This window comes from Chlamydotis macqueenii, chromosome 1 (genome assembly GCF_036417535.1).
Source record: "Chlamydotis macqueenii isolate bChlMac1 chromosome 1, bChlMac1.mat, whole genome shotgun sequence".
NCBI lineage: Eukaryota > Metazoa > Chordata > Aves > Otidiformes > Otididae > Chlamydotis > Chlamydotis macqueenii.
This window is the reverse complement of record NC_141556.1, coordinates 123914568-124056103: the sequence shown is the minus strand read 5'-3', so window position 1 is coordinate 124056103 and position 141536 is coordinate 123914568. Positions and strand designations below refer to the sequence as shown.

The following is a 141536-nucleotide window of genomic DNA, read 5'->3' as shown; positions in this document are numbered from 1 at the left end:
ATATGCACCATGAAGGAATAATTCTGGACAGGTAATGTTTATTCCATCAAAGGCACACTCTCAAAGGACGTGCAAAGTCCCCTAAACTTTCCAGGATTAGCAATGAGTGACCTAGTATCCTACCACTGGTGCCTAGCACTTTACAGAAATTTATGCACAGAATGTGACAACTTGTCATGAAATGCTCAACTTCATGTATCCCATTTTCCTGTAGAGTTCCCTGCATAATATATAAACAGAGGGGGGGGTGGGGGAAATCTCTCTGAAAGCTCCTGCCAGCTCACATCTATTTCACTCTTTTCTTCTGAAAATAAACTTATTCCAGATGGTTTATCATTAGAACTTTTTAAATCTCTGACATTATGAAACAAATATGTAAGGTCAACTTTAGCACAGCCTGGATGGCCTCCTGAGAACTTTTCCTACTGAACCTGGGCTGCCTGTAAATGCGTGTTCACTGCAGGAACCAGTGGATTGCCCCAGGTCAATCCAGCCAGCCATCAGATATTGCTGACAAGGCAAGATTTGGGCCAGTCTGTGACTGGACAATCTGTTTTCCTGTCCTCAAAGATCTTACTCTTCCCAGGGCTTGGGCACCCACTGTACCACATGAACAAACATGCTTAGACCGATGCCAGCAAGGTCATCCTTGCTGTGACCTGGACAAGCGGTCCACATTTATATCAAGGCTCCCGTGACACTCTACAAACAATATAGTGAACAGGAGCTGCAGTATCTCCCCCTGAACTGCATGCCCTCCTGGGTGTCAAGACTGCAGCCAGGCAGACAGCCAGCACGCTGAGGGATGTTTTAAGCAAGGCCTCTGAGACAAACCTCTGCTTTCAATAAAGTGCCACAGGATTTTTAATGCCCATGCAGAGCAGGCAGCTGTTCCCCAAAGGACATTCTCCACCCTAAAATTACATGGAAATTATTTGCCTCTGAAGCTATGTTTAGCCTACAGAGATTCAAACATATAATTCTAGGATATCTAGTTATTTGATTAAAATGCTAATATAGTCACCTAACTGCGAATGCTGCCAACCAACTGGACTCCCTAGGGCAGTGCTGTATGTTTGCTTTTCGTGCCTCACTCTAAGCCAGGATATCACCCTAAACCAGGGGATCATGATCACTGCTTTAAGCCCAGAGGTTCAACCTCTCCACCACAGTGATTCAGAACAGCAGCCAGCTCAAAAACTAGAGAAGATGCACAGAGCTTTGCCCGTTGCTTCATTGCAGGCAATTTCCCTCTCCCACTATGAGCTCCCAAGCAGCAGCAGTTGTGACAGGTTCCTGAGGAAGGTTTGCCTGTTGAGGAGGCATCCCTTCTACTGAGAAACGGTGATTTTTTTTAAAAAAAAGGAGCAGCTGAGTATGTGAATGGGTGCCACAAGCTTTACCCTAGAACTTTTCTTAATCGCCTTTTGCTCAGTGTCACTGCAAAGACTGGGAATTGTGCCTTCAACATTTTCCCTGTGAAGAACAGCTCTCATTTTGTCCCAAATTACCTCTGTCCAACTTGATTTAAAATTCATAGTTTGTCATAGTTAATTATTTCCACTGAAAATAGAGGTACCAAGATGCTCAAACCCAATATTAAGTATGAAAGAACTCACTGCACATCATTTTAAGCTCCTGCTATGAACAAACATCCCTTCATCCTACATCTTTTTCCCGCCTCAGGGTCTCAGCAAAGAACTATGCCCCAGCAATACTATGTGATTTTATGATAAAGAGATCTAAGTTCTTCTTCTAACAATTCTTGGGGTTTGTCACAGCTGCTATGCATTTTCAAATAGCCCCTTTTGCTGATAGGGCATAGACCATCCTGATGGTGCCTGTCCTAGTGCTCCAGCTTGACAGCACGAGGCCAGCGATGCTCTGCACTTCACAGCGCCCATGTCCATATAAGCTGCCTCATTGCTGGCTCCACAGGAATCAGGAGAGAGTCTGAGAGGGTACTTTTTTTCAGAAGAACAAGGAGGGAAAGGATGAGTGTACATGCCTGATTAGTTACAGGCAATTACACACGTCTAGCTTCCCCTTGCCTCTCATCTCTAACCTCCAGCCAGTGGAACAGCTCGCCTCGCAGAAATCCGGCACAGCTATCTCCCGATGCATGAACCCTACATCCCCTTGCCTTTATAACATGGTGTCTGAACTCTTTCAGCCCCTGGGCATCAAGGCATTTGCTCCCACTTTGCACAGGGGAGTGAAGTGCCTCAGGACTGTAAGGAAGGAGAGGACCTCTTCCCAGCAGACCGATCCTGCCTCTGATTGTAAGGCAACACCCTCTAACCCACGCCCTGAAGCTCTGTTGCTCATCTCAAACCAGAAAAGAGGTGGCTTTCAGAGATACAGGGTTGCAAGAAACTTCTGTCACTCTCTGGTTTGCAGGCCCTTGGCTTCCCTGGCTCCACACTGGTTTGACCCAGGGCACTTTACTTACAGAAACATTCTGTCTCGATCTAATTTAAAAACTACTTGTCCTCTCTGACACTTCTCTTGACTAAGAGCAGTGCAGTCTCAAGGGTTCTCCCATAAGCTTGCTGCTGTCCTAGATTGGGAAGGATCAGGCTGCTTGTCCCCTTCCTCCTGTCCTCCCACAAGGATTGCCATGTAGCCTCCTAGGACCCTATCATCCCCTCCTTCCCAGGGTTTCTAGTGCTGTGGCCAAGCTCTCCAACAAAAGTCTCACCAGGACTGGATATCATCTTCACCCACACTCCCTATCCTGCTTCTTCTGCCACTTCCACCTCCAGGGAACAAGCTCTAGACTGCTCCTGCCAGCAAGGAACCTAGCCTTTTGCTGTTTAAGGAAAGATGTGGGTGGGGAGAGAGTCCCTCAAGCTAAGTGGAGAGGCAAAATCTGCAGTCAGAACTGCAAAAGCTGTTTCTCCCCAGTGTATTCGTCCCTTCCAGGCCACAGCCTTGGCCTTCTCCCCAGAATGCATTTGACTCTGCTGTCATTTCACCGTTTCACCACCTGAGACTCCCATTAACACTTATAGAAGAAAAGGAAAGGTGTCCAGTATTTCACTGGCACTACTCACCACCTGCTAAGCACCGGGGCATGTCTTCACATCCCCATGGATCTGCAGAACAAGGTCACAGATCAGCCTCCCCCTGCCACTCCTTGGGCTACTTTTTGCTTCAGGAGCCCTCTCTAGCCTGACAGAAGATCCCAAGAACCACAGATTATCTTTTTCTCCTTCCAGCCAGTAGTTCCTACTACTGCTGAAGCTGTAGTGAGAGCTGGTGAGGCCAGTGCTTATTTCATTACAGCCTGTGCCTCTTCCGAACAGGGTACAGGTACATGGATGGAAAAGACAGAAGAAAAATGTCCATGGAATTAGTCTTACTACAGCGTGTAACTGTGTTTGAACATGGTCACCACCAAAAAAAAATCACTACAACTTAACACATTTTAGCTTTAAGTGCAGACAAGAGCAAATAAGGATCAATTTTAACCCCTGTGTTGCCAAGTCTCATCTTTTTACTAAAGACCTTGTGATACCAAATACTCTTTAAAGCCCGTGTTCTGGTTACACAAGAATCTCACCTCAATCTCTCTTCCACGTATACTTCTTCACATCTTCTTTTTGTCTCCCTCGTACAGCTTCCTGACTGTGTGAACCTCAAAGTTTCAAAAGACAGACAGACAACCTCTTCCTCATTGAGATTTTTTTATTTAATGACCAAGGGAGCAGCTGCATTTCTGATTTTACACTCGTTGGACTCGGCAGTACTGTAAGCACAGCAACTCAAATACAGACAACAGGTACACTTCCAAAATGCCTTTTCCTTGCTCACTCTGATCCAAAAGCCATGTCTAATGTTGTGTTGTATAACACAGCAAACACAGTTGTGTTCAGATGTGAGAAAATATTGAACTGAAGGCACACCTTAGCACACAGAAGAGGGTTAAAAAGAAGAGTTAAGAAGCTGAAAACATCCTTACCTTTTTCTAAGGTCTCTCTTCATGCTCAGTATTTCACATCATGGTGCAGACCTACCTCATGTAGCCCAGAACTTCTGTCCTGCTCTCCCTGCATGTCTTTTTAGCCATCTGCTGTAAGTTACTTTTACTCAGAATAAAACCAAGGTTTACTCCAAGTTACGTGCTGTCAATCTAAAGCATCGGCTCACTCTGTTTAACTACAGGCATGGGAAACACTGGAAATGATTTCCATAAAAGGGGACGAGGCTGTAATTTCATACAGAGGTCAGAGTAGAGGATGTGGTCTAGATTTGACCAAGACTGAGTTTAAAAGTGATCTGGATAAATGGGGTTTTACTGTAGAGTAGACAGGGTTAGAGGCCAGCCTTTGCAGAGAAAGAAGAAAAGAGTACTGATCCAACTAGGTAATTTCTGTAAAAAGCAGACTTGTTTATCAAAAACTGAATTGATCCAGCTTGTACAACATTAAAGCCAAAGAATAAATAATAAACAGCACCTCCATTTGTCACATAGTAAAAAGAACAAAAGTGCACAACTGGGAAAATGTAATTTGGAGAAAAGTCCAATATGGAAAAAAATAAGGCAGAGTTGCACTAGTGAAATAAAACCAACCTTTGATTTATTAGCAACTATTGTGTGCTCTGTGCTGTATTTCTTTATTCAAATAAAACCCGGTTCAAATTCCTCTGAGATGACTTTTCAGCAGCGTTTAGCATATTGCAAGGCAGGGCTTGAGGGTTACGAGTTTGAGAAAGGACTTGTGTTCCTGTGTCCTCCAGCCACCTGATCTCAGCTACAGACATGACTTATTCAGCTGTGGTGGTGCGGCTGGTGGGAGGGAATCGTCTGCCTTGTGCATTAGCGTCTCCTGTAAATTATCTTAGGAACAAGACTGATATAGCTCCAGACTGAAGCAGCATTTCAGCTGTCCTAGGCTGGAAGGAAGCTACAGCTGATGGCAAGAAAGGGCAAGAAGCAAGGAAGAGAGAAAAATGTAGTTTTGGAGGGCAGAGTATGAAAATTTTAACTGCATTATTTGCACAAGCCAAACACAAATAAAACACAAACATCTTGGAATGGCTTATTCTCTTCTGGCTTCGAGCAATGCAGGAAGATCTGCTGTTAGGTCTCCCGATGCCACTTTTTTTTCCCCCTTTTTATTATTAGCCTCCTACATTTTCTCTGCCTGTAACGGTAAATTGCTTTCCAATCAGCGTGCTGTGACAAGGCTAACCAGAGGCAGCCAGAGCCTGTGCAGCGCAGGGCCCAGGCAGGCGGCGACGACTCCTATGCACAGCAGTGACACATCCATGTTATTTTTCTTACCTTCCCTGACCCTTCGAGATCAGGGGGCCCTGACCATAATGCTCAGACGGTGAAAAAACACAAATCCTGCTGGACTGGCAGCTGGGGGAGAAACAACCTCAGGAACTGGAAAAGGAGCTGTCAGCCTTCATTATTAATATCCAGCTGTTAATATTTAATGTCATAAAACTGCGGCTCCCTCCACAGCCTAGTCATCAGACATGCAGGGGTCACACCAGCCAGAATCCTTTAGACAGACGATTCAATGTCCCTGTGCTTTAGCTTCATGCCAGGACTGCTAAAGGTGTTCTAGATGTATTTGAGCTGAAATGCTAGAAGCTTTAATAAAGCCTGAGATTAAAAAAAAAAAAAAAAAGGAAAAGGGAAAAAAAAAAGTGGTTACTTTCCTGCCTTCCCAGCCAGTTCTCCTCTTCAGCGCTGACCCCATCCTAAGCCAAAGGACATCTGCAGCTGGCAAAACATAAACAGCACTGGCCAAAGCAAGAGCAAGTGCTAGGGTAGCAGGGATGTCACCCGCTGCTGCAGCTGAATCTGCAGGGCCAAAGCACTGCCGTAGGCCTGGTGTCCTGGCACGGAGGAAAGGTTTGAACACGAGGCAAAGGGAGGGTCAAGATGTAAATCCTTTAGACTGCTGTGCTACATTAGGAAAAAGACCATCTAGTCCTCCTCAGCCTGTGTTCGCAGGCACCGTGGCACATGCTGGGGAGTGCAAGGCACAGCACGCTAGGAAACGCTATTGAATCTCTGATCTCTTCTTTTAGCAGATGAAGGGAGGCAGAGAGAGGGCCTCTATCACGGGGGCCAGGCAAGGGGCATTTTAGTGGTTATTTTCGGAGCCTTCATCCTTACAGCTTTACAAAAGGGTCAAACACGAATGTTGCTAGCAGGCAGTTTTCCTCTCGGCAGGAGCGGCAGTGCGTCACCTCTGCTGGCACAGACCCACCAGTCCTGTTTTCCCCCGCAGATCCCGGGCTCTCCTTGCTAGCGGTTCCGTTTGCTCTGCCAGCGTTGCCACTAAAGCTGCCTTGCAGTATTAATTTTTAAAGACTCCTTCCTCCTCCCGGGTATAGATTCAGAGACAGCTCCAGAAGCCCACACATACGTACCAGCGCAGCGTAGCAGCCAAACGCGTCAAACGAGATTTTAAGGGAGAACGGGAGAATAAAAAGCACAGCCAGAATGTTTTGGCACGCAGCACAAAGATAAGCGTGGCACCCTGTGCTACATCTGCTGCTCCTTGGCCTTCCCTGTCTCTCCTGTTTCCACCTGTAAGCGCGAGTTTGATTTCTTTCTGTTTTTACAGAGCGGTGTAGTCAGAGGGGCTGGAGCACCCCAGGCAATGAAGAAACATAAGTAATGAGAATCCTCCAAGTATGTTAGTCTGCGTGACATGAAGACAGCTGAGACAGTCCACAAAGAATTGGTCAGATCCAGCAGAGCTCATTAGCTCTGGCTTGGGGCTACTTCTGCCAACCTGGGGTAGCACGAGTTCCCAGGTGTCTTCGAGCTATGCTCTGGGCTCCAGACCACCACATCAGCCCAGCCTTTGCTGACACTGCAGCTCAAACCAGCACAGCCCATCAGCTAGGTGAAGTGCTGCAGAGCGCTGCAGAGCATGGTGCAGAGATATCTGAGTGGCTCTTCAGGAAACCACCTGGTGCCCGTACTGAGATGGAGCTATTAAACCTAGCTGGGCTTGAGCTGACTTCTTGCAGTGCCCTCAGGCACCTCTGTCCTCCAGCCCCAACTTGTGTTTTTGGGAACACAGTGCAGAGACACCCCAACGGCCTTGCCTAAGAAGCCATCTGAGGTGTGCAGAGATTAGTAGTGCAGAATCAGCGCTCTGGGAACACACGCGGTTCGTGTCTTGTTTTGGTCTCGAGGCAGATAGTTGCATCCTTGCAGTGCTGTGTCAGAGGCCAGCTAAGGCCGTTATGCGCAAGTGCAGTTCCAGCTTCGTACCCTTGTTATGGATAATCCCCCACCCAATTAAACTGCCTGTGGATGGTGAGGAACTCACTGCAAGCAGGTACTAGAACAGGGTGATGATGACTGTAGTGGTCAGATGTGACGAACAGGACAAGGCAAACCTCCTCTTCCCCCACACTGGGTCACAGTAAAAGTGACTATTTACAGATAGCGTCTCCCTGTCTACGGGTAAAAGTAACTTCAGACAACTCCTGCAAACTGGGACAACAAGTGAACTCCAGCAGTTAATTATAGTAAATATTTACATAACGGCTGGGCCCTTCAAATTTAGAAGGAATAGTTAATGCAAGGACATGCCCTTTAACCATCCCATTTTATTACACAAACCACTAGGGAGCCCAGCACACTAAGATTTGCAAATGAAGTGTTTGATATTGGCTGAGACATTAAACTACTTACTTAGTGCTATAAAATGCATAGGTACAGTACATCATTCTTTTTGCAGAAATTTCAACCCCATTTACTTTAGTTAACTCTTCCTCTGAACTTAATGTTTTGTGTGTTACAAAGAAACACAGCACATAACCCTGAATAGACCTGGTACCATCGCTTAGCAGTGTGACTTAAAATAAAACTGTTTTCCCCTTTGCTGTTACTAAATTTGGCATCACTTATGTAGATTCTATTGATGTGTCTAATCTGCTTAACATCCTCAATGTTCTCCTATTAGCTGGTTGCTTGGGAATTTGCCTTACACGAAAGATTCTGCTTCTGTGTCCCATCCCCTGCTTTCTCCACACACGCACTGTGTAATTAAATCAGGTTCTGTAAGTGGGGTAATATTTTATCATCCAAAATGATTTGGTTCTCATAAGCATTGTAGCAAGTCCTGTAAAAGCAAATGCTCTGGATGCTGGAACTGAAGGTGCTGCACGGTTTCCAGACAGGACAGCTTTAAAAGGACCTAAGTTTGGGAATCCAAGTCAGTCACAAGCACCCTCGACTGGCAGGATTCAGATGTGCCTTAGGTAAGGTGTGATCTGCCCCAGGAGCAAGATGAGACACTGTTGACTCTCAGGAGACACCAGTTGAGGCCAGTGGCTGGAGTGACTCCAGAAATACCTGAGGACAAAGCACAGTGAGCTGATCATCTTCAGGAGCTCGATGTGGAAGAAAAAGGAAAAGAATGAAATACAAAAAAATCCCAGAAGACATTTCCTTTTCCCCACTCAAAAAAAAAAATTGCATTCCCAGCTGCACAAATCAAATATGGGAAAGGGTTGCCCACGGTTGCATTGGACATAGTTTTAGGTGGTCCATAAAAGAGCTCTTCTTACTGAAATGTTATCCCAAGTAGTATTTACTGCTCTATGACTTCCTTTCTAGAGGATTTTTCTGTTACCTTGGGGAGGAAAATGCTGAAAGGTGTCGTAAGTCAAGGTGCCAAAGTGTGCAGTGTAAAATTAGCTGAGAAGAGAGGATGAAGCGGCCCAAGAAATGGTCAGGTTTAGCCAAGGGACAGCTGCTGCAAAATCAGGAACCCAAAGCACTTAATTAATGGGGGGTTTGCATGCATCAGAAACCTTCTGCCAGGCTGGTTGATTTATGTGACTGAGAAAGCGCAGATGAACCCTCCCTCCTGAGCTTGCTCATAACATTATGGGGTAGGCTAAGAGGGTTACTCAACATTATTACTGCTGTTGCTGTTGTTTATTTATTAATGCATCTGTATCAGAGACTGTGCCTGATCTTGGGAGTCTCACTGTGCTACGTGCGCAGGATGCAGAGCAAGAAAGCGCAGCCCCTGCCCAAGAGCACTCAGGGTGCTCCCTTTCCCCAGAACCCGAGCAAGCTCCCAAAGCTGTCCCCAGGGACACAGATCCCCCTTTGCACTGCCATGTTAGCCGCTTATTATTTCCCCGCATAAATATGCTTTATAGAGAAATAAAGTCTGCAATTCTGAAAAGGGAGTGCTTTCACACACCCGCTTCTCATCTCTAAAGGCCCATGATTTGGCATCTCAGGTTAGAGTATGAAATTATGACAGCAGAATTGACTTTAGGAGTTTCTGATGCTTCCTTGGATGATTGCTTCTATAACTTATGGAGACAGGGGAACGTTTGTATTCTAGTGAACACATAAATTAATATCCACACATGAAAATGATGCGGAAAGAGCAGGACTGGGGCAGAGATGAGTTTTCTGTAGTGTATAACACCAAAGGAAGGCTTGTCAGCAGCGGTTTCTGTTGTATTTGGAGTGTTGTGGTGAGAGTGTGCAAGTGTAATGAAGTAAAATAAAAACGTTTTACACTTGACTTTAAAGCAGATGAGAAGTTTACAGTCTTTTCCATCATCATGCCATTTTGTGTGGGGGAAAAGCACTACTAAAAATAAATATACATTTTGATTCTTCCTAGTGGATACAAACTAGATTTTCGTATTTTCACATATGCTCTTTCTACTTTACACCATGAGCAGGGCAGGTTATTTTGCAGAATAAGGAACCGATGTAAAGGTAAGTGTGGCCTTACAGTGCATAAGAGATAAAATTCTACTGTTTAGGCTTACTAAAAGCTTTATTTTAGTCTGTCGTAGAAGAGAGAAAATTATTTGGTTTTGTTTCTTCCCTACATTTCTAACAGCAGCAATATTATATCTGGTGAAATCAGAGCAAAACAGGCAGCAGAATACCCCATCCCCTGCAAAGCCGATGGATCTCAAAGCTTGTTAAATCCATGCCAGCAAAGTTTTAAAAGTAGAGAAGACAAAAGCCCTAGCCCCACTGAAGTCAATGGGAAGCTCTCAGTGAGGGACAGGAAACAGGGGGGCTAGATTTCACCATGTCCCCTGACACCATCTTTCATTAGAAACAGCAACCAGGATGTTTCTGTTTCTCTCACCTCTGACCCAAATCTTTTTAAAATTTAAAATAAAATATTATAGATGCAACATCAAATAGTTGGAGACACAAAGGAAACCTTGGCCTGCTCCTGGCCCTACGCACTGACAAAACTGTGACGCTGTGTGAGCAGAGACAGGAGGTAAGACGCTCCCATCAGCACAGCACTCTGCCTGTCGGATGCCACTGCCGTTAGGACCAAGAGAAGATCTACATGACACGCACCGGTGGCTGGACCAGATGGAGGCTTTGGACACCACTGCAACATTCAAGTTCTCCCCAGATCTGATGGCAAAGTCATATGCCAGTTTGTTAGACTGGAGAACTCAAAGTGATCCTGAGAGAAGCTGTTATTCCAGATGAATCGTCTGGAGCTGATGGATGGCAGGAGCCTCCACTATAAAAATCTTGGCCAGAAACATGATAAATAGTTGCATCCTGTTAAAAATAGGCAGCAGAGCAGCAGTCACAGACATTGCCTGGGTAGGAATGCCAGTCAATGACTGAACTGCCAAGGCATTTAGGTGTTCAGCTTCAGGACAGGATTTCAGGCTATTCTTGCAAGTGAACAACCTCTGTAGTAACCTTGTTTTCGGTCGACATTGAGTTTCTTTTAGATACCTTAGGTGCTGGCAGAAGCAAGCTCAGAGGAATGCTTCGGTTGACTCTGGTTTTTATATATAGCAGGTACTGAAGCCAGCTTCTCCTGGCCAAAACCAAGTTTTTCCCTGTGGGTATCATTTAAATTTGTTTGCTTTACCACCAAATCCTTATTTTATATAAAGTACTCAAGGGAAAAAGTTGCCTCCCTGCCTTCTCCACCAGCGTTTCTGCGTTTACTGTAACAGTAGCATATTTGCATGGCGCCTGCTGCATAGGAGGCTCAGACTCCTGTAGTGCAGGTAATAAACAATATTACTCTGAGCTTTCTGGAGCAATTCTGTCCCTCATAAGAACTTCTATAAAACAACAGCCACTCGATTACAGACAGAACAGCAAGCTTTTAAAAAAGTTCTCTCAACATTTGAAACTACAAACTAAGTACATCGGTCACATGTGGTTTTCTCTATATGCAGGGGAACTAATGAAACCCTGCAAATTTGAGTTGTACACCCCAAAACTTCCTCCCTATGACACTTAAAACTTTATCTCACTATGAAATTTCCACTCTAGCACCCCAAATCCTTCCCAAGCCCATAGTCTCCAGCTTGTCACAGCTTCAGATCTCTTCCATGTTCCTTAAACATCCAAACTAGGTCACCTTTTCATCTCCGCAGCACCCTCCTCCTGTCCTATGTGACTCCTACCATGCCTGCATATGCCCTCACACCACTTCTGCAGCCTTTCAGCTTGGCAAGAGACAGCACATGCTGTGACTCAACCAGAAATATGTAGATTTGGACCAAGGAGCTGTCAGATGCCAAACAGCATCTTCTCCCCACCTTTTCTTTGGTGGGAGTACTAATTGGTGGCTTTCTCCCCCAAGTACTGCTGTCACCATTTTCCTCTGCCAAATTTTACTCCATACTAGCCAGTAGAGCTCAAAAGCTTATAGTTGGGGACTAACAGATAAACAGTGTGTGTGTCTAACGTTTATGTCCCTAGGAAACAAGACTGAAAGCAGGAATATGAACTATGTCCTGTTAGCATGTTGACAGATATCTTTATTGCTAATATTTCTGTTGAACTTGCCCCTGAGACTCTGAGCAACTCAATGAAGCACTGTATAAACAGATAGTAAGGCGTGGTCTCTACTCCAGTTAAAGAAGACAAGTAAAGTATGAAAAGCTATACTGTTCTGCTACTAAAAATAATGGCTTTTGTAAATATGCAGTGAGGAGTAAATTGCACACAAGCATGGCACACAAATACAGGGACAGCTTCAGAGTGGGGTCGTCCGTATCTGATCAGCTGCAAATATAGATAGATTCAAGCTTGTCTTATCTGAACCTAACTTTGAAAACATACATGGCTTCAAAAAGGCATCCATAGTAGCTCAAATGCTAAATATGAAGTCCCCTCCACTACTCAGAAGGACATGCTAATGAAAGGGGTAAGGCTTAAACCACATCTCTTGTACAGAGTCAACCTCCCAACTTCAGACCGGCAACAGAAGCTTATTTTCTCTAGAGACTCACCACTCCACTCCATTGCCTTGCTATTAACCACCCATCATATTTTCCTCAACAGCCATGGGTTCAGGACACTCATTGGTAGGGGAGACGCTTGTCACAGAACTCCACTTGGCCCAGACGTGAACCTCTATGGGTGCAGCCTCTCCTAATGCTGCTGTTTCACATCATGTTTCCTCAGAGCAGAGACTAGCATCTTGCTCTTCTGTAGCTCAGAGATATGTCCTAGCCACAAGATCATGAAGTTAGCCACTATCTTGGCTCTGTTATGTCATCAGTCTATAAAGTCTTGATGGGCTCTGATTGGGATAGTCAATAGCTTGATGGTCAGGCCACTTTGCTAGGAGAAGTGCTTAGATCTGCCCAAATTAGGCAGGGTGAGGCTCTGAAAACAGGTTTTCCATCTGTCGCTTTAACCAATGGATGATGGGTGGAACTTACCCACAAGCTCAGGAAGTAGCTAAGCAGGGAAGGTGGGCCTCTGAGCATACCTAACTAGATGTCTGAACACCTTAAACACCTTAGCTGATCTGGGTTTTATTTTAAAACTTTGCTACATACATGAACCAAATCAGACCAGTGTTGTTCTCCATCAAGGCTCTGCAGACAAGCAGGGCGCTCAGCCTTCATCTTTCTTTTTCTTTGCTTCATCAAGAAGGAGTTATGCAACTTTAAACTGTGCTGATCAGGACGTACAAAACAGACCAAGCCCTTCCCACAGAGTGTCCTTTGGCCATCCCAGGAAGCTCAAGCATGCATGCTTGGCTCAGTGTCAAGCCCCTAAAAGAGCTCATGTCGGTTACCAACGTCAGCAGAACATGACTTGAGAACTAGGATTCCTAGTTTGCAAAATACTGCCGTGACGCCATCCAGCAAGCAGCTAGAAGTTAACTACACACATCGCAATGAAAATGGACATGTAAAGGTCCTCCTCATTGGTTAATATGGTTTGGTTTGGGGGGACTTTTTGGGGGGTTTTTTTGGAAAGGGAAGAGGGTTTGGATGGGTGTAGACGAATTAGCAGTGAAGTTTCAGGAAAGCAAGTCAAATAGAGAAGCAATAAGGACTTAAGTTTTTACGTCTCTTGTCTTGAATTGCAGCTTTCCTGCAACTGAATTTATGGAGAGGGATGTGGGGAGGGAAATCTGCACTTATTTATTTCTGGAAGTTAAGATGAAGTCATTATGGCTTGCATGGTATGTTTGCTATTATGAAGCTGCAAACAGAGCTACAGAAAGGGCATTTAGTGGGAAATATTGTCAGCTGGCAGTCTCGGGCACTTGAGTACCCTCCATAACACGCATAACGGAATCAATTTAAACCTAGTGAAAGGGACATTGTCTGATAAAGTAATTCCTCTTTGAACACAAGATGGCAGCCTTAAATAAATGCAACCCCGCACAGCTTTTAATCTTACACATCATTAAATTCCTAATTTACACATTATGTTTTCATGGGCCAACCCATAACTCATTAGTGTTGAACTCATGAGTTGTAAAGACCAACACACTAGACAAATGCTGGTTTCTTTATCCGTTTTTCTTTGGGTGGCAGCTCTCTTTTAATTTACCACAGAGCCAAACTTCAAATTCAACATTAAGAAAGCTTTCTGATCTTGTGTGCTTTGTGCACTCTCTACCCCAAAGAAAAACCACACTGATTACTGCTCGGTACCCACAGGTTCCACTGACAGAGGGTGGAGTAGGGAATGGGAGACACCAAGGTTTTTCTCCCTGTTCAAGAAACTGGAGTTCCTTGAGAGATATGTATTTCTGTGGGAGGATTTCAAACAGGCCTTGAAGTAAAAAACAAAACGGACTACAGAAAGCGTAGGATTTGGAGCTGGTCTTCCCACTTTTCCACAAAACTTAACACACTAAATAATGTTTTGATCTTTTCTCTTTCCATTCTCTTGTTCGGGTGTTGCCTGAAAGAAGACAAGTCACAAATGCTATCTGAAGAGAAGGGGCTCCATAGTGCTCAAGTACCGTGACACTGGAAATAACTATACCAGATGGGTGGTAATGGCAAGAGAGAGACTACAATTGCTTTCTCTGCCTTGGAAACTATGGGTCAAAAAATGTCAAGCATAGAAGAAGTGTTTGCAAAAGGTCTGGTACCACTGCTTTGATAATGCATGTAAGAACAAAAAATGGCTATTGGAGCAGGTCAGGCCAAGGGCCCTTTCAAGCCAGTCCCTGGTCTCAGTTTCCCTATGCAGGCAACAGCAGTAGGGAAGTGTGAGCAACCATGTGGGGACATGGAAAGCAGAGCAGCAAAGCAAGGCTTGAGGCTAAGTTTGTTCTTCCTGGGCTGGGCTGCAGTTTGTCATAGCCACAGGGTCATTGATCTGCAAGAGCAGCTACTTTGAGCAGGTCAAGATCCAGCAGCCCTGAGTGCCTTGCTGGAATTGGGCTGAGGTTCACAGCTGGCCAGGAACGCTGCTTCTGACAAGGAGAAGTTCAGGATCATCCCTTCCCACCACAGTTGAGCAAGCTGCTGGGGAAAGTCAGTACTCCTCAGAGGAGTGTTCTGCTGTGCTACTGCCCAAGAAAAGCCACAAACCTAAAAGCAAGTAACACTGATGAGGAGAGAGGAGAAATATTCCCACCTCAAGCATAAACAGTTGCAGGGTCTCCTCCCTATCCTCCACTAAGCCAAGCAGAGGCCATCCATAACACCAGCAGAAGAAATTTTTATGAAGGTCCCCATCTATTTTCTTGCTATTCATGTCTCCAGCAGCTCACAGCACTTGCACCACTGGGTAACTTACAGACCCTTCAGCCTCTTTAGAGAATGACAGTGCTGACACAAGTCATCTGCTCAGCATCCCCCTGTAGCTAACTTCTTATTCTTATAGGATGGACGTCTTCACCCTCACCCAGTCCCTTTTTCTATTTGTTTTATTACATAAGCATTCATTTTTCTCCTGTTTTCTTTATCCCTCCTTTCTCCTTTCTTTTGGTGGGAGAGAACATACAATGTTGTTCATGATGAGTTAATATGTCCACCTAAAGGGGGAAAGTGAGTAGAGAAAGACATAACAACCAGGCAAAGCATCCTTATGCTGACACCACTTTCCCAGTGGAACCTCCCAATGAGCTTGTGGATGGTGAGGGACAGTCAACATGTAGCTGTGGGGAATACTCTTTTGTGTCAGATAAATGGACTGTGTCTTTTTACAGAGAGTAAACTACCTGGAGAAGAAGGTGGGCTTGTGATGTATGACTGAACATCAGCATCAGTAGGTTTTGCTTTAGTCTCTGACACAGATTTTCAGCATGAGTTAAAATCATACTGGGCTTCTCTATGCCTTAGTTTCCTCCTAGGGGAAAAGGGTCTAGCACTTGGAGCGTTTATATGATTCCACTTCACGCTCCTGCAAACACATTGCAACTTGGAGACCTAAGTTGCATTCTGTCCTTCCTCCACATCTTCCCCATTAATGATCACTCTAGAGGTCTAATGCAACCCCCAGCAACATCTGTGCAACCTCGTAAGGACATAATTTGAAAACAATGGATTGCACAAGCATATCGGGAAGGGATGGATTCATTTCGTGGTTAAAGCACAGCAGGAGGCCCTCAAAGATTTAGGTTCCATTCTCAGCTCTGCCCAATAGTTTGAACAAATCATTCAGTCTTTCCAAGCTTCCAGTTCCCCTTTATGAAAGGGGAACGGCACTTAATGACGAGGGCTCTGAGGATTAATGCACGCGATGTGAAGATGAGGCTTGTATTCCTAGATGCGTAACAGCAACTACTCTCCTTGGCTTGCCAAGTCTCCTTTACTCCTGCCAAAGATAGGACACAGCCTCCAGAGGTGGCAATTACAGCACTGCCAAGTATTGCAGCGATGCGTGGCACAGGGCATGGCCACCCCTCCTTGGCATGGCGCCTCTCCAAACAGGGCTGAGCCGCACAACTGCTTCCAGGCAGGGCAGTGCCCCTGCAGGCAGCCCAACCCTGCCCAAGCAGCTTTGGGCAGGGCGGCCGACAGGCTCAGTGCCCGCTGCCGTGCTGCCGCCTCTGCTGCCGTAAGCACGGTGGTGGGGCTCAGCGCAGCCTGGACCAGCCTGCGTCTTGCCTGCGCTGCCCCGCTGCTTGGCCTGCCTGCGCCCTGCCTCTGCCACCCACAGCCTGCCTGGCCTGCCCGTGCCACGCTGCTGCCCACAGTGCCCCACTCACTGCCTGCCCTGCCCAGGCGGCCCGCACCCTGCGTAGGCTGCCCTGCTCCCCATGCCCTGCCTGTGGCACTGCTTACCCTGGCAGTGCTGCTCCCCTGCCTCCCCAGAGAGCCCCCCGTAGCCTCACACCCTCTGGTTCTCCACAGTTCCTTCTCCAGCCAGCCCCCACCAACTCCTTCAGAATCAGCCCTTCCCAAGTGCCTTTCCCTGCTCCCAGTACACACACACACACACAGAGTCAGGGTTATACACCCTTCCACACGCCCCATCACATTTCGCTCCCGTGGGTGCACTCCACCTGCCCACAGGGCCCAGCAGCCCCACCTCTGCACACCTCTTCCCTCACCCACAGCCCGTCTGCAGCCTCCTCTGTGCCCTTCTGCCCTCGCACGTGACCTCTCTCACACACAGGGCTCGGGCAATCCTTCACACGAGGGCCAGCTTCTGCAAGCCTTGCCACAGTATAGAATCACAGAATCATAGAATGGTTAGGGTTGGAAGGGACCTTTAAAGATTGTCTAGTCCAACCCCCCTGCAAGGAGCAGGGACATCTCCAACCAGATCAGGTTGCTCAGAGCCTCATCCAACCTGGCCTGGAACATTTCCAGGGATGGGGATCCACCACCTCTCTGGGCAACCTGTGCCAGGGTTCTACCACCCTCACTGTAAAAGATTTTTTCCTAATGTCTAATCTGAATCTACCTCCTTCTATTTTAAAACCATTGCCCCTTGTCCTATTGCAACAAGTCCTGCTGAAGAGTTTCTCCCCATCTTTCCTGCAGGCCCCCTTTAGGTACTGGAAGGCCACTATAAGGTCTCCCCAGAGCCTCCTCTTCTCCAGGCTGAACAGCCCCAACTCTCTCAGCCTTTCTTCATAGGAGAAGTTCTCCAGCCCTCTGATCATCTTCATGGCGCTCTTCTGGACCCTCTCCAAGCAAGACATACCTATCAGTTGCACACTGCCAAAGATAGCACCTCACACCATGCAGAGGGTTCCCTCTCTTTTGCCCTCCTTTGCGGACCAAACCTACTCCACACCCCTTTGCTCCTGAAATGTAGCCACACACACAGCTGAAGCATGCACACATGTGTAGATCCAGAAGCACTAAAAGCAGAGGAACACGATCCGTCTTTTACAGGCAGGAGAGTGAGTGGAAAGACAGCAAGGTGGTTTGATCGGACCGTTACTGGAAGGGAGGCCTAAAAACCCAGTCATGAGCCAGCGTGTTACCTTTTAGGAAATGTTGTTAACACTCTTGCAAGGGCATTCACGTCAGTCACACCCCAGCTCCCTTATACACTGTATCACAAGCCCTTCATCTGTACTGCCACTTGCCCATACCACACTGGTACTTACCATCCCAGCTGTTCTCAGACACTGCTGTAATGGACAAACTCTATGGCAGAAACAAATGCTCCGCATCAAGTACATCTCTCCCCCAGTCTTGCTCCATGCATGCAAACACGCAAGTACTGGCTCCGTGGCTGTACTGCATATCTCCCAAGCACTCCCTACCTACCTCTATACGCGTATACCTTACAGATACTATCTGTAAGTACCCCAAATGTAGCCACTACACTTCCACAGGAGTGACTTCCCAAACTCTCTGTGCAACTCAGGCATCATGAGTGTATCCACACACCCCGTACGGATTTTCACGCTATCCAAATTGATAGTGCTCTACTGGCAGGGCAAGTTACATTCTGGTTGCCAGCTCAAGAAACAGATCCCTTAAAATATCATGAGAGGTAGATGCAATCTGCCCAGAATGGAGACTTGGACTGCTTAGGACTTTATTCAGCTTATTCATTTGCCCACTTGTATTTCATGAATTAGCAGAAAACCTTTGTAATATTTATTTCTATTTCTGCAGCAAAACATACACCAGGATCCTATTGTCTGTGATGTTGAATGAAAACAGATCAAGAGCTGACCCTCACACCAAACAGAATATATCCCAAGTAAGCAAGAAGACACAACAACTAGTAAGTACTAGAGATGATGGCGTTATGCAGGACTATTCTCTTCTCTCCTTACTACATGAATTTACTTTCAAATATCTCTTATCATTCTTAACACTGCAGCAGGCTGCTTTATGCCTTCCTGCACTTTGGACACTAGAAAAAAAACAGGTTTTTTTTTCTCTGTCACACTGGTGGCATAATGAGCTCTGCCTTGGTTTTCCCTGCTTTCCATCTCCAGTTTCTGGTCATGGGTAGTGCCTTCGGAGAAGTTTCACCCCACTTTGTACCTTTTTCTTTGTCACAAGGTCAGGTCACTTCTTTACAAGTGACCTGCTGTGGTCAAGGTTGTTTTCCTTGACCTGGTTTATTGCCTTTTAAACATTTTAGTGTTTTGACTATTTCTCAGGTTGAGCACAGGATGTTTGTTGCACTGGTGAGAGCTTAGTACTGTGAAACCTAGGGAGTGATATATGGATGGCTCATGCTTTCTTTTGGATTTAATTTTTCATCCTCTAGTGCTCTGTGGTGAAAGGAGTGTTTGCTGCTTGCCTAGGGAGACACCTGACATTTAGACTTTATCTTCTGCAAAGGCCTGGGCCAAAATTCTCTTCTCTGACTTTGGGAGTGGCAGAAAAGGACACACAGTTAAGTGAAGGAAGGAACAAAGCGGGGTTTGCGCCCTTCTGATCCCAGCCTGCAGTAAGGAACTGCACAGCCCTCTGACAAAATCAATTGCTCCAGTACAAAGGGAGCTTTCACTTCCCAGGCACCTTGCAGTTTGCCCTGCAGAAACTCCTCAGTCCTATAGCACTCCTGGGCCTTGTGGTGGTGGAGAAGTAAAGAGCAACATGGGCTACAGTGTCCTGCTATAGTATCCTAAGCAGGGGGAGTCCCAATGTCTGGTTTGAGAGTTTTCACAGCCCCTGCACACCCAAGTAGAATACAAGGGCTGAAGAAAATGAAAATAATCTTCTTCTTGAATACTTTGTGCTCAAAGCACTGAAATGCAGAGGGTTTCCTTTCTTTCTCTCTCTCTGGGAGGTGGGGTGGGGTTTTTTTTGTTTTTTGGGTTTTTTTTGGTTGAGACGTGATTTTGCATTGTCCTAACCTGATTTGGCTGCCCCTGCCTCTGGCTGTAGCTCATGTCCTGATCCAGTAATGTTGATTTAACAGAGACAGATCTGACAGGAGCAGAAAGAACAGGGAAAGGAGACCTTTCTGGAGATAACCTTCCAGTGCAAAATAGATAGGTGTGTGAATCTTCCCATCTCCAGGAGCACTGAGGAGCAGTGATCTCTCCCTCCAGAGTGCTTGCTTTCCAAGAACCAAGAACACCAGCTTTCAGAAGCTCTCTCCTTAGATGCTTACAGCTGATTTGTTAGATGGGGCTAACACCAAGAGATGCTACCTGGTACAGCTGGTCTTCCCAAAGCTCTTTGCTCCTGACTTTCCCTACCCCAACAAGCCACAGCAGCAGAGGACAGTTCTGAAGGGGAGGGCAGCTCTGTGAAGCATATGAATGGTTGATCATGGGTCAAAGATGTCAGGACAGGTTTCTTCTGTGAATGAAAGGTTGAAAGTTTGTGTTCACAACTCCTAAGACACAGCCATTATATGAGGGGAGTTTGTACCATGCCTACACCTGTGCCTTCCCAATCATTCAGATATCTGAGCTGCAATGACTGACAGTTCATTAATAGCTAGAAAGCCCCCTTGGCACAGCTGCTAAAAGAGGTATGAACTTTCTGTAAATGGCATTGTTTTATAGTTGTTGGAATAAATGCTACTTAGCTGGTTTCCCAATTTTAGGTAAGGATTTTTTTGTCTTCCTTGATGCGCTCAGTGTGAGAAAGGATCAGCGTGGTTGCATTTTGTGGGTGCGGCTGCCGGCCTCCCTGTGGATACGCAGTAACTGCGTGCAGAGCTGTAGGTGAAGCTCTTCTGCATACATCTTTTATTTCATCAGGTATGATAGGCTGTAAAAGTTAGACCTGCAGCTTCTACTCCTATGCAAGAAGGACAGAGTTATGCTCTGTCCAATTCTCTTTTTCTGAAATTTCACTGGCAGGTTGTGTCTGTCAGGTGAAATAGTACAGAAAGTAGTACGTAAAGGCCAGCAAGCTTTCCTTGTCGTGCTTTGAAAGGAGGCCTGAATGTCCTTGGTCTGATAGAATTTAGAGAGTGTTTAATTTCCATGTCGCTGAAATAAAATAGTATTTGTTTTAGAGATTTTGTGAAATACTGTTGTTGTTTTCTAGGCTGACCTTTAGAGGCTCTGTATTGCTGTGGCAGTATGTTGCTATGGGGATCACCTCACACGGGCGAGAGCACGAACCAGTACATAAAGATATACTGGGTGCTTTATGCTGCGCCTATTCAATGGCGCTGTACGATTGGAAATTGCCCCCAGAAATCTGTAGGCTGACTCATAAACACATAGGGAGAGCTTGCTTCAACTTAAATCCCTTTTTTGCTGTATTTTCCTGTATTGTTTGGTGAGGGTAACTTTTTCGTAAGTTAGTTACTTATTTTCAGTTGTGCCGTACATTTGTTTCCTTCTAGCAAATACAACTATCAGCAAATTGAGGATCGGTCCTGGAGAAGTCAGATTAACTCAAGACTTTAAGCTATATGTGTATATATCTCTCTATGATGTAATTAAGTACTTTCTTCTTTTTTCTTTTTTCTTTTTTTTTCTTTTTCTCTTTTTTTTTTTTTAATTTTTACATTACCTGTGAGGTAAAAGCAAGTCAGTGGTTAATTCCTCCTGGAGAAGTCCAATACAAATTCAGAAATACTTTGCTGTTGGACAGATGGCTGAAAGAAAATGATTAATCTACTAACCTTGGATTTAAGAGATATGGATTCAAGTCCCTGCTTGCTGCAGATTTTCCATGTGACACTGATGCGTAAATATCCTAGAATATGGCCAGTAGCCTCTGTACCTGAGTTCACAGACTGTAAAATATTATCACTCTGTCTCTCAGGGCAAGGTGAGAAGAATAAAGGCATGTGGCCTCAGTTGGGTAATCCTGGCTCCTTTACAAGAGAGGCTGCAGGCCCACAGCAGCAGGGTGAGCAGAAAATGACTGGGACAGTTCCTGAAGCGTGCGTGGGAGAGAAGGTGATGGCAAAGTATTTTATTACGGTGCTGGGTGGTATAGCCATATATTGCAAACCAAGGCTGTTGGATGGTGTGAGGATGGGTGCCGCACAAACCCCTGGCAAAAGCAAGGCTATTTTCAGGAAGCTAGAACATAATTTGCAGCTGCTCATGCTGACGCATATTTTTCTATAGTTTCATGTCTTGAGGACACTTCTGTACTGTATGGGCGTAATTAGTGCCAGTGACCGTCTCCCAAGGGAGTGTCTGAACTGGAATGCAGCCATGCTGAAGACACATTATCATCAGAAAGTTATCTGAGGAAAACAGGCGCATCCTCCTAATCCTCCTACCTGTTCTCTTTCTTCATTCCCATATCCCATATGCAACCTCAAGTACTTACTAGTCCCTCAACTATTCTGAAGGACAGACCTGATATTTGCCAAAAAAGTCTCTCTGTCTTTGGCACTCTGCATGCAGCATGAGACACACCATAGGCTGGCTATAGGCACCACATCCACTCTTCCAACACCACCATACAACTCAAATGCACGAGTCTCACAGAAGCAGTCTTGGCATGTGGAGCGCGCTTGTAAAACATGCGTGATGGCCCTTCTAGTGACTAATGTACAGGGGAGAACGGTTCGTGTCTGTTGCTATGCATGCTATCTTCACACCATCCTAAAAAGCAGAGACAAAGGCGCACAAACCATGTGTTCCACATAGTTCCTGCATACCTTCCACAAATGCTCTCTCCCTGATGAAACAGGGCTTCTCTCCGCCTTCTCGATGAAAAATCCATCATCAAAAGTATTTGTTTGTTTTAAGTGAATCCAAAAACCAAGTCTCCGAGCTGCTGTCTTTTGCCATTTCCTGAGTCAACCCCACTTCTCTGCACAATTCATCATTGCTCTCTTTGTGCTCTGCCTGCTCTGCCCCCAAGAAACATTCAAAGACATTGCGTACAGGCCTTAAAAGTACACATGCCTGCACATGGCTGTCTCCACACATCCTGAGGCTGTATAGGCTGAATTCTCTAGGATTTGGAGCTTGAGGGAGGAATGCATCCAGCAGACATGTCACGGGCAGGGGCTGGGAGAGGTATTGCCATGGCTGAGTGTAAAGGTTGATTATGTTGGAGAGAAAAATCACAAACATTTCCCAGCAACTGAGATCATGGTCCATCTCCAAGAAGGGCTTCACATCTGGGAAGAAGCTGCCTGCAGGTAATTGGGTTTGCTAGAGTTGCCTCTCTAATTAATAAGTGATTTGACTTGGAGATTGGAAATAATAGTTGAAATGACGGCATAAGCACAGGGGCGCTGGGGCTGCTGCTGTACTGTTAAGAAAGGACTTTCCTGCACAGCCTAATGACACTATATGGCAGTTTGAGGAATGTGAAGTTGTTTGCCCAGGAGACCAACAATGTGATAATATTGGCATATAACCTTCTAGTATTTGAGTAATTAGTTGCTTAGCTACTTTGGATAGGTCATTATTTTGCAAACTGGAAACATTTGCAAGTGGTGATATTTTCCTTGGTATGGTGAAAGAGCTAAACCAATTCTGGCAGTGTTCAACTCCTAGAAATATATATGCATAAATTGTTTCTAATGAGACCATCTGCCTTTTATAGCCCCTTTGGAACTAAATAGTACCCAAAGACCACTCTGTCTTTTAGATATCTGTGGTCAGAAAGGCTGCTCCTGGCAATAAAGGTATATCTTTTTTTTGCAGACAGAGTTTTTTGATTCCTACATTTCAAAACTTGTGTTTGTGTGCGTATGTGTAGGCACATGCAGATACTGCTTATATTTGTTAAAATTATTAGAAATTACTGGCCCAAATCTCTCAAGAGTTAGCATCTACTTGCTCATCTACTAAATTAGTACTTTCAAAGATAACAGAAAGTCCTTTCTTTTACTTACAGGGCTGGGGGAAGCTTTTGCAATGCTTCACCATGTCAGTATCTTCCTGTATTTGTGAACGAATAGCGTTATTTTAAAGGAATACCCTCAATTTAAAATCACTGCTGAGTGGCTCAGACTCAGCGTCTCGCATTGAAGTGCTCACATTGTGACTCCCATATAAAAATTGTGTGACGTGCAGAGCACTGTGTACTCCGTGCTCCCTCTGAGCTCCGCCTGTCGCCCTGCAGATGGGGGTGGGATGTACAGGGGCTCAGCACCTCTCTGTTTCCAAGCAGCTGTCGTCCTTGTGCCCGTATCAAGCCCAGGGAACAAGTTTCTTCTTTTATTTGTGTTTATATCCATGCGCCAATTACTGCAAAAATAATACCCTAACCTGTAATTCAGCGCTTGCCTCCTCCTTGCCTTCTCTTGGCTGGAGCCAACCCAGTGAGAATAGAGGAGTCAGGTGCTTTTCTTCAAGGCTAGTTTTCGGTCAGATCCCCTTTCAAGTCTTTCTGTGGCTACACAGACATTTAAAAAGCCTCCAGTGAATGTTTGTGTGTTTGTTTGTTTGTTGTTTCGCTCTGCGACCACGTGGATGTATTGGCGTCGGTCTGAGGCTTCGTAAGTCGTACTCCGTGTGGTTTCTCATTAAATACTGCCTGCGGTTTCTGTCTGAGGAGATGGCAGTAGGTACGCGCTGGCTCTGTCTGCGCAGGGGAGAGCAGGCTGGTCCCACAGCGCTACAGGCAGCGCCGCAGGGTGCCGAAGTCTGTGTGACAGGGCTGTCACCAGGGTACATAAAAACACACATTTTTGTCCCGTTGACTTGAACGCCTATGGCATCGGCTCTGCTTGCCCCTGAGAAGGCATCTCCTTCCTGCTGCACAGCCTGGTGCCCGCTGCACGTCGCCCCACACCACCATCCCTCGCCCCACTCCCATCATGTTGGGCTCATGTCCCCTGGCAGCTTGCAAGCCCTGAGCTGACTGCAGCTGGGCACACTGGGTATACTGGGCACACTGGTGTGCCCAGTGTGGTGTCGTGCTCGGTGAAACATTTAGTGGAGGAGGAGGAGGCTGGGCACACGTGTCCATGGAGCAAGGACACAACTCTCGCTTGGCTATTGAACAAGGAGGTCGCCTGGGGACTGACTGCCTTCAGGCAGCCCCGCAAAGCTCTCCTCCCGGAGGAGACCCTTCCCCTCAGCATGCCACTCCAGCCCCTCCAGAGCCCTCAGGCAGATCTGCCTGGCTTGCAGGGGCCAGGGAGTGGCAGCAGGTGAAGCCGGGCAGCAAACCTGCACCCCGTCCCCAGGAGAGCAGCAGTGAGGGCAAAAGGAGCCAGAAAACCTAGTGTAGGTACAGCATTGAGCCTCTTTCTGGATGAGCTCAACTAAAAGCCATCAGTGCCCCTAGGACAGCACACGCGAGGGGTTTTTCAGGGCCTACCTGGTAGATGACCAGCCCTGAGGCAGTCAGATGTTTCCATGATACTCTGTCTTGAATTAAATATTATGTGCCAGGTCATGTTAATTAACATTCCATCTGTCATAACACAGCAGGGTAGTGAGCTGAAGAGGGGAGGATAAACACTTTCCTATTCACTACCTGCTGTTAATTAGTGGAGGAATTAAATAATAAAAAATAAAAAATTTTAAAAGGCTACACACTTTTTAAGGGTTGGTGAATGAGTGCTTTGTGGTAACTCGGATACTTGAGTGAATCTAGGGTCTCAACTACATCCAAGATAAATCCAGAACTTTACTTGGCGAACCTAGTGCATATTCTCGTCTTAATTACAATCTGACAGTAGCCGTGCTACGTACAGCTCAGGACAAATGCACACTCAGGAAGCTTAGCATTGGAGTTTTTTCAGTCATCATCTCTGCACCCCAGGAAGAAAAATCTCTCCCTTTGAAATCTCACTGGCCCTGTTTCCTCTCAGAGGAAAGTTTTTTCTGGGAAGTTTGATAAAACTCCTTTGGTGTTTTTAGAGCTAAAGTGCTTTGAAATGGATCTGAACTTTCCTTTAGAGAACTTTTTCTTTTTTTTTCCTTTTTCCTTTCTTAGCTCAAACACACTCCACAATTGCTTGGCTTTGTTGTGTACCTGTCTGAGGTATATTAACTAGCATAATAAAAATATCGACAAGTTAGCGGCTTGTCCTATTTTTTTCCAATGCGGTGAAAAAAATCCATTTTCTCTTCTCAGGTCAAGTGTCCAGCAATTACCACAAAAATTCTTGTTTTAACTTACTTTACAGAGAAGTATTTGTACGTACCATTGCAAGGGATAATACAACACGTGGGAGTTCTTAGAAGGTAGATAGCTCTGCTCCGAGCGCGGTTGTGAGAGAGCGTTGGTGTGATCCTGCCTCACGCAGGCACGTTCTCATCAAGCTAACCAGTCACAGTTAGCTTGATGCCTGATGAAGCTACTCGGTTTGCTCTTTGGCAGGGCTGGTTTTGTGGTTTTATCTAGCCAGCTTTACAGCTACGTCTACATTCAGAGTAGAAGCGCTTTGCCAGTACAGAACAGTAGTAATCCGTTACCTATAAAGCACCCCGATGCAGATACCGCGTGACTTAGCGCTAAGAGGACAGCTCTGACAAAGAGCTCGGTCTCTGTTAGTCTTTGTTCCTGAGATAATGGGATTTTCAAGATATGGGGAGTGGGGAGACAGTTTACTTGGGTTTTGAATATAATGGTTTATATGGGCTGGACTTGGTTTTGGTATTGTTTCCAGTGAAACACTCTTTAAAATGGAACTTTGTTTTTTTTCTTGAGGAGCTTGTTTGTTTGCAAATACGGAGTCTCTATCAGCACGCCAGGTCTTCTGCAAATATGTGTCTTAGTATGGTTAAAGGCCATCCATAGACAAAAGTTACCATCTGGTTTGTAAACCACAGCCCCAGGGATCAGAGGGAGACTTCCCTTGCAGCTTTTATCAGAGCTCCAATATGTCTTCCTCTGGACTGAGACACAGCTCTGAGCTGTAGTAGCGTCATTATGCATTACTTTGTGCATTTCAGTTAAGCAAGCAAAAGTTCACATCTTGGTCAAGAAAAGACAGCAACCATTACAGTAAATCAACATGAGAAAATTGCTTCTGTTGCATTGAGAGTGGTGTGGCCAGCGTCACTGTTACGCACATGAATGAAGTGTTACGTGCGTGCAAGGATGTTCAACCACAGACAGGAAAAATAAAAGTTCAAAAGAAAATATAAGACGTAGGCAGAGCAGGGTCCTCTCTCTCCCTTCCTGTACAGAAGTGGATGATCAGAGACGAACAGCAGGTGAGGAGCAGGGATGAATCTGTGGGAAGTCCAAAAGCCTGTCCGGTTTCATCCCTTCCATTGTAATTTTAATTTGCTGGTGTGACAGATCCCCTGGAGAAGGAGGGGGAAGTGACAAGACAAATGGCTACATTCTTTTTCATAGGTCTGGGCACTGAAGGGAGGAATCCGCATTTTCAGAGTAGTGGCTATCTTGTGGTATTTCACAGGGTAGAGACGCAAGTAGGAATTTTTACTCCTTGCCATCTCCAACATGAGGTGGATTCACCAGAGAACATTTAAGGGAGTGTGACTACTGTGAGGTGGACAAAGTGGTTACCTTTTAGGAAACATGTTATTTGTGCAGCCACGTACCTTGCCATGTAATCCACCTGAGAATTTGTGATGGGGAGATGTACGCAAATGCTGTTTCCGAACATATGTTTCTGGCCGTGCTTGTGTCACAGAACAGGCCCACCACTCCACCTGTTAGCAAGCACTGCATGTATCCTCACGTGGTCAGTCTCATGTCGGGTGACTGAAAACTGACGGGTGAATTTTGGTCATCAGACAGGGAAAGTTCCTAGACCACTGGGCTGTCTTCAACACCTCTGTAATCAAGATCAAAATTTCAGGCAGCAAGCAAAGCAAAATATTTTTACACAGAGTGCACGTATAGTTCACTTTTGCTTGTTGGGCGATTACGGCCAAAGATGCAATCACAGTCCCGCTAGCAGCATTAATGGGAAAAAGTTCTTGCAATCAGCTTTCTGAAGGTTACACTGGTAATTTTCCATCTCCTACCCAGCCATAGGTAAGCTGTGAGAGGGTGGAGGGGTCTATGTGTGCTGTGTGTATGTGCACATGGGGACAGTCTTTTCTTTAGCTTTTCTTCCTCATGTATCCCCATTCTGACATGAGGAATGTAATCAGCAGCTTTTCCAGAGAAAAATTGTACTTATTTCTGGCGTTATAATACAGTCGGGAAGGAAAGTGTCTTCACCCCCACCTGCCAGAGCAGACAACGCTCACAGTTTACTAGAAAAAAAGCATTCTCTCCAATAAGCCCTGGTGTTAAAATGTTACATAAAGTGTGATGATTGGCAGGATCCTCTCTTTGTATTCTACTTCTGCCTTTTCTTCCTGGTCTTCAGTTTCAGCTCTATCTCCGTAGTGCTGCTCCAGCCCTTTCTGCCTTTATTTTATCCTCTTTGCACAAAGACTGTTTTCTTTTAGGACTCGTCCCTGTTCCCCGTACTATTTTTACCAGTTCCACCTCAGTCTCTTCCCCTTCTGACTCACTGCTGGGAATCCTCTCTTGGATCATTCCTCCTTCCCTCATCCCCACGGCGTCACTCCTCCTCTGCTAGAGGTCAGAGCACGCTTCTCGATTCCTGGCTATAAAAAAAGAGACATCTTGGAAATCCAGTGCCTGGGGGCAGATTGGCGATTGCTCCATCGAAAAGCAGAGAAAACACACTTCCCTGGCTTTCAAGGGCTTAGCCAAAGTTCCCATCACTCGTGAGGTTTCTACGTTGAAAAGAGAAGTGTCCTTAGCGTTTCTGCTTGGTTCCTCTGCATCATCCTTTGGATGCCAGGTGTCTGCCAAAAGACACCTGGGCACTGGCTGGAAGCTTGCTTTCTATTGACCCCCTGCATGGTCAGAGACAGCTTCTCCCTTGAGCTCACCGCCTTCAAAGGCAAAACTCCCTTTCTTGCCCCTGCCTGCTGACATTGCTCACCCAGAAAGTTGTTCTCCTTGTCCTGTTAATAAATTTTTCAAAGGCAATAAATCTCCACTTCTTTTAATAATTCATTTTCATCCGACTAGATTCCAGGTGAGCGTTTAGGCTCTCACTTTCTCCTGGGACTCGGTGGAGGACAAGAAGCCCATACACCACACCATTTAGAAAATACCCACGGTCACACGCTTGCCCTCAGGCTTGGGAACGGTTCATTTGTCTTGCTGGCTCCAGCTGCCAGTCAGCAGTAGTGCTCCGTGAAGCTGTGTCTTTAAGGGCTGCATCCTTTCCCAATGCCATGCCTTTGGGGTTGTGCCCTCCTTCCCTCCCCCAGACCTTAGATTCCCTCTCTGCAGGATGTCAGCTGTCCTCCTTGTCTCCTCCCTTCAGCTGGATGGCGTCCTCTGCTCTTACTGTGATAAGAGTTTGTTTTCTTCTCCAACATACCCTGGGCTACTGCTGCTCTCTGCATTTTTCTGCTTTGATACCTACATTTATGTTCTGATTTCTCTCTCTCTCCTGGGGCCATACTGCTTTTCTTTTCTCACCCAAAGCAGCTCTGCCATAAAGACAGGGATAACTAACAGCACCGGGCTCCGTCAATGGAGCAGAGTTCAACTTGCCCTTTGCAGAGATCACACGGAATCGGGCACAGGCAAGAAACGTCGGGCTAAGATTTATGTGGGACTGTTTGTCTAAACGGGTTCCCTACTTCCTTATTTCCATGGAGCGAGGAAGCTGCCAACATCTGCTCTGTGCCTGATACCGCCTCCGATTCCACCGGTAGAAACTTTTCCCAGGAGACAGGAGCAGGCAATTTCCCAAGCTGGTGTTTTTTTAGTATCAAGGGCTCTGTTTCCACCGGGGAAACAGGTAGGTGCAGGGTGTGCGTTTGCTCTGCAGCTCCCAGCCACACGCAGCCTACGTGAGCAGTGGAAATCCTTTACTCCATGCAGCTTGTGCATCACTTGCTCTCCGAAGGAAAGAGGAGACACGCAGCTTGACGTCAGCGCTCTCAGAGGCTGCCTGCGCTGGGCAGGAGGGCAGAGGATCTCTTCCTTTGCTCAGGCACCATGCATTTCAGCATCCCCTCATCCTTCTCAGACAAAACCCTACTGTTGTTTCCATTGCTGCTGCTGTGCAGGTCTGATTTGAGATCTGATGCTTCTCTCACCCGAGCAGCGGCAGCCCTGTCTCCTGCGGGACGGTGTGCAGCTACTGCAGAACAAGCAGCACATCCAGAGCAAGCTGGAAAGAAATCAGGTTTTATGCCTAAAAGTTATGTATGTGTTTTACGGCTTTTGAAATGCGTACTCAAGCTCTTGTATGTCCCGTGCAGCCCCATCCATGGCTATGCAAGCGTCCCAGGATTTTACTGTGCAGATACTCCTGCCTTCAGATGGAAGGGGACATTCAAACTAATGAAAAATAGCCTGACTTTATACTAGCCCTGTAACAAAATAAATTGAGGGGAATGTGTTAACTTTTGTTTTATTTAACTTTGCCAACTTTCAAGTCAGCTCTCAAGCACCCAGAAGGTTTTAGAAAATGTTTAATCTAGCTCAGACAATTTCCTGAGCTCCCTAACTGGACCACCCCATTTTCTGAAACGCTGCCAAAAGGCCTTAGCTACTCGTGAGCTCCGGCGTGCTGCTCTTTCACAACTGCTCGCTGTCCTCTTCTCCCCGCCCTCAAGCCGTTGTGCACGCCTTAATATAGTCCAGAAAGAGGAACCTCCTAGACCTCGCTGCCACCACCTGATGAAGCAAGCCTTGCCGATAGCCATGGACGTGTCTGGAGGACAACCGCCCCAGCGGGCTTCGAGGCTGCGTGCGGCTTGAGCCCGAGCACGCAGCCTGCCTGCAGTAGCCTGCCTGCTCCAGGTGTGCCTTGCCCACCCTCCCGCCTCCCCCTGCCCGCGGCGTGAGCCGCTGAGCTCTGTGTCTATTCCTAGAGAGTCCGCGGGCTCCGTACGGAACGGTGGTGTTGCCTTTCTTCGCCCTGGCTCATATGCCAGGTTTGCTGTCCTGATGCCCCTGATGCCCTTGATGCCCCGTCTTGTGTCTGGCAACAAGGAGCACAGGCTGTATCTCAGGGTCACGGGACAGATACGATGGCGAACGTCACCTCTCACCTCCCTCAGCACTGCATGCTGTCTATGCAGCTGTCCCAGGGCAGGGAGCAAGGAGGGGCACGCATGGTGCAGAAGGATGCTCTGCTGCCACCAGAGCCCTTAGAGATGCAGCTTTGAGGCCTTAAAAATTATTTATTTTTCCAGCAGAGCCGGAGCATAGCACGATTTTAACACAGCTGCAGCTCACTGGCGTTTTAGTCACTCTCCCACTGAGCGATGCTTGCTGTTTGGGGGCTTATCACCATGTGATAAAAGTTTCCTCCTGAAACTGCGTTTCCTGCCCTTCTCTTGTGCTTCCCTCTGTTCTCCACCCACGCCATTGGCTCCAAATGAGGGCAGAGAGCTCCCTAGAGTTCTCCACCACCTACTCATCACCCTGCTGTCCTTCCTCCCCTGCCCACTTGCCCTGTCCCCTCTTGGTCACAGAGGAGGTGCAAGGACGGGAAAAAAAAAAAAAACTGGCAAGGGTTTTACAGGGACTTCTGGAGGGAGTTTCTCTCTTTCTCTCCCCGTACCTGACTGGCCCATCTTTAGGGTTTTTACTGGAAGAACTGTCATTCGGCCACAAACCCAAATGAAATAAGAAGTTGGGGGGAAGAGGATAAAGACAGCTCTAAGAAAAGTGATGAATTGAACTGCTAGAGTCATGCATCTGTCTGCAGCTTCTTGCTGGCTAGGTCTGGCACAGAGCTCATCAGAAGGCATCCGAAGCCCATGGGGTCAGAGCTAGACCAGCAGTGCAGCCCTACCGTGCTCAGTCCCAGCACTTGCAGGAAGCGGGATGGTGTTCCCAGCTCCCCAGGTGGGGCTGAGGGGAGCAATGAAACCTCCAGAGAGCACGGCTTTCCTCCCCTCTCCCTCTGGAAGCAGCTTTGCTGCAGGGGAGACACTGCTGGTAGGGAACAGCAATTTTCTCAAGGCAAACTTTTGCCAAGGGCAAGGGCTTTCCTCGGGGCACAGCCATCCAGGACTGGTGGGGCTGGGTTTCATGTACTCAAGATGCTGGTTTTCCTTAGCTCTTGTGCAGATATTGTGCAGCTTTTAGGAGGTTAAACCCTCCCCTCTGCTTCCACTTGCTGGAAGTCTCTGCTCTGAGAACCATGGCACACAGGTTCTTCCACCGCTTCGGAGTCAAGGAGTTATTGCTGAGATATAATTTCCCTGTCCTTCACGGAATTATTGCAGGAGGGAGAGGATTAGCAGGTATGCAAATCACAGTAGGTGGGGGAGGGAGGGAGAGCTATGCTAAAAAATTAATAAATGCCACGGTGGTATTGTTATTCGAGCTCTCCAGTGCCTTCCTAGGAAAACTGATGTGTTTGCAGGGTGACTGCAGGCCTTCCACCTGATGGCTCCTGCACTGGGTCAGGTAACGGGATCTCCTGCACGGCTGGGGCAAAGGACAAGCAGCCAGCACCCCCTGCACACACAGGCACACGCGCACCCCCTGCAGAACTGCAGCGGCTCCCTGCATCAGATGCGTGCTGAGGAGGGGAGACAACAGATGATGGCAGGAGCACAGCAAAGGCTTCGAGCCGGTGTCCCAGCGAGCGAAGGAAGGGACTCCCCAGTGTGTCCATCCCTGCTGGGACTGACTGTGGCCCCTGACACGCTGGGCTGTGTTGAGGCCTCATGCCATGCTGCGGCCACACCGCAAGCCTGCCCTTCCCCTCTGGCTGTCATCGGTCGGTGGCCAGCACCAGGCAGCAACCTTCACACTCCTTCACCCTGGGTACCTTCCCAGTTGCCCTGTCCCGGCTGCCTGGTCTGATTTAAATGGGAGGAAGCACATCTGCAACCTCACCTCAACTAACCCAAGAGAGTAGCATTGTTGGGGAGGCAGGGGGTGCTAATGGCAGAGTGATTTGAATAAGCCCCTTAGTGCCCAATCTCAATTTCTAAATAAATCTGCTTTAAATTATATTGATTTACGATTCATGTATTTTTATTTGGTCAGTCAGCGGTGCTGCAAAACCTTCAGGTACTTAAGGTGTTTCTAATCTCCCCATCCTGTCAGATGGAGGCACCAATTGCAAAAGGCTTGATTTTAACCCGATTCCACCAGACACTCAGCCAGGACTGGCCAGAAGCCTATCTCCTGTCCTCTTACTGGGGCCATCTCTTTTCCTGGCTCTTGTGCATCATGGTGGGCCGGTGTGACCACTAGGTAGATTACCCAACATCTCCGGGGTCCCCAGCTGTCATGCCGGGACACTTAACGTGAATCTAGGGGGAGGATGTTTTAACGTGAATCCGGGGTGAGGATATTTTGGGCGCTGTCTGTGACAGTACACATCTCCGGGAGTTTACATTTTAACATTTGTACCAGGAAATCAGTGCTCTCAGTGTCACAGGGTTAGACAAATACCTGATAAAGAAATAAACCTGTCAAATAAATTTACTTTACAAAAAGACCGAGTCCTGCAGAAGTCTCCGTTGTGTATTTTTTAAAAAATGCCTTACGCCTTCACAAACAGCCTGCCCGGGATATCGCATTCCTCCGTCCTCGGGAGCCGCCAGCGGCAGAAGAGGGGCGCGCGTACAGGAACGTCCTTGGGGCTATTTTGCTGCCATTCTCCACTCCAGCTGCTGAGCAGACCTGCTCTCCTCCTCCTCCTCCGGGCCTGACTCACCTTGCTCTGCCTTCAAAGCCACACCGAGGGCCCCACCAAGCACCGAGCTCGCTCGAGAGTTACCACTGGTGAAGTTAAGGCAAACATTGAGAGGGAAAGACTATAACGTTGTTAGAAACTCAGCTGGATGTTTGAAGCCCTGGCAAGTCAGACGTGGGCTGACGACAAGGCTGCATTTTTGACGTGGTCTGTAGCTGTAGAAGTAACCCTGGGAACGGGATTTCTGGATTTCTCCAGCTTGTGCTGCCCCGGCCACGGCTCCCGCTGTGCTCACAGATCAGCCCAAGCCCCAGTGCTTGGGCAGCAGCGGGTTGCTTTGCTCCTTGTTTACCATTAAATAACCTTGAAGAGAGAGATGCTGCTTTGTGTTCACAGAGCCGTGAGCCGGTTCGAACCACCGGTTTCTCCAGAACAACACACCCTCCCTTCTCTAATGTTTCCAAACAGCGAGAGCTGCCGCTCGCCTCTACACAGGGCACAGGCGCCCAGATTAACAAGGCACCTTTTTGCTGTGGCGTATTTGCATCTCTTTGTTGACTTTGCTAATCAAGCTTCTCTCCTGAGCTGTTGAAAACAGTAATAATCAAAAGGCACGCTGGTTCTTCAGGCATGGCAGCCGTTTCAGGAGAGGTAACCCCTTGGGGACCAGGCACTTTTGATCACTTGGCTGTTAGGGGCTGCATGGGGAGTTGGTGGATGGGCTGAGCATCCAGGCTTCGGGAGGCACAGGCTCACCCATCTTTCTGAGCCAAGGTAACGCCACACTGCCACCAAAAGGGCAACACTTCACTGCCCATCCCTGACCCCTTGCCCTGCTCCCACTGCCAGGCAGCACTGCCTCCTCCCTTTGCAGTGGGCTGGGGTGCTCTCCCACCCTGTACCCCTCCTCCCCACCTTCTGGGGTCTGGCTTCTGCCAGTTTAGTGAGTGCAACCAGCCCATGGGGGAGCAGGGGATGCTCACGAAGGGGACCACCCCATCCAGCAGCAGCGATCCCTGAGACAGGCCCTGCTCTATCATGCAGCGGTCACAACCTCTGCCCTGCTGAGTTAGCTTTGCGGTGAGGCATCCCAAATCCTCAGGTGCTCGCAGCAGCCGGTGGGTAGCACAAATAAGGTCCCTGGGGTGGGGAAGACAAATCAGCCAGGGGAGCTGGGCAGTCAACTCCCATCCCATGCTTAATTCTGTCCATGGGTTGGCCCAATTAAGAAAGGAGATTTTGTGTGTGTGTGTGTGTAGACTGGCCTATCACAAAGATATTTAAAACTGATATTTTGCCTCAGATGTTAGAGAGTGGGGGACGTAAGATATCCAGCTTCACACTGTTTGTTTCAGTTCCCTCAGTGCTTTATGCCACCAGTTTCAACATCTCAGCAAGGGAGTCCGAGCCTGGCCCCACCGAGCGGTCGGATGCCGAACGTCCATTAGATGCCTGTGGTGGCGGAGGAGCTTCTCCTAAACAAGCACCTGCAGGCCACTGACCCAACACGTGGCAGCTGCAGCCCGGGTCTCCCCGCTCCCAGCGCTGGGCTCTGTGGTTTAATGGCGGTGGTTTGAGAGCAGCCGGGCCAGGCTGTTAGAGAAGAGTCCCTTCAGCGTGTGTTGGCTCCAGTGCTAGATTTGCATACTGTATTTGCCAAGGGTTATTAGTGTTGATCAGCTGTTAAATAATCTGCCCTTTTCATTTCAGGAGGCCTGTCAGGACTTGCCTTTGCGTAGGCTTTACTTAAACAGTTTTATGGCATATTGGAAAAGGGTTTTTCATTAGGGACCCTTTTCCTTGAAATTTCGACAGCTACAAATACTAAACACGGCCTCTGACATCACGAGCGTCTGCCACGTGTGTTGCCTAACCTTCTACATCCTCAGCGCGTGGAAACGGCTGCAGCCGCGGAGCAGCGGAAGTCAGGCTGCAGCTGCACGGGCACCCCTCCTTGTGCCAGGGAAGGACTTGAGAGAGGAGATGAAGATAAGGACAGATCCCACATCAGAAAATGAAGTTCTTCCCTGTTGGAGAAGGACGCTGGGAGGTTGCTGTATACGGGTTTTTCAAAACAGCCTCACCCCACTCTGCACCCGTGGGGATGTAGTCTGGGGTGACTTAGGGATGTGTTTCACCATCCTCAGTTTAGGCTGTGTCTCTTCAGGGCCATACACCCTTCGCAATTAGTCAGCCACAGGAGCTCCGGAGCCCAGGGAGGCTGGGAGCACGGGCCAGCGGTTCCAAAGGGGTGGCTCATGACTCATAAGGAAACAGCAGGATGGGGTACGAACTGCGTTTGGCCTCGTGGTTAGGCAACAGCGTCAAAGGCCTCTGGAAAGTCAAGCCAAGAAAAAAAAAACCTTGAGGACTGAGGGGAACTTTGCAATAACCAGCTGATTCCCACACGTGTAATTATGCCCAGTACCCTACAAATTGTTAAAAGAGCCAGAAAGGAATGAAAAATGTGGATGTAGCAGGGAGCTGAAGAAGGTTTTGATACGCAGACTAGCTAGTCTTGAATAGTCGGATAGAAAAAAAAAACAGGCTACTTTGTGGGGAAAGGGCCTTCACTGCTACCAGCAGTGGAACCAAAATACTCACCTGCAGGACAGCCCCGTGCCCTGCACCTCCCATTCCTCCTGACTGTTGAACTCCAGGAGCTTTTCCCAACAGTTTATTTGGCACCTTCCCAACTACACTGCGGGGAGGCACGATGCCCATCCCCCAACCACCCCACCAGCCATGGGGCTGCGGTGACACGGCAGGAGGGGCAGAGTGCTGCCTTCCTCCTCCCCAAGGCTGAACCATCGTTGGTGTCACGGCAGCACCCATGGGAAACGGGGGACCCTCCCAAGCCGCAATGGCCACGTTTCCCTCATCTGTGCCGGAGAAGTGCAAGTAAGTCTTGCCCACACCGGGCACAGACTCCACTTTCTCTCCCACCGCTCCTGTGGGGCGAGGAGGGGGGGGCAAAGAAACACAAGCAGCTATGAAAACCAAACAATTTGACTGAAACGAACCATAAATCATGGGATCAGCTGATCGGCCCTGGCTCAGCTCGCCGGTACGGTGACTCGGTTGTGCCTTGCTGGTACAGCCGGCGTTACGGTCATCAGGCAACAAAGCCAGCAGTTAGAATTGATTAATTGATTTGTACATTAAATAGGTATTCCTGCTCAATTATTGGCAGGTTTGTTAATGGATTGCTATTTAAACGATTCTGATCTTTTAAATTACATGTTATTTTATAGATGCACATTTACTTAAGAAAAGAGCACCCCTTGCATCTATTAACATATTAAAGAGAAAATAAAACATCCAGGCTGACATAATGTACAATGTGGCATTACTCTGGGTGCTTCCTAAGCTAGGGAAATCTTATTTGTTTAATAATAAGTTGGTCATGAATATGCAAATCTGCATTAGTGCAGTACCTCACTGCTGTCACTATTAATGAGTTGCAAATTAATGTGACAACAAAAGGAAAACCTATTTAGTGGCAGAATTGTGGTTCATACCTGGCTCAAGAGAGCAACTGTCTACAGTCACGTCGGTCTGCCGGAGCGAAATGTGCAGATGGCATGGACAAGGTTTGCTTCGGGGCTGGCAGAACAGAAACAAGCAACGCGCTTGCCTTCACCCCTAGGCTCAAGGGTAGAAGGCAGTGTTGCTGTTAATGATCCTTCACACCTAACTTGCAGGAAAATACCATCTCTTCGCTTTGCAACCATGGTGAACACAAGCAAAGCGCACTAGCAGGTGAAACGCAGACCTAGCAGGACTGATGTAGGTGGGAAGAGCATGTGGCCACCTAGACACAGTGCTGAAAGAGAACAACTTCTTCTTCAGATCTGTTTGGGAATTTGTTTCCCCTGACAACACTACAAGCTCACAAAGTGAAACTTCTTGGATGCCAGTCACTTTCTTCTTCTGCCAGTCCTCTTAGCAGAAATGCAGTGGTGAATAAGCACGCTGAGGAAAGACCTAATGTATGTCTCCATGACTCTGGCATTCACCCCTTCTGTCTTGTGTAGAGACACCAAGCCCTCTCCTACCAACACTGGACCCATAATGAAATGAAAATATGATGTTCTGCAGAAAATTTTAAATAGATACGATAGCCTTTTTTGTTTTCCAGTTGGCTTGCATCTGTACAAGTTTAAAGTAGCAATGTGTGCCTTTTTCCTGTACAAACTGAAGAAACGATGCTGAATGTTTACCAGCAGTCCCGCAGAGCCTGGGAATGGCAGCTGCCTGCATTTACCACTCCGTGGCACCTTGTTCATATTAACGCACAAGCGATGGGTCCCATCCATAGTTTCATTATTTAGCACAGAAATTAAGGGAGGAGTCAGCTTCAAACTCTTTGATTCATGGAGTGAGCTTGGCCCCTGGGAGCAGTTTTTAAGACAATTTTCATTCTGCCCCTGTGATCCTGCAAACTAGAAGCTGGGACGGGCTTCCAGCAGGCATCTGGGCTCTCCCTTTAGCAGATCGTTCCCCAAAGAGCACCAACAAGGACCAAATGCCTCTGGGCCTTGCTTGCCACTGTCAGTGTCCTTGGCGCAGGCCTCAAGCTAGGTCACCAGAGCAAAAGGCGGAGATGACAGCAAGGCAGAAGAAACAAGAGTGTCCAGAGGGAGAAATAACCCAAATGGGAAACTCTCAGGGTTGACCCCACTGTGCAGAACCCAGTGCTCTTGGATAAGGCAAGAAGGCAAAGGAGGTCTTCAATATTTTGTGGTCCTTCAATACTTTACAGTCCTCAGCAGCATTGCTCATCTTGGGGGAAACCTCCCAGCACTGCCTGTGCTGTGGCTTCCCTCGCTGTCAGGCTGCCGGCTGGGAGCCGGGTATTCCCTGGGATTTCCCAGCCAGCACCAAGTAAAAGTTTGACAAAGGAAACTCCCTTCAGTGAGGCTCACCTGCCTGCTCTAGCTGGAGATGGTGGGGTTTTATTTTCCCCGTGTTGCACCAGTGGTTCTCCAACACACCTGTGGGGCTCTGCAACCTCCCAGTCAGGCAAATCCAAGCAATAAGCAGGCAGAAAATCAAGGCAACACCTTGGCTTGGGCCACAGCAGCATCAACGCTGCACTTTCACCTTGCAGAAGGCAGGACACGAGATCGGCAGGGTTTTACCGTCCCCGAAGGCTGCGTTTCTGTTTCCTTATTTTTTATTAACCTGGAGCAATGCCAGCGGTGTGAAGTGAGTTTCTTTGGGCCACAGAGAAAGTGCTTTAAAGGAGAGCAGCGCCAGCCCAGAAGCTGAGCCTCAGCCCCCTCCCAGCCCAGCCCAGCCCTGCTGTGCTGGTTGGGGCCAGCTCCGTCCCCGGCCCTGCGCCGTGCAGGATTCAGCCGGTCCCGGTGCCGGCACAAGGCAGCCGGTGTTTCGACTGCCCTGCCTACACTCACTGTCACCGAGTTCGCTCCCTGCCAGCACGCTGCCATCTCTCCTCTCCTCTCCCCAAGGCAACCATGCCCTGGGCTTGCCCGCTGCAAAACTGTGCTTGCAGCCAGGCCTCTCCCGTGACGGTCTCTCCCAAACTGCCCAGAATAGGGTCAGTCAAGCCTCGTGTGCCCAGCAGCATGCGGGATGCTGCCCTGCTCATCCGTCGAACCCTCCGTGCTCTCGCAAACACCCTCGGGCGGCGAAGCCTCTTTAAGAAAAGCACATCCCGGAGAAGATAAAACAGTTACATTATGTCAAGGGACAGCACTGCGATCAGGTGTTCCCCACCACAGCCCTAATTTTAGAGCACAGACGAGCCCCGGGCACACGCTTGCATTACAACAGCATGAGGCTGTTACTGTATTTGAGCAGGGGTGCAAGCGCCAGCATGGAGAAGGCCCAACTGTACTCGGTGGAGATAGTGGAAAGCTGACTAAGTGGAGACGTCCCAGGGGCACGTGCACAAGATCATTTGAGGAGGAGCCGGCCAAAAGAGGAAGCTGTGTCAATCTTCTGTTTGCCTGCAGGGCACAGCAAGAAGTGAGGTGTCTGCCACACACCCCTGGAAGTGGTATGAAGCTGATTTATGCTCAGCTCAAACCATTCAGGCATTACGCAGCTGATCAGATAAACGTGTCTGGAACAATTGCTTTTGACGTTCTTCCTCGCCTTCATTTTTCTGGCCCACCTCTGCTTTCAGGGAAAATCAGGGGGTAAAAGCAGCCGGCACTGGCGTGTTTCAGTTCCTCACAAAGCTGGAGGCTGGCTTAAAAGGAAACCCAGAGTGTGTGTGCAAGCCTTACGGGAGACACCATCATCATCCTTATCCAAAACTTGGAGAAAGATGTTGGCGGCTGTGTTAGGACTAAAAATTCCCTGTCCTGCGCAGAAATGTGACTTCATCTGTCAGCAGCAGACAGCTGCTGGACCTCTCTCTCGCCTCTTGGCTCAGCTACAAAACCACCTTACCCCTAGAAGCAGTCGTGCTGTAAGCCACACAGTGCAAACATCTGGCAGAAGATTCAATGGCAACACAGTACAAGAGGTATCAGCTCTGCGTCTTTCCCTCTGGGGCACCTTCAGGAACCAGCCCTCATTCTCCCTTACCTTCACAACGAGGGTAATTCACACTCTTTCTTAAGCTTCCCCTACGAGCAAAGATTTAGCCTGCAGTACACTGTCTCCGTTAATCAAAACCTCTGAGCCTCGGTGCTCCACATGGAGAAACCTTTTCCTAGATGCTTTGTTCAGACGGACCAGGTGCTCTGCTCAAGACCCTTTTGGTTGATGTCCTGGCCCTCATCAGAAGAGCAGCGCGATTTCAACATCTCAACTAAAGCATGTGGCTGTCACAGGACATACTATTCTTAAAACTAGCCCTAAAGCAACACTCAGACTTTGGGTTCACAGTGAGAACTTCTTTCCACAGGCAAAAGGCAGACCCAGACCCTTAAGAGAGGGCCTGCCCAAGCTCTGGGAAGTCAGCCTCTTAAGACGGAAGTTCCCAAGCTGTGTAAAAGTGACATTCTGTTCACTGTCCCTTCAGATCCCCCAAAGGGTGCTCCCAGCCTTAATGCTCCACATGAGAACTAAAGCATTTACCCCAGTACTGTTTTCCTCCCCTCTGCACACACCACTGAAAAGAGAATTCAGGCGATTCAACTTAAAATTATGATAAAGGAGGAAAAATAACTGAACCTATTCACAATTCCATAACTAGAAGGCGATGCAGAAAATGTTGTGAATACTGCTTTTAAATCTCTGTCCTACAAAAGGCGCCCGCCCAATGTTTTCTTGTAACCTTGAATTTAGAAAGCCGACGCAGATTCTACCTCAGATTTAATCAGCTGCTCGCTGGCACCTGTGCCAGCTCTGCTCTGCTGCAGGAGCCGCTCGCGCAGCCTCCTTTCATAAACATTAATGAGTCGGAGCTCATTTCGCAACCAGGCACGGAATTAATGGGAGTCACTTCAGCCTCTTGATTTCTCAACAGTTTTATTGCCTTTAAGAAAATTTTTGTAAAATATAAATACAAAGGCAGGAGATTTACTTACAAAGTTAAAACACAGATCTCAAACATAAACACACAATTCAGAAAATTTAGTTTATGTACAGTTTCAAGCAACTTCAACATATGTTAGTTTTTCAATATTTTACAAGGTACAGAAAAAATAGTTCAAAGTCTTCTTTAAATAAAGAGCATAAAATGTTTAAACATATATAAACAATCCGGTTTGATGTGTGAAAACTAAATTTCACAGCTTTTAAATTAGGATATAAAAGTTCTTACAATTAGTTGATGCGTATGGATATGGTTTAATTTATATTACAAACTATTGAATTATATTCAATAGTGCTTACCTGGCCAAAGCAGGTAATTCTGTAAACAAAAAACCAAAAATAATATCACCAAGTGCCTTACCGAATTCTATCTCCCAAACAAGCCACACGACTTTGATCACATCACCTAGAAAAAGTATGTTCTGTGTAATCAGTGCTTTGTATGAAACAAAGTCAATGTGTGGGTGTGTTCTTTAAAAAAAAAAAGTGTTCCGAGTAATAACAAACTTATCCCAAAGCCTGTGTGCATTTAAAGAAACATTATATAACAATTTTGTAAAAACTGATTGAAGTTAAAAAAAAATTCTTCCAAAATCCATCCAACTGGAATTCAGATCTCTTATATAAAGGAAAGATATTTTCATATTTAATAGTGTCCTTTCTTTACAGAAACAATTGCATCTGAACACATATACATAAAGAAGTAACTGTATAGAGCACTGTACATTAAACGGCCTGACGGTTCACCAGAGGATGTCGAAGGGAGGGTCCTCGTGCGGATGCAACCAGTGAAGCGAGGAGCCGAGCAAAGTCTTGAGTTCGCTTGTAAACTCTACCAAGTCCAAAAGCTCTTTGCTCTCCGGGTTAAAAGCTTCGAGGTCCGTAGCGCAAGAGAACAACTGGCTGAGGGAAGTCTGTTTGTAAAACTCTGCCTCCGTGATGGTGACAACTTCCAGATTGGGGAAGTTGCAGCGGAAGATGCGAGATGACATTTTTAGCCTCTTCACCACGTCCGAGAGCAAAAGCCAGTTCCGTGGTCTGTGGAAGCAAAGGAGAAACAGGCTCCAGTAACTGACATTAAGTCACGGGCTTCTTTACGCTTCACCGTATCGCTGTGTGACAAACTCTGCCGCACAAACAAGCCCTCCGACATCAAGGCCGTTGCCCAGGGGGTCGAATGTAACAGATGTGCAGGCGTCTCCGTACTTACTCATACTACTGCTGCCCGCGGCTTTGGGGAAGGAGGGGGACCAGGGATGCAGGGGCACTGGAGCCTATAAACCCAGGACTCGTGAGCACGCGTGTGGGTCAGCAGCCACCCCGATGGCTGCTCATGCGGTTAAAAGGTTCGTCTGGCTGAGCCCAACTCTTGCTTAGCAAGCTAAGAGACGGCTTATAGTTTAAAACCAGAAATTCCAGCACCTCTGACTTCCAGAGGTGCCAATATTAAATACAAGCCAACACAGGGTTGTTTTTCTCAGATTAAGAATACAATTTTTTAATTTAATCTTTGTGCTTCTCCATGTCAGAGAACTTTTATATCCATCACCTAAATAATAAAAATGTGCTAAAACCCGCACTTCTGCATGATGAGCGTTTTTCCCCATGGCTGTCAACAAAACTGGTGCAAATGACAAACAGTAGCTCTTTACTAAGCCAATTTGTATCTTGAATAAAAGCAAAACTTTCCAGATCTTTGCTTATTATTAAGTATCATAGCATCTTCTGTAAGATTCTTATCTGTTTGATCCAATTCAGAGCTTTAAACCAGTTTTGCTGCAAAGTCTGGAACAGCCGTAATGGTGTCATTTCGTCACCCACAAAAGCATGCCCGCCCAGCAAAACAGAACAGCTTGTTAAATAAGACTAAGAACACTTTACAAGCACGATATCCAACTGTAAGTGCTAGAAGCAGCTGTATTTTGGTACGTTATACCCAGGTGCCTGCCTTGGATGAGGGAGGGAATTTGTGTTCAAATGTCACTTGTCCTGCTCGGAGTATGGCACTCAAAACACAGCCCCCACAAGTCAGCCCTTCCCCCTCTCACCTCCTATTAGCTTATTTCTCAAAAAGGCCAACAGTTAGGGCATTGCTCTCTGATTTACGTTACATAAATGCAAACACTTTTCCCCACAGACACAAACTGCCGCCATCCCAAGCAGATCATCCTAGCTTTTTTTACCGCAAAACCTGTATTTTTTCTTACCCCTGAGAGAGACACACTTGAATGTTGTAACACGGCAAGGGAGGCTCATCTGAAAATTCAAATTCAAACACATCGCTAAAGCCGTCTTCATCTTCATCACCTGGGCCGGGAGGATTTGCCAAGATGTCAAATCCAGATTCATCTTTCGGATCTAAATAAAATTGAATAAAGGTGCCAAGTCAGCATTTGCAGAGACTGCTGCAGGTCTTGCTTTTTCTTCCAATAACGTGATCTGTAAATAAAATCCGTTTCCTTCCTTCCCAGCTTCCTCCACCACAAAAACAAAACAGTCCCCACCCCCACGTGCTGCCTGTTTTGAAAGTCTCCGCATACAAAGAAATAAAGGGTAACATTTGCTCACCGCACACAGAGCTGCCATAGAAATCCCAGTACAAACCAGGGTCATCAACGCTTCGACCTTGCAGGTCAGTTAAATACTCTGGAGAGGAAAAAACAACAACAAAAACATACTGATGAGAACAAAAAGCTGGCAAGTTTAGCAGACCATGTGTCATACAGTCTCGCTATGAATCCTCCATACCTTTCATCAAACAAACCCAGACTGCATTCCTGATGCACATGCCACAAAGAACAGCGTATACACTCCATTCTCGCAAACATTCCTGGAATTCGCTTTTCTCCTGCATCCCTTCTCCCATCACATCGAATAGTGACCCACTACATCAAATAATCACGCAAGGTCTAACAGGGATGGACCCAACCTTAAGCTTCAGTAACTGAGAGCGGCATTCTGATTTTGTGGAAGATAGGATGTACCACGCTTCTCAGCCTACGCAGTTATTCTGGACACCAATTTGAGAGTGAAACGGTGGCCCCAAAGAAACAGATGGAAAAGGTTTTTCCAGAGAGATACATTCAGAAGATTCTTTTTGGTAATTCTCCTCTAGAGATGTAATTTGGAAGATTTGCTAGTTGAATGGATCAAAAGATACTGGAATTTAAGACACTAAAAAGTCCAAGACACTGGACTTTACTGGAGTCCTGATACATCTATGCGTTTTCTACACTGCAGCATTTAAACAGATAAGTGGATGAGTACTTAAACTCATTAACTGTGAACACCACAAACATTTTCAGATATAAAGTTATTTAGGGAACACAAGCGTCTTTATCCAAAACCTACAGGTAAAAAACCCAAAGCCATGTTACAACACGGACGTGTTCAAAGACAAGGGCATTTAATACAGTTTTAGAGCATCTTAGATATAAAATGAGGCAGAACTTGCAAAAAGGCATGTACTAGAAGGATAAAAAGCAAGACCACGGGAAAACATGATTACGCCTAACAAACAGCTATTCAGTTTGGCAAGTTTTTTATTTTCATTTCAAGCAGAAAACGGAAGGCACCGAAACAGCCTGCTGACCTCCTACCTATCAAATCTGATAGTGGCATAATCCTTATTACTTATTAAAAGTTTCAATCAGAAGGAGCCCTCCATGCATGGCTGCGCTTCCCACCTGCAGCCGCTGGGTTTTTGCAGGCAGCGGGGGAGCTACTGCAGCCAACCCTAACGCTCCTCGGCATGGAGCTATCCCTGGCAAGCAGCAGGGACTTCAGGGGGGCCAGGGAACGTCCCCTCATTTGCCACGACCCGTAGAGCCCCACGCAATGTGGCCACGCACCTGTGAGGAAGGTCTCCATGAGCTCACTGTGGGTCATTTTCACGATGGTTCTCCCAGAGTAGGTCGCAAGCGTTGGATCAGCACCGTAAGACAGTAAGAGGCGAACAATTTCCAAGTGATCGTTTTCGACCGCATCATGGATTGGTCTAGAGGGAGATAAAAAAAGATCACGGCGTTACATTTTGACTCAATAGTATTATGTAAATGTGTTAGACAAGAAATTTCTGACTTCAGATCAAAGTTATTTATAGCACATAAGACTATTAATACAGCTGCCAATCATCTCATTGTCGGTTATACTTGCACATCATCCCCTCCCCTCTTGTCTTTTCACAGTCAGACTGCTCGGGGCAGGTATTTCTGTTACGTCTGTTCATTGCCGTACATATTTCGAGGGCCAGTAAAATAATCACGCCGCTGTAACAGAAAGCAGGCGTTTGCGTGAAGCCTCACAAACATCACTTGCTGCGAGACACTCTACCGTGCCAAATCTCTGCCGATTTAACAGCGTGCTGTGGAGTAAGGGCTCATTCAGCCTGCCTCTGGGCAAGTACAGAAATCAGTTACCCAAAGCTCCTAAATTACCTACAAGGAAATAAGTCATGAAAATTTGCTGGGAATCAAACTTCTGCACTACATCCTCTTCAAATAGTACTTGCGAATATATTTGCAGCACAATTCAACCCTTCTACTCAGAGAATAGGAAAACATGTTATTTTAAGTTTAGTCCACCCAGAAGTTAACGCATTTTACGTGGCGTGAGCAATCCACACAAGCTCAGACACACATTTTGCGAGCCTACAGAATGATTATTCATTAATACAGATGCCTGCAATTCCAGGTTTAGAATTCCTTATCCCTAATTATAAATTGCATTAACTTTTGCCTTTGAAATAGATTATACGTAGCAGGGAGTTGTCTGGAAGCAGAACATATTACCCTTCAGACTAATGAAGATGTGTTAAAATCCCATCTTTTTCTTAGAAAGCGATGAGCAGGGAATTGAAAGGGGAGTCAAATTCAATGGCCAGTGATGGTGACCGTTCAACCTAACTCCACCTACACTCCTCCTCCTTCAGGCTGTCAACATCACTGCCTCCCAACTAGACTTTTAAGCTCTCAAACAGATGTATTAAAACACAAGAGAAGGAAGGAAGGACTTCAGTTGAAACTCCCTCTTGCAAGGAGGCCATGTCCCACCACTCCTTTTGCCACATGCGGCAATGTCCCGTCTACGCTACCACTGCTTCGGTACGGACTGGCATCCACGTGAGCTGAGGGCAGGGGAGAGGCAGATCAAACCAGTCCGAAGAGGAAGGCACACCACTGTTTTCCCATCTATCACACAGCACTGCTGGTGGGAGGGGGACTCTAATCCATCTCAAAAAGAAATATGTTCCAGGTGTGTTTATTCCAAGTACTTTCCAGTAGGCTGTGATTTAGGGCGATTAGTATCTATCACACATGAAGCGCTCTCACTTGCCCCCATATTGATGGAAAGCTGTATGTGGTTTTGGTTTAGACAAATGCCCACTCCATTGACATGAGGAGGTGCACGTGGAGAATTCAAGGCTCATTCCCTATGGAGAGAAGCTTATCCCGCGCTGTCTGTCTCCTGCACACCCCAGGGGACCAATACAGCAAACAAGCAGGTGATCTTCGAGCTGCTGAGCGCCGTTTTCAATCCAGCTCGTGCCACCCCCAGCACCAGAGAGCGCAACATGTGCACACCTTCAAAGCTCGATGTGCTGCTCTTTGGAAAGCCACTTTCAAATTTTAAGACCAGAGAGGCCCGTGAGGATCACTTGCCAAAGGTCAGGATATCCCTTCTCAGTTTCTCAGGGAAGTCTCTAACATAACACTGAAACTATCTGATGCCCTGGAGACAGACGGTGCTCGAGAAGCCAGCATTCCCAGGATCCCCCGCAAGCCTCAGCCTCCCACCTCCACCTACTGACTCCGTGCTTCCGCACAGGGACTGCCGCAGCTTCGCATGCCTACGGAGCACCCCGCGCATCCAGGATCTGGCGGGTGCTAAACATCCCAGGCGACACGCCACAAGAGGTAACAAATAACAGGGGCGCTGACACGGAGGCTGAAGAAGTATCGGGTGTTTCTAGCTGTCAGCAAGCATCTGAGGCCTGAGCGGTGGGGTCACGACACGCCGAGCATCTACAGCGGGAAAGGTCAGCCTTGCTGTGAACCCTCCTGTCCCCCACCGGGCACGAAGCATCCCTGGCTGAAAGTCTGGCAACAGGCACCGGCAACGGATGAGAGTTACGGCTGCCACCAAATGCTGGGGATGCTTTTTCTCCCCTACTCCTTCACTTTACCAGAGTCTTTAATTTCAAACTGCTTTCCATTTTATTTTAGAATTAGGATTTTCTGGGTTGAGGGGAGGTGGAGTGAAAACTGTTGTGGGTTTACTGGTTTGTGGGTTTTCTTGTTTGGTTTTTTTTTTTTTTAAACTGACTTACCTAAGTGGCTTTTGAAGCAGTAATGAATTCAAGATGATCCCTTCACTTATTAAAAACAGCATCTAAATCACCACCCTGTGTTTCAATCGATTTAACGACACTGGGACGAGTTTATTAAAGGGCGCCTAGGCATTCCCCGGGAAGGAAAAATCGCAATGCTTGGGCTGTAACCCCGGGATGGGATCCCCTCTCCCTTTCTGCTGATCGCCCGGCGCAGTGGTGCAGACGGGGGCAGAGGCAGCGGAGCAGGCAGCAGGGCAGGCAGGCAGCGTGGCGACTTTAAAGAGGCAAGGGGAAGGAAAGGCGCAGTAAAGCCACGCGGAAGGAGGAAGAACAACAAATCGAAGGAAGCGAAGGAAGGAAAGAAAACACTGGCAGGGATGGGGGAAAAAAGGAGATTCCCTATAGATAAGGCACGGGAAAAAGGCAATAACGGAGCGCTGACAGACTGTTTTACTGGCTAGCACAGCTTCTTGGCAAGTTCATGAGCAGAACTATGCAAAGGCACAGCTACTCGTTTGCTTCTCCCACCAGGGCCGGCAGAGGTGGGAGTATTTTACAGTCTTGGCAGAGTTTACCCATCCTTTATGTAGGATGCAGAAGTGACTACTGGAGTCGGCAACTTTTTCAGATGTGAAAAAAAAAGATCCCTAGGAGTCCTCTCCTGGGCTGATTTGCCCATATAATCTTTTCCACCAGGAGCACCCTGGAAATAAACACACTCTGTCCCTAATGGTACTGTTAACGGTAGTACAGCTCGTTTCGAAAACAAACCCTTCAAAAAGCCCCAGAAGGATCTGGGGACATTCGAGAGCTGCAATATCCCTACAGGAGACACACATCTCAACCCTCTCTTGTGTATTGTCGAATTCTTCCTACTATTTTTACCACTACTGGAGTTAGTAAAACATTTCACTGGGGGTTTATCATTCCACCACCAAAATTATAAACTATTTAGACCAGTCAGGGTTTGCTTTCAGCCTTTCAGGCACCATCAAAATTTTCCTTGCTGCAATAAGAGGTCTCGCAACTCGCCGAGCAATATCCTATCTCGGCAGTTTTATTTTTATTTCCATCTACTCTATCACGCAACGGTGCCCCATGGAAGAGGCAAGGCACAAGTTGCAGGAGGGCAACTGCGTCGGCCGCCTCTTCTTTAACGCAATTAGCTGCTGGAGGGTATCGCTCTGCCAAGACCAGCTGAAAGGACGCAGGAAGAGAGCCATCTTGGCATGGTGTCCTCCCAAGGGAAAAAAAAAAAAAAAAAAAAAAAAAAAACCTTAAAAATCTGAGCTCATCAGCCGCCAGCGAGAAGGATAAAGGAAAACTCGTTGCGGAGAGTGACGGCAGCGAGCTGACTCTGAAGCAACCGAGAGGCCTCGCTAACAGGCGGGAGATGCCTGTGGTTTTGGCATGTGGCTTTGTTTTTAAAGCAGCTAGGGCACGCTGCGGAGGTAAAAGGAGAAGAACAAGGAGATAAGGCCAAATACACCATCAGCCATCCTTGCTGAGGTCAGGCACCGGTCGTCGAACGCCCCTTGTTGAGCTACTGCACTTACTGGGGTCCTGCCAGGGAAGGAAAGCGCTCACCTCTTAAGCACGGTCTATTATTATTTATAGGTAAGACGATTAAGAGCCCTTAGTGACTGTGGCACCTCTGAGACGGGTCTTAAAGATCTCGCCCCGTTCTACAATGATCTTTGATTGGCCACTAATCCAGCAGCAGAGCGCTTGTGTATTCAGGGGTCTGCAGGCGCTGCATTTGGAGAGCCACCATCAGGACAGAGTTCACAGGGGGGAAAAACACAGACGACAGCTGTATGCAGCCCGGCCAGATGTGGGCAGGTACGCAGAGAGAGCCCCAGCCCTGAGCTGAGGGTGAAGGGAAGGATGACACCATACCTACATCCCACCCAAAACGCCGCCACCTCCTCACTCTGCCGCTACGTTTGGTTTTTGGCTTCACCAAGATTTCCAATAGCATCAGAAACCAGAGGCTGAGAGCCAACCTTAATGTGCTGAACTCACAACGGACTGGCTGTGTACGTACACAAAAGGCAACACCAAAGAAAGAGGCCCAGGTCTTGGCTTCACTTTCAAACTTAAAACAAACCCAAGCAAAACCACCACACTGACTGGAGCACCTGCAGCACTCCAGACGGGACAGAAAGGAGAGACGCGGGGACTCTGCAGAACTTCCCTACATCCTTCACCCTCATACGGACATTTTGTTCAGACTGAAGCCATATCCTCACTTGTCACAACTTTTCAGAGAGTGTCCTCCAAAAAGCTGACCATAGAGGCGGCAGGCAGCAAGTATCGCAGCCCGACGCTTTGGGAGGCTGGGATCCCAGTGATGCCCCAGGCTGCCATGCCAGGAAACGCGGCGTACGCAGTTACATCACAGCTCACGCAGTCACATCACTCCTCTCTGGGGATTTACGTTAACTGGCTGAACAGAACTAAACACATCTACTGTTACTGGCTGGAGACGTGAGAGCTTCCAGCACAACCAAAAATACCTTTGGCTAGTGGGCTTGTAAGGGGGGGGGGGGGGGGGCGCCGCAATAAGGCATATTCAGTGTAGTTTAAAAAGCAAGGGAGGCAGAGAACTCTTTGATGGTGGGTTTGTTTGGGTTTTTTTGGTTTTAAGATTTCACTGTCTTTCCAAGGGGTGAATGGAAAAAAAGAATTTAAAAAGCAACACAGCTGAAGAAAACTGACACTTCTTTCCTCCTCAAATTTAAAGGAGAAAAACTTACTGAGGCTTCAAGAGATAAATGAGATTTGTCTTACGAATGTAATAATTTACTCTACAGAGACAGAGAAGGCTGGCCCTACCAAAAGGCAGGGGATAACACCGATCAGAAGTTCCATACAGAAGCTTCTGCTCTCTGTCCTGCCAAACTCAGGGCAGCTATACCACCTCTCATCTGTGCCTTAGATGCGGTTTGGATTCACGCCGTCTGTCGGGCAGCTTTTCAAACAAAAAACAAGTCTGCCATCAGAAAAGGAAGGGGATTGCAAGCTGAGTTCTGATATTACCGGCTATGATCAAATCATTACTGTTCATCTCTAAAATGCATTTTCCCCAGAACAACTTTTCAGGGTACACAAGCCAAGTTTGTTTCTTGAAAATCAGCTCCATCTGTGAATAGAAATCCGAGGTGGACTCTGAACTGATTAAGACTGGTCAGAAACTTCCTGGGGTTTATTTTCTATATAACTTATTCTGACAAGCCAGATAAAAATAATTTAGGATTATCTTGATGGCAACTCCTCGCTGGCATCAGGTCACGTATCAAAGCTGGAGACAGCAGAAAATGTGGGGCTGTTTGTCAGCCTAGAGAGCTAAGACTTCTTATAAAGAATGGGGAGATAGAGAAGGAATCTGACAATCCAGCCAGAGTTTCAAAGTTTCTTCAGAAGTGTTTCCTTTCGGCTGTGATGGGCCGGTAACGACTGACCATCATGAACTTCTAATGGACCATCCTAACCAGCCCTCTTGGGACTTTTGTCTTCCTGACTCCTCCCTTCCCAAGTTAATAAATAAAGAGCTTAAAAACAAAAGAGGCAGACTCTTAGTTATGCTAATTTTACCTCCCTGGCTATCTGGACCGTGTTAGTGAATGCGATAAACCTTTATGATAACAAGCTGCAGGAGCTTCCCAGAATACAAAGTGACCCGTCCCCAAAATGCACAGGCTGGGTGATGTTCTGCATATCCTGAGAAGTTACCCCAAGCGGTGGTCAAAGGGGTACTTTAGGAGACACACAAGAGCTTAAAAAAGGTGTGGAGCAGCATGTTTATCTCCACAAAGTAAAAAACAACAACAACCATCAAACATCATTGTCTATTCTGCGAGCACAGGAACTAAGCACCTCTGCTATTCTGTGAAGGAAACTAAAAAAGGCTAACTCGAGATTTAAAAAAAACAATCCGTAATATCAAATGACCAGATAGTTCAACAGTTCAGTAAAATAACATTTTTATATAGGATATATATAGGTCTCACACACCCAAGTGCCTCAAAAGCCTCAAGTGCTCTTAAAAGTAACCTTGCTAACAAAGCAAAGCCCACTCTTTTAGCACAACTTAAAGGACCCAGAGCAGATAGAGCAGGGCTGCAGGTAAAGCACCACCCCTTCATGCCCTGCAGCCGGCAATTTCACAAACTCTTAAAAAAAAAAAAAGAAGTAAAGCACAACTTACTAAAATCCCCAGAAGGAAAAAAAAAATAAAAATTACACTGAACTCGAGTCACAACAAAAGTGTGCCCCCATCACTTTTTTAACTGGAGAGCAAAGGAGGTCACCAAGTCCCTCACGCTCCCACCCAAGAACCAGCAATAAGGAGGACACCGTGCAAGAGGAGACCTAGGCAGTGTCACCTGCTTTGGGGGTTTGATGCAGGACGAGGAAAGGGGAGCAAGGGGAGGATAAAGAAGAGACATAAAGAGAGGGAAGGGGCGCTTCCTCCCACCATCCTGGCTGACGAAACCACTGCCCAGTTGCGGTGACCACCTGATGCCGGGCCGGGGGTGCCTGCTAACCTGGTTCCATCCTGAGCGCTGCAGTTGACGTCAGCCCCGTACTCAAGGAGATGCCGCACGATGCTCAGCCAGCCTCTGGCACAGGCCTCATGCAGGGCGCAGTAACCCGCGTTGTCACGATGATTCACATCACACACCTTGTTTTCCAAACAATATAGAACCACTTCCTGGAAATAGGGAGGAAAAACAGAAACATCAAGTTATTCCTTGCTACAGAGATGCACAGATTTCTCTTCTTGAAGGAAAAGGCAGGGGAAAAAAGGCAAAAACCACAAAATCCTTACGATACACCTAAGTTACCCTCTTTGAGACGGGTCAGTAAAAGAAAAGGTGGAGCCATTAAAAGTCATGTTGCTTCAAGAGACACAGCAGAGACCGGGACTTCCCACGAGCAGAGCAGCACCAAGAGTGTGAAGCAGCACCGAGAGCTCTGCACCTCGCGGGGACCTTCCTGCAGCCACCAGCATCAGGAATCATCGCAGAGGGGGTACGTGCAAATTTTGCAGACAAAACTCCCAGCTTTCCACTTCTCAAAACTTCCACAAGTAAAGCTAGCAGGAAGGTTTTTGCTCTTACATCTGCATTTTTTAGCAGAAAATTCTGCAAGCACAACAGCAGCACAGCCGACGTCAGTTTGATTTTAAAAAGAAAAAGCGCATGACCCAAAACAAAACACATTTAAGACACACAAAGGACGGTTTGCTATCAGCAAACAAACAAAAAAAAAAAAGCTCGACTCTATCAAGATCGGGGAAATCCGATTTTCACCCACCCTGGTTTTCTGTATGCAGAACTAAAGCCAGGCGCCAGGTTCCAATAACGAGCTCAGCGCCGCGGGAAGCCATGTGAATTTAACACAATTCATCTTGCAGTCAAATATACCACGGTCGAGAGCCTAGGCCAGGCTCAGCTCTGCGCTGTTGTGCGGCCTTGAAACAATGACTGCTCCATCACTCAACCAAAAATTTAGGATGGTGCGAGTCTTCCTCGATTTGTCTCAGATGCAAAAGGAAAAAAAAAAAAAGAAAACAAACAACAAAACCCCGCATTTCTAAGTGATGCTGCACATATAAAATAGCCCCCGCATTCCCAGATTAGCGGCAAGCCATTAATTTTGCATTTGCTCCTCTCGGAGGCTGAGCGACATCCTCGCAAAGCAGCGTAACGGCGTGGAGGGGGCGAGTGTTTGCTTTGCCAAAACAAGAGAATAAAACAACCGCTGGGTGCGATGCATTTATTCTTCCCGTTTCGAAATCTACTGGAAAGCCCGTAATAATCTGTGCTCTGGGTATACCTGACCCGAGAGCTGGTATCCAGGATACAGCATGAAGCTGCTCTTTTAGCAGGCCCTCACTAACCAGGCGAAAGCGGGGAGCTAATGAGCTGCCCATCCCAGGCACCAGAGCATCCCCCTCACCCGCTGCTGGGATGCAGCGGTCCACCACCTCACACCAGCTTAACCCGGGATCCCTCTTTATGTCCCTGCTCATCAGCCCAAAGGCCAAAAATCAGTCCAGAACGGATGCTCTCGTCCTTGCACTCGTCCAAGCCCATAAGGAAGGGCTGTGCGAAATTATACCCCGGAGGTACGAGTTTTCCGTCAAAACCAGACCACCCCGCCAGGCAAATTAGCAGATGGATACAGGTAGCAGAAGCGGCTGCCGTATTCGGCCCCGCTTTTAGCATGCAGTTACCGTTTAAAATAGATTCTGCAACTCAAAACAAAAGACCTTTCATCTGTTTTTGTAAAAAGGAAAGGCTCGTCCTAGGGTGGAATACCTAGTGCTGGACGAAAAGGCTAATTTTGTCGGGCAATTCTGTGTTAAGAGGCTATAAGGAGAATGTCATTAACCACTAAATGTAACCATAAAGACCATAAAACCCTACATTGTTAATTAATTAAATGCCTCATTAACTTTTTTTAACATGATTTATTCAATTTACAAAAAAATTAGCCATCACTGCCGAACACGGGAACATGTGGTGCCACAAACACACTTTTGGTTTCACAAGCGTCCCTCACCAACGTCAGGGAAAGGCTGCGTAAGTGCTACGGGGCAATTTGCTGTCTGTTCAGGTGCTCTATTTAAACCAGCAATCTGAAAATCACTCGCAGTTAATCCCGAGTCAAGCTAGCACGTCAACAGCTGAGAGCCGTGCCACCGCCGCTCCTGCTGCCTGCCAAACTGCAAACAGCGACGTCGAAAGGCGCATGCAAATACGCACCCTCCACCCTCCTCTACAAAGAGGTGCCCTTCGCTTTCGTCTCTCCCACCCGTGCTCTGCAGCAGCTCCTGTCCCTTTTCCAAGGGAAGGGGTCAGCATCCATCCCCCTGCACATCCCCCACACCCTGGGCACCCACGCTGCCAACAAGAAGCACTACTTCCCTCCATCCTACCCCAAAACATGGCCCTCAGGCAAGGTGTTACAACCTGAGCCGAAATGCTTCTCCGCAGCACCGTGCCAAACCCCAGAAGTAATGCTCATTCCCAGGCAGGGTGCGGGGACCCCAAGGGAGCTGCCCAAGGGCAAGACGATGCTCAGGAGCTCCTGCTCCTGCGGCGGTGCCACCGGGGACCCAGGGCTAGACCCTCGTGCGAGGCATCCCCAGAGCAAACCCTCTCCCCCTGCCTGGATAACTCCTGTCTTCCTAAGCGTTTAAACTCCCTGGAAACAAACATCATCTTTCCCCCACCCCTGCCACACACCACACATTCCCCTAACTTCACTGCCTTCCCAGGCAGGATTTAATCCCGAGTTCACCAGAGAACTCCCCAAATCCAGACAAACACCAAAAGCAACAAGCGGCACAAAGACAGCCAGTGTTTCCTCTCCCATCAAATTCATTACATAAGCCTTTCGTAATTTTTTTCGCAAAAAGATTTTACGCTCCCTATAATTCCCTCTTCACAAAAAGTAAATTACAGTTTTAAGACTACTATTATCTCAAGTCATTTGTTTCAAATGGGGAAAACAGAGCGGATTTGAGAGCACCCGTGCACTGCGATGGGTTGCTAACATCCTGACGAAGCAACGCCTGGCGCGGAAAGCTAGGGAGGAAAAGGCAAAGCTTCCCATTGGCTGCGGTGGGGTTTTGCTCAGACCGCACGGATTTCCAGAGCCGGAGACCGTTTTCCGCACTGTCTTTAAGCAGCCTTGTTGCCTGCAGCCTTGCAATTTATCTGACCAGACACAAGCCGCGTTTGTCCTTCGGCATTCCACTCGCACGTCAGCCTTTACACGCAAAAACATTCTCGCAACTATCTGAGGCACGTCCACAATGTGCAACTGAGAGTGGGGCAGAGGCACCTGAGCCAGCAGCATTTGGGCTCCCCACGGGTCCAGGGAGGGACATGTACAGCTCGCCGGCACCTCCGCGTGCCAAAGGTGCCAGTGCTGCCTCTGGGTTTGGTGTGGGATCTCTGCATGGCCACCGGGCATCCCTGCTGGAAAGGCAGGCAGGCTGCCAAGGGCACGCGTGAGCTCACTCAGTCTCAGCGCGGCTCTGCCCAAATACAAACCCTCCTTGCCGCTCTCAGGTCTCAGCGGTGCCCTGTGATGCCAGCTGCTTCCAGCTCCCAGTCCCCCACCAGCACTTGGCACCCCTCTCTGCAAGCCGTAGCCCCAGCGGCACAGACTCATTCTCCTCCTCTGCCACCCGGCTGGGGCGAGGGGCCGCAAGGCTGCCCGCTGCCACCACAGCAGATAGGAGAAGCCCCTACCAAAGGTTGCTGCCCCGCTAACCAGGATGGCAGAAAACAGATGTGCGCAGACGCCACACGTCCCAAACCAGCAAATTAGCTTGACCCACTGAGCTGCTTGGTTTTGGTTTCTGTTTGGTTTTGGTTTTATTTTGTTTTTTTTTTTAACAGAGGAATTTGTAACTTCTTGACGACTCTTAATTTTTCTGGAGACAAAGGAAATTCAGCTTTCTACCAACTGTGGCAGTCTGGTTGTAGCAAGAAAACCACCAAAGCTACAGGGCTTCCACGAACTACCACAGCTCACCACAGGCCAAATGAAGCCTTGACAGGGCAGCACAGTCACCCAGCGCTCCAAGCCTTCAAAGACATAGATGACGCTGGATCCCAGCGGCAGCCTCGGGCGCACAGACTGGGCTCTCCCCTCTGTCCTGCTTACCTCTCCTGCCCCACACTCTACCAACAACACGACCTGCTGCTGCTCTGTCAACACTGGCCAATGACTGGAATATTTAAGCTTATTAAAAATGTGGTGTTTGCTTGAACTTTTGGGTGAATTCAAGTCAGAAAATCAAAATCCCCCATCAGCTGATGATGGGAAGGCAAGGTGACCACACCAGGTTACCCCAGGGCCCCAGGACCCACAGTTTTGCGAGCCCAGGCATCTCCAACTTTATGCAACCAGCCCACTAATGGCCAATGCCGCAGAGAGCTCCTTCTATCAGCGAAGCAAACAGAGAGCCCTTGGCCCCTGCTTCAGCATCGCTCAGTTTCAGAGCTGCTCCCACGGAGCTGCGCTCAGCAGAGCGTGCCGGGCACAGAAAGCCAAGTGCCCAAGCATACTCACCCCGACAGACGCCGTGCAGGAAGGAAATATACACCGATGGCTCAGAGCACATGCTACAACACATTTTGATTTTGGATCCATAGGAAATTTTAGGTCCGCAGGAAATTAAATCATTTAAATTACGGAGATTACCATAGCAACGTTGTTACAACCACTTCTCCTCCTCCTAGCTAGAGCTGAAGTGCCCTGGGTTAGAAGAAGCCTTTGTCTAGGGTAAACAAAACCTTTCCAACAAACCCTGCCTTCCAGAGCTGGAGAAGGCCTCTCTCCACACAAAGCTCCCCAGCTGTACAAAAGGCATTTCAAGGTTTCAACAAATCCCCCAAGGCGGGGCAGGGCCCAGGCTGATGCCACCTTCCAACATGGGGCTCAAGCCCAGCTCTGAAGTCCAAGCAGCCCTCTCGCCGCCAAGGCAAACCCTGCAGCCACGCCGACGGCAGCCGTCGCCCTCTGCAACGAAACATCTCTTCGCAAGATCTGAAGCTGAGCAACAGCGACGCTCATACCTACATGCCCGTATTTCCCCAATAAAAGCGTGCTTCAAAACAGCAGAGCTAGGGGATTCATCGGTTTCTGATTTTTGTAGCAACAGGGGGGCCGTTTCATTAGACAACATTGTTCCAGCTACGCCAAGCAGCTCCAGACTCCAAGCACAAAGCGTGCAGAGCACTCCTGCGACGCATCTGATCGTGCAAGAGGACACTCTGAGCGCTACATCCTGTGTCACATACCAGATACTCCTTGGAGAAAAGAACAAAAAATAAAACCCTTCTCCTAAACTACACGCTCTTCACAAACAACAAAAGCAAAAATCGTACAGCTCGTTAAAGATCACCATAAAGACTACTTGAAAAAAAAAAAAAAAAAGGCATTCATTCTGTTTGCAGATGGCTTATATTTAAACGGAAGCGAGGGTTACCAATAAAACTTTACCCTTTGCTCGTTCACACAGGATGCCGCGTACCCTGCGTCCCCACCAGCTGTGGGGACACATTCCCGCAGCAACTTGCTCCCAGACCCGGCGTGCCGGGGAAGAGAATGCAGCAGGGGAAGGGGGAGCCCACAAATTTCAATGACCAAACTCAAAGCTGCTGCTTCACAAAATTTCCACTGATAAAACCAGAAAGAAGAGTTTTTTGACCTCACACAGGGCGGTGAGGGACCCTTACCTCATACCCCAGGCGTGCCGCCCGCTGCAGCAGCGTTTCCCCTGCGTTCTTATTGACAATAAGCCTCCGCGCTTCGGGTGGCATAGGCCGGCTCGGGGTGGTCTCCTGAGGGGGGCTTGCGATCGGCAGCTGTGAGGGCTGCGAGAGGGGCAGCAATGAGGGAGTCTGCTGCAGGCGATCGTACAGCTTCTGCTCATACGGCTTGGCTGGCGAGGAGTCGCAGTCTGAAGTAGGCTCCGGCCGTTTCCTGACTTTCCTCGTTACCGTGACCTGTCAAAATCATTATTGTTGGGGTTTTTTATCCTTGTTTTTACAATACAGCAATGGGATTATATTTTGCCAGCAAAGAATTACACTTTTCTACTCATTTCATTTTTTTAAGAGAGATCTGCTACTCGCTCCCTGCAATAGTGCCTTTAACTCGGGTTAAGAAAAGCAAATACAAAATGTGCAAAGCATCCACAGACAAATTTGAATGCAATCCCCGCTACCCTGCATGCATGACAGCGCATTAGTTTTAAGCAGGCTGGCTCTGCCTTCTGAGAGGCTGGTGGACAATTAAGTCTAAATAAAGATACCTTATCTTCAGCATTTTCGATATCTGTGGTGTCATCCCCTGTCAGAGATGACCTCCTTCTCCTCTCCTGCAGTGCCAAGTGTTTTGTTTTACACTGACGTTTCCCTGATGGCTTCTCACACTCGCTGTATTTCTGCAGAGATGCATGTTGGAAATCCTCCTCTTCGTCTGTGTACAGCCCATCTGTCTTCCGGCTTTCTTTAATTTTCTGCTGTTTGGCAGCCAACCTCGAGGCTGGAATACAGCTTGGCTGAGCCTGCCTTTTGCTGTTTGCATTGGTGGATGAAAGGCTCTTCATGTGCGGAGACGCTGGGAATACGGGCAAGCCTAAATGGGAAGGAAAGGCATTACACGTTGCGTGGTGTGTTAAAAGGAAAACACATCGCTAGCACTTAACACAAGCTCCTCGCCTGCTTAAGAGATCTACCAATTACATTTTCAAATCATTAATATTTTAAGCGTTCCACATTCAAATTGTAAATAGCATCTCGCCAGTTACTGTTACGTTAGCGGTTATAATGCTCTGATAAAAATCGCTAAATGAAACGCCCCGCACCGTGTGCCGGGGCACCCCCAAGATTGTGGGGTGCTGTGCCAGTTCGGCGCTGCCGCAGCCCAGCCACCGCGGGCGGAGCGGAAAGCCACCATCGCACCGCCTCGCCGGGGGATAAAAAACTCGCCTCCTTACCTGGAACTGCTTTATCTGTAGGGGAACCAACTCCTCCGGCAGCCTGGGCCTGGCCGGGCTTGTCGGCCTTTGGCTCGGTGTGGTCGCAGGGCAGATACACGGATGGCGGGGGAAGAGCGGAAAGCAAGAGAGGCAGGAGCGTGGATGAGGTTGTAACGGGACAGCACGCAGGGGAACATCAAGCTTCGCCCCGAGATGGCAATAAGACAGGGAATGTCTCCATGGCAGTGTTTTCACTTGAAAAGCAAACCAAGAGAGGAAAGGCTACCCAAGGAGCCGTCCCTACAGAAGCCCTGTGCAAACCCTCTATCCAAAAGCGCAGGGATTTTGCAGGAAAAGCATTCGGCTGTGTTTTCCTGAAGACTCTGACCACAAGCAAGTCTTTCTGTGACACCAGAAAGCCCTGGGACACTGGGGAACTAAGGCCAGGGCTCTGCTGCCCATGGCAGGATACTGGCAAGGCTGGGTTTTCTCTGCGGGTTCGCTCTAACAAGTTGGACCCCACAATCTGGGCCACATGCAAAAGCTATGGTTACTTTTTTTTTTTCTCTTCAGAGTGCAAGTGGGTTTACAGCAAAACAAGGACAGGAAAGTTGACTTTTTATAGTCTGAACTTCCCTTGGGAAGAGAATTGAGGTGACCTCAGAAGCAACTCCTCTGCAGAAAAAATGAATTAAAGGTTGCTGGAAAGGAAGGGACACTTCAGCCAAACAATACCACGCCACTGAGGGAAGGTGTGGAAAAAACCCCAAGCACTTGAAAGAGGCTCCTTTGCTCTCAGAAGTCTCTGAAGTGATGCGACTTTCAGAACAGAAGAGATGGCAGGAGCAGTAAGGCACAACACAGTGCAGATAAGAGAGGCTTTTATTTAGAGAGACTCGATCCAGAGCCAGTTGGTAAAAAAGAAACTAAAATCTAGAATCCTCTTGGTGGGCAGCTTCACACTTTTGTCTTCCTTTAAATAGACCTGTGAAAGCAACTTGCAGAAGGCTTTCTAGATTAAAGATGAAAACAGAAATCCCTCAGTTCTTTCGAGCCGCTTTCTAGAAAAAGATGCACACCGTGGCTTGCCAAGCAGATGTCAAGGAATTTATGGGACGCACGATGTGCAGATTGTTCAGCAAAAATCCAGTACATTTTTTAGGCTTCGCGATCCTGAAGGAAGCCGTCTAGTCGTAGGCTGAGCCTAGGAATGCAAGGCTGTCTTTCCAACTCTGCGGACAGTGTGAAATAAAGAATGCTTAATTCTCCTGTTCCCAACTAACCTAACTGGAGTGGCACGTGAAAAGCCCAATTCCAGTACAGAAGTATCATCATTATCTCCTTAATCACTTACTAAAAAAACTGCGAAGACGGAAAGCAGCAGCGATGAGGTCTGGTGCGTGCAAAGGGAAGTAAGAAACTGCTGCATGTAGAAAAACTAGAATAGAAAGAAAAAAAAAACAACACTCAGGTTTGGAGGAGGATATAAATATCGAAAGGATGGAGGAAAAAAACACAGGAAGAGAAGCCTGTCTCAAAGAACTGCAGGCTTTCCCATGCAGGGATGCTGAGGCAATAAAAGTCGAAGTTTAATCACCACAAAAAATGCGTACTCCAGCCTGCAAGCTCCGCGTAAACTCTGTGCTCCGCTTCGACCCTCCACAGCGGTGACAGCAGGCACCAGGCTAAATGGGCACCGCAGCCAAGAAACGGAGAGTAGCAAAGCTATGCCCAGGAGCTTTGGGATCAATAACGTTGCAAGAGGCCAGCTCTATCCAGAAAAAGCCAAGCATCAGCCTGGGAAATGGTAGACACACAGGCACAAAAAAGGCAAGCGATTAATCCTGGAATCCTACCCCATCTTTCTAACCGCTACATAGGTGAAGGGAGAAGGAAAACAAGAGTGGGCAGGAATATCCCCAAATATCCAGGGGGGGAAAAAAAAGGCAACCCTAAACCAAAAACCCAAAAAAACCCAGGCGTCTGACTGATGTGGGTTGTGGCGAGCCTGACTCACAGCAGGACCTGCCTCCCTTCCCACAGGAGCGAGCTGCAGAGAGGTCCACGCTGAAAAGCAGCTGCTGCCGCGTCACCTGAATGCTCGCTTGTTCAGCTCCCACCCCGGCAGCTGCCTCCTCCTGTCTGCCAAGCCGGCGGCCGCCGCGCTGCCTGCAACCCGAGGCGGCTCCAAGGGGCAGGCAGCAGCTTTCCCGGTGGGCGAGATCCTCCTGGCTCCTCTCCTCAAGGCTTTTGTTTCCACGCTGCCTGGGTTTTCTCCTCGCGCCAGGAGAGTGGCTGCAGCTCCCTGGGGAACTGTCGGAAGAGCTGGCTATCGTGCCAGCAGCGCCGGGAGGTTAATGCACAGCTGAGATCCCAGCAGAGATCGTGGCTCCGGCCACGGGAACAGGCAAGAGGCACGATGCCCTGAGGTTGCGGGCATCCCCGCGCTCATGGACCTGCTGCGCCCCGGAGAGCCATCACGAGCAACTGTCATCTCGTGAGCGGGATGAAGCCGGGCCCTGAAATTATTTTGGGCAAGCCACATGCCAGCTCTCGCGGTTGTGACCAGCAAGTGAGGCTGCAAGGAGGCAACAGCCGGAAGAGTCACTGGGGGAACATTTCCAGTTGCCACTGTTTGGTCACCCAGCCAGCGGGCACTGACGGGGGGGGACAGAAGGGTGACAGCCTGATGGCAGCTTGCAATGCAACGCATGACTCTTCCCACACTAAAATCCCAGGTTGAACACGACTGGAGCAACACACCCAGAAGTCAGCACCCTCTGTCTTTCCAGAGATTTGCAGGCACAGGCAGCAAACCATCCTGCTGCTAGCCTGTGGCTTCACGGGCACAGGGGCAGACCTCAATGCCCTCTTACAGCCCACTTATTGGGATACAACCGGCTTCCCAGCAGCAGAGACTGCCACATTCGCAGGCAGTGCTCGGGCACCGGGAACAGCTGTTCCTTGCTCCAGAGAAAAAAAAGCAGGAAGCGACAGCATATATTCTCCTATTCACAATATCTGCTTGTTAAAGGAAAGTTTGAGCACTAGTCTCAGGCAAGAAAAACAAGTTAGAAGTCTCCATCTCCATGCCACTGTCATGCAGAGGATGCTCTGTGGCATAACAGGGAAAAATGTCCTCATCCTAGTCAACTAAGAGAAAGGAGATTCCAAGTTTTACATTTCAACAAGGCTGGAGGAGGGTCAGCAAAGTGATCTGAACAATCTCCAGTGCCTCTGAGCAAGGAATGGCGAGGCATAATTTAGTCAGGTTTATGGTTTTATAGCAGCTTCCAAAACCAAGTTTTTTCATAGCCATGGGGCGACTGAATCTGAATACCTTTGGGAAAGGTGCATAAATTGGGAGCTTGTTTCTTTTTCTCTCCCGAGGTCATGCGTTACGAGAAGCCTGTGGCTGCCACAGGAGACATTGCAGGGGAAAGCCAGAGCATCCTTACACAATGCAGCTGTTAGTAACCCTCGTTTAATCTCTACAAGGTATCTCTTTCTGGAAGTACAAAGGGGAGCAGGTGATGGGCAGGGATGTTTCAGCCGATACCATGCTCGCCAAGGCAGCACATAAAGCAAGGAAGTAAGAGTCAAAGCTCCTTTTAAACCTAAGTTTTCATCTCCTGCTCCGCAAACCCTTTTGGAGAACCTTCCCCATCAATAAGCATCAAAGTTTGGTGTTTTCCGCCCTCAGATAATCCTACCAAGGGGAAAGATGGGTGAGGAGCTTTAGGACAGAAGGGAAGATGATACTTTTGCCTGTGACCATTTCAGAGATGCTACCCAGGAAAACTCTCAGGGGTGCGGGATAACCTGGACTCGGTACTTTCCGTGGCATGGGACAACAGGATCCACTCTCCTCGTGCTTCTCCCTTTCCAGGTGATCTCAGATAAACTACCAGTTAGGCCGGCTGGAGGGTGAAACACTACCAGTTGGATGAAGCTCCAGGGTCTGTGAGGGAGGAAGGAGCCCAAATGTCCAACTCTGAGCTTTCTCCCAGAAAAAGCCTTTCCTCAAAAGAAGGCAGAGGACTTGGAGGGGTAAAAAGAAGAGAGGAAGGAAGAAAAGTATTTTCAACCTTGACCTGAAAAGCCGAAAGAGGACAAGGGCTCCCTGCAGTGCCCAGAGATGGGGATTCACGAAGAGGTGCAGGGGATGTGCGAGCGGGATCGGCCACATTAGCTACATGCTGCCGTCCTCCACCAGTCCTCCAACCAAGCTACGGCAGCAAATGTCACAGGGAATGGGAAAATCCGCAGAGCAGACAACGCGCCTGGGGGCTGAGGACTGTGGGGACAGAAGAGCGTCCTGTCCACCCAAAGGAAAATTTGGCAGATTGCCTCCACAAGCTCTCCCCCAGGACAGGGACTGAGCAGAAAGTGGGGAGAGGAGGGGGCAAAAGAGGAAACAGAATGAGGGGGAAAGAAGCAGCCAGAAACAAGTGAAGGGAAGCTGATGTGCTTTGAGGAAGTGACCTCTTAGGAGAGAGATGCTGGGAAGATCTCAGCAAGAGGCTGGGGAGTGGGGCCACAGGGGTTTACAGGACATGCCCGTGACAAACCAGTACGGCATCCTGTTAGGGAGGAGGATGAGCCTTGCTCTTGCGCGTATGCCCTGGGAAAGGCAGGGAAACCGAGCAGTGCTGAGGATGCTGGAGGTGTTGGGTTCCCGAGATCGAGAGCTGCTAGCTGTGCTGACGCTGCTTCAGAGGGTCACAGCCCCTCACACCCTACGTGTGGTTAAACGCTCTTACACCAACTAGCAGCCTGTTTGCTCCCTCCCTCACCCAGAAGCATGCCTGCATTGTATGCCCCCCCAGCTCTCCTCTAGAGACACAAACTTCACGTTATCTATGAAAGAGTATTTATAGCCAAAACACACACACACACACACATGCACACACGAACACATAGTTACACACACATACACAAACACATTTTCTTCTCTGCCAAGTATCAGCTAATTCTATCAGTATTCTTAAAGAGGAGGTGTCAGTCCTTATAGGAATGGACATCTACAGAAATATATATATATATATATAGTTTAAAAAAAAAAAAAAACTCTCGACAAGCCCTTAACATCGGTGGCAGCATGCGTCACTGAAAATGCTAAAGCCGGCTGGTTTCCCTAGTAGTCTCTGCATACCTTGTTCATTGTCACTTGTTTTGAGGGACTCTTCAGACCAACTTCTATTGCTTTTGGCCTCTGACCTTTTCTTGGTGTGCCTTTCTTCTGTGAAGTCTTTGACCTTTGCAGTGGCCTCTGGCTGAACAGCCTCAGCTAAATCTTTCCTGCTTTGCCGGCCCAACTTGCCGGACGGGGATCTCTCTGGTGACACCTGCTGCTCCCATAGTTCCCTAAGATGCTGCAGGTGACGCTGCTTTTTGGGATGGAGCCCTGTTAATTCAATGCACACCTTCAGGTTGGTCACCTCATTACAATTGGGCTCTTCTAAGTGGTTAGAGGAATTGTTTGTCATTTCCCTCTCAGGCCAGTCATCTAATGGAAAAATAACTAAAAATTAATCAAAAAGCCCCCTCAACTTAAAACAAAAGCTACATTTCACTTTCGGGGCATATAGTCTCAGCTTTACCACCACACTATGCATTTTAAAGGTTCGCTCATTAAGGGTTACATGCACTACAGTAACTTGCACTGCTGTGGCTACAGTGTCCAATGACTACTGCTTTACCCTTATATGCCAAGATTTTTATATATACATATATATATACACATATATCTACATACATATATATACATATATATAATTTAATTGAAATGACAGTGCTCACATTAGTAACCATCAAGTTCAAAAATGGAAACACATTAAGCCAAAAGGACGTTCCTTTCACAAGACATTCCTTGAGAGAGACTAAAGCAAAATGTTGTCCTACCTTTGGAGTTCTTCTTCTTTTTCGCTTTTGACATAAGTTCATCCTGCAGTTCATCCACAAAGTTTTCATGTTGGCTGCCATCATTTTGCACTCTCTCACCAGAGTGTTTACGCTTCCTGTCCAGACGTGGACATGGATGTTGGCCAATATCTCCTGTTGGCTGGTCTTCCGCTTTTTCATATATAGAATGTCTCTCTAAATAACATTTCTCATTTGAGAGCACTTTTTCCTCCGGAGTTTCAAGAAAGTGACCTTGGTTGTTTTCTGTACTAGTAAAGTTACCTAAAAATAAGAAAAACAAACACCACAAGACCTAGTAAATACAAAACAATTCATGGTGAGAAAACTAAGCTCTCTGATCTTCTCAGTGTCATCTCCACCATGACTTATGGTTTATGAGGCATGCAAATAAACAGAGAAGCTTACTTCAGAACAAGTCTCCTCTAGCCAGCCTAAGGCAGAAGTTTTCTCAAACGCTAAGTACAACCCCCCCCCCCCCCAAGCATGACACTCTGTGTTGATTTTACATCGATTTAAGTACAACATTCACAAAACTTGTAGCCATAGAAACATCACAATATGCTTTTTAAAATAAAGAAACATCTTTAGATATCAAAAGCACGGACCCTTTTCAGAAAGCAACCTCACCCCCCAAAACCGTGGTAAGTAATAATCCAAGCTTCACTTTGCAATTACTTCCTTTTCAGAAATACCTTCTGATGATAAGTCGAAGTATTAGTCTTTTGCTAATTCCTAATCCTTCCCTAACTTCTCACATTGAATTGCAGAGTCTGACTTAAAAAGCATTCGTCCCTTCTCCTGGAGATACAAATGGGATACGGAGCATGCACACACGTACATGGCAATACCACTAAGAATAGCTGTGATATTTTGCAAAAAGCACTACTTGAATCCAAGGTTATAAAAAGGCTTCCTCACTTCAAGTAATCAGCCAGCCACTGTACATCATATGATCTTTGTCACCTCCTTGTAAAAAAAAACCTTGCTTTATTCAGGGAATATTTCCAGCAGCAGCAATTGGGTGAGCTTTGCAAAGCTTACTAGAAATTAGTTTGACAAATTAGCCCCAAAACACCTATATTGCCATGCTTGCCCTAACTTCAGCTTCCTCTCTCCAATACTGTTCCCCCCAAAATTAAGGACAGCTTAAGGAATTTTAAACAGATGCTTGACCTAGAACGACACTTAATCACCATCTTGAATAGGTATTTTTTTCTTGGGTTTAAAGCAAACTACCTGAGGCGTGATTAGGCAGACACACGGTACAGACTGCAACAGGGTTAATCAGCTTCCTATTTACAATTCTCACGAACAAGTTGGTTTTCCCATGAGTTTTAGCCCTCCGGGCTGACCACTATACCCTTTCTGCATGCCGTTGTTTAGCAAACTGTATGCTCTGTGCTACTTCCCTATGGCTCACTGTCCCTTTTCCTCTTCCTTCTCCTTGCCCTTCTTCCTTCTCCCACTTCTCTTCCTGCAAATACATCTGCTGGTTTCCTACCTGGACTCCTAACAGCTCCGTTTCCCTTCCCTCCCCCTGACCCTCCCCATCCTTACTCAGCCACCTCCTCCCTACAGCCTGGCCTTCAACTTCTGCTTTTCCACCTGCATCCCCCTCTCCCCTCCTTGTCCCCTCCAAGACCCACCACACCAGCGTCCAGACACTGGCAGTCTCTGGATGCAGCCCAGCTCTATCCCACCTTATCTTGAAAGCACCTTCCTACAGCTCTGCCACCACCTTCTGGTTCCACAACCGTCCTTGAAATACCTTTTGTCAGCAATGGAAGGCTGAGGTGGGGGAAACAAAAACCTCTCTGATGAGATTTTCCCTCACCGCAACCTGGAAACGGTTCCAAGTAGCACCTTGGGCTCTGGAGACATTTGCATGCACCAGAAGACACCTCAGCAGCATTTTTACGCCGCTTGGGAAGCTGCCTGCAAGGCTGCTTTATAAAACAGCAGAAGATATCTTGCCAAGAAAAATCAAGACAAAAGTTGACTTTTTCCAGGCGAGCGGGACACTCGGGCCATTCAGCTATTTGGCGATGCTCCTCTCCGCAAGGCCGTCTGGCCAACACCTGCTCCCTTCAAGACTTTAAAACACAGTCTGCAACACTTTTTTTTTGGGCCAGCAATGCTAACATGTTCCAGAAAACAGGTATCTCAGCTTACTACAACTGTGTCTCTAAATCACCAGCGTCCCCCCCAAACAAGAATGAATTTGGCAGCTTGCACATCTGGGAGGAAGATGCTGCCCAACAGCTGTACCTATAACCACACCAACAGCCCCAACAGTCCCAGTTCACACAACATAAAAGACGCTGGACCAGTCACATTGTAAGCATCACTTTAGAAATGCTTCTGTCGGATTCCATTTTACATTTTTAATGCAATCTGCTCTTTTTCCCCCTCATGTAAGGAAACGTTATACTCATCCGCTCCGTTTCCCCAAAGAGATCAGGTAAAGGCACTCTCTGCCACTTGCCCATTGTCTACAGCCTTCGTGTCTCCAGCCATCCCGGCAACTACATGCCACGGTTCATGCCGAGAGCCGCTAGATCGGGACAGCTTTCCTGCTCCTAACACTGTCTGGCCTGAGAAAAGGCAGGCACATCCTGACCAATTCCCAGAGAAGCTTTCGCAGGGTCAGAGGAAGTAGCAGGCTGTAGGGGGTGTGTGGGGGGGGTGTCTGATGGTCTTAATCCTTGGGGCTTGCAGGAAACAGCAAGCTAATTCCAGCCTGCCACCACCGAAAGCAACCCACTGTGGATTAATTCCTTCTCTATCTGTGGGAGGACTCGGCACAGGGATGTTGAGCGCTGCTTGCTCAGACCATCCGTGCTAAAAAATAAAAAGGAGAGGAGGGACGTTTGCCGAGCCTTGCTGACAGCTCATCATTGTCGGCGTTTCTCCGGGGCTCCGCGTGCCGAGGAGAACAGCACAGACCTACTGAAGTTTATCCAAAAAGCTCTCGCTGCCAGCGGCTCTGCAACACCTTCGCCTCCGCTCTCCGGTCACATCTGAGGGAGACCCGTCAGGTGACCAGAGCCGCATCGCCTCAGCCGCCGAGGCAGAAATCCCTCTCAAGGACTGCCCGCCGCACACGCGTCTCTGAAATCCGTCCCGCTAGATGCAGTTAAGACCATTAGAGGAGCGACATCTCGGCACATTAATCCGGCTTGCGTAACCACCCTGCATCAACACGGGAGGACAACAACGGGCGAAGCCGGGGAACCACGCAGGACGCGTCCTTGCCTATCTGCTCCGCCGCCGACTCTGCCCCCGCCTCCTCTACAGCCGGATTTTCACCGCGAAAGAACAAAGGTCAGTCGCTGTTGGGGACGCGGCATAACCCACAGGCTGTCAGGCTCTCTACGCAGCTTGCACGGACGTGTCGCACGCCCAGAGGTTTTTCCCCCTGGCACAGCGGCGACCGCCTCGTGGAGCGCAAGACTCTATTAATATTTTACCACCGGATTCCACTCTGTCCTCGAACTGTTTTGCAAGCGACCTGGATCAGACGCAATGTCTCCCCACATTAAGATATAAATGTCAACGTGAGGCACAGCAACACAGGCGTATCGTGCATGCCCAACCAGGACAAGGAGAATTTATTTGCTTTTGTTCCCCCCTGCCATGTATCTACAACATCCTTTTCTCCGCTGGAGGAAGAAAACAACAACAAAATACTTGGAGTTTTCGCATCATCATTAGTCAAACAGTGACGGGGTAGCCAGGAACACAGGATAAATGCTGAGTTCTCATAGCAACACACCTCTATGAGTAAGGAGATTGAACTCTTGAACGGGTTCCTTCCTCTAGCCTCCAGCACTCGCCAGTCTCGCACCAGCACCAACAACTCAAACCGTTTCTTCCCTGTCCCACCCAACTAGAGACAAGGAAGAATTCAGAAAATGCTTCTTCCCACATGGTTTCTACCGGAAGCCGTATCTCCTTAGTGCACGGGTTACAATCTCACGAGAAACAGTTACACGCAGACACAAACACACTGCCCAAAAAAAACTTTCCTTTATTTTTCCATCTTCCTGTTGCTCTCAGCTGCTGGACACCGGGCCCTCCCATGCGATGCAAACAAGGAAACACATCTTAGCGTTTAAGCTGCGATTCTTTTGTTCAAATAACATGGCAGCTAAAAACAGCCTTTCCTCTTCCCCGGAGCAACCTCTCATTGCGCTCGCTTACGCAAGGCACCCTTTATTCATCCGAGCAGGGTAATGACTACCCAAATGCTACAACCCAGTATTCAGCACGGAGATCACAACAACAGTAAGAAATCCCGTAAGTCACCTTCTGCATCCAATTCTGAGTATCCCATGGGGCAGACGGAACCCAGCTGATTTCCTTTTTCCCTCCAAGCACCTCTGCTTGGGAGCCTTCCACATTCGTTTCCTTCTGCTCAAGCCTACTGCACTGCACAAACAAGCAACCACCATTCTCCCTGCACAGACTTTTGCTTTTTTCCCTTTTATTTTGCACTACGTCCCACCACAGGAAGGTAATAACTGACCAGGGCAAAGGACATGTTTACTGTCTCCATCCTTCATTTGTTCAGGTATACACACAGCTTAGCGAGAAAAGAGAATCAGGGGATTACCATGCAAAGGGACACCAGCACCTCGCTCCGGCTCCGGAGATCAGCTCTAAAGGCTTTGGCATATTACACCATTTATCTTCACACAGAGAAACTGCTACAACTTTTTCCCCATGATCTCTGATCTTAAGATCAGGTTTTTACCATGTCAGGTTTTTTTTTTTCCCAGCTAAGGCCTAAACAGGCAGCGTCTTCCTCCCATAAAATTAGATAAACGGGTAATTACGCTTCTCGATCAAGAAATTCACAGCTTGTAGAATTTATTCAATCTTTCACACTTGGGTATGATTTTTCAATATCACTAGAAGAGCTTTGTTACAAACCGACACGCAACCACCACATGCCCGTATCGATGCGCGTGTCCGTGCCAATAGCTTAAATCACTCGATCTCTGAACAATCCTATGACTCATGACATATGCATCCCATAATTTATCATGTTTGTGCTATGGAAATGCACTGGAGCAGCATCGCCTCAGCAACATTTACAAGTCACCTTGGCAACAAAGCAGCTTCGCGGCTGCTCTCGGAACACCCGGCAAAACCTAAACGAGATGGGAGAGAATTAAAGCACTTCTATGTTTCTCCTTAGCTTTAATTGCTCATTTATCAGCTAACAGGGATACCGCCCTTAAATCAGGCCTTTATTAGAAGAAAAAAACAAAACACCTATTTTACCCTTCTCCAGAAGGGAACGATGAAGCTTAAGAAGACTCGTGGTACCGGAAAGCCATGCACCGCCAAGTCAGAGGAAAAGTTTAAGGAATCAGCTATTGTGCCTTCATTTGCTTCAAAAAAAGTCAGTATATATGCTATAAAAGCAGGAAAACGAGTAAGTCCCAGGGCAAGCTAAAAAAAAAAAAAAAAAAAGAGGATCCATCCCATCAGATGCCTCTGTAAGCATCACCTGCCAGTGTTATTTAGCCTTTTGTTGTTGCTGTTGTCGTCGCACTGGTAGATTTAGAGGAGCCAAGGGAGCGCGCAGCTGCTACGGCCCCGATCGGCTCCGGCGCTCCATGCCGGGCACGGCTGCAGCTGTGCCAAGACGGCAGCAGAGAAGCCCTGCGAGCCAGATCTGTGCCACAATCACAGTTTCAGTTGCGGTTTTCCTCTTCCCCGCTGACACCGGGCCGGTGAAGCGCTCATGGCAGAGGTCGTGCCTAACAACTCGCCGGTTTTCCTCCTAAATTCCCCACTCACCCACGTAAAGGCACGCCGCTTCACTTTTAGCCAGCACTGGACGAACGCTATGTAAAATGAGGTGCAACATCTTTTTCGCAGCAAGATCACTTGCAGGAGGCAGAAAGGAAAACGGAAGAGGTTGGCAAACCATCCGCTAGTTCCTGTTCGAGAGCTTTAAAGCCAAACACACCAACAGCCCGGTTAGAAATTGGAGGTGATAAACGAGGAGGAAGAGCAGGCAGAGCGCATCGCCCCTTCGCTGGTCATGGGGCGAGAGCTGCAGCAAGGACCGCTGGCGGCTCAAGCCCCACCAAAGCCCAAGCCACTACGCCGGAGGCATTCAAGAAGCGTGAAACTCAGCTTCCTGATTTATCAGCTGCTATCCCGAGGGGCAGGAGGTGAACCACCGCGATAAAAAAAAAACTTTTACTGCGACCTGAATCTGTACCGGTAAGTATGTGCTGCCATGCAGGCAGACGGAAGAGGAGCTCCCTCAGCGGAACAGATCTGCGCTTTTAGGAGTTTAGACACGCAGCCAAACTCTGAAATAGCCTGTTAAGTCAGAGCTAATTAGAAGAGGAGAGGAACGAACCAACATAAGACCGAACATACTTTCGCAGCTTCCAACAGTTATTTAATAGCCTTAAACACGTTTTAGCCGGCAGATTCAAGTGCCGGAGACCTCACCAAATGACAAATTTAAGGACGCAACGTTTCACCAGCCTTTTAAAGGATGGGAGGAGGGGAAAGTTTCAGCAAACAATGATGCTCTAACGCTCTTCCTCCCCGCAGCCCCCCCACCCGGGCAGCATGCCCCATGCCCCCCCCCCCCCCATGCAGGCTCTCCCTCCCTCCCTCCCCTGCACCCTTCCCTGATCCCAGAGACCACCGTCCCCGTCTCCCCCCATCCCCAGACCCATCTGCTGGCAGGACCCTGCTGCCGCTGCTCTTGGCTTTAGCATGGGGACTGTGAAGGCAGTGGGGCCTTCCTCCCCAAAGCTGCCTCGACACAGCTTGGAGAGGGGAAAGTCGCTCGGCTTCCAGGGGCTGAGCCTATCCCCTCCCCACCCTGGCACCTTCTCTGCTTCCCTCGCTGTTTCGCCAGGCCTGTTTTTGTTGAGGCTGTTATTTCAGTGACAGCAATACCACCCTAACTTGATTTAGGTGAGTAACCGAGCGAGTACGACTGACCAGCATGCTCTCTGCCAAAACCATTAACCAAAGACCAGAACAATAATTCAAAGTTATTAAATTGCCTGAACGAAATTTTTTACTAGGCCTACTCACGAATCTCCACCTATGGAAGGGCACACTTAACCACCAAGCGACACGATGCACGCACGCGTGCGCACACGTACGCGATTTCAGCCCGCAGCACGTTTCCTCTCCTTTCGCAATACTTTCAGCACAGAGGGGTTTTTCGGAGTTTGTTAAAAACAAGGTAGCAGTAGGAGGAACAGATCCTTTTCTTAATTATATAGGTAAAAGCAAAAAACTGGGAAACTGATAGAAGCCAGACGTTTACCAAGAGTTAAAAAAAAAAGGGGATTTTTCTTGCATACAGTAAAAACAAACCACCTAAGACCATTTCTTTTTAAGTTTTTCCTGCTTTTAGGACAGTGCTGCCAGCACACGCTTCCCATACCCCTCCGATACCTTCCCACAGCCGAGAGGGAGCAGCAAGCCCCACTGGCCCCATGGGGAATTTCGCAGCCCCCCAACCTGCCTGCAAGGACCTGTGCCGGCCAGCCGCACACCCCCACCCTGGCCATTGCAGCAAGGAGGCACCCAGGGAAACGAGTTTCTCACAGTTTGGGGTTTTACAGGCAGCCTTTATAGGGAAGCCAGCCTGGCAGATGATGTCCTTTCCTGCTGCCCATCACCCTTCTGTCCTCCACCCGGGCTTTCCCTGGATGCCACACTTTCGGCATTCCCCAGCGCTGCAGCACCTTCAGGAAGCTGAACTCCTTGTTGCCTCTCACTCTTCCCCCACCTCCTTTCTGCATTTAGAACATAACCTTAGACCTTCGCTTTCACTGGCTGATGCGGTATTTCATCAATTAAACGGATGACCTCTTTAGGACAGTAACTTCAGTGACAGTTAACCATCTCCTGAAAAGCAGGTACAACACAACCAGTAACTCCCAGACCCCAAAACCAGTAACTCCCAGACCCCAAAGCTGGCACGGAGAGCACCAGTTGTGGCAGCTCCGTGCCTGCAGAGCCTGAGGTCAGTGACTTTAAACAGCAAGACCGCGAGCACGGGAAGATTACGCAGCCGGCACAGCTTCGCTGCAAGCTGCCGCGGCGCAGAGACACGTACGCGCTTCAGAAAGCCATCTAAATTCGCTTACATCTGTCATTGTCATTTTGGTCAGCAATGGCATCTTCCAGAGCGACAGACTTTGGCTTCTTTTCACTGTTTCCTTTCAAGTTTTCCCAGTCTGCCTGGCTGAATCTGCAGACCTCTGAGTCTTTGGTAGCTGTTTGGCCTTCTCTTTCTTTCATCTCCAACTCTGAGAAGCGCATCATTGCACGCTAGAAAGAGAATTGATATGAAAAAAAAAAAAGTCTTGCGATAAAAGCTACTTCATTCACCTTACCTTATATGAAAGCATTTCCAAAGAAAAATCGTCTCAAAACCAAGGTTTGAGATAGACAGTAGGGTAGGAGTTTAACACACCTGGCTTGTGAAACAGTGTTCTAGCATCTATATGCAAATAGCCACACCATTCTGTCATATATAAATATATATATATATATATATATGTAAGATATATATAAATGTAAACTGTATACAAAACAGAAAACATTCCATTTTGGAGGTAAAAAGAGACAAAAACAAAAAGGAAAAAATAAAAACAACAACACAAAACCATACAATGAATAAAGACGACCATGGCCCACAAACTTCCCTTTGTGTATTTGGAAATGAAATTTAACTCAAAGGTTTATGTAAGAGTCTAGTAATAAAAATTTGAAGAACTGACCTCACAGTAAGCAGCAGGTAGACATAAAATACTGTCCTCTTGTAATCCTTCCATCTATGTAATTAAAATGGGCACTCAATGGATCATATAGATAATTTCATCCATTTTTATAAGCATAAACCAATTCTTTTCTTAACAATGCAAAACAATTTGGCTTAACTCATCCCTTCATTAAAAGTAAAACACCTTAAGGATATTCCTATACAGTATCTGTCTGTCATCCCTCAGCATCAACCTCAGTATCGCTTCTACTCCTTCCTACGCGTTCACTTGGCGCAAACGTTGCCTGAGACCCGCTAACACGTGGCTGCGACTCCTCTCCGTCAAACAGCGCGTTTGGCAGGCTAATCGCAACTTCTGGGTACGCTTTGCTAGCTGGCACTGCAGGCCAGCTGAGAAATTACAGCCATCGCTCGCGCCAAGGTAACATGCACGCCTGTCCGACTCCCCTCCGTAACTGCACAAACATTTCATACGTACATTAACATTCTTATCAGATCTTAGCAAAAGCCTTTTAAAGCTTACTAGCGCGTGCATACGTAAAAGCCACACATACGCTACTCTTCACATCGCCTCGCTCTCGTTAACGAATTCACTCTGCTACTTAAAGCTGCTTCTGGCGAGCACGCCCGAACCAAAAAAATTCTGACTTCCCCACCTGCACTGCTCCTCTCAGCCTTAACACTTGACTGCGACTTGCAACAGAGAAATAACAACAAAAAGCGCGGCGGTCGTTGGACCGCACGGACTCACCTGCAACGCCCGCTGCTCCCGGCTGAGCTGGCTGGAGTCTGCGTACAGTTCGGTCGTCACACACTTGAATCGATCACCTACGTAACCGGCAGAGTTTGCGATCCTCTTGGCCAACTTAGAGGGCTTGGGCTTCAGTATTTTGCCATCAGCAGATTCTGTGTCGTCGGCTCCGTCTTTGGTATAGGTCTGGCTGGTGTCGATGCTCGGCGGCACGGTCCCCATACAGAATGGTTTCGCGTCCTCCTGCACCTTGCTGAAAGCCAGAGCCGGAGCATCGCTCTCGTGAGCGCTTTCCAAGAAAGTGGGCGAAGGCTGGACCGTCACTCTCTCTTTAGGCTGGCTCACAGATAAATCTTCTTTCCTTAAGCCGAACACCGATGAACTCTGGGCTTGCTTGAAATTATAGGTTTCATGAAGATCATTATTTCTTCCAAACTCCTCTCTCATTACAATAAAATCTCTGTGCTGCGACGCCTGCTCTACCTTGTGCTTTGTAGGGTCATTAGCCTGATTACCGCTTTCGGCAGCGAAGCCGACTTTCGTTACGTTCGCTTCGCTTTTAGCCTCTTGCTCGTCTCGCAGAAGATCCGGGAAGAGGGGTTTGTCGTTTTTGGCCGAGTTCTTACCGTGGCCAGAGCTCTGGTGCAGTTTCACGCTCTTGTCGACGGGTACTTCAAAATGCATCTTCCCCCCGCTCTCCAGGAGCTCCGGCAACCGGCCCCGCAGAGCCGGGTCCTCGTAGCGGACCCTCTCATGAGACCGCGACCTCCTTTCCGCCTTCTCCTCCTTATTGATCTCCAAAGCCGAATGCTGCAGCAGCATGGGGTGCACCATCCCCATCCCCAGCGCGTCCTGGTAGGTCATGAACTCCCCCCGCCCCGCCGGCAGGCTGTAGGGGAGGCCGGGTTTGGGAGCCAGGTGGCCGGGGTAGAGGCTTCCGTTGGGCAGCAAGACGGGGTGTGGATAGACGTGGCCTTTCCCGTGGAGGGAGAGAGGGCTGATGGCTATGCCCTCCGGCACCGGGTACGGGAGGTAACTCCTGGGGTAGGGCAGAGGCGGGGAGCGAAACGCCTCGTTGGGCGGCAGGAAGATGGGGCTGGAGGCCAGGGCGGTTTCGCTTGCCTTGAAGTTGGCTTCCTGGCCGCAGGATTTGGCCACCTTATTGCTGCTGTGTTTTGCGGGGGTGGTGACGGGCTGCCCGACGTGCTGTATGACTGAGGCAGTGCTCTCCGCAGGTGGCCTGGCCGTCTTGGCGCAATCCATGTTGGCGTTGGGAGCCGGCGATGCCGACGCCGGCCGCCCCCCAGCAGCCACCGTCCCCGTAACGCTACCAACGACCGCCTCCGTGCCACCCATCCTGGGGCAGGAGGAGCTCCGTTGCTGCGGGATCACCCAGTCCAGAGCCTTGTTTTTCAGCTGAACACCCTTCCCGCTCTCCTCGCCAGGGCTGGGACCAGGAACGATCCAGGAGGAGGGTGCAGTGCTGATAATTTCGGGCCTGTAGATGGGGCAGCCGTTCCCAGGAGAAATGGTTTCTTTCTGAACGATGTCGCTGCCGGGCAAGTGCGTCCCCCCTCCCGCCCTGCCGTGCACCAGCACCGTCGGTGTTATTTTCTTACCGTGGTCCAACTTGCCGGCAGTTTCCGCGTCGATGACTTTCGCTGACAGGTCTAGCGGTTTGTCAGTGACGTCTTTGGTCGGGGTCTGCTTTTCCAGGAGCGGAGGGGACCTGCTGTCTTTCCGGTCATGGCCAGCTTTCCGCACGTGGGGGGCAGCCGGCGGGGGCACCTCCCCGGCATCACTGCCTTTGGGAAGCTTCCCGTTGGAGAGGCGGGAGGGTGGAAATTCACCGCTGACGTTCACGTAGGGCTTTGGGAGGGTAACGGTGGAGGAGGGAGAGGTGGTGATCCTTGGGAAGTGCTTGTGGAAATCGGCATAGGTGTCTCCCGCCTGGGCGGGCAGGGGGAGGCGGGGGGACGGCCGGGGTGAGTGTGGCAGCAGGAGGGTGGGGTCTGCCGGCAGGTTGGCGGGGGCCGGCTTGGCAGCAGGGACCCGGGGCTGCTTGCTGCTCTGGATGTGAGGGTAGGCGTGGGCATCAACGGGGGTGCCGGGGCTGACACCCATCTTCCACGACAAGCTCTTATCCGGACAGTGCACCAAAGGTGGGATCGCCGGCGAAGCTGAAGCCGTCGAGAGCCTCATGGGTGATGCCAGCGACGAAGGGATGTGGGGGGCAACGTAGTGGGAGGGAGGCAGGTATAAAAAACGTTCACCGTTCGTACATACGGGCGAGTAAGCCAGGTGCTGCGGTAAGCTGTAGGTGGACTGCTGAGGTAGCAATGCCTTGTACATGTTCAACGAATACTTATTTGGTGAGTCAAGGAAAGGGTAGATGGTGGGCGTTGTGCCCTCCATATAGGGGTTTACCCAGGGGAGCCGTAAGTAACTAGCACCATTGACACCGAGGGGACTCTGCTTGTCACCCGCTGCTCGGTCCAAACCCAGCGTCTCCCCCGTCGGGACAGAGTTTTTTTGTATTCCAGGTGGCGTTTTGTATATAGCACTGAAGCCATTCGTGGCTTTCGCAGAGACTGCTGCGTTTTCTACCGCTTCAGGGGGATTAGACTTAAACTGTATCTCTGGATTTCTTTCAGGAGTAAATCCGAGCCCGGCTATCGAACTCGTAGCATCCCGTGATTTTTCTGAGCCGAGTCCGCACAAGCTGGAATAGACAATACTACTGGGGACTCTGAGTCCTTCTCGCATGAGTCCAGACCTGTCCATGCTCAGAGCTGCGAGACTGTCAATGCGATGGGCTGTAGTCGCATCCACCTTTACAGAACAAGAAGTATGTTACTTTCACATTTCGCTACAACCACTACCGCTCAAGCTACAGACATGTCAGCATTTGGAAAAGAAACAACACCAATACAAACACCTTGTTTGTCATGAAAACATACAGAGGCTGATCGCACCAGAGAATCGGAGAAGAGGAACCTACAGAGCAATATGTATCACCATAAACATCAATAAAACCTCCCCACACCCAAACCCCATCAGCTAGAAACAAAGGCATGCAGACCCATAGCCCAAGCAGCCAGAGGTGGCCCAGAGATGATGTTCGGTGGCACCGCTCCCATGCAGCAACCAGCTCCTCAGCCTCAGCCCCACCGGGGAAGAAGATGTGGGCTGGCGGCATGGAGAGCAGGAAGGGAAGGATGAAGAGCCCCTCCTCCTCCTCCTCTTCCTCCAGGACCTCTCCCTCTGCCGCAGCTCTGCTCCAGAGCTCGCCACCGCCACACAATCCATGGGGCAAGGCGCCCAAGGACGCAGCACGCAGAAAAAGTCTGCTGTCGAATTTCTTGCCCACTTGCTGCTCCTCACATACACTCAGAGAAGGAGAAAACCACCACCTTGGCTGAAACGTTGATGGACTCAACGCTTACATGGACTATTCTTGTTAGACATGCAGGTGTGCTGCATAATAGAGGGAAAGTAAGACTATGACGTCGTACAACAACACAACACCACAAAATCAAGAGATTAATGAGATAAATAAAGTCCCATTTCACTGTTTCAATCACATGTGCCCAAGCCTGGCTAGAGGTGCAATAGAAAGGCACTTTAAGCATTTCTCCAAACGGATCATGTAATAACACCTGGGGGCGGGAGACAGGTTGGGGACGACAGGCACGAATCCAGCAGCAGCGTGAAACTATAAACTTCTTACCACACTGTGATTCAGGTGATTTTCTTCCCTCAACTCCAGTCTGCTTTTCGGTGCATCGCCATCGTTAACGGGAATTTTCCTATTAAGAAAAAGAGGCTTACTATTAGAAAACATCCTGCACATGCCAGATCAGTACAAGATCATACCACCTCCATATTCTGATTGCCCTAGAGAAGTCCCATATGATACCACATTCATCCTTCTGCATACCGACGTACAGCAACTACTTCAGAAAGCAAGGACCACTTGGAAACAAGTATAAAGGGTTTCGACAGCAAGAACGCACCGAGCACACCTCAGAGCAGCGTCTTCCAACGCAACTCATTTTTGTCAGGGTCTTCTCTTTTGCCCCTCGCCCTTTTCTTCTTCCAAGGGGAGAATAAATGTCATTTTAAACGTACCCTGTTCGTGTACCACCCGTAAATGAGGAGAAAATTAAAACACACATGCTAATATCATACGAACGTCAGCTGTTCCATGCTAAAGAGGGAGCTGCACATCTGTGCCATAGCAGCGTTGCAGCACTGGGACTTGTTATCACAGAAAGCACCAATAAAGAATACACCTTAGTGCCAAATTTCAAATCCCAGGGATAAAATCGCTGACATGCAGCAGAAGGAAAGTTTCAGCATTACTCAAAAGAACTGATTTCAATCAAAGTGCTTAAAGGCACATCATCATCTCAAAGCAGAAATGCGATTTTAATGTATTTGTTTATTCATTTTTAAAAGATTCACCTTCCCTGTAAACACCACGTAAAAACATTACACCTAAAAGCGGAGAGAGAGGGTGCGAAGGCATTTGGCCGTTTTCCTCCAGTTTATGTTTGCAAATAATTTTTCCCTGCAAAACCAAAAACTTTCCCCACCTTCTCGGGAGCTTTTCACACAACAGTGAGAACCCGGGCTCAAAGAGAAGACACAAAAACACTAAAACCACACAAAATTGGCAGAGAGAACCGCAGGCATACCTGCAGCTTCTGTTCAGTGTTCATTTCGCTTTTTAAAAAGCTGGGGTTTAAGGGAAGAGGACACTGGCCAGTGCCTGCATCACCCCACTGAAAATTACTGGAGGCTGCAACTTTAATCATGGAATGAACAATATTCAGCAGGAAAAACGGTGGGGAGGCAGAGAAATTCACTTGTGGGAGGCGGAAAGGCCGCTGTTCCTACTTCACAAGACAAGCTGCTGGTCCGAAGGCAGGGAACGCCGAGTCGCAGGCAGGACCCCTCTGCGTACAGAGTCACCGCAGGAAGGCGTGCACTATTTAGTTTAATTCCTCTTCATGAATACGAAATAATAAATTAATTGTAAAAGCACGTTTAAAGGCTGCTTTGGGGAGTAATCTCTTTAAAGGGCGTCCCCGCTTCACTGACCCAGGTTGCCTGTTAAATAGTAAATCAGCGGCTGCTCTGCCGCTCTCAGGCACGTCTTCTTTCTCCCCTCCCCACCAGCCCCCCCCCCAAAGCTGGGCTGATCTCCATGCAAGGCAGCAGCTATCCACTCCGGAATTAGGGAAGCGAGTGAACTCCGAGACCTCACGCTGCAGAATTACAGTGTGGTTTAACTTGCCAGAAGCTTAAATATTTACCTGTCTTCATTAATTCCACACATGCGGACCCTTTCATTGCTCATCCAGCTATGAACGTTGCCATACAGGGGAGTTGCAGAAAGCATGACGTCTTCTTAAAAATCGCCGCTTCTCTTCACAGTTTTATATTCTATTAAAAGGGAAAAAAAAAAAAGAAAGAAAAGAAAAAATAAAAGTTGAGCAGATTTGTCTAGGAGGAAGTGCAAACATCACGGCGGAGCAGCCAGCCTCCCTCCGGGTAATTAATAATGAATGCAGGATTGGTGCGGGGAGTGAGCTGCCTACGTTAACCGCTGAGGGAGATACCCTGCAATAAAGGAGCAAATTGAGGGCATTTATAGGTCAGAGGAGATGGATCTTTTCCCCAGCGCACATCCAGAAAATTAAGAATCGTTCCAGGCTATCGACAAACAAAAGTTTCTCCACAGCATTTCATTCGAACAAGAAATGACTCAGCCGGCCAAGTACGCACCGATCCCCAAACCGTCATCCCACAGAGGCTGAACCGAGGAGAGAGACCCCGCGGGCTGGGGGAACATGAGAAACTACCCGCAGGCGCTCACAAAAACCCTGCACTAGGAAGGCGCAGGAAGGCAGTGCGAGAACGGCCACACGCCGCGTGTGTTAGCTACGCGGACTGCCAATAAAGCTTTCACGCGAGGACTCAAAACCGAAGAGATGCTGCTACAGAAGGGTTCTAAATAAAAAAAAATACCTCGCCTTTGGCGTCCGCACATGACTAACTTGGAGAAAGGGGTTAAAAATAGTAAGCAGGTTGGCAAGCTCCCCACCCCTTGACTTGATTAAGCACCAAGCCCTGGTGGCTTCTGCGTCGGAGCTGCTGCCGCTGCTGCCGCCGCTGCGAGTGCTTTCAGTAATTCAATGATGCCTGCTCACTCCAGGGAAAGAAATCATTAGCGGGCTCGCTGGAGAAGTATTAGCAGTCCGAGAGGATCAGCGCTGTGTGCAGCCGGAGAGGCAGGTGAAAGGTAACCGCATTTTCGCGTCCAGCAAGCGGAGGGGGGAAAGACTTTTCCTCCCCATCTCCACCTCGCCTAACGCCACCTCCGCTCGCATTAAATTCTAGTTTGCTGCCTGAGCGAAGTGTCAGGACAAGCTGCGTTTTATTAACAGGATTATCGCGGCGCATGATTTATTCCAGTGCAAGATTTTAATTGCTCTTCGGAGGTTGAGTCGTTTCTTTTGACTGAGCTTCAGCCTGCATCCTGCTGCTAAATGCTGGGTTAATAAGTAGGGGGAGCCTTTAATGCACAGGATATCCCTCGGCTCTTCCTCTCTCACAAAAATAGAAGCCTTGAAGCGGGAGGCATGATACTCCTGTTACGCACACAAGCCGGTAACGGGCGATCGACCACCGGGAGTTTTAACACCGAACGTCTCCCAGAGCATCCACGCTTCCCCAGCAAACTCATTTCCCTTTGTCAGGCTGCAAAATATGCAAATGATCACTTTGGCATTTCACGGGGAAGAAGCCCAAATTGGGCCTTTAACACAATACTTCACACGCGCGTTCAGAGAGGTTTAAGAACTGAAACGGGCAGGTAAGCCTTGTTCTCCAACACTTTCTTCTCCCCTCGGAGGGGCCTTTTGTGGAAAACTCCACATCCGGAACAAATGGATATTAACGAAACGGCGTGCTGACCCTCCTCTCTCCAGAACGGTTAGCTTTCCCTAACGAAGTCCGCAAAAAACCGCTGCGAGGAAACAAAAATCCGCCGAGATTAGATACCGCGCTATCATTCAAAAGGAGTTATTTCACTGGAAAGACGGTTTCTGGACAGATTTACTGTTTTCCAGATGCGCCGCTCGTAATGTTTTCAATAGAGGCAGCAGCAGCATGGGGAGAGTGATTTAGGGTTTTACGTAAGGTTAGTAGCCACCCCGTGCGCTGCCTCACCCGTGCACTGCCTCACCCACGAGAGACGGACATCAGCTCAGAGAAAGGGGCCTCGGTGGCACACAGTTCCGCGCCCCGCTTTCTTTCGGGGGCACGCGAGGCCAATCCACGCCGCTCCTCGGAGGGGCTGCCTGCACCGGCCTGGTTTCCTCGGTGGAAGTGTATCATTCAGATAAGGCGCAGTGCCCAAATTAGAGCACGTCGATCCCCTGCCACATGCAGATAGCGAAACACTGAAGTCGCTCAGGGGGCCGAGCGCTTCCCCAGCCGCAGTGGGTCAACCAGAGGCCCACGGCCGCAGCAGGGCAAAGCCCGCCGAGGCACAGGACGCGAGGAAGCGCTGGGATATCCCAGGGCCCACGCGAGCGGGTCAGAGCCCTCACCCCCGACGGCTGCCAGCCCCTTCCCCTTGGCGCTTGCCGCCCGCCCCCGGGGTGCGCGGTTACAATCGCCGCCCTGATGAACTTCTTGTGAACTGTTTAAAAGTGGAGGTCTGCTGAACGAGCAGCGGCGCCACTGCCAGCCATAATTTCATTGCAACAAGCAGCAGACTTTTAACTCTTCGCACGCCCCTTCCTTCCCCCCTTCTCCTCCTCCTCTCTCTCCGTCCGCAAGCGGCCGCCCGTCGGGGCCAGCGGCTGGCAGGAGACTCCGGCGGTTTGGCCAAACGCCGGCAGCTCCGCAAGCCCTCAGCGCTGCGGGGACAGGGCGGCGGGGGGGCGGGGGGGGAAGTGTGGAGGGGGGCACCGCTCCTATTTATACCAGCTTCCGCGGGGGCGGGCGCAACCGGCCCCGTTATGCAACCCCGACGGCGGGCTGGGCGCCCCAGCGCAAGGAGGAAACCGAGGACACGTCTCTTTCTTCCTCCCTCCCTCCTCCTCCTCCTCTGTCCGTCAACCGCCGGGCCACCGCGCCGTCAGCACGCCCTAGGCCGCCGCAGCCCCCCCCCCCCTCCGCCCCCGCTGCGGGGCGCGGAGCGGGGCTGGGCCGCCGGAGAGCGCCCGGCATTTCCTCCGGGAGGTGTCTGGCCGATAAAAGCCGTTCGCGGCTAAATATAGACGGTGATGCACGGAGCGGAGGGGGGGGGGGAAGCGAGGGGGGGGGCGGGGGGAAGGCCGAGAGGCGCAACGCACACGCGGTTCCGCAGCCGTGCCGCCGTGTGAAACCAGTTGTGAAAAAAAAAAAAAAAGAAAAAGAAAAAAAAAAAAAAAGCGCCTTTTGCAAAAAGCACTGACCTGCCCGCCGCCGTGCCGAGCCGAGCCGAGCCGTGCCGAGCCGGGAACAGCCGCCGGCCCCGCGCCGCAGCGGCAGGCAGGGACACCCGCACGCACACCGCGCCGGCCCGGGCAGCCGGTTTCAAAAAGGGAAACGTTTGGGTCTCCCTCGCAACGTCAACAGACTTTTGGCAGCCGTTGACGCCAGCGGCGGCGGCGAAGTTTTTTTTTTTTGTTGTTGTTGTTGTTGTTGTTAACGCGCGCGCCTGGCGTGGAAACGAGGAAAGAAGGAAAAAAAAAAAAGAAAGAAAGAAAGAAAGAAAAAAAAAAAAAGATGCCCGCGGGGAGGGGGAGGAGGAAGACGCCGCTTCTCCGTGCCTCCAGGGGAAAAGAGGAAGAAAAGGCCAGGCCGCTCCGGGTCCGGGGCAGCTTCCCCTCGCCCTCCACCCCCCCCCCCCCCCCTCCTACCCCGGCAGCGAGGGTGCGAGGTGAAAGTTTCGGAGGGGGGAAGGGGGGGGCGGGGGGAGAGGAATGGAGGAAGCCCGGCGGGCCCGGCGGCCGGGGCGAGCCAGGAAGCGGGGCGGGAGGAGAAATGGCAGGCGGGCGGGCGGGCGGGCGCGCGAGCTCCCCTTTTTGGCGCCTTTTGCTCTTTTCCACCTCCCAGCTCCGCCTGGCAGCCCGCCAGTTTCCACTGCACGAGCCGCGGAGCCGGCGGCGGCAGCAGCGGCACGGCAGCCGGCGGGGGAGGGCTGCGGGGGGACGGGGGGGGACGGGGGGGGGGGGGTTAAAAAGAAAAAAAAAAATGTAAGTCTGCGAGCGGCGGTGGCACCGGCAGAGCCCTCTCGGCAAACACACACCGCACACACCCCCCCCCCCCCCCCCCCCCCGGCCTTTCGGAAATTAAAAGCGATGCGATAAATTACCCGGCTCTAAAGCCCCCCCCCCCCGCCACTCGCCCGGTTCCAAGCCGCTGGAAGGATCATTTCTAGATTTGGCGAAAATCCCTGCGAGTAGGAGCGAGGGCTCGTAGCGATCGACTTCGATTAGCCCTCAACCCCTTCATCTAGAGCCTGATTTAAAGGGCAGCGCCCGTGCGGCGTTCAGCAGCTTAAATACGGGCGGCTGCTCGTGGATGCGTGGAGGGACCTCGTTCGTCTTTGCACCTCCGACGTACCGGCTGTCAAAAAAACAGCGACCTGTGCGTGTGCCGCGGCTCGAAAGGCGACTTTATGGGCACCCTATTGCCGCTGCACCCGTTCACAATGCGCCGTAGAAAGCTCTGGCAGCAGCCAGCGATCTAATATTAGACAAGTGTTTATAAAGAACAGGGGTGGCTGCGCTTTTTTTTCTTTTTTTTTTTTAAATACATATATAGGGTGGGTTATTTTTTTCGCAATCCCCACACGGCATCGCCGCCGGTGACACGTTGTGTAAACCAGGGGAGGGAAGCTGCAGACTAAGTAGCCGCCGCACGGATCCGCGGATTAGAGGAGAAGTTTGACCTTTACCCGGGACGTGTGGCATTTCATTTAACCATAAAGCTAAGCACAATGCGCCGGCGAGATCGCTAAACCGATTTAAAATACATATTGAGTCATGCGCGGCAGCGGCGCATTTCGGTGCAGGCAGCGCAAAAGGGGGTCGCCGTGTACTTTAAGGCTCCTGCCGCAGCCGCCCCGACCCCCCCGTTCTTCCCCCCCACCCATCCCCGCGGCTCCCACACCGTCAACGTGTCGGACGGCGAGCGGGACTTTCTGCCGGGTAAACACGTCGCGGCGGAGCGGTCCGCGGGCACCCGGAGCCGTCGAGCCAGCCCCAGCCCCGCCAGGGCATCCACCCCCCCACACACACACCCCCCACCCGCAGCGGGGCTCCGGCGGGGGCGGAGATCCCCTCCCCGGGCACAGGCGGCCCGAGGGAGCGGCGGCCCCGGCCCCCGCATCCCCCCTCAGCTCCCCCCCCCCGCGCCGTCTGTCACGCCTTGGACCCGGCACAGGCGGTCGCTGCGCCGTAGCGGCACCGGCGCTTTCCCCCTTTCCCATATGCTGCGAGGCGAATCATGGCATCGCGCTCAGCGCCCGCGGCAGCCAAAAAGGGGAAGGCGGAGGGGAAAAAAAAAAAAAAGTTTTCAATTAATGATAAGCCTAGAAACTGGGGAAGGGGGCGGGGGAGGAGGCCAATAAGGGGAAGTTAAAATGGCTGGCGATCCTTCAAATAACCCTGGCCGCCTTCCCCCCCCTCCGGAGCCCACAAGGTGCTGCCCGTCGCGGAGCCCCGGGGGAAGCCCCGGACCCCAGAGACACGTCCCCGGGGCTGGGTAGGGCTTCCCCGGCACACAGCGATGCCTACACACCTGAAGGTTACGGGACATATGCAGGGCAAGGCCCCTCGCTCCCATTTCCCCTCTGCCCCCCCGGTGGTGCGACAGAGGGGCTGCAAAGGCTTCCTGCCCCCCTTCCCCCCCTCACACACACCGGGGGGAGGCGAGGCCGCTGGTACCCAACTTTGAGAAATCGCTGCATGAAGGATTTCCCGGGGATTCGCGGGAAACACCGACCCCGTCCGCCGCATCGGCGGCCCCGCACCGCCGCTACGGCGCCCGCAACCCCCCAACCAGCGCACGCCGCGGCGGCGGGCGGGCGGGCTGCTCTCCCCCGGGGGGGCCGGGGTTTCCTCCCCTGCACGCCGCGGCGGGCAGCCCGGCGGTTTAGCCTGCCGCCGTGCCACGAACAAGGCGACCGGAGGAGGCGGCGATGGGGGGGGGGGGGGGAAGCCGCGAACCGGCTCTGCCGCAGGAAACCCCCCCCCCCCGTCCGCGCCCCCGCCCAGACGGGGCCCCCCGGCGAGAGCTCGGCCTCCCTCCCTCGCCCACCCGCCGCGGCATCTCCCTACCCAGGCCGTCCGCGCCATTTTAGAGACACGCACACACACACCCCACGCTCACCCACACGCAGACACTCGCACACACAACACGCACGCACGGGAGCGAGGTTTCCGCTGCCGCTGCCAGAGACAACAGGGCCCGGGCCGGGAAGGAGGAGCAGCAGGAGAGGGACACGCACACACACAGACATGCACGCACACCCACGCACGGCGGGCCGGGCAGAAATGTGCATTTCAGGTAATTTAAGGCCGCATTCCCGGCGCGGGGAAGGGAGAGCAGAGCGCAGGCCTGCGCGCCCCCACCCCATTAACCCGCCGCGCACTCGGCATCCCCGGGAGCCCTTCATTGTTGCTGCCTTTATTCCGTGCGGCTTTTGCTTTTCAGGAGGAGGACAGAAAGAAAAGAGGGGAGCGGGGAGGAGGGGGGAAAAAAAGAAAAAAAAAAAAAATACCACCAAGCCAGCCCCTTCCCCCCACCCGTCCCCCATTGTTCGGCCGCGGGAGGCTGGGCGAGCGCAGCGCCACGGGCTCGCCATTCACCGGGCGCCCCCCAGCCCCCCTCCCCCTCTGATAGATCGGGAAACTTATGGGGCTGGGGGTTAGGGGGAGAGAGACACATACACACACACACACACCCCCCCCGAATACAAAAGTCCCCGCGCTGCTGCGAGAGCCAGTTGGGCGAAAGCCTGCGCTCGCTTCCGCAGCGTTATCCTTGCAGAAATACCGGAGCACGGCCCCCGTTTCCTTCCCCCAGCCCCCGCCGCACCCCCGGGGAGGGGAGGGGAGAGGGAGGCGGTGATTAATGGGACGTACGCCCTTGGTTCCCCTCCGGCCACCCCGGCGCACGGCTCCACGGCACGGAGCCGCCGCGGCACGGCGGGCGGGGGCGGTCCCCCCCCCCGCTCCCCCCCGCACATCCGTCGGGGACGTTGGGAGATATTGATCACGGACGACTTCATTTTTGCATAATTGCGGCTGACAGGGCCTGTGGTTCCCTCATTTACGGAGCAACAGCTTCGAGGGGGCTGATGGATGGGGAGCGGCTCCCTCCGCTCCCCCTCCCCAACCCCACACCCTCCCTCCCCCGGCTCCCCCGCCTCATGCAAGCAAATGGCCGGCGCACAACAGCGAAATATTAAACTTGGGTGCCTCCATCTCTCGTTTTTCCTCGTCCGGCCGCCCAGCCTCCCGCTCCCCGCAGGGCTTTGTCTGCGGGGCCGGCCCCCGCGGCATCGGGACCGGCGGCGGCCGCACGCAAGGGAAAAAAAAAAAAAAGTGCTTGGGAAGTTGGGGCTTTTTCCTCTTTTTTTTTTTTTTTAATTTATATCCCCCTCTTCCTCCCAACAACAAATAGCTCGGTTTCTGCTAAACAATGCATAAAAAAAAAATTAGCCTCGCCCCAAAGTTTATGTCGGGTTTAGGGCGCTAACGTTTCTCCTTGACGGGAAACGCTTCCCCGAGCGCTTCTGGAAAGCACGGGCGAGCCCTCGGGTTACGAAAGCAGCGTTACGAGCACCTCAGCAAACGTCCCCGCAACTCCGTGTCCCATCACGTTCTCCAGACCTTCGGAAGCAACCCACGTCCAGGGCGGGCACAGCCTGCGCCGCGCACCGGAGAAAAAAAAAAAAAGGAAACCCAACAACAACGCTCGGCTTTTCCGTGAAAAAAATAAAAATTAAAAAAAAAAAAGGAAAAGGAAAAATAAAAAAGGAAATAAAGTTGCCGCCGCCAGCCCTGCCTTCCCATCCCGGCGCTCCGCACCGAAACAAAGCAGCGAATCAACGGCGATGCAGATGGGCGGCTATGAATTTTTTTGCTGCTGCTTAGAGCTTTAATTACTCGTTCTTGATCCGTGGGACTACGACACGACACCGCCAAGGTTAAAATGCCCTGAACAGCTCTGAGCAGATGTGAACGAGTTGGCAGACGCGCAAATGAGGTCTGCCTCTAAGCATGATAACAAGTGACTAATACATTGCATATCGCTGAAAGAAAATTATTTTTCTCTAATTTGCATTAGCTTTTTTTCTTCCTTTTTTTTCTTTCTTCTTTTTTTTTTTGTTAACGCCAGCAACATTCCCTCCTCAGAGGCAGCAGCATAATCCTAAAAATATTACTCCGTGACTTTAAAAGATTTGGAAGGAGGCAGAGATTGCCAGTGTTTTGGCTATGCAGGCTTGTTTATCTTTCCGCCTTTGCTCCAAGGCGAAACTAGTTTCGCAAGCAGTATTCTTGCAGGAAAATGGCACATGTCATATAAAACACCAGTTTATAGGAATTGATGCTAAAATTGTTGATTGACTATTGGTGCACTTTCACCACTAATAGCGCAGCGTAATCCATAAAGGTCCAAGGGGACCGTCAAGGCCAAAAGAGAAAAAAAAAATATATAGATTGACTGGAGAGAAATAGATAACGGCAAACCCATCAACCAAGATTACAAAAAGGGGGATGGGGGAGGAAATAAGCATCTTCCCTTCCTACCTGCTTTCCACCCCAGAGCCACCTCGTCAAAAAGACAATAGTACGCAGAGGTCACGTACTATATAAAACATAGCGATTCCTGTAGGTAGTAAAACTATGTCAGGTACAAATATAGGCCGGAACCCAGTTCTCTGAGTTCCCTCAACTTTCCAGAGGCTCTTCTGAAAGGGCCGGGAGAGGTCACTTTGGGTCCTGGAGCAAACTTCGAGAACAGGCAGCATTTTATATCCTGCGCTCAAAAAAAGCGAAGCGAGGGGCTTAGACGCAGAGGCTTTGAGGAGAAAATAGCCGCTCGGGCTATTTACGCAGGAGGAGTTTTTCACCAAGGACCCACTCTGTGAAAAACTCCTAACGTCCAGGCGATCAGGGGTTGTGCACTGCCATCTCAAGAGGTAACAAACTTCTCCACCAACACATGCCCGGGTGGCAAATGCGCCCTTGCCAGCCATCCCAATCGTGCCCTGCCTGAGGCTGGCACCTGCTCCCAGCGGAGCTCTCCTCTCCTCTCCTCCCTCCCGTCGGGATGCCGGGACGCCTCGCCCGCAAAGTCACCCGGGGCCGCCGCCGCAAACCCTCCACCGCCTGGGAGGGAATTTCCCAGCGCCGGAGCCAGCCACTCCTCCCGCACTTTCCCTAAATCAAGCGGGAGGAGGAGAGAAGCGGGGAAGGGAGCCAGGCTCGGGCTGGGTGCCCTACCACCCGCCCGGGCTATGTCCGCCGAGCCCTCGGGGCCGCCCTGTCGGGCCCCGCAGCGGCGGGCGGTGCCTCCGGGAAACGGGCGGGGGCGGCCCCGGGGCCGCTCCGCTCCGGTCGCAGCGAGAGCTTTTGTGTGCGAGTGCCGGCGAGGCGCGGGCTCTTCGCGCTCCAACAGCTGTCACATTATTTGCACTGGCTGTAAACAGCCTTCGCCTTCCCCCCCCCCTCCCCACCCCTCCCTCCCCCGGCCCCCCCGCCTCTCGCCACAGAGTTAAACCCAGACTAACAATCCCCAGTTAGAGATCAAACCAACAACAGCAGCATTGTGTCTGCCTTCATTGCTTTACCATCAACTCCTGCAGCTGGTTTACTCGAAACAAGGAACACCCTCTACCCACCACACAAACCCCCCCTCACCCCCGCCCCGGGGCCAGAAACGTGCTTGTTCCCGGTGGTTGGTCCCCTCGCTGCTGCGGGGGGCTTCTTGCCGGACCCGGGCTGGAGGAGGGGTGGGGGGGTCCCCTCCTCACAGCGAGGAGGGGCTTCACCGCCTGACAAAAAGCCTGATGAGAAATTAAGCTCCGCTCTCGCTTTGGGAAGGGCAAAGGGGAGCCCCGCGGAACAGGGAGAGCTCTCCTCGCAGCCCCCGAGGTGCCCTTCCCCGGGATGACCGGGCTTCCCGCAACCAGCCCCGCACCACAGCAAACCTCCAGCCCCGGGCCCCCTCCACCGCACCGGCCTTGCCCCATGCAGTGACCTCCGCTGCTCGCAAACCCGGCCGTGGCGTGTTTCCACCTTCAGCCCTTACCCCCGTAAGGGGAAAAAAAAGAAAAAAAAAAGAAAAAAATAAAAGGGCAAGCAAATTCCCCCATAACCTAAACCAGGAGTCCAGCTCCGCTCGCCGTACGACCACCTGGCAGCAAAGGAGCGTGCTGCACGCTCTCAGCGGGCCTTTTGTTGGGCACAGCTGGAATGCGAGTGTAAATCCCCCCAGCTCCTTCCCTGCGTTTACTTAATTTTGTATCGGCAGCAAAGTTAGAGGAGAGGTGGAATTTGCTGAAGAGAAGCAAGGGAAAAATAAATCAACTCAAGGAAACCTTTCCTTGCCCGGCGGTTTGACTCCTAGCACTACCCAAAACGTGCATCTCTAAAGGAAAACCACCACAGGGGCGACTTTCTCTAAAATCTGCGTACCACATGAACTCTTGAAGAGGCCATGGGAGCTGGAAGCGCACTTTCTGGGTGCTTAGATGCAGTTTGGGAGCCAGCACTAGCGAGGGAAAATAGCCGGGTTTTTTGGAAGCGCATCCCCGTCTTGGCCTGACTCCTGCCAAAGGGCAGCGCTCCCTGGGCAGGTAAGGCGCTTTGTGTTGACGTGATACGCTTCCAATCGACTTCCGAACTGGATTCACCAACAAACAACGCCGGTACCTACTCGCAGGTCACTATCATCGACTACTCGTTGCCTATACGTGGCTAGAAATCTGCTGGCCTGGTAAAAACCCACCGCTCCCGAAACAATGTCAGCAAAGGCTGCAACACGCTCTTGCGAGAGACGGGCTATTCGTGCCTACTGAGGCTCTTTCAGCACAAAGGCTTTTAGAGGGAAGAAGAGAGAGAAGGGGGGGGGGGTTAAAAAAAAAGGAGGGAGGGCTCTCGTGTTTCAGGGCTGCTGTCCCCTGGGAACCAAGAACCAAGTGTAGCTTCAATCAAATGCTGACTTCTCCTCCGGGAGCACAGTCGGAAACCTGATCTCGCTCGCTCATGCCTGCCTCCGCGCATATAGGCTGGCTTTTCTTTCATACCCGCGATTCGTATAAAGCGGAGAGCCAGTACGGTTTATTGCAAACGAGAGCTCGCAGTAACGGATCCAGAGAGAGATTTCTGCAGCTAAAATAAGACAACCTTCAGCCGCCTGCTCGGGGCAGGCCATGCCGCCGCTGCCGCCCCCGGCTCCGCACGCTGGGCTCTGCCGTGGGCGCCCCTGGCACGGCGCGGCGTGGCGCGGCGCGGCCTCCCACGCATCTCCCCGAGCCCTGCATCCTCCCCAGCTGGCAGCAGCCACCCTGGGTTGGGTTTTTGTGCAATGCCAGGTTACACTTCCATTAAAACGCTTACCCCGGGAGATCACTTCCTGCTCGCAAGTATTGTTCCGGCTTCCCTCTCCGCTCGCAACTTTAGCCAGAGCCGTTTCTCCCCTCGCCCACCGTTGCGTGGAGACCCTGAGGGAAGCAGCCACCCCTGCCCGCTGGCCCTGGCACAGCACGGGAGGTCTGCCAGGAGAAGGCAGGCGAGTCCCTGGGGAAGAGCTCGGCGTAATTTCGCACTAGGTTTTGCTCATCCACTTTGCTCTTGCCTACCAAAACGGGAGGAAAAGGAAAAATGCCGCGCGGGGAGGATGACCAGGCCAGAGGGACCGCAGCTGGCAGGAAGAGCTTCCAACCCCAGCGCCCACAGCTCAGCCTCCTACTGCTGTGGGCAAGCCAGAGAGGCTTAGAGCACAACCCGGCGCGCCGGGGCGTGGGAGCAAAGGGGATTGCCTGGGGATCAGGGATCCCTGTAGGATCTCTCCATAGCCAGGAGCTTTCACACGGAGAAAGTTTGGCTCAGGGAGGGAATTGACACTTAGAAAGAAGAGGAGCTCAGCCCATCCCTTCTTGTTGGCGTTAGCGAGTTCTCTGTGAATTTCAAGGAGAGCTGAGAATATGCCCCTCCAGCTTTGATTTCGCTTTTCCGTCCCTACCTGCCACCATGCGTGGATGCCATACTCGAGCCCTGCTCCACTCTCCCTACCCCTCCACGAGACCCCCCTGTCCCCCCGGCTCAACACTGCCCCGCTTCTGGGGAGCGCGGGGGAAAGACAGCAGCGGGTGAGGGACGGGCAGCCCTATGGAACCTGGTTCACACAAGCAGCAGGACGGCCGTCGGGCCGCCCCAGGCGTGGGGCGGGGAGGGTCTGCTGCCCGCCCAAGTACGGGCGTACTTCTCCCTGCTATCAGCTGTGCCAGGCGCCAGCTACTCCGAAACTCCCGAGGAGGAGGAGATCTCACTTCTATAAGCGAGGATACAGGCCCAAATGTTTTGTAATATGCAAATACCGAGGCCCCTGGGTGAGGTATTCCCGAGCGTTAAATGCACACCTGGGGTGAGAGCAAGAGCTACTCCCGCTGAAAGTGAAAAGCCAAACACGCTTGCTTCTGAGAAAAAAAACGGGCAGGCTGGCAGCACTGGCGCACCCCAACCCACCACGGGCCGTCCGGAGGGGCACAGGGAACGACCTGACCACGGAGCTGCGCCAGTGTAGCTCTCCTTTCCGCACGAGATGGGTTGGAGAGCAGCGGGAGCCGCGGAAAGGAGAGCGGGACTGGGGAGGGGAGGTTTGGCTGGGAGCGCTCTCGTCCCTCCTGGCCGAGGAAGGCAGAGGAAGCACAATGCCAGGCTTCCCCTGCGCCGGCTCGGCCGCCGAGCGCAGCCCCGAGCCTCCCCCTTTCCCCAGCGCTCCATTGAACACACTCGGCTCTTTATACGAGCTGTTCCCAGTGCGGCTGGTGGATTCTGCGCTTTCCACTTTAATTGTCTTATCCAAATAAAGCTTTTGTTTTCCATAGCACGACAATCTCAACATTCAGGGCCAGGGTTTTCATTGGACAGAGGAATTATTTTATTCCCCGATTGTTTAGAGACTCGGGGCTTACACGGAACAGCCCCGGCTTGTGTGCCTCTGCTCACAATGGGGTCTTTGCGGCCCCGCTCTCCCTCATGTAGATTCATTTTCCGGAGCGATCGGGAACGCGAATCGTTTTTCTCTGAATTTCGCAGCTTTCCAAGTCTCCCCTAGACTTGTAACAAGTCTTTTAGTTTGCACCTAGACAATAAATTTAGTTTAATTTAGCTTCCGGTCTTTAATTTTAGCAGGTCTTCTTTTTGCATGCAAATCAATATGGCAATTACCATCTAAAAGCTCGCCCAGCCCCAGGTCAATGTAAATTGATCATTGTCCGCCTTCTACAAAATAACACCGGGAGTCTGTGGTGCATAATGAGATTATACTGGAAACTGTCTTTCAGATCACAAATTATATTTCATGCTGTCAGGATCTTCTCCGAGCGGACTTCCTTGCATGTCTAATCACACGGCACCGAATCTATTAGCTCACGAGGTGGGTCTGGGGTGCGAGGAGCGCTTGCGTGCCCAGGGAGAGTCCCAAATCATTCAGACAGCAGTGTAGGAAAACAGGCAGGCAGGTACTGAAGCGTGCTCTCTCGCTCACTAACTTTTCCAGCGGTGGAAGAGAAGAAGGGGAAAAAAAAAAAAATCTCCGCTCGGCCAAGAACTGCTGTCCAGCAAACAAGGAAAAATGAATTCCCTGCTGGAAAGCAGCAGAACTTTCCTAAATCCACATTTGTGACTGAGTTCTTGGCCTCCTCCTTTCCGTCCCCACCTCGTCTGCTCAGCCATTCAAAGGCGCGCTGGCTGCCCGCTCTCGAGAAACCTCCACGGAAGACACGCTCCCCCCCGAGAGACCCCTCTTGCCCATCACAGCCTCGGGACCCGAGCGGGTTCGGGTCGGAGGGAAAGGTCGCTCCGGAGCAGCGATGGCCGCAAGCTCTCCGATCCCTGGAAGGACAGGAGGATTAACGAGAGCTGCTCAGGGCCAGGGGAACTCCCCCTGCCTGCAGCCCAGGCCTCCGCGCTCGCTGCCTCCTGCGCGCACGCACGCAGCCAGCCTGAGCCGCTTGCCTGTGGGCGAAAAGGGGTTCACCCGTGGGTTAGAAGGGGTTGGGCCGTGGGTTAGAAGGGGTTCGCCCAGTTCTCCCCGGCCAGCCGGCTCAGGTTATTGCAAAACCGAGAAGGAAGGGGAGCAGGCCCACTCTGGCCATCGGTTATTTCCAAAGCAACACCAGCCTAAGGAGGAAGTATTACACACCGCTTCACGCTGCTCTCAGCCCGCACCAAAATGTGATCTACTGTGGCGTGCAGGGGGAACGACAGTGCATCGCTTATCACCCATGCAACCCAACTGCGTCGCAGAGTCCCGGAAAGAGCCCACACCTCTGTCAAGACGCGCGGAAATCGGAGCCTGCTTCTCCTGCGTGCCCAGCACAAATTGACTCTTAGCCACATTTACCCGTGGGGCAACGCGGCTGCTAGAGCTACGACCCCGAGCTGGAGCAAGCCCTGCGCCTGTCTTTGCAGGGGCCACGCACCAGTCAAAGTTGAGAGACCTTTTAAACGACAGCCACAGATTGCTGAGACTACTTTGGTATGCACGGCACTCATTATTTCGGGCTGCGGTGGCCCGGGTCCATTTTCTCGGCGAACGGAGACCCGAAAGCACGTCAACAACTTTGTGTGGTCTCGCAGCTGCACAGATCCACAAAGTTCGCTTGTGCGGACCGTACAGGAGCCGCCGGAGCTCAGTCGCCTCGCCTCTGGCATCCCCGTTAGGGGAACCTCGGCTTCTTTCCCAACCTTAAAAAAAGGGAATTATCGCGGGGGTACAAGAAGACGGGGGAAAAGGGATGGCAATTCCGAACTGCCTGAGAAGCCGCAGCTCTCGACACATGCCGGTAAAGGCAGATAGAGTGCGTGACACGGAGCCTGGATTGTCCACCAGCGCAGGAATAACGCCAAGGCACCAGTATTGTTTCAAGACCCAGTCCATATTTGGGCATTCGGTTCACACATCCTAAGTATTGCTTTAAATATTAGAATGGAGACATTCGCCAACGTGGTTCGTAACGCACTCAAATGGGAGAAGTCACTGCTGTTCAGTCTCCGATTAATAGCTTGGTCCTGCCAGTCTTTTTTTTGGGGGGGGGGGTGGGTGGGTAGGGGGTGGGTCGAGCAGAAGAGAGGGAAACCCTGCTGAGTCTGTTTGCACTGGTCTCTATTAGATATGCAACAAATCTGCCATTTCCGGCGTGGCTTCTATCTAATTAGAGATGTATTTAGATGTGACGTGTAAATAAGCGCTGAGCTGCCTGCTGCCCTGGCTGCACGGACTGCTCGGGAGCGTTTCCAATAAGGCTGTAGCGCCCGGAACCAGGGCTCAGACAAAGAGGAATGGGAATGATCTGCGCTGCAGGCGAATCCAACAAAACCAGCTTTTATCTATCGCTCTAAAGCCTTAACTGCTTTTAATCTGTGCCGCCCAGGCTTGCACGCCACGATCGCATCTCATCCACCGAGGACGTCTCGGTACAAAAGGAAGCGCACACGCACGCAGAAGCTGGAAATAACCCCCCACCCACCACAGCCCCAACACAGACCCAGCTCTCCTCTCGCCCTTTGCCGCTCCACGAGGCGTGCAGACCCCAGTGGGCATCCAAACACCCCCGGGGCAGCTACACCCAGCTTCTGCGTGCACAGACAGAAGCCGAAGGGCTGCCCCACGCCGTGAACACATAGCACGGGGCCCCGTGGGGCGAAGGGCGTCGAGCTGCTGGGGGAGAAGTCGACGGGACCTGAAGGCGGCCATGGAAAAACTCATTCCCCCCCCACGGGGCCGGGAACCTCCGCTGTGAGGTTTCCATTGCAACTCGTGGGAAGGAACCGAGGGGGACTGGGAGAGGTGGAGAGCCCCTCGACCTCGGCTCCAAGCACTCCTCGGAGTTTCCAGAGAGAGGAAACTCCTGGGAACTAAATAATCTGGCAGTCACCCGGTGAACTCTTTTTCCTGTTGTGGGAAACAGCTCTCACAAAGCCATGCGACAGACGGGGCAGTGCCGGGGCCCAAAATGCGCTGCCCCATCGTTCCTCCAGCTCCAACAGCATCCCTGCGACCGCTGCTGCTCCCCTATCCTTCCAGGCCGGAGCAGCCAGCCGCGATCCCCTCTCGGCTTTAAGGGTTAACAACCATCGCCACCAAAAGAAGGGGCGAAAAAAAAAAAAAGAAAGAAAGAAAAACGAAAAAAAAAAAGAAAAAAAATATCGCGGTGACCTTTTCCTCTCCCACTCCCCCACTCTCCCTTTCAGGCTCCGGTTCCTGAGCTCGCAGGGAGCCTGAGCGGCTGTCTAGACCGATCTATCACAGACGGCCAAACAATACCAGGAGAAGCCCCTGCCCGGTCCCTCAGCCTCCGCCACTCACCTTAGAAATGGCGAAGAACAGAAAAGTGACCGCGATACAATCCTCCCCGGTATATTTATAGCCTTCCACACAGCCCACCTTCATGCCTGACAAATGAGATTTTGTCTGCTCTCTCAGCGTACGCTCCAATAAACACACACACACTTTTTTTTTTTTTTTTTTTTTTGGTGCCTGTTTGTTTTTGGTAACATTCCGGGCTCGTCTCTCCGACCTCTTCTCTCCACGCCCGGGTGGGGAGGCAGGTTTGATAACCCGGGCTGGGAAGGGGGGGTGTGGGGAAAGCAAGAGGGGACCCTCCCGCTCGTCCACACGCAACCTCCCAACCTGGCAACTTCAATGTCCGTATTCATCACACACCTCCCCCCCCCCCGCCCCTTACCCGAAGTGCCCTGCCCAACCCTCCGGGTTGCGTATTAAAAAAGAGGGATACGGGGCGAGGAGCCGGAGGTCCGACGCTGCAAAAGGCTGGGGAATAACTAATGAGCTGTGCAGCCCATTGATCCGGTGCATACTTCCTAATTAACTCTGAGTCACCTATTTGTGACAGCAATTCAAAGAGCTGCACCAGGGATAAACTGCAACCCCGGCGCGCGAAGGCAACCCGGGGGGGGCGGGGGGGGAAGGGGGTGGAAGAGGAATTTGCTCCTAATCCTCCTAAAAGCAATTAGGGTGAGCGCTGCGATGGCTACCTCTCGGGGGAAAAAAAAAAGGGAGGGGGGAGAAAAACCCAAACCAACCCACACGCCAGCGGAACCGAAAGGAAAGGAATCGGTCGGCGTGTCGCAAGCGCGGCGGCACCGGGCTGCAGGCAGACGGAGCGAGCTCGGGGACGACGGCAGGCGAGAGCGGCGGCGGGAGGAACCGGTGCGGCGGGCAGCGGCGCGCAGGGAGCCGCGAGAGAAGCGCGGGCGGTGGCGGAGCCACCAGCGGGGCTGCCCTGGGGGGACGAGACCCCCGCACCGCCCGTTCTCGTAGCCACCCCCTCCCCCCCGAGCTTTGTTCCCGAGCGGCCGCGGCGGGGCACGGCCGCCCCCCGCAGTTGGACCACAGGGAGGGGACGGGAAAAAAAAAAAAAAATTAAAAAAAAAAAGTTAATAGGAACCTTTGGGAAATCCGGGCTTTGCTACGGGGCTACGTGGTGCGGGCTGGGCACTCCCCCCGCCCCCCCCCCCTTTAATACAAATACGAGTACAAAAGCTGCAGGCTCCAAAGAGCAGATGAAAGCAATGAACGGAGTTTCTGGAAAAGATTCATTAGTGGGAATTAATGCTGCGAGGAGCTCCGAGGCGATACCATTAAAGCCAGTCCTCACACTTTGTCAGTTTTACACCGCGCGCTACGGTCGGGGCTTGCTCGCTTTTTTTTTTTTTTTTTTTTTTTTTTTTTGGCGGAGGAGGTGCTCTTCGCCCTCCCCCTCGCCCCCTCCTTCCGCGATCACCAAACCCGGGATCCGACAGACATCGCGGAAACGAGAGAGGGAGGAAAGGAGAAGGGAAAGAAAAAAAAAAAAAAAAAAAACACACACAACACACACAGAGATCGAGAAAGAGGAACGTGAACGCTCCGCAGCCCTCGCCCCCGGACTCGCTCCGCGAACATCAAATACGTGCCTCATATGCTGCGCAGAGCCGCCCCGCTCGGCCCCGGCCCCGGCTCCACAAAGCAGCCCCCGCTGCCTCCCTCGCCCGGCCGGCCCCTTTGATGGCAAGCCCCGAGCCTCCCCTCCGGCTCCAAACTACATTTTCGGGCTGACTTAAAAAAAAAAAAACTTCCGTCTCACGCCGGACCTCACGCCAGCACAGCTCCGCGGCACGGGAAAGCCCCGGGCCGCCCGGCCCCACGTGCGCGGCGGCGCCCGCCCCGCCGGAGGGAAACGGGGCGGCGGGGGGGTTCGGAAGTTGGGGGGGGGAAGCTGTGCTCCGGGCTCTCCCCGCCGCTCACCTGCCCGCTCCGTTCACGGCGGGGACCGCCGAGCCCGCCCGTCCGGTACTCGCACCGTCCCCCGGGAGCTCCGCCCCCGCCCTTCGTACCGCCGCTGCCCCGCCGCTTTTCCCGATCGCGAAGTACGAGACGACGGCAACACCACCGTTACCCTCCTCCTTCCACTCACAGGCGCACCGGAGCCGACAGCGCGACCGGCAGCTACCCCCCCGCCGACCCAAACAGACATCGTTACAAGCAACTGCCTCCAAACTTCCCCTCCGCCACCCCAGCCCCGCAGGCGCACCGGGAGACCCCTCTCCCCCCGCCGCCGCCTCCCCGCCACCTCCCGCCGTAACTTTCGGCCGCGCTGCCGTCCGGACGCGAGCCCCGCGGTCGCCCGGTCACCGCTCGACCCGACGGCGGCGGCGGTTCCGCACGGGAGCTGTTCGCGAAGCGGAGCACTGACCTTCCTGCTGTGCCGCGGGGCTGCGGCGTACGCGGTCCGCGCCGCGGGTCCCCACACCGTCGCCTCGCCCTGCTGCTCTCCCGGGAAGGGCAGCCCCCGTCGGGGCGGTGCGGGGGAGAGGCGAGAAAAGTTTCCCGAGCCCCCTCCCCCTTTCCGTGGATGCGTGTGTCGCGGCTTGCCCCAGCGCGGGCGGGCCGGCGGGGGGTTGAAGGGGTACGGGAAGACAGGGAGCTTGCGGAGGAGCGGGGCCGGCGCCGACGGGGCAGGTGCCCGCGGGAAAGAAAGGGGCTTTGCTCCTCGGCTGGGCTGGGCTCAGCGGCGGGAGCGGGAGCGGCAGCCCGCGATGCTCATTCCGGCTGCCGGCTCCGGTTTGGCAGCGCCATGTTGCTGGCTTGCTCCGGGCGAAGTTCCTGCGCTGGCGAGCGCGGCGCTCCCCACATCTCGCCCGCGCCGCCGTCTCCCGTGCCCTGGCCGCCGCGGCTTTGTGTGTGTGTGGCTGGGGATTTAATTCTCCTCCTCCTCTTCTCCTCCTCTCTCTCTCTCTTTTTCTTCCTCTTGCCCCCCCCCCCCCCCCTTCCCTCCCCTCTTTAGTCCGCCGGGAAAGCCGCTCTTCCTCACCTTGCCGCTGGGAGACCGGGCTCCGTCTGCTGCACGCTGCGCTCCCCTCGCATCCCCCCCTCCCTCTCTCCCTCCTCCTCCTCCTCCAGCCGCCGCCTCCCCTCCCTTCCCCTCCCCCCGGGCAGGCGCTGCACCGAGGGAGCCGCCGCCAGCAGCAGCGGCGGCAGCAGCAGCGCCAGCGCCGCCACCGCTTTTTTCCCTCTGCAAGTTTCCCCGCTCCCCTGGCTGCGTTTCCTTGCCCACGCAGGGCTCGCCCGGCCGCTTCCCTTGCTCTGACTAATTGATTTGCCCCCCCCACGTCGCCTCGCCCCCCCCCCCTCCTCGTCGGCTGGCACAGGTCGCTGCCAAACTGCGGCACCCTGGGGGGACCCCGTGCTCCCCGGCCGGCAGGGAGAAGGAAGCCGCCCCCCCCCGCCGCGTGTGCGTGTGTGTGCCCCCCCCGCCGATACTCCCCTCGCTCGCTACCCAGAAGGCCAGTGGAGAACCGCAATTACCATAAAGCTCCGCTCACTCCGCTCCGCCAAGCTGTCAAAACCCCGGCGGCGGCGGCGCTGCCAGACATCGCTGCCAGGCTCCGCGTCCGCTCCGCTTCCCACCCCTCCCTCCGCCGGACGACCCACGGCCCTCCCGCCCCGCTGCCCCCGGAATCCCCCCTCGGCGGGATGCAGCCAAACCCGCCAGCTGCGGGTGTGTCCCCCCCTCGCCGTACAAGGGCATCCCCGCCGCCCCAGGACCCGCCGAGGGCTCGCAGCTGTCCTGACCCCCCCAACCCACGCACGGGTCACGGGGAGCACGGACTCCTCTCTCTCTCGCACCCTCCCCACCCGCGAAGGGGGATCCCCACCACCCCCCGGCCCCGGGGCTTTTCTCTGGTCCCACCCGCCGCCCCCAACTTCGCGTGGTCCGCGGCTGGACCGCACTGATTTGCGCTTTTCCCCCCGGTCCCCTTCTCCGAGCCCCGAATCGGGATGGAAAAAAAAAAAAAAAAAAAAAAGCCACTCGTTTGTCAACGTCTGCATTGCGCGGGGAGGGGGGGGCGGGGGGGGCGGGGAGGGGCTTTATTAAAGCGCGTTTTCGCCTGATCCGGCTTTGGCAGCCCTTCACGCAGTTTTTACCGCGTGTGAGCCGTGTGGCCACCCGAGGTGGAGTGGCGACCGAAGCCACTGTTTCCCTCGCTGGCATTTCCACGGGCTGCTTTAACGATTTCTGCCCGGGTCGAGGAGCCCTTTAATCTCCAGGTTGGTAGTTATCGGCTGCATCTATTGACTTTGGCGAGGCAACTTTTGGCTCGGGCGAGCTCGACTCGTGAAAAAAAAAAAAAAAAAAAAAAAAATCCACGTTCGGAACGCCCATCTCCGCCGATACTCCCAGGTTTTTGGTCCCGCGGAGCCCGCAGCTCTCCCCCGCCACCTCCCCTCCGTACCGCCCGGAGCTTTTCCCGGGGGAATTTTGCCACCTCAGCGCCGCATGGAGCCCTCCTCCTCGCCGCCGCTCCCTGTGGGAGCGACTGCCAGCCGAAAAGCCCGGCCATTAACGCCAACAGTTCACCCCCCGGGGAGGGGGATGAGGGGCGGGGGGCATTTCTAATCTCTACGTCCAGGACCCTGCGTGAAAAAGCTGCGGAGAGGCTGCGAAAGGTTTCGCGCAAGCGGCAAGCGCGGTGATGAGCATTCGGCTGAATATCTGAGTATCGGGGCTGCCTGCCTGCTCGCCGCCGCTGCTGCTTATCTCAAGCTGGAAAAGCAGGAGTTCCCTAAACCCGTCCCTACCAAAGCGCCCTCCCTCCGGAAAAAAAAAAAAAAAATTAAAAAATCCAGAAGTTTTTAATCTAGAATCGAAGTCACGTCTGGGAAAAAAAAAACGCGAGGGTCGCCAGATGCTAGGGGAGGGGGACACAGAGTGCACACACACTCCCTCACACACAAACACACACGCAGCCGTGTCACGGCCAGAACGGTTGGCATTTAATGAATCTCCCATCACGGGGCTTCGGGTTTTCGCTACGTCTTTCTTAAAAAAAAAAAAAAAGAAAAAAAAAAAAAGAAAAAACTCGCCCGTCTCAAAGGAGAAGTGAAATACCCACCGTCTGAAACCCGAAACTCCAGCCGCACCGCCCGGCTTCCTGGCCGGGGAGCCCGGGGTGGAGCGGGGCTGCGGTCCCACCGGGCACCGGCCGGGTTTGATCCCAGTGCGGCGGGCCACGCATCCGAAAAGGCTCCCACACGTTTTTTTAATCTCCGATAACAAGCAGGAGGACACCTGGCCTATTACGCTGCAAAGCCTTTTTTTTTATAAAGATGTTTTAGGGCTAGGCATTAAAAGTTATTAGACTGAACACACGTGAGTTACAGGCACGCAGCTGGAGGAAAGGCCTCTCTTCTGGTTTTTTTTTTTCCTTTTTTTTTTTCTCCTTTTTTTCCTCCTTTCCTAGGAAAAACCTCATTAAAATAACTTCTTTCGGTAGGAAAGCAGAACTCGCCCGTCTCCTGGCGAAGCGGCCGCCGCCGCGGCTTCCCGGCCGCTCTGATCCGGGCTTTGTCTCTCCCCGCAGATCCGGACCCGCGGTGCCATCGGCCCGCGCTTGCATCACAAAAGTCGCCCCGCTTCCCCTTCCCCCGGGGCTGCAAACTCCGAATCGCGCTGTGTGCGCCTACGGCATGGGGCCGGGTGCTCGGGGCTGGTTTTTTGGTGGGTGGTTTTTGGTTTGGGTTTTTTTTTTTTTTTCTTCCCTTTAACGAATGGCTTCAAGTTATCTCAGGGTGAACTCGCTCCACTTTTATTTTTAACCGTCGTTAAACTTTCTTTCTTTGCGAACGCAGTTTCCTCCGCGGCGGGGAAGGGAACAGACCCGCGCTTGTTCGCCTCTGTGCCTTTTTTGTTCCCCGGGTCCCCGAGCTTTTTGCAGCAGCGGGAGGCCGGCGGCTCCCGGCGAAGACATTGGGGCTTTAGTTCCCTCCATCCCGCGGCCTGGCTCGGCCCGGCCTCAATTCCCCGCCCGCCGCCGGTGCCGAGCTAACCCCGGAAAATTCAGAGCATGCGGATTACCCTCCTCCCCACGCCCCGGAGGGAGCTGACCCGCGGGTCAGACCGCTGCACCGCTGCTCTCTCCCCGGGAGAAGGGGGGGGAGAGGAAGGGGGGCTCCGCGTAGGGATGCTTGGGGCTCCGCGCTGCTGCGGAACCGAGCAAGGATGCGCTCGCAAAACCGGCTGCTCCGATAATGCGAAGTACTTAACCTCGTCGTAAAGAGAAATCCATTGTTAACGGCAGAACGGGCTTCTCCCACGGAGGCTTTCCAACCGGGATGGCTTTACACCGCCTCCAATTGAAAAACCTCCCCCACACCACCTCTACCCCCGACCCGCGCACCGCAAAAAGTTGGGAGCTTAAACCGCAGGAGGCCGGGCCCCCGGCCCCCCTTCCCGCTCCCTTGGCCACCAAACGGCGACAGGGAGCAGGCGGGTCTCCCGGGCAGGGGAAATGGGAGGGGGTGGGGGGGAATGATGCGCGCTGCGAAGGTAAAATGAATTAATGCGAGCGAGGTGCTCAGCCAGGCTGGTGATGAGTGCTAGGAAAAGCCTATAAATAACAGATCACCGTCCTAGGCTCTGAATTGCCCTGCTCGAGTGTGTCTTAAATCAGACCTTTATCATTGCTTATTGTAAGGCCGTTTTTAATGGGAGCGTAGAAATCTGAATAACAAAACGAGACAAGCCTCAAATCGGCGTGACGCAGGGGTCCGCCGCGCTGTCAGACCTGACGCGCTGCCAGCACATTGTTACACCGCCGCCGTGCAAACTCCCCGCGCGATCCGAGGGGGTTTTGCAGCAGCGCCAGGACCGTCATTTCACTTCGTCGGTTCAGGGCTGCCCTGTTGACAGGAGAGCCGTTATGATTTCCTCTCCCCAGAAGAGGCCGAGAGGCGCTCGGTTCACGGCCTGAGCGCCGCTACCTTCCTTACAAAGGCGAATGACAAATCTCCCACGCTGGCCTTCGCTTTGCTCTGCACCCTTTCCCAGCTCCACAAAAAAAAACCAAACCGAGATGCCTGCCGTCCTCCAGGCCCCGTTTTGTGGCCTGTCTGGAGCGGACAGCTTGGAAGGGGGAGGACACGGACACGGGTGGAAACACGACACGCAGGCAAACACCCGCACGTATCGGCTGCCCTCCCGCCGTGGAGAAAGGGTCACTGGGTCCGGGCAGAGCTCAAGTGGGGAGATGGTGCAAAGCGCCGAGCCCACCGGGGAGGCCCGCGCAGGGACGGGCCGGATGCGCGGCCCCCTTGCGTGGGGTTTGGGGATGGGGGGTCGGCCGCAGGAAGGAGGGCAAGCTGGCTGCGAGCTGCCCCCCTCCACCTCTCCCACTTGCATACCTCGGCCATTTTGTCTGTTTGCGTGGCGCCCGCGTGTGCGTGTCCCCTCCCCGCGCCCCCCCCCCTCGCCCCGACTGTCCACTCGGGCAGAGAGATTGCTGTGGGCCGCTGGCCCGGGCAGTACCGGTGCTGGGGCCGACCGGTCAAGGGGCGGGGTGGAAGTGGAGGGGTGATGGAGGGCTACTGGCGGCCCCGCCGCTCCTGCCAGCGGGGAGACGCAGCCGGCAGGCAAGGCCTTGCAGGGGAGGGGGCCGTGCGCCGCCTAAGTCTGGAGAGGAGTAAAAATAGCGCCGGCGAGGTCGTCGCTCCCCTCGCCTCCCCCCAGCCAGCCCGGCGGCGAGGGCGAGATGGGGGCGCCGGGGGAAGGCCAGGAGCTGAAGCCCGACAAAACCCCCAGCCACGGCCGGAGGGAGCAGTACGGGCGAGGTTGAGCCGTCGCCTTTGAAGGCGATCCGCGGGGGCCGGGGGCCACACCTCCCTTTCCCCGAGGGGGTCCCTCGTCCCCATCGGCCTGGGAGGGAGCAGAGGCACGGCAACTCCCCCCCCCCTCCCCCCCGCAGTTTAAATACAGCACGGCGGCCGGGGGGAACCGCCATGGTTTGAAGGTGTGTTTGTGCAGACTACAGCTTGTATGTTAATAATTGGATACAGTCGATGAATCACCTCCGTCCTCCTTCTGGTTTTGTTTTTGTGTTGTGTTTTGCTTCGGAGTTGGGGGGGGGGGGTGGGGAGAGAGAAAACCGAGGAGAGACGATGCCGTGGCTCGGCGCTGAATACCAATTCCGCGCCAGGGTTCATCAACACTGGGGTTATTCACTCCGCCCCAGAGGTGACAGCGGCGGCCTCCGCCTCCCTCCGCACCCCGCGGTGCGGCCCCCGGGCTCGCCGGGCCGACGCGGAGCGGTGCGGGATTTGCTGCGAGCCCGGGGAGGGGAAGGGGGGCTCGCCGGGGTGCGTAGAGACGAAACGAGAGCCCGCAAGATCAAAGCGGCGGCGGAGCGGGGGCAGGGAAAGGTTCTCGGTGCGTACGCGCGTGTACTTTTCCAGAGAAAAGCCCCTAAATTTTCAAATCGGGTCTTTTTTTTTTTTCTTCCCCCTCCCCGCTTCACTCGCATGGCAGACACGCGGAGAGATTCTTTAGTCCTGTACTTAACACTTCACAGTGTTTTTAGCAATTAAGGCGAGAGGGGGGTGGGTATAAAGATAAGCCACTTTTTCGCCCTGCAAGTGTGAAAGATAAGATAACAGTAAGCTGGGGCAAAACGTCTGCTTACAACCTCCCCCCAGCGATTCTGATCGGTCACCTCTTATCGCAGAAAATGTTCATTTCGAAAGCAGCTTCAAAAAACCGAGGGAAAATAAAGAGCATTTTCCGTTCAGAAATGCCATTTCAAACCGCGTCCTCACTTCATCTCCCTACGTCGCGTGTGTGTCCCTCACGCCCCCACCCGCCGCCACCGCGGTACCCAAACCAGGGCAGCAGCCACTTCCTCGCGTGCCTCTCGGCAGTCAAAATCACGCCGATAACCAGAGGACAGAAACCTGCCCAGCCGCCGGGATCGGCAGCGCAGCCCCGCTCCCCGGCCGTGCCCGCCCGCCGCCCCCGTGGGGACGCGGCCTGCCTTACCGGACACCCTCCCCCTCCCTCCGCTGCCGGTAAAACGGGCAGGGAGCCGCGCCGGGGACAGCCGCACGCCGGCACCAGACGCCGCGGCGGGTGAGGCAGAGCGAGAGCCGGGGCTGCCTTTTCCAGGTCGTTTCGCTGCATCACAGCACCCCCCATAGCACCGGGACCGCCGGGGGTGGGGGGCGATGCCTCCCTCCCCTCGGCCTGCCCCCCAGCCAAGCTGCAGGACCCGCTGTCGGCGGCCGCGTTCGAGTCGCTTCTGCTTCCCCCCCCACCCCAACCCCCCCCCGGAGCTCCCCCAGCCGCTTCCTATACCGCGGCCGCCCCCCCCTACTCGGCAGGCGGAGGCGGAGGCCGCAGGCAGGGGTACAGCTCCCGGCGCACACGGCGGTGCCCCTGCCCTCGACGGTACCGGGCAAGGCGCCGCCGCGCCCGCCCCGGGGCCCGCGGGCAGGATGCGGGCACCGCTCCACCCCGGCCGCCGGGCAAGCGGGGCTCGGCCCGCCCACGCCCGCTGTCACGGCCACGGGTACGCGGCTGCTTCCCCGTCCCCGGGGGCCTCCCTCCCAGGCCCGGAGTTTCCCCCTCCCGTCCCTGAGCCGTCGCCACCTGCGATAAGCCGAGATGTCGAGGAGAGAAGGCTTCCCGACACCTCCCCGAGGGCGAGGCGCGGCCGCCCCGTGTCCTCGCCGCCCTGGGAAACCTCCGCACCGACCTCCACGCGAGGCAGCGGAGCGTGCGTGACGTGGGTTTGCATCCGTCCCCCCGTCAAAGCCACATCCAGGGTCCCACACGGGACCTGGGATAGCGGGGACCCCGCGCGGCCCCTACGTGCTTGGGGACGGAATGGAGCAGAGGCAGTAGTGGGAAAGGGGGCTTCCCCGGGGTTCACCGCATCCCCCGTCTCCTCCTGCCGCGCTTCTCAGAAACCCGTCGGTGCCGTGCTCTCGAAGTGAGTGGGTCAGCAGCTGATGACAAGGGGGAAAAAAAAAAAAAAAGAAGAGAGCGAGCGAGCGAAAGAAAGGAAAAAAAAAAAAAACACACTACCCTCCCAAACCCTAGCCTGGCGCGATTACTCATCCCCAGAGTTCCCCTAAGTCAGAGAAACTTGGCGAACTCCCAAGGCCGAGCCGTTAGCACGGTCTGAGGCTCCCCGGGCACCTTCCGCCGCGGGGCCGGGGCCGCAGGGCACGGCGGGGGCGGAGGGGCCGGGGCCGGGGCCGCAGGCCGGGGGCTGGGGCCAGCGGGGAGTGTGCGTTCCCATCCCCGGGCGCTCTCTTCGCGCTCGAGTTATTGTGGAGCGTTTTATCTTTACAGTCACATCGGCAGCTAACGAAGCTCGACGGCTGCAGCCCACACGACTTTGGTTCTCTGCATTTATCCTTCAATAAAAGCCGATTCCTTTATTAGAAACAGGAGACGTGTCTCCTACCGCCCCTATCAAATCCCAACCGGCAAGGCGCAGCCGACACCTCCCCCTCAGCCCCCCCCCCCCCGCCCGACAGGGGCAGGCGGCACCACCCCACGGCCTACGCCCCCCCCCTCCCCGCTCCCTCCGGACCCCCCACCGCGAGCATCCCGCTCTCCCCCTCTCCAGCCCCCCACGAACAGGGGCAGCCCTCGCCCCTCTTCCACCGGGGCGGCCAACGCCCCCTCCCCGAGATTCAACCCCCACACTCCTCGGGCAGGAGCAGCCGAGGCCGACTGGCCTTTCGCCGCTATGAGCCCCCCTCCCCCGCCGTCCCAAAACACCCCGAGCCGGCACGGGCAGCCGCCCCCCTCCGCCAAATCAATTCCCTCCACCAGGCGCACCCACACGACTTTCGTTCCCCTGCATTTATCGTTCAATAAAAGTCGTTTCCTTTATTAGAAACAGAGGAGACGCTTCTCCCACCGCCCTCACCTCATGCCCCCTCCGCGGGCGCAGCCGGCGGCCCCCCCCTTTTCCACATCGCCCCCCCCCCACTCCGCCGCCGAGCACGGCCCACCCCACTCCCCCCCCCGCTCCCATCACCGCCGCCCCCTAAAAATAACAATAACAGTAATAACAATAATAACAGCCGCCGTCCCCAGCAGTCGCGGCAGCCAGCCCCCCCCCCCGCCATCTACAGAGCCCAGCCACCCCCTCCCCTTCTCTCTCAAATCCCCCATCCCCAGGCACAGCCAGCCCCCCCTTCTCCATCCTCCCCGCCCGCCTTTCCCCAGGCGCAGCCAACGACCCAGCAAATCCCCTCGCCGGGCACGGCTCGCCCCCCCGCCGCCCCCGGGCACCGAGCAGGTCTGCGCGGCGGCTGCTTGTGCGACTCGGATCGCAGCCGCCGCCGCTGCTGCTACCGGGCGGGGAAGGTTTCCCCGGGTGCCTCCGGGAGAGCCGGTGCTCGGAGGATGCCAGCGTGCCGTGCCGTGCCGTGCCGTGCCGTGCCGTGCCGTACCGTGCCGTGCCTCCTCCTCAGTGCCGCGGCAGCGGGGGAGCCCCCGGCCGAGATCTCCCACCCCGTCCCCCGCGCCGAGGAGGGGCCGGGACGGAGTGCGGTTCTGTATCGTATTAAATTAAATCGCCCGTGCTCCGGAGGAGGAGGCAGGTGATTCTGCCAAACACAATGGGAGGGATGGGGGGGTGTTTGAGCGCTGCGGAAATAAAGCGCCCTTCGTGGGGCGGCGGTGCCCCCGTGTTCTGCCGCGGAATCGCCGGGTTCGCGGGGATCCCGCCGCTGCTCCCCGGCTCGGCACATCCCATCCGCGGCAGGGATAAAGGGAGGGCGCGGGGTGAGGTGAGGGGGCGAGCAGCACCCCCCGGGGACTGGAGAAGGGAGGGGGGCGTGCAGCCAGCCCCCCCTCCGCCGTGCGCCCCCTCGGGAGCGTCCTCTTGGGATGAGGCGGGAGGGGTGAGCATCAGCCCCCCGCGAGGAGACGGGGGCCGAGCGGCGGGGACCGCGGAACCCCTCGGGCAGGGCAGGACCGGACCGGGCGGGGACCGCGAGGCCCCCGGAGCGGGCCGTGCTGCCCGGGTTCCGGCGGTGGCAGGCGTTGTTTTTCCTCCTCTCGGAGGAGGAGGAGGAGGAAATCTCCGGGGTTTTAATGAGGGGGTGCAGCAGGGCAGAGCGCCGGGATTACGCGGCGCGGAGACGCAGAGCGGCGGGCTGTGCGTGCGCGCAGGGCTGGCCGTCCCCGCCCGTCTGCCTGCTATAATCGCACGTTTTCCGCTGTTAAAAAAGAAACCGAGACGCCGTGGCCGAGCCCGGCGCTGTCTCTGTGACTGTGACATGAAAAGATGGCGCTCTCTCCCCTCCCCCAGCCTCCCTCTCGGCTTACACTTCCTCCCCAACAGCTTTTGCCTTCCAGTTTTTTAAAGCCCTCTTTTTCTCCCTTCCTTCCCCCCCCCCCCGCCCCCGGCCGGATACTACCAGCTTCCCGGCCGATCGGTGGGTCCCTCGGTTGCGACGATTTTCTTTTCTTTTCTTTTTTTTTTTTTTTAATATCTACCTCGCTATTTTCGCCTCTCCCTTTTCTCGGAAACCTCGATCTCCCTCTCTTTATGTCTCGCTCTCTTGTGAACTTCGGCTGCTAATGGGGGGCAGTTTACAGGAGCCTGGTGCCGGGGGTGAGAAAAAGTGGGGAGGGGGTTACTCAGCCGCTTCTCCCCCCACCCCCCATCTATTTCCTCCCTCTCCCCCGAGGCAGCAGGGGAAGGAAAACGACCGCATCGCGGTGTGTGACTCTCCGGGGGGGGGGAAGCAGGGGGCGCACGAAGGAGTCTCGAGGGGGGGGGGGTGCCTGCCCGCCCTGCCGACCTGGTCGAGAGCGCCCGTTGGGGCGGACGCAGGGCCGGGGGGAGCCGCGCTGAGGCGGCATCCTTATGGGGGGATTTTACTCGCCTGGAAATGTTTTACGGTGCTGCCCGCACTAAGGTGGTCCCAGCTCCCAGAGCGGGTCCCTGGCAGGAGAGCTGCTCCGTCGCTTTCCTCGCTCCCTGCATTCATCACCAGACCGCTCGCTCCGAGTGCGAAGTTGTTTTTTTTTTTTCTTTTCCTTTTTTTTTTTTTTTTTAAGTCTGCAAATTAAATTCAGCGCCGCTCTCTCCTATTTTAGTGTCTGTTATGTTAATTGCACTTAGCGCTGGGGCGCTGCTCGCCAGGGATGCATGAAGGCCTCGGAGATTAACCGCAGGCTCCCCGCTCGGACGGACTTTTCTCAGCCAGCAGCGAGTTGCAAGGGGCCGCCAAGGAGTTTGCACGATCCCGTATGCTTTCGGGGCCTGCTGCTGCCGGCCAGCCGCTCTGAATCCGGGGCCAGCAACTCTTGGCTGGGAGGTCAGGGCGGCTGCGGCTCCCTCTGCGCCCGCAGATCTGTTTTGCGTAAGGATTTGCATTGCGGGAGGACAGGTATTTTTCCTCCCCATGGATGGTAAAAATGCAAAATTAGCGTGACTGTTTCTAGGCGAGATCTTACGTGATCTCACCGAACCTGTTGGTTGTGCTGTTCTCCCGGGCGCTTGCCCTATTTATCGCCATCTGACCCCGGGTAGCCTGTGAGTGCCCCACGTTGCAGCCCCTGCCCTGTCCGGGGATCTCAGTGCAGCTGGCCGCGCCCCATGGAATTACCCAGTCTGGCCTGCGAAGGAGTGGGTACGCATGGCCTTTGCAGGCACGTCTTTTCTCCAGCGCCCATTTCATCTATTTGCTATTGGGGGACAGCGTGCGGAGTGACCGAGCCTAATAAGTTGTCCACTTGTTCGTTGCGGGAGCATTGATTTCTGGTTCCAAGGCACTCTGTTCTAGCGCTGGCTATGGCTGTGGGGCATTTCGCAGCTGGTCTTTCGCCTAGACAAATATCAGCGAGAATGTGAGCGTTATTAGCCACATAAATAAATCATTAACGTGCACGCAAATGTTATTTTAGCGTAACTTCCAAGGAGAAAATATCCCGGCAGGGCAGGACGGAGAGGTGCGTTGCGTTGGACAGGCTGCAGCGGGCGGGGGTCAGGGCCCTCTCACCCCAAACTCCCCAAAGCCGGGAGGAGAGGGCCGGGCCCCCCTCCCCGCTCAGGATTGAACATTAACAGGGCCGTCTCACTGTGGCAGGGCCGCGGCGCCTTGCCTCGCAGACCTTTGTCTGTTCTCCTGAGGCCAGCCGGGGGGATGGTGGGGAACGCTTTTCTCCCCGAAATGCGACGGCAGTAATGAGATTATCGGCCGGCTGGCTGCCCACTTGACACTGCAAAGCCCCCAGCCCACGGCACAGAGCCCGGACCAGCCCAGCCACTGCGCCTCCTTCACACGAGCCCAGGGCAGAAACCACGTTGGCTTTTGGCCTCCCTGCCAAGGCCTGCTGGCTTCCACCCCCCCGGCCCCGTGTCCCTACCCCTGCCCGGGGGAGCGGGAGCCGCCGGAATCCCGCGGGTGCCAGCAAAGCCCTGCCTGGGAGCCCTGCCAAGGCGGCCTGGCTTTGATATTCCCCGCCACCGCCGCTCCTCCGCTCGCTCCTCATCACGCAAACAAACGCGAGCCTGCTCCAGCGCTCTCCGTAATAAAACGCTGAGCGCATTTCGCTGGGCTCCCAAAGTAAATATTGTATCGGAGAAGCGGGGCTGCGTTGGAAAAGCTGAAATCTTCCACTTTTTCGCGCTTAGCAACCGACTGAAGCGTTGTGCGCTCCCTTCCCCGAGCTCGAACTGGCGTGATTTACTTTCTGGTTGCGATGCAGATATTCACTTGTCAGTTCAAGGGCAGGACAGAAACTGTGCAAGCGGAGTCTTGTGAACGGAAATCTCCCCGTTTACGAGGTTCTGCTCCACCACCAAAAGCCAGCACCTTTGTTCTGCATCCAGCTGCTTTTATATATCATGCCCCCCCGCTCCCTGCTGCCCCAGCCCCATCTCCATCCCACCCTTCTTCCCATTCCTCAGATGGATTCCCAGGCTTTTCCCGACCGACCCTGGGGGAAGGCGGCGGGTGAGGAGGAGGGAGACCGGGAGAGGCTGATGATGAATGACACGGCAAATGATAAAGAGCCGAAGCGACAGCAAAAGCAAACAGAAGCGGTCTCTGCTCTCTCTGGCAGGGCTCGGCCCTGGCCGCAGCGCCCGTGCCGTGAAAGCAAGGTTGGCCTCCGCCGGCACAGCCCGGCTTCTCCGGGGCCAGATAAACACATTTTCGGTCACGTGGCGAGCCTATAGGGTGCCATGCTCCTCTTGAGCTGCCTTCCCACCCTCGCTTTTCACAATACCCCTGCCATCCGTCCGCCGCCCGCCAGCCTTCCCTGGCCCCCAGCCAGCCCCAGCCCGCCCGAGCCCGGCCGTGCGGGGAAAACTCGCGGCTCCCCACGAGGCGGGGGGGCTGCACCACGGGGCCTTGGGACAAGGATCCGGCTGCATCATCCCGGCTTGGGGCAGGGGCCGAGCGGGGGCCGGGGGCTGGCGGCATCCCCGGCGGGGGGGGGGAGCGGGAGAGCGCGGCGCCCCCGCTGAATACGCGGGGTGGGGGTTTTGCCCGGGGATCGCGGGTGCGGGCGGTGTCGCCTTCGGGGCCTGGGGGAGCAGGGAGGGAAGCCCCGCATCTCCGGCAGCAGGGTGGGCTCGGCGGGGGGGGGGGGGGGGGGGAGTCTGGGGCGCCCGCGGCCAGACGACAACTTTGCCTCTTTAAAATGGCTGAAAAGGGTGTCCCCGGGCATCCCCTCCCCGGCAGCAGCAGCGGCGAACCCCCGTCGCCCCGAGCACCGCGGCCGCCTGCGGCAGAGCCCCGGCCGGTAACGGGAACAATGAAGCCACCGCGGGCGCGCCCGGTGCCTCTCCGCTGCCGGGGCCCACCGGGGGTGCGGGAGGGACGGGGAGGGGGGGACGGGAGACTGGAGCCGGCCGAGTCGTGTGTGTCCCCTCCTCCCTCCCCCGCCAGGCGGGTCGAGCGTGCCGGTTTAATCCCTTTATCCCCGCGGGCTGGCGGCGGTGCGAGCCGCCGGGCCGGGAGCCACCCGCCCGGGGAAAGCGACGGGCGGGCTCCGCGGCGCAGATGTCACCGGGTGGGAGCCGGGAGCCGATCCCCACCGGCACCACCTTCCCCCCTGCAGCAGCGCGGGGGATGGGGGGCGGCCTCCCTCCCCCGGGGATTCGGGCGCCGCTCGGCTGCGCAACCGCGGGGGGAGAGCGTGGGGGGGTTCTCGCCCTTCGGAGGCGCCCAGAGCTCCCCGCCGTCCGGTAGCTGAGCCGTGCCCGGAGCCCCGCGGCCTCCCTACTCCCGTTCCCGGGGGCAGGCCTCGCTGTCTCCCCGCGGGGGGCACGGCCTGCAGCCTCTCCTCCCTCCGGGCCTCCCCGGGGGAGGCGAGGAGCAGCCCCCTCGGCTGCCAGTGCTCCGAAATCCGGTAATTGTGCAAATGCCTGGGATGCTCTCCCCTGTGATCAGAACTTCCTCGCAACGATCCCTTCTCATTACAGAGCATGAAAATGCCTCTCGGACGCGTAAACTGAACAGCACAGCTATTTTCATTCCCTTTTGTTACCCGCACCGGGCTCCTCTCTCCGGCCCCGCGTTCCCCAAACGCCAGGAAAAGGGGAAGGAGAGGGGGCTCCCGCTCCCGGGGGAGGCGGCGGGACGCGGCAGCAGCCCGGGCCGCCGGTTGTCATGGCGAGGCCAAGCGTCTTCCCAAGTTATGTGCGACGAATGGGTTTGTGTCCCGCTCCGCTCCGGGTTCACCTTCTCCCCCCACCCCTCCTAACGCACCAACCCCCCTGCTCGGCTCCCCCCCGCGGCCCGGGAGGCCCCGGCCGCCCCGACGAGCAGCTCGCCCGGCCGTGGTGCCTCGTCCCTCTGCTCCACTGCCTGCATAGCAAACGCTGCGGGGCTTAGAAGCGGAGAGAGGGGGCGAGGACTCCCGGCGACGGGAGCGCCGTCCCCGAGCGACTTTAAACTCCATCTTTTGCTGCGCTCCTTACCCCTTCTTGTTTCAGTTTTGATAGCTGAGACTAACGAGGCACTGAATGTATCATAGGTTTAGTATGTCCATGCACCGCGGATATGATTTTCAAGACTCCCGAGAGCCATGGCTGAGATTTTTTGTTATCTTCTTTTTTTTTTTTTTTCCCCTTAGAAGAGATATTAAAGTTTGTGCTGTCTTGAAAACTACTCTTCCAGTGTAAGAAAAACATTCTGACCATTCGCTGGAGGCCATTTTATGCAACCTCAAGGAGGTTAATAGCTTGCATAATTTCAGGAATACCAGGTGTCTCCTTAATATCTTTTCCCCTTTCCCTGCCACTCATTCAGACAAGCCAGGAGCTCTGTAGGCCAAGAGGTCCTGTGGCAGACAAGGGATTCCCACCTCTCCCAGGCGCCTGCACTAGGAAATGGATGGACTTCTCCCCGGCTCTGCTCATGCACGGCATGGGGAGAAAGCCCACAACGAATCCGTGAGATGAAGGGACGCATGTGAAGGAGGGCATGGAGTAAGGGAGGCTTACCCTAAATAAGTAGATTGCTTTTTTTATTTTGCTGGAATTTGCAATTTCGTCTAGCGAAGCATCGGTAGGTGCGGCATTAATGAAATCGTGCCGCTGCAAAACAAAGCTGAGCAAATGGGAGGAGAATTACTTGAACTGTTTTTAAAACGTTGTCGGGTTTGTTAACAGCTGCTTAACTCTGGTGCCTAACAAGCTCTTGGAAAAGAAGTTCTAGTAATGAAAAAAAAAAAGGAATTCCCCGCTTGCTTACAATTAAGCGATGACGGCTTATAATGCGTTCCTTCAAGACCTCCAGTAATATCGGGGGGCTCAGGGGACTTGAAAGACCTAATTCATAGATTTTTTTGAACCAAGAATGGACCGTTGCGATCAGCTGGTCTGACCTGCTACATATCACGGGCCAGTGAATTTCAGCCAGATATTCTTGTATCAGACTCATAAATTCTGGCTGAGCTTTTAACCTGGCATCCAATCTTGCTCAGAAGACTTCTAAGTGACAGAAAACCCACTGCTTGCCTCAGTTGTTCCAGTGGTTGTGTCCCCTCACTGGTTTTGAAAAAAAAAAAAAGGACCTCCTTCTACTCAGAATTCATAGAGCTTCATTTTCCACCATAGGATCTCATTATGCCTTTGTCTGCCACATTAAAGAGATCTCTACTATCAGAAATCTCCCCATAGAGACACTTAGGGCACTTAAAGACTATGATCAAACCAAGTCATAGCCTCCTCTTGGATAAATTAATAGATGGGATTTCTTTAGTCTTTTGCAATAGGATGCGCTTCCCAGACTTTGAATCGCTCTTGTAGCGCGTTTCTGATCCCGTATTAATTTGCCAATGCACTCATAACATGCAAACATCACAACAGAGCCGGACACAGTATTCCAGCAATGGTCTTGTTCCTGTCGGAAGTGTTAATGGCATCATTAAGTTTACCTGTTTAAAACCCTATGCAGATTCCTTTATAGATAGCCTTAGCAGTACTGACTTTATTAAAACCCCATTTAAAAAGTCGCCTGTCTTCATGCAGACTGGTGTTGTTCATCACTTGACCAAAATGCAGAGCTAGCTTACTTTTTCTAGCCAGGGCCTTTTCAGCGCTCCATCAGCTCTAGCCTTCAGTAAGGCTTCATTTTTTTTTTTTTTCCTTTTGTCTGTAAGGAGCAATTGCTGTATATTCTCACAATAGCACTAGCCCTGGCTGGGCACTAACAGAGAAGCACATCGACGGAGCTCTGCTACACCATTCCCTCTTTTCCCTCTTCCTCTCTTGCAATGCCGAAGCCCCCGTTAAGTTCCATCAAGACTCAGGGTAGTTCAGCCCTTCCAGTGCCTGTGGTAGGGCTCAGTTCTGAGACGCTCCTCCCCAGATAGTTCTCAGACAGCTTCCATGAAGGCTTCTTCAAACATGGCAAATGGTCCGCTTTCACACCTGAGCCCATTCCCCATCCACCCTCACATGAACATCTGCTCCAAAAGATGGACATCAAGCAGGCTAGAGCTGTCCCACTAGATACTGGATGAAAAATGTCCTCGGATAAAGAAATAGGAGCTGTCCTTCCCCTGCCCATCCTGGTGAAGCCTGTCCATTTTTTAGTCTATCTCAGCTTCTGAGATAGCCTTGTTATGCAATGGCAGGATCTCGGAGGACCAAGGTCCATGTGTTACAGGAGCATTAACTGCCCTGCTCCGGTACCTTCCCAATCTCTGACCTTCCTGGACTACACCTGGGAACACTGCATGCAGCAAGTGCTGTTGCACAGAGTGCTGCAAGCCTGCTCCCGCTTCTGCCTGAGAGGTGGCCTGAGTTGCAGGCGAGATGCTCAGCTATAGCTGGGACTGCATTGTGCAGGGCCTCGTATCACAAGTCCGTGATACAGGTCTGTGCCCCAAAGATCTCTTTCCGTATCATTTGTATCCTCAAAAGCAGACAATCATACAGGAGAGACATGGTCTTGGAAATGGCTGGGCCTCAGCTTCATACCTGACCCCAGTGCTTCCTAGCAGGGCTCATATGTGAGCAACACTCCTTAATTCATCTTCCCTCTAAATGACAGGTCTTTCTCTGTAGCCCCAGCTGGGGAATCATGTTAATTGTGATGTCGCGCTCATGCATGAGACCAAAGGTGCTTTTCCTGCCAGAGACAACGGTATCTTCTAGCTCCCCGGGCTGTTCCCACTGACCTCTCTGCCCTAATGGCATGTGCTGGAGATCCGGTGAGGGTGGTGGGCCTGTGCCCTGGGCACCTTCTTGTGGGAAAGCAGCTATGGCCTGGCCAGGAAAGCTGTTCCCTGGTACAGGAGTGATCCTCCATCTGCACAGAGCTGATTAAGGGACTCGTACACCACTCATCCTGCAGCGTACAGTCTGTGCAGTGATACTTTTTACCCTGGGGTGAACTATGATGAAGTTCACGTTATGTTAGAGGACCCTGAAGCTGCTGCTGCAGCACCCAGAGAAGCCCAGCCTGCATAAACCAACACCAAGACAAGGGCAGCCCAGGATTAAGGGTTAAGTTGCTTCTGTCTATGTGCCCCACCTCACCTTCTCTGCCATGCAGCTGCACCGCAACCGCCCCTTTAAGCTTAAATGATCCACAATAAAATTATTTTTCCCATGACACACGGCACAGCCTTCATGCCCTACTAGTAGCAGCCCTCCCTCCATTTATACTTCCCATGTGCCCTCATTTTGCTCTGAGTCAGACACGCTTGCCCTCTCTTCCTATGACTGACACTTTCCTACCTCGGAGGACACGTGTACCAGAGGATGCATCCGATGGCCCAGTTTATGGATGTCTTCTCGTACAGTTGGCGTCACTCCTTTCCAAAACCGCTGCTGGATAACCATCGGATTCAAATCCAATTCTCCGTTAACCCCAACCATGAAAAAGCGAGTGCAGAGGAGTTGCCTTCGTTACAACAGAACACCCCTGCGTTGCACTTAATTCTAGTAAGCAGTGCACTATCCTCACTTGCCGTACCAAAATGCAATTTATAATTTAAAAAGCAATAATCACTCAAACCGTCGGACCCGCAGCTCTGAGGCGCTGCGTACCGCAGGATGGGATTGCTTCTCTTCTTTTCCAATTTACCTGCTGCTCCTGACAACCTGCTCTTTCTTCCTTCTCGGCTGCTGCAGCCAACAGCGTTTGGGTCTGAGCAGCTCTTTTGGGGTCTGCTCTCCTCTAGCTCTCCGAGGGGTCTGTCATTAGTTTTCACGGAGAGCAGAACGGGGCTGTACGTGGAAAACCAATATTGACATTTCCTTGTTTAAATATCATACATCAGAAGGGGGTCACGGGAGCCAAGGCCACCAGAAAGGGTTCCCCCACAAGCTATTATTTCCTTTTAAAAAGCACCAGGGACCCAGCAGCCTCCGCTGGGCCTCACACCCGCACGTCTGCTCTTCTCTGCGAGCTGGCTGACTGCTGCCAGTGCCACTTAGCAAATACAGATGTTCAGGTCTTTTTCTTTCACCACGGGCCTCACTCATCCCTGGGCGGGGGCTTGGTACTAAATGAACGCCTGGTTTAAGCCATGTTTTCAAAGGCTATGCGAAACACACGCCCCATCCCTGCTCACTCGGTCTTTGCTTGCAAAAATCTACAGCGCTTTCCTATCAAATTTGAAACAAATGGCATTCAAACTTATTTTAAAAATTAATTGAACCAATACATCAACAACTTTCATCTTTTCAGAGCCTGCACAGCCCTCGCCTGGGAAATTAGAACTGCGGGAGGGTAATTTTGCATTTAAATCAATGGAGCTCTCTTTCCCGACAAGGTTGCCTTCACGCTTTGTGAAGCCAAGCAGTCCTACTGGGGTTCGGAAGAAGGGAGCCCGTTAGGTGTCCTGCACCTACGGCACACCCGATCTCCCTGCTGGGAGGAGGGGCTTCTAGGGGGGCTGTGGGGGTGTCACCCCCCCATTAGCACCACCCGGTGTGATGCTGCTGGGGGGTACTTTTATGCCCTACACCCCCGCTCCCTTCTCCTCTCATTCATCTGAGCAGCACTGCACCTGCTGTGCCGTATTCCTTGCATTTTCCCTCTGTTCCCCGTGCAGGAGCGCTTCAGGTCCTCAAGGTGAGATCGGACGCCGAGCTAGGGAAAAGGGTGTTTGGGGTCCACGCGGAAAAAGGACCAGAGAAAGCGACAGAAGATGTGCCCTTTCCCAGGGAGGGAACGCCTGCAGGATTTCTCCTTTTATCTAAACCCCTGAACGGATTTGCCGCTAAAAGAAAGATAATCCACATTATGTAGAAACAAAATTACATTCACATGAACACACGCATACAAACACACACTGTTCTCTCCTAACTGCAGGACACAGGCTTTTGGGAGCGGTGGCCTTAGAGAGAGCCGTGGCAAAGGAGCCCGTGGCTGAAGCCGGGAGCTTGCCTGCCCTCCCTGTACCACCAGCGTCGCTCTCCTGGTCATCTGCTGTGGTAGTTTTTACACCTTTGCTTCCCTTTTTTAGGCAGGCAGGAACAATCTGCACTCCTACAGAGTGCCCAGCAGACCGAAGCCGCTGTCAGGTAACGCAATACTCGCCAACCTGGAAAGATTAAAATGCCATGGAAATTTAGCGTGCGTCGATCCTCCCGTTTATCTCCACGCAACCTTGAGCCTTAGCCTAGTCCAAAACCTCACCCCGCTGTTTTGTGTTTAGATGACAGCCACAGCACATTGGACGATGCAAGGCAGCGTCATACCCCGAAGAGCTTACGAACCTAAACAGAGCCCAGCCAGGCAGCATAAACAGAGGCTGTAAGAATAGGAAGCCTTCGTTTAGGTGGTCACGTGGAGGTCTTTATAAGTTGTCGGCGATGGGACTTTTGAAATCTTTTTTCCCCTTTGCGGGAGCGTTCTGGAGGCGGTGAGGTGTGAGGAAGCGGTGAAAAAAGAGCAGCGCCACGACTTGACAAACTGTTACCGGGCGAATGTCAAAAGACGTAAACCCGGCTGCGAGGCGAGGACAGGGATGTTGCTGGCAGGAAAGGGCCGGGGCTAAGACAGGAGCCTGGGTGCCCCTGTGCTTCAGACCGAAGCAGCTTTCATACCTGTCCATGTCCCTGCCAACAGCTCCAAGCCATCGGGGGTTTGCCCCTTCCGCTTTAGTAGTGTTTGCCGCCGCTTTGTTTCTGAGGTTTAGCCATCACCAAAGGGCACTTCCAAGGAGATTTTAAAACACCTTCAGGGCAGCGAGGGACAGCAGCAGGAGGACTATCTGAACCACTTTGGTCTGAGACATTTGGACTTAGATCCACCCAGGCGTTAATTCAGTGAAAGCCAGACAGGATCAGGCTGAAACTGGCATTATGCGCTGTTGGAAGCAAATCCATCCACATAGTTTTAAGCACACGCAAACCATTTTCTATGGGGATCTGGAGTGCTTTACAAGAGCGCTTGAGGGACCAGGTGACTTTTAGCCTGGTGAATTTCAGCAGCGTCGCCAAGGCTTAACGTCGTGGCCATAGCCCTCCCCGAGGTAGGGAAGACTGCAAAGGCCAAGCCAACAAGTTGCAAAGGGTTATTTTTTCCTTTTCCATTTGCCACTGTTTTTTCTCCCCCCGGCTTCTTGTTGTGTATACTGCTTGAAGAGAAAAGCGCCGTATCTTATCATTGTGACACAAGCCTGTGTTTTTCCCTCCCTGCTAAAATGCTGGAGGTACCTAGCGAAAGAACAGCTCGGTGGGGAACCTACAGGGAGGTGCAGAGACCCTGGGGCCATTTCTGCCTACTGCTCTGCAGGTTGCTCAAAAGTTTTGGTCCTGCCTTGAAGAGTCAGAGAACAACAAGGCCCAGGGCTAGAAACGGCGGTGGCGTAGAATACCTACGCGGTATCTGTCCTGTCACACGGCAAGGACCTGTCAGCTACACCCAAACACCATCAGGCCCCTGGGAAATGGGTTCCAGTGTTGGTTTGCCACAAACCCTGCCCCAAATACGGAAGAAGGACCTCATCTCAAGCCAACTCGAAACAGTCGCGTAGACAGTCGCGTCTGCTGTTGTCTCGTTCTTGCGCTCTTCTTTCAGGTGCTTCCTTGCCGTGGGAGGGGGTGTCCCCAAGCCCTACCTACGACAGGACTGCTTCCCAGCCACAGCTTACATTCAGCTTTTCCCAGGCAAGAGTTACTCAGACATCTTCACACACACGGATCTTTCTGAACGCCGTATGCATGGTCTTTTGCTCTCCTGCTCTCTCCCACTGCCTGGCAGACCAGGGCTCAGCCTGCCCAGACACGTGCCGCCACACACCTGATCCCCATGCTCTGCCCAGGGTCTTGTCCCCATCTCCTGCTCCTTCCACAGATCTGACACCCGCTACGTCTGCAGCACCAGAGCAACCACTCGAGGTGCAACAAGGGTGCGTGAGGGACTTTGCTGCTAGCTAGCCTTGTCTGCCGTGCTCCAGCAGGAGTGACACCGTGCTCTCGCCCCCAGTTCTTAAGCGGTACTCAGAGGTACAGGGCAAGTTACAGATTTTTGCCTCTTTCTGGCTTGTGGGTTTAGCAGCGGGGCTTTGTACTCAGCAGGCCTGGCTGGCTGCTCGGCTGCACAGGCTGCTGGCTTGCTTGCTTCCCCTGCCATCCCCGATGCATTAAAACCTCCTCCGGCCCAAGGAGGGGAGGAAGGAGAGAGAGAGCAGGCGGGTACGGTGGGGCACAGGGGCTGGGAATTGCCCCAGGGTGCGGGTGACAAGCACCAAAGTAGCCGGCCTGCTCTGGAACTGCAGGGCAGCCAGGAGCTGGGGGTCGCAGGCAGGGAGGTGTCACTCGCATGACCTGGGGCCGGGGCCACCGTAGGGTCGGGGAGGAGGAGGGGGGCAAACCGCTCTGGCTGGCTGCTGTCGGGGCACGGCTCGCTGCACAGCCAGACGTGGGCTCCCAGCCCCACGCAGTGCTTCACAGCCTCCTGGGGGACCTGGCCACGTCGCACCTGGCCCCGCCAGTCCTCCCGGCCAGCTGACCCCGTGGGACATCCGCGGCAGGCCTGCCCCAAGCCCCGACGGCGCGGCACGGCCCAGCTCGGCCCGTCCTCCCCCAGGGCTGCGAGCCGGTGGCGGCCTCGGGGCTGCGGGACGTGGCCTAAATCACCCCGAGCCACAACTCCGGCGGTGCCCGCGCCGTCCCGCCTGGCTGAGAGCCGAGGGGAGCTCCAGAAAATACCGAGTGCGTGCTTGGACTGCGTCAGAGGTATTTATTTTGATTGTCCCTTGGCTGTAACTTCCATCGTTCCCCTTTGTTTTATAGCCGCTCAAGTTTACTTGCAGAATTAAGACAGATTTTGGGGGGAGGGGGAGGAAGGGGTTAGGAAGCCTTTGTTCTCCGGAGTGTGCTTGTCTTACTTTTGCATCATGTGGCCTGAGCGGCACCCCCCCCCCCCGACCGTATTTACTCTATCTCGAGTGAGTCCTTTGAAGGAGAGGGCAGAGTCGTCGTTAACCCTCTGCGTGCCTGCCGGGCCCTCCTCCCCACCCCGGCAGAGCCCGCTTTCGGCGGGCGGGGACACGGCCGGTCCTGAAATCCCACAGCCGCGTGGGTCGCTTTGACCAACGGCACCGGTGTCGTCGTACCCCCCCTCGAAAAAAAATCCAAAAAACAAACAAAAAAAAACCACCAACAAGCGCCCATCCCGCGGCCGGTCTCCGGTGGGCCTCTTGGAGGGAGCCCGGGGATACCCCCCGCGATCATGAAGGGGTTTTAGGCTGCTGAACGCCAGCTCGGAGATGCCGGCAAACTCAAAACAGCTGCCGGGCTTCGCTCTGGCCTGCCTGCTAAAAATGAGCCGATCTCCCTTTTAATCTGTTTCATATTCACAAATTAAGCACTTAGCCTAGGTAATAAATCATGAGGCAGTTTACGAGGCTAGCAGGAGAGACAAACAAGTGGAAAGGGAAAACAATCGCCTAAAAGTGCAGCCAGTGGAACTGGGAAGACGCGCTGCGAAAACCCAGCAACCCCCCCGGACCCCCGGCCGAGACCCGCCGCAACCGGACGCACCGGGCTCCCCGCCTTTGTCTCCCCGGGTACCGGCTGCCCGCACCGGCTGCACCGGGGAGAGACTCTTCCAGCCTGGAAATAACGATTGGGGCTGGCGATAACCTTCTTGCACCCCCGCCCCCCCTACACACACCTCGGCCTCGGTTGGGGCGAGGGGGACGGTGAGGAAAGGGATGCTGGAAAAAAATGAGGTACGGGCCAGGGGTCCCGGGGGAAAGCAACCCGGAGAGGTACCGGGGCTGGGGGGGCTCGGGAGCGAACATGCCTGGCCGCTTTGCCCCGGTGCAGCCGGGGTGGAAAGCAGCGCTTTGGCTACCGGAGTTGCAGGTGGAGGGGAGCACCGCGGCAGCCCGGGACGCGCCGGGAGAGCCCGCAGCCACCCCGGGGGGACGCAGGCCCCGAGACAAAAGACCCGGCGCTAAGAACCCTCCTGCCAAAGGCTCAGTCTGCCGAAAGTATTTCAAGCAGAGACTTTTCAGCCCGCACCAGCCACCCACCCACCCCCACGGCGGGGCTCCCAGCCGTGGCAGCGGGGCAACAGCCGGCCTGCGGGGGGGAGGGGGGCGCAGGGGAGAGTGTGCGGGGCCGGGGGGGGGGGGAGGAAGATCGGCAGCATCGCCCCGGGGAGAGGTCGAGGGGGTGAGCGGTGCTTTAAAGGGACTGCCGCGAAAGGGAGCGACACAGACCTGCGGCCGTCCGCCGAGCGCGATCTGCCGAGCCGGGGCGGGGGGGGTGTGAAGAGGCGCTGGTCAGGGGCTATTTCTCTTTCGGCGGAGCGGCGGCTCCGGTCCCCTCATCGCCCGCCGGTAACAATGGCAGCGGCCGGCGGCTCTCCCCGCGCCTGGGCGGCGGAACGGATGGCGGAAGATGCCGCCACGCTCCGCTCCGGCGGGCTGGCTCACGCATCCCTCCCGGCCACAGCCTCTCGCTACTGCCGCTCCGCCGAGAGCTCCGGCCCGCTCCCCCCCCAACCCCCACCACCGCCCGCCCTTCCCCAATTTTCCATTTTCAGGACTTTGGCGCGGGGCCAGAAATGTCAGGAGGGGATGAAACTTGACACAGAGATCTCAACCCGGAGCGATTTCCTCCTCCTCCCCGCCCCCACCCCCGCCAACCTCCCCCGCCTCCCTCCCCAGCCCCTAAGTTGAAGATAGTTTGGCCATATTTCAGTTTGAAAAGAAGGGGAAATTGCAGGTCACTGGTGCATGGTCGGGCCGGGTGCTGCTTGCTTCTTTTTTTTTTTTTTTTTTTTAATTTAAAACGGTAGACACCGAGGCCTGAAAAGCATCTGCAGCCCGTGCACTTTAACTGCACTCGGTTAACCCCTGTGTGCCTCGGCCGCCCGCCCAGCGCCGGCGGCATCCCCTGCCCGGGACTGGGTGGGGGGGAGCTTCGGCCCCGTCGGGGCGAGGAGGAACCCGGCACAGAGCCGCCGTTGGACGGCGGACCCGAGCTCTCCCCCCTGCTTCCCCCCCCCCCCCGCTCCACTTCACCACCAAACTTCGGGGCTGGGTGGTACCCGCCGGCAGGATGAGGCCCCATGGCGCGGAAGGGCGGCCAAGCGACAAGAAGGTCGTTGAGGGGCGCCCCCCCGCAAACACTTCCTTGGCGCTCCCGCTTCCCGCCGTCGCGGCCTGAGGCAGCGCCGGGGACCCGGGCACCAGGAGGGGATGCTCGGCTGCTCCCTCCGCCCCCATGCCCGGCCCCCTCGGTGCGAGACCCCGCGGAGGGCTCCCCTGGCCAGCTGGGCCTGCTGATAAAGGCGGGCGATGGCCAGGGCGGGGGTAAAGGGGACGGAGCAGGGGTGCAGGAGGGAAAAAGCTCCTGAAACGAGGAGCGCGGAGAGCGGAGCCCGAGCTAATTCCGGGGAGGATGCCTCAGCACTTTCTCTATTATGCATTTCCAGCACAAGGAAAGCTAATTCCTCCGCTGAGGGCCTCAATCAGGCATTTATTTGACACTCATGATGCATGAACGGCTAAACACGAGTCTAAGCGGAGGATCAGCCGCTAGTTTATAGCTCGCGAGGTTTTTTTTTTTTTATGCAGGTGAATTATGTTGATCTCTGAATGCCTCCTATTCCGGGGGCGGGGGGGGGGAGAAGTGGGGAGAGAGAGAAAGAAAACAAGAAGGGAGGGAGCGTGGGGGAGATTAACTTCTTGAAGCTCTTCTCCTGCACACCCGGCAAACTCTCCGGCCGGGAGTTTTGGCTGCCACCCCTCTCCCAGGCCCTCTCCTGACCCCCAATCTTCCCCTGCTGTCCCCTCATCCCCTCACCCTTCCGCGCTGGCCCGGCTGAGGCCGGCACCCATCCCGGGTTGCGGGGGCCCTCCACGCCGCGGCGGGGAAAGGCCCCCCCAGGGGTCCGGGGGCGGAACACGGAGCGGGAAGAATCACGGAGACAACATGGAGGGGGGGAGAAGAGGAGGAGGAGGGGAGAAACCATATGAAGCAGGAGGGAGGGAGGCGAAGCGGAGCGAGGGAGCCGGGAGAGCAGAGGGAGAACCCGCGGGGGGCGGTGGAGGTGTTGGCCCCGGCGGGGCCTGCGGGTCCGGCAAGGATTTACGCGGCACGCGGATGGGGATGAGGGGCGGCCGGGCCCTGCTGCCTGCGCTCCAGAGGGCCTGTGCTTTTTGCCTATGTCCCCGGCACTTTCCCGGCCACTGCCCTTTATCCCTCCACCCGTGGAGAATTTATTTTAATTTTTTTTCCCCCCCTCCTTTCTGCTGGCCTTTTTCCAACTGTTGTTCCAGGACCGAAAAAAAAAAATAACAATTAAGTAGGAGTCATGTCTTGTGACTTGCACAATCTCTTCTAACGCCTGAGTTCAATTTTACACAACATTTAATACAAATATTAAAAATCAATATATCAAGGGGGTCGTTAATGAAATGTTACAGTGAGTGTGTGGCACCAGATAGAATTTCGGTGGGAAACGTGTCTGATTTAGCAAGAGCTGAATGCGATTGTATTCTTTATCCGCCTGCTAAAAAACAAAAGATAAAGGTGTTCATTAAATCATATCAAATCGAATTAAACTCTATTGGCGGGTCCCTCCAGCAGAACAGAAGTCTGAAAAGCAGGGGATGGAAAATGAATCTCAATGCATCTCTTGACAACGGAACAGGAATCGGAACGCATTAAAAATAAATCAGAGCGCTGCTGTAGGTCACAACACATGGATTAGACTGTACCGGAATAATGGGACGGGAGACAGAAAAGCAGAGCCTACCCTGCAGGTACACCCAGGCGCTAGAAGGGGAAGCCAGATTTTTTTTTTTTTTTTTTTAGGCGATAGGTCACGCCAGGTCTGTAAGAGAGAGCTTTTTAGCCCCTTTACCTCTCCCTCGCCCCTTCCCCGGTTCTCGGGACTGCAGTGCGCCCCAGCTCCTCGGCACGCTGCCAGCTCAGCATTTTGCAAGCTGGTGGCTTTGCCTGTCGTGTGTCTGTGTGTGTCCCCTTTTGGCACCTCTCCTTTGTCTCCCCACCCTGGCCGCCCCCCCCCCTCCCGGCTCGGCTGAGCTGCCCCTCCGTCAGCCCGGCCTCCCGCACCGTTCCGCGATTGCCCGTGACACACCCCCCCGCCCCCGCGTCAGCCTTTGCAGGAGTCCTTGGGAGACGCCTGCACAGCGATCTGCCAAAAAAACTGCCAGCTGCCCGGGCGGCGAGGAGCGGGAGCGCCGCTGACAGCCCCCGCGCCGGTCCCGTCCCGCAGCCCCCGCTGTCTCCGCGCCTGGCTGCCAGCTCTGCGCTGGGGGGAGGGAGAGGACACGGGACACACGACGGACGGGGCCGGGGGGGGCTGTACCTTCTCCCGCGGTGGGGCCGGGAGACCATGGTGATGATGAAGCAGAGCTGGGAGCCCAGGCCGCGGCCCCGTGAGCACTCGGGGTGCGGGGCCCCAGCGCGGGCCGAGGGCAGCGGCCGAAGGTGCTCGACGCCCCCGCTGCGCCGGGGAAAGGGCTGTGACCGCCGGGGCGGGGGTTGTCCGCCTCTCCCCCAGCTCTCCTCCAGCTTCCCCAGGCTTGGACTTCGCTCTCGGCTCGCCTGCCCCGGCTCCCTTCACCCTCCTTTCCGGAGGGCACGCCGGGACAGTCCTTCTGCCCCCCCACCCCCCCGCTCCCCAGAGGGTTCTCCAGTCCGGTTTCGGGGGGGCGGTTAAAGAGACCCTCCCCGCGCAGCCGGCGCTGCAAAGAGGCTCGGGAAGGGACCTGGAGGGCTGGCGAGGAGTGGAACAGACACCCACCCGTCGCTGCGAGTGGCGGCAAGAGGCCCGGTGCCGCCGGAGAGGCCGCGGGACGCGCGGCGCCGTGCCTGCCGGCACAGCCGGGAGCCGGCGGCGGGGGAGCGCTCGGCACCGAGCCCGCAGCGCGGTCGGCGGGGCCGGGCCCACCGAGCCCTGCCGACCTCCCCCCGACCCCTAAAACCGCTGGAAACCCGCCGGCAGACGCCGTCCCCCCGCTTTCGCCATCGGGCTGCTCCGGGAGCGTGGAGTTGGGAGCGGTTGGGGGGGGGGGCGGGGGCGCGGAGATGCTTGGTGCGCAGCTGGATGCTCGCCCCACGGATGACCGTGCCGCGGGGCTCTTCTCGCCGGCAGCGCAACTTCTGCCCGCAGCTGAAGTCGCGGCAGCTCCCTCTCTCTGTTTGTTTATTTCCCCGGCCGCGGTGGCCGGCTGCCAAGCACGCCGACCTCGCCTATTAAAAACCCATTTTTCCTCGCCCTGCGCGGAGCAGCCGTTTGCTCGCCGCGCTCCGCCGTCCCGTTAAAAATAAAGCGCTGCAACGTCTGCTGGGGGGTGCCGGGGGTGTGATGGAGGGGCGGCGGTGGAGCTGTGCCCGCCCCACGCGTCCCACTCGGGGCAGATGCGGTCGCTTCCCCGGGGCGCATCCCGCGCTCCCCTCGCCGGCTGCCGCCGCGTCCCGGGTATGGCGGCGGGGCGGGGTGACCGCCCCAGCTCCCCGGCCAAACCATTTCCTGCCCTCCGCAGCCGCGGCCCCTCGCCGGCGGCCAAGCCGGTAGCTGGGTCTGGCTGGGGAACGGCGGGCAGCGGGACGCGGCGGCCTGGAAAAATCAACCCGCGGCGGCGGAGGGCAGCGGCCGGTCCCGTGAGTTGGGCTGAGCCAGAACAGCGGGGTCGTCGCTATCCGGGGCTCCCCGGGACGGCGATGCTCGACACCCCCAACCCCCGATGTTCGCCCGGGGCCCTCTTGCCCTTACCGGCCGTTTCACCTCGGCGTTGCCCGCCAGGATGGGCTTTGGTCAGCCCACCCTGTCCGGGCCCCGGCTGGCAACTCCCTCGCCCTTGGTGCTGCCCCTCTGCTCCGGCACCCCAGGGCGGCCCGGCTCCCCTTCTCCTCTTGGACCACCTAAAAGTGGTTCGAAGCCGGCTGCTGTTAGCGGGGGTACAACAATACAGTATATTGAAATAAGTCTGCGGTTGGGGAGTTTCCAGCGATGCTTAATGGCACTCGCGGTAAACAGTCCCTCTCTGTGCTAGCGGGGAAAATCATCCAGACACAAGCGCATTCCACCCTCTTTAGGGCTCCCTGGCTGTTATTATAGTTATTGCATTACTCTGGTGTAAGCCTTTTGTAACTAAGCTTCTATAAAGCCCCGCTTACAAGCACCCTGATTAGAATTTTCCTTGCCAGTAACCAAAGGCCACCCGCTTTCCAGTGCTATACAGAGGGAGCCGTCAGCAGCCACCCTTCTGAATGTCTGCTTTGTTCCTGGCAACAAGGAAACGAGCAGGGGCTTCTCTCGGGGAGAATGCAACCCTTCTTTTAAATATCACACAGCGAGAGCTGATGGGGCACCGGGCTGCGGAGGGAGAGGGAGAGAGAGAGAGAGGAGACGCGACAGGGTCACGGGAGCGCGGCGTGGGCCCAGCCCCTCGTGCTGCCCACGAAGGGGCGGCCGGAGGATCAGCTGGCTGATCCTGGCTCAGGGGCGTGTGGGGACGGAGCCGAGGCCCTGGACGGAAAAGAAAAGGAGGACGGCTGGATAATTGTTTCCCGGCGGCGCGCACACCGCCCGGGGACCCCGGCTTTCCGAGTCCCCGGGCCTGGAGTGGAGGGGACCCCGGGCGCAAGGAAGGGACGCGACTCTCCAGGGGGATCCGCCCGGCACATTGGCATCCCCCCCGCTGGGAATGCTGGGGTGCCCTGGGAAAGCAAACGCCAGGCGGGTGAAGGCATCGCCGTTTCTGCAAACACGGCTTGGCCGCCGGGCACCCCCGTCTCCAGGGGCGAGGAATCCCCCGACGGCGGGGCAGGAACCCGGTTCCCCCCACTCCGGGACGCTCCCCCCTCCCCGGGCAGCTGCAGCCCGGCCCGTCGCACCGGCAGCGAGCAGGCGGCGAGCGGGCGGGCAGCCGGCCGGCCTCACCATTCCACCTCCCACCCCCTCCCGACTATTGTGAGCCCCCGGGGAGCCCCGTCTCGCCGGGTGCAAGTAATCACTGTGACATGTCCAACGCGTATGTTAGTGACATTACTAAGGAGGTGAGAGCTTGGCGCTCAGAGGGCCGAAACGCTGGGCTTTCGCTTTCATTCAGGATGTGTGTAACGCAGAGTCTTTTCTCAGCTCGCCTGATTTTTAACTTCCTCTAAACCTCTCTCTCTCTTTTTTCTTTTTTCTTTTTTTTTTTTTTTTCATTTGCTCGGAGAGCGGCAACGAGAGACCGAGAGGAAACACGCTGCTGCTGTGCAAAATGTGGACCATGTGTGGGAACTATTTACTCAGAGTGCAACTGCAGGCACCAGGCGAGGGGCTGGCAGAGCCGGGGGGCGGCGGAGCGAGAGCCTACGTCTCTTTATTTTTTTTCCCCCTCATCTTCCCTAAAGCCAAACCACGTCCCTGTGTGTGTGTAACTGTGCGTTTTACTGACTTATAGCTGGGCGCGTGTTGGGTTGCTGTTGGGTTTTTTTTCGTTCTCTCTTCCCACCCCCCCCCCCAGTCGAAGGCTTTCGCGATCTGCTTTTGTCCTCACCCACCTCAAGCCTCCGCGGGCAAAGGGTTAAACCTTCGGAGCCCTGCAAGGAAGCAGCTGAGTTTCAACAACAACAACAAAAAAAAAAGAAAAAAAAGGGGGGGGGGGGGGGAAGGAGTGGGAGTGTGAAGAAGCGGGCAGAGAGGGCTGCACGGTCCCCTGATCGTCCCTTTGACTGCTGTAGAATAATAAAAATAATTAATAACAATAATAATCCCCAGCCTTTCTTTTCTGTTCGGCTGTATCGGGAAGTGCCTCTGGCCTTGAAGCTCCCTATTACCTCTCCCCCCCCCCCCCAGTCCTTTCCCTGGGAAGTGAGAAGAAAAAGGTCTGCAGCTGACAAATATTATCCATCCTTTTCATCGATCGGAGCATATACAGATGTGATAGCTCGATGTACACTGCAAACCGGCTGATCCATCGCTTTCTCCCTCTCTCGCTGGCTCTGGTTCGGCCCCCTCCTCCTCCTCCTCCTCCCCCTTTGTTCTCCCCCCCCACCCCCCCGCCTTTCCCTCTCTTTAAATAGATTTCAAGGCGCTGCCTGTTGGAGAGCAGCTCTCCAGAGAGAGCGAGCTATTGCTTCCCTACCGATAGCTTCCCCCCCTTCCCTTTTTCTTCTCTGGTTTCCAAACAGAAAACAATCCTCGGCCCGAGGAACCTGTGCTGGGGCAGCAGGAAGGAGTTAAACCGGCCGCGAAGAGCGAGATAAGGCGGCAGCTGCCCGCACTGTCTCTTGCGAGCACTGTTTAAAAAAAAAAAAAAAAAAAGAAAAAAAGAAAAAAAAAAAAAAGAGGAAAAAAAAAATGCCAATCGAGGCTCCCCATCGTGCGCAATCCCCTGGGGAAGGGGCAGTTTATCCCGGGCCACCGCCGGACCTGGCTCCGACTCCTGGCCTCGACGGGAGCTGCCCGGAGCCCCAGGGCGGCCGGCGCGGCTTGGAGCGAAAGGGTTAAACACGCCCCCCCCCCCCCCCCCCCCATCCACCGCCCTCTTCTCTCTCTCTCTCGGCGCTCGCACGAGGCGTTTGAGGGGAGGCCGGCGCGGAACGCAGGCCTTTCGCCGTGGATTCTCGCTTGCCTGCCGCCGAAACGGTGACCCTGTCCCGGTGCCCCGGTTACAGGGCTGATAACGGGCACTTGCCGTCAGTTTTTCCAAAGGTTAGCCAAGGTCCCCGGCTCCCGCAGACGGCAGGCATTACGAAACCGCCTTTGTATCCGCATGCACTCGCATTTAAAAAAAAAAAAAAAAAAAAAAAAAAAGAGGCGAGGGAGGGAGAGCGGCCCTCCCCGGGCGGGGAGCCAGCCGGGGTGGCGGGCCGGGACCTCTCCCCGAGCGAGCGTGGGGATCCCCACGGGGCATCTGCCTCCGTGGGGGCACCCGGCAGACAGAGAGAGAAAGGTGAGGGTGGCCCTCGCCCCCCCCCTAACCCTGCCCGGTGCCCGCCCGGAGAGAGCCAGCCGGCGGCAGGGCTGCCGAGGCGAAAATGGAGTGGGAGGAGGGAAAAGTGCTACCCGGAGAGCTGTTGTGACAGATGCTCAGCTTTGCCCTACGCGTGCTGGTGAGAGAAGGAGTTAAAAGCAAGCTGGCTTTTTTTTTTTTTTTTTTTTTTTTCGATCGAGCTGCTTCCCCGAGCGTCGGAAGGAGCGGCTTGCTAGAAAGCCGTCCATCAGCAACCAGTCCAACCTGCCCGTGATAATATGCGATCAACACCAAATCACCCCCGCCAGGCACGATCCATCATCGCCGCGATGCCACGGGCCCTTGTATGGCTCTGTCTACACGGGGGGCGGGCGGGGAGAGAAGGGGAGGGAGCGGAAAAGAGAGAGGGAGAGCGTATGTGGATGTGTGTGCGCGTGGGGGGGGGGGGGGGGGAAGGGGGGAGTGGGGAAGCATCATCCACCGGAATGGGAATCGCCGCCGCCTCCCCCGGCTCTCGGCGCTGCCCGAGCCAGCGCAGCCGAAAGTTGCCGGGGCCGGGGGCTGAGCAGGGGAGCCTGGCCTACGGCCCCGCCGCCGCCTCCCGCTGACATCAGCCTCCCCTCCCCCCCTCCTGGGCGAGCCTGACTGCCGTAAAATTAATAATTAATAGGGTGAAATCGATTAAAGGGCTGGGCGCGCGGCGAAGGGGCTCTTTCCGAGCGAGCTCCTTGTTCTCCCCTCCTTTTCCCCGGCCGCATCCCCGCCGGCAGCGGCCCGGGAGCGGGGAACCGGGGGAACTCCGGGGTAGCAGGAAGGAAAAAGGCGGCGGGGACCGGGGAGGAGGAGGAAGAGGAGGAGGAAGGCGGCGGCTGCAGCAGCAGCAGCAGCAAATCCCGCTGGGTGGCTGACCGTAACCGAGACCGGCCGCCTTGGCAGCAGCACTGGGGGCTGGCCCCGGGGCTCGGCTCGGCGCAGCTGGGTGTGCGTGTGTCTGTGTACAAAGCCGGGTCCCGGGAGCTGCCCGAGGGCGGTACTCGGCACCACAAGGCCGGCCTCTCTCCTTCTCCGCCCCCCTCCCCCCAGCCCCCCTTTTTCCCCCTAGCGCGATCAGTCTCTGCCACGCAGGGACTGGGGAACCGCGGGGAACGCGGCCGGGCCAGCGCACGCCTCAGCCTCCAGCCCCGTGGAGGTGGGAAAGGGTTAAACGTTGGAGGGGAGGGGGACGAAGGGGGGTGGGGAGCGAAGGGGAAGCGGGGGGGCTGCCGAGCGCAGCGCTGAGCGCAGGGAAACCACAGCGCACCTGGGCTCGGCTCGGGAGCCGGAACGAGCCGCCGCCTCCTCCTCCTCCTCCTCCTCCTCCCTCCTTTCCCTCCCGCCCTCCCTTCCTCCAGCTCAGTGCCTGCCCGGCCCGTATCGCGGCTCTATCTCTGCAGCAGCGGGAGCGCAGCTCCTCCGTTCCTATCAGCTGCTCCCCTCTAACCCCAGTGACCCAGATAAACGCGGCGGCCTCCTCATCCTTTCCCCCACCCCCTCCTGCTTCTCACCGAGCCCTCTCCGCCTGCCGCCGCCTCCCCCCGGGGCTGCGCGCCCCCCTCGCCGCCCCCCTGCAGCCCCCGCGGGCTCCTCCTGGCCCCGACCTCCGGCGGGGGCAGCAAACCCAGCCCCACACCCGCCCGCCCCTCCCCGCAGTGCCCCTCCGGGCCGGCTTGGGGTCATTGTTCGCCTGCGCTGCGCCAGCCCGCCGTCAAAATAATAATTAAAAGCAAAACAAACACCCCGATCCGGTCTTTCCTGGACACGCGGGTCGGAGCCACCGCAGTCCAAGCGTTGTTATTCCCGGGCTGGAAATAGCCCCGGCTCCACCCTGGGCCATCGAAGGCCTCTTCTCCCCCCTCCCTGGGGGCCCTTCCCTGCCCCGCTGTATTTACTTTCGAAGTGCCTGAATTGATGGAGAGCTGCGGGCGCCGCTTCCTTCCCCCCTCGCCCACCCCTGGCACCGGGAGCCTCTCTTCCCGCACCCGGGCCCTCCCCACCAGCTCCGCATGACCCAAGATAACCCGGCCCCGGGGAGGCCAGGGCGAGCGGGGAAGGGAGGGGGCGCTTACCCAAACCAAACACATCGATCCGTCCCCAGCCGCGGCCGCCGCAGCCCGGGGGGGGGGGGGGGGGGAATGGTGTTGGAGTGGGGGGATACCCCTCGAAGCAGCGGGGGGGGGGGGGGGAGCCCCTGGTCGTCTTCCCCCACCTCGAGGTGACAGGGGACCCCCGGTACCTCCCCCCCACTCGCCCACCGGGGAGGGGAGGGTGGAAAGGAGCTCGCGACCGGGCCCGTAACGACCCAAGGGATAAACACCAAAGTTATCACCAGCCGTGACCAAAATAAATGCCTGTGATAAAAAAGCAGTGACAGGATGATCCATTACGCGGGTGTCACTGCCTACAACGAGGTTCAATCAGATACGCCGGTTGCCGTGGACAACGAGGGAAGCGGCGGTACCGGGCTGACGACTTTTCTGGAGACGCGAGGGGGGAGCGAGGCGGTTACCGTCGCGGGGGGAAGCGGTGACACGGCGCGATCTACACGAGGGTGGCCCGGCGTCGCGGGAAGGGACAGACCGCGGCGAGTCCCCCGGCTGCTCCTCTCGCCACCGCCCCTCCGACCGGCTGCTTTCCCGGGAGGCGACCCCGAGTCACCGGCACATCTTCGGGAGGGGGACGTTCTCCCCCGGGAGGGGGCCCGGGGATGTGTGCTGTGCGCCCGAGGGAGCAGACACCCCCCGCCCTCCCCCGCGTCGAGTATCTCCTCGGTTCGTGCCCTCTGTCCCCGGTGCGGCTCCGCTCCCCAGGCACCCCGCATCCCGGCGGTGGAAATCAACGAGCGTTTGTTCCGTGCTGCGCGACCGGCTTCACAGCGATGCCCCGTTATTAGCGGGGGAAGGGGGAGGGAGGGAAAAAGCTCTCTGCGGGCTCGGTGCTGCACCTCCGGGCCTCCGGTTGGGCCGCCTGCGGCTACCTGGAGCGAGGGCAGCGGGGGCCGGGGTCGCTGGCAGCGCCGCGGGGAGAGGGGAGCCGTACCCTGGGGGGCAGGGGCTGGCTAATCGCATAGGCAGCTCAGCTCAGTGGGATGGGGGGATGAATGAAGGCCCAGAGGCAGCGGGGACGGGCTGCGGGCCGATCTCTCTTGTGCCACATTCCGCCGGGACTCGCCCCTCCCCGGGGGGGAGCGGCCCCTCTTCTCCAGCCGCAAACAGCCTTTGGGAACGGGCCGTGCCCGAAGTGGGGGGCGGCGGGGCAGAAAGGACGTGCCCGAGGCGGGAGGAGCGATGCGGAAGGGCCGCTCTCACCGGTGCCCCGGTGCGTGACCCGCCAGCCCCCAGCCCCCGCGCCTCTTCGGGGCGAGAAACTTCCCAGCTGCCAGCGACGGGTGGCTGCTGCGCCGCAACGCATCCTCTGGTCCTGAGCTCCTCGCCTCGAGCATCCTCATCCTCCTCCTCCTCTCCCCCCACCGCCACTCCCTTCCCGTCACGATTTAATGCTTTTCATGTTCTTCGGCGGCCGCGTTTCCGCAGAGGAGCCAGCGGCTCGGCTGCGTTGAGGCGAGCTCCGGCACAGCCGGGCTGAATCCATCACGCCCCGACCCTGCAACGCGGGTTTATGCGGGTGCCCTCCGATTTACGTTTAAAACGGCGCGCGGGCATTGTCTGCGGGCCTGAGCAGAAAACACAGCCCCGTAACTTCAAATGACCTTCAAAGCTGCGCAATTAACTCTCGTAATTATCAGTGCACGCCTTGTAAAAAAAGACAGGTGCTCGCCTGGGTGCTGTTCCACCTGGTTAAGCAACCTCGTCCTACCAGGGAATGACCCCCCCGCCCCCCCTTTTACATTCCCCAAATCTGGGACTCGCTCCGCCGTGCCTGGGTTTCGACATCTCCCTTCGTCCTCCCCCTTCCCCCCCCCCCCGCCCCCCCGCCCGGGCTGAGGGACAGCTTGGCGCGGCGCGGCTTTGTCACACCGCCGCCTCCCTGAGCTGCTGCCGCCGGGTTCGTTTTCCCGGCTCCCACGAAGCCCTTCCCTTCCACGCCGCCCCCTCCACCCCAGGCCACGCAGAAATTTTAGGTTGATGGGATGGAGCTTCGATCCATGCCTCCCCCCTCTTTCACCTCCAACGACATCGATCCGCTGCATTTACTCCCGCGACTGTAGAGAATAAATAAATTATCCCCGAAATACCCAGCCGGTGGCCAGTCCCCGGCCCTGCGTCCCCCTCGGCCCCCACGGCCGCCGAGGTGTCCACGAGTGGCCGGTCCCCGGCGGCTGAACGTGTAGTGTCGTGATGGCTCCCACGGCCCGGGGGAGGGGAGTGGGGGTGGGGGACGCGGGCAGCTCGGGGGGGGGGGCGGCCATGCAGGAACCGCTGCCCCCCCCCCGCACACACACGCACGCACACGCAAAATAAATAAATAACGAGGCGGCTGGAGCCATCTGGGGTTGGATGGCTTCTCATCTCATTACAGAGCATTAGGAGAAACAGGCAAATATACAGCTATTAAAATTAATCGCCTCGCGCTGTCAGCTGAACATAATGGAAATTATTTATAGGCTGCCTACGATGCCTTTCTCGTCACGGAGGCTCGGTGCGGAGCAGCGAACTCGCGGCTCCCAGCGCGGAGAGGCGTGCGGGGCCGTGCGGGGGGCGCCGAGCTCTGCCCCGGCCCCGGCCAGCGAAGTTTGGGAGCTCGGGGACGGCGAGGAAGGGCAAAAGGAAAAGGAGAAAAAAAAAAAGGGAAAAGGAAAAGCAAGAAGCAGAGGCGTCGCGTTTAGCGAGTCAGAGTGCCTGGTTTTCAGGAGAGGAAATAGGGCAAAATCGCGACGTGCCGCCCCCCCCAACCCCCCCAGCCCGGGGCTGCTCGGGCGGAGCGGGACAAGGTCAGGGGCAGCGGGTGGGCTCCTCCGGAAAGAAACCTCCTCGGAAAACGGGGCTGAGCGCCCAGCAGCCGCCGTGCCATGCAGGGAGCACAGGGAGGGGGGGATGCGCGGGGGGCGGGGGGTGAATGCGGCGCTTCCCCTGCGATCTGCCGGCGGATCTCCGGTACCGGAGGAAATGTCGACGGTCAGCCCTTCCGCTCCTGCCGTCGGAGAGGGCTCTCGGAACGGTTTGCTGCTTCTCCGGGGGAAACGAGGGTCTCTTCCGCTTGGGAAAAACAAAACAAAACAAAACAAAACACCCCCTCCCCCCCAAACAACTGAACCCAATGGGCCTGCTTTTCCCACCGAGAAAGAGCACGTTTGGGAAGCCGGGAAAGGCTGCCCCGCTCCGTCCGGGGCTATTTTGCCTACCAGCCTGAGGACGGCAAGGCCCGCCCCCCGTCCCCGCAGGGACCGGAGCGGGCAGAGTACGGCTGCCACGGGCAGCGGGAGCAGCACGGGTGGGATGGCGGGGGAGGGGAGGAGGGGGGAAGAGGGGCGAAAAAGTCCGAGCAGAGAGGCTGGACGCGCAGCTCCGCCGGGCTTGAGAGGTTAATAAATACACCCGTCTCCCCCTCCCCAGCCCGCCTGGAGGCAAAGACTCGCGGCTCAGCGGGTAATTGACAGTCTCGATCCAAAATTGAAACATGTGTTAACAACAACGCCACGCATCCTCGGAGCTACCCGGGAGATCGCCACCTCACGGTCTTTCTATATGATTTGAATCCACCGGAGGAAAAGTGTCACGAGGTTTTCAGAGCACGTTTCACCCCTACCTGTAAATCAGCCTTTAGCACCGCCGGCCTCCGCTCCACCGTGCCGGGGAGGGGGAAAAGACATCTCCCCCTCGCAGCGCTGTTTTCCTGCCACCTCCAGGCGAACCCCGCCGGCATCCCCCCCCCGCCCCCCAGGGACGCCCTCCACCCAGAAGTGAGCCCAGCGAGGCTGCGAGGCTCCTCGGGGGAACGCGGCCGCACCACGCCCCGGACCCGCATCATCCCGCATCCCCCCCCCCCCCTCCAGGCTGCCCCCTTCCTTGCATGGAGGGACCACTGTTCATGTGTGCCCCCCCCCGCTTCCCCGGGCGCCAGTCCAGCATCTTTCCTGTGGGAGTCGCCCCTGTTTCTGGGATCCAGCGGAGTGGGAACACCCCCCCCCGCCCCCGCCCCGCACCGGGCTGCGGGCCTTTCTCCCGGCAGTGCTCCAACAGCCGCAGCGGGGTCGCCTTCGCAAGGAAGCTGGGGATTCCACCCCCGGCCCCCCAAAGCTGTCGGGGCCAATGCTGTCCCCGGCAGGAGGGATTGCGCCGGGGCAGGGAAAGAGCAAACTCGTGCCGAAGTAGCTGGACGTGCAGAGGCAGGACAGGGCTGGCAGGGTTCCCCGGGAAGGGCAGGTCTCCAGGGCCTCCCACCGCCAGCCCCATCCCTTCCTCCCCAACCCCCTCGCGCCGTGGACCACCGTCCCCTTTTTCACACTGGCAGCCGCTCCGAGGAGGAGCAGGCTGCCCACCCCGTCGAGGGCCCGACCCCGCTCGGGGGGGGGGGGGGTGTGTGCCCAGAGGTCACGGCCAGCGGAGCAGGCAGATGGAAAATCCCGTTCCTGCTGCGCATATAAACACGGTGGGGACAGGCGGCCGCGGGAGGGGAAGGGCGTGGGGTCCCTCCTCCGTGCCCAGCCGCGGCTCTGGCCCCGGGAACTCCCTCCCACGGCGGGCGCCCGCGGGGATGAGGGACGGGACCGCCGCCGGCGGGAAGCGGCCTTGGCGGGGTGTCCCGGGAGCGGCACCGGCACGGCGGTAAGGGGGAGGCGCAGAGTTTCTGCCCGGCGTCCTCGGCCCCCCCGCCCCCCCCAGCCGCGCCGCTCGGCAGCTCTCGCCCACGCGTGCACTCAGACGCACGCACGCTGAGTCACACGGGCGAGCCGCCTCTCGCGCGCCGTGTCACGCACACGCTCCGAGCCGCACACACGCTGCCTCGCCTCCGTCGCCCCGTGTCACGCGCGCGTTCCCTCCTGCCACGCGTGGACGGGTTCCCACGCACGCCCAGGAGCGCGCACGCAGCCCCGCATCCCCGGTCTCTCGCGCCCGGGGCTCGGCCACACACGTGCTCACGCTGACACCCGATCGCACACGCTGAGGAGGGGTTTCCCACGCGGGGACACGCGCGCCTCCTCCCACGCAGCACGCTCCCGCTCCCCCCACGCGCCTCGTCTCGCAGGCTCCCGCAGCCGCAGGCTTCCACGCAGGGAGCCGCAACCCATCCCCGCCTTGTTTCCCGGGCGTGTCGCCACTCGCCCACGCCCACGCCGCCTGACTCCCCGGGGGCGACCCCGCGCGGGGGGAGGGAGGTGCCCAGCGCTCTGCCCGGCCGGCCGCGCGCGTGCGCTTGCGGGGAAATCCGAGGACCTTCCCCTGATTCTCGAGTGGGTCGGTCCTAGGGGAGGGAGGCAGGGGCCGTGGGCTCGGCGGCTGCCAGCCGGGGAAAAGCCAACAAGCGCCCGGGGCGCGGAGCAGAGGCAGCGGCCGGTCTCTTGGCAGAGATTTGGCCGCTGCAGCCGGGAGGCCGGCCCGGATTATTCATCACGGGTGGACAAACACAATCCCGCACCCCCCCCCTTCCCCCCGCCAGCCCCGGGTGTTTCGTCCCGGCCGTGCAAACAATATTCAACTCGTATCCTCTTCCGTCACGGCACCGGCTGCCAGCAGCGCGCTCCCGTGCCGCGCAGGGCAGCGGGATCCTGTTCCCCACGCAGCCCGCGTGAAGGGGGGGTAAACTGCCACTTTCCGCCCCGCCCCGGCCCCCGGCGGCAGGAGGGGGGTGTGTGTGTGTGGAGGGGGGGTGGGGATTGGCCGCCTCCCGTTTCCCGGCGGCAGGCGAGGGCCCCCGGCGTGCAGCCGCTGCTTCGCAAACCGCACGATCGCTGCCGGCCCCTGCCAAAGCCGCCGGCACAGCGGGGCTCGGCCTCCCTCGGGGACGCGGCGCTCCCGCTCGTCAGCCAAAACCCAAATAAAAAGCCAGCTCCGCAAATACCGCCGGCGCTTGACGGGCGCCCGTTTCCCCTTTTTCCTCCCCGCAGCCGCCGAGCTGGGAGAGGGCGCCCCCCCCGCCTCCCCGTCAACCCCGGGCCCCCTTGTTGGGAACCCCCGGGAAGCGCGGAGCCACAGCCGCGATGGGCCCCGACGAGGCCGCCGCCTCCGGGCTCAGGCAACGTCCCCGCGGCGCTCAGCGGGGGCGGCACCGCCCGAGCGGGGCCCGGGGGCCGCGGGTGTCCTGCCTCTTCCCCTTCCTTCCCGCTTTCCATCCCTTCCCTTTCCCCTTCTCTTCCCGGCTCCCTTTCCTCCCCCCGCCCCCCTCCAGCGTGCTCAGCCGAGCGCATCTTGCTCTTAAATCAAGCCTGGATATTTAAAGCTTAACTCCCGGTTTATTTTCGTCCTAGACCAAAGGCGCTCGCTACTTATTCGGGAAGCTCTTTAAATACCTCCTCCGACCGCCCCTCGGGGGTTATATGAACGTGTTTGCTGCGGAGGAATTTCGTGAGGGGATTGGATACCCTCGCCCCGGCTCACCGGGACACGCCGCGGGAGCGTTGTTAAGGGCGAGGGGGGATGTGTGGGGTGGGGGGATGTGTGTTTTGGGGCGCTGAAGGGAAAACCCCTCTTTTCAGCCAGGGAATCGCCGTACTTCACACTCACTTCGTGGTTTTACTCCTGCAGGAGGAATCTGTTTATAGTCAAACCCTATTACGTTGGGCCGTATCGATTTTCCAGCAGCACTCCCCACCGATTTTATTGTTTTAAGGAATGTCGATTGCGGCTCTCGTGTTCCCTGAATTCATCAGTGTTCAAATGATAAACCTCATCATCGCTCTAAATCATACGCCAAGCTGCTCGTTACCTGGCTGTGTCGTGTCACCCGTGTCCCCCCCCATCACCCCGCCCCACACCCTGACCGGATTTTGGGTGTCTCGGGGTGCATTAAAACTTCCTGCAGAGCCCCACCAACGTGCTCCCACCTCTCCCCGATTCACGGCCTCTCCGCTCCATCTTTTTTTTTTTTTTTTGTCTTTTCAGTTTTACTGCTTTAAAATGAACGCGCTGAAGAAATACACCCCTAAATTAGTCACGGTTCCCGGTTTCGGGTTCTACAGCTCAAAATCCCCATTGCAGCACAGATAAAAACAGAAAAAAAAAACCAAACCAAAACCAAACCAACACAACCGACTAACAGAAAAAAAAAAATCTAACCCCCCCCCCCCGCCCCGAGAAGTCATCGAGTCTTTAAAAAATAATTGGGAAGGAAAACAGGCTGAAACTGCGGACAAGGCGCTAGAAACTCCACGCTGCTGCTGCTGGCGGCTGCGCTAATCCCTTGCAGGCGAGAGCAAATAAATGCCTTCCCTGCCGCCCTGCCCTCTGCCTCCGCAGCCATCCGCCCCGCCTGACGCCGCCACGCACACGCGTGGGCAGCCGCGGGGGATCCCGCCAGGGCCCCCGGCCAAGGTCACCAGGCTCTGGCGGCTCCCGACGGCGCTGCGGTTGCCCCAGGGCCACCGGATGGCGTGGGTGGGGCGGGGACACGCGCGGTGTGAAACTCCCGCGGCAGGAGATGGGCTCCCCCGGGGCCAGCGTGGGGATCGTCCCGGGGAGGGTCGCGGCCAACCCTCGCGGGAGGTGACGGGAGTCGCCGAGGGCCGCTCAGCGCGGTTATTTCGGCAGCTTTTCCTCCTCCTGTGGCTGCTCAGGAACCGCTTTTCCCCGTCACAACACGGCCCCGCGGGCGAGCCCCGTGGGAGAAACTCCCCCCACGGCGGTTTCCCTGCGTGGCAACCTTGAAGCGGACTCCTTTCCCTCATGCGCTCGGCGCGTTGGTTCGCAGAAACACAGCCCAGCGCCTGAATTGGCGAGCGGTCTAATTTTGTGCTGCTATGGCTTGGGTGGGGGTGGGGGGTGGTGGTGCGTGGGTGGGAAATTGGGTGGGAAATGCGAGGCCGGCTGCCAACCCCACAGCCTCCGTTATCCCCCCCACCCCCCTCTTCCCCGAAGGGGACCCAAGCATCCTAAAACATCACCTACACGCAGCGCCGGGGGGAAACCCGCACGCTCCTCCCGGGGCTCCGCACAGTTTCCCGGCGGGCTGCGAAGCCGTGCGGAGCCAGGAGCAATTTGCGCAGGGGTATTTCCCGCTCCCCCAAGCCCCCCCTTTGGGGCTGGGGAAAGTGGCGACGGGCTGCACGTCGAGCATCCTTCACCTCATTCCGCCGTCTCCCGCGGGCAGCCCTCGGCTGCTGTTTATTTTGTTATCAAATCAATTAAGCTGCCCGCTCTCGTATAAAACGGAGGCGGGAGGGGAAGGAGGGGGAGGAGGGGGTTTGGAGTAAAAAGCTGTGGCCACTCCTTTGACATCGTCTCACCAAAGCGAAGAGCTCCTCCTGTTGGAAAAATGTTTTCTTGCCGGATGGGAAACCCCCGCATCACGCAAGCGATTTCGTTTTGTTATTTTATTATGTAGCTTTATGTCATAGCATGTTATTGTTTTATTTGAGTTTATTTTATTTTATCTGTCGACGATCCCTGCACCAGCAACCATGCCAGGCACCCGGTTCAAATACTCTCGTGTTGTCTGCCTCTCCATTGCCACCACATTTGGTTGCCAATGCAATTCACAGGCCTGGTCAAACACTGACCCCCAAATGGTGGCCCCTTCCTGTGCCATGCGTAGGCGCCCAGCCCTGGTAACACCAATGGTACCCTGACAATACTTGGCACCTTGTATGTAACATCCTGGGCTGTATCAAAAGGAAGTGTGGTCAGCAGGTCGAGGGAGGTGATTCTCGCCCTCTGCTCCACTCTGGTGAGACCTCACCTGGAGTACTGCATCCAGCTCTGGAGCCCCCAACATAAGAATGACATGGACCAGTTGGAGAGGGTCCAGAGGAGGGCCACCAAGATGATCAGAGGGCTGGAGCAGCTCTCCTATGAGGACATGCTGAGATAGTTGGGGCTGTTCAGCCTGGAGAAGAGGAGGCTCCGGGGAGACCTTATAGCAGCCTTCCAGTACCTCAAGGGAGCTTATAGGAAAGATGGGGAGAAACTCTTTAGCAGGGTCTGTTGCAATAGGATGAGGGGTAATGGTTTTAAAATAGAAGGAAGCAAATTCAGACTTGATACAAGGAAAACATTTTTTTCCAATGAGGGTGGTGGAACACTGGAACAGGTTGCCCAGAGAGGTGGTGGATGCCCCATCCCTGGAAACATTCAAGGCCAGGTTGGATGGGGCTCTGGGCAACCTGATCTGGTTGGAGATGTCCCTGCTCCTTGTGGGGGGGTTGGACTAGGTGACCTTTAAAGGTCCCTTCCAACTCAAACCATTCTATGATTCGACGATTTAGCAGATGTAGGGTTTCTTGGCTTGATCGAAGGTCTCCCACAATATGCACAAATCGGCATCCTGATCACGGGAAAGATTTATGCCTCTCAGAGGCTATCAAACCAGCTCTTATGCTGGGTCATTTCTAACCTGTGCACCAGTAAGTTCATGTTCAGGATTACCTTAAAGTTTTTTTTAAACTTACGGTTTCTGTTCAATGAGCTAAGCTGAACTGGGTAGCTGGTATAATCACAACTGGTATCTTTTGGGGAAACCTTGTTAGGAAAAGCCAAGCATTTGATGAGAAAGAGATTCTCTCGGAGCCTTGTGATTTGCAGGGAAGTGCTCCTCTCAACGCGGCATCTGGCTGGAAGCATTGATCTGGCTGCCAGAGGACAGCGCCTGGCCACCCTGCCCTGCAAAGAGCTGGGCTGCCGGATTTCAAGCAGGATCTTTTGCTCCTTGTGTTTAAATGAGCTCTGCTCTTTACCTCTCTAGTTGCTGCTGCTGATTTAAGACTGTACCCTGCTAAATAATGATGTATCATATTTGATTATTTTATAGTGGTGCAAAGAGGATCATGATCTCTCCAGTCACAGACTGGTATGGGTGGAAGAGAAGATACTTGGCCATTCTTTTCGCTCTCTCCTAGCTGATGTGACCTCATCAGGGCGACCAAACCCTGTAACTGGTTTGGTTACAAGATGGAACCTGGCTTC

At 53.7% G+C, this 141536-nt stretch overlaps 1 protein-coding gene across 7 annotated transcripts; it reads right to left on the bottom strand.

Moving 5' to 3' along the window:
• Positions 1-40613: 40613 nt before the first annotated feature.
• On the bottom strand, positions 40614-122543 carry BCOR (BCL6 corepressor). 7 transcript variants are annotated; one of them, XM_086766483.1, is made up of 15 exons: positions 121762-122543; positions 79325-79454; positions 77734-77812; positions 74004-76835; positions 73251-73304; positions 72615-72798; positions 64447-64728; positions 63698-64051; positions 57874-58199; positions 57296-57565; positions 51578-51744; positions 44548-44693; positions 43265-43342; positions 42904-43054; positions 40614-41734 (listed from the first exon to the last, which is right to left on the bottom strand). In XM_086766483.1, exons 2-15 carry the CDS (start codon positions 79408-79410, stop codon positions 41440-41442), a joined length of 5304 nt encoding a protein of 1767 aa, XP_086622609.1. In that variant the 5' UTR covers positions 79411-79454; positions 121762-122543; the 3' UTR covers positions 40614-41439. The 7 variants fall into 7 exon arrangements, with proteins under 7 accessions (XP_086622609.1, XP_086622649.1, XP_086622613.1 ...); XM_086766523.1 differs by having other exon boundaries at positions 63698-63949; XM_086766487.1 differs by lacking the exon at positions 121762-122543 and adding an exon at positions 98005-98524.
• Positions 122544-141536: the final 18993 nt, after the last annotated feature.

What these genes read in the sequence shown, in the direction of transcription:
- BCOR (XM_086766483.1), bottom strand. Translation starts at nt 79,410, where the DNA reads ATGCTTTCTGCAACTCCCCTGTATGGCAACGTTCATAGCTGGATGAGC. An exon ending in GGGAGCAGCGGGCGTTGCAG is followed by an intron (nt 73,305 to 74,003) that starts GTGAGTCCGTGC and finishes TTAATTACATAG; the next exon opens with ATGGAAGGATTACAAGAGGA. An exon ending in CGGCACGCCTGGGGTATGAG is followed by an intron (nt 51,745 to 57,295) that starts GTAAGGGTCCCT and finishes CCCTATTTCCAG; the next exon opens with GAAGTGGTTCTATATTGTTT.